Source organism: Miniopterus schreibersii (genome assembly GCF_964146895.1).
Source record: "Miniopterus schreibersii genome assembly, chromosome: 13".
Taxonomy (NCBI): domain Eukaryota; kingdom Metazoa; phylum Chordata; class Mammalia; order Chiroptera; family Miniopteridae; genus Miniopterus; species Miniopterus schreibersii.
This window is the reverse complement of record NC_138113.1, coordinates 35,402,630-35,509,691: the sequence shown is the minus strand read 5'-3', so window position 1 is coordinate 35,509,691 and position 107,062 is coordinate 35,402,630. Positions and strand designations below refer to the sequence as shown.

Here is a 107,062-nt window from a genome sequence, read left to right as displayed (position 1 = left end):
GTCAGAATAGTGGAGTAAGTAGTGACTAGGAAGTGGGCAAGAGGGGGGTTTCTAGGTTATGGTAGATCTTAATCTGGGTGGTTGTTAAATTTTGTAATGTAATGGGTTTATGCATTCCTAAAATTTCATCTAGATGTACCGTTAAAATTTGTGCATCTTATAACATGTACAGGGGTGAGCAAAAGTAGGCTAAATTACCAACCATCGTTACCTAAAAGATAAATCAAAAGTAAGGATATTAAATAACAATAATATGACAAATTTTGTAATAATTAGTTAATAATACAAGAATCAACTCTGTGTTTCATGTAATTACAACTGCAAATCTACTTTTGCCCACTCCTGTATGTCATACTACACTGAGAAGGTGAAGAAGAAAAAATTTATGGAGAAATTTGTGTTCTCCCAACTATTCATTCATTGCATTTTCGTTATTTGATAACATGAGCCCGGCCATATTTATAAAGGATGCTTTAGTTGTGAGGATATTCTAAGCCAAAAACCCTGGCAGAGACACTTACAAAAGTGAAAATGTTAGGTCTCATTAAAAACAGCCCTCTTCCTTTGCTGCCTGTGGCGACAGTTTTCGCTGCGCTTCTCAGGGTTCCTCTTAGCCAGCCGCTCAGCTTCCAGAATTTACCAGCAGGGGTCAGCCCTGTAGAAAATGCACAGCTTGATCCTTCCACGAGCTGGAACTTTCTTCCCAGTTCAGTCAAGTTGTCCTGGCCTTATTAGCTCTCTCATTTCACATCTCCAGCTACACTTTTCCATCACCACCTCCCACTCCCATGATCATAACATGGACCAGAACTTCACTGCTTTCCTCACCCACTCAAACACACTCTCCTTTCCTTCCACTTTCTCAAGTAACCCTCCAAAAGCACTCCTTTCACCTTCTCAAGCCCTTCAGTCCAGTGACCCGAAGTTTCTCTCCATCCTGCAGTCCCCTTCTCTTCTCACCAAGCCCTTACCCAGCCCTGACATCAAGGGTGATCAGTGCAATCACTTCTGGAAACACCTTAAACTTTTTGATCATGTCAGATGGAGCTTCCACCCCATTAATGATTTCCCATTGCACTGGGCATAAAATACAAACCTATTAGAGGGCCCCCAAGGCCTTGCAGGCCCGAGCCCTGGGCTGGTACCTTACAGCCCCCACCTCACATCCCCTCCCCATGCTTTTCATTCTTCCCTCCATCAATATGAAGGTCATTTCCTCCAAGTCTACTTTTATTCTCTCTCCTGGCAAGGTGTTCACTTCTTTCAAGACACAATTTAAAATTATACCCATATTTGTGTACTTGCTTGTTTAATGTTCGTCCTTGACTTGAGACTGTGCACTCCACAAAGGCAGTGACCATTCTGGCTTGCCCATCTTTTGCACAAGCAGTGCCGAGCACTTGCTGGGTCCACAGCAGATGCTTGGTAAGTATCTGTTGAATTAGAATATCATTCTAGACCTTGACTCCACAGAGACAGGGGACAGATGTGGGTCCTCTGCTGCTTTAGGGGGGAAAAATAGCTCTTTATATTTGTGTAATATTTGTCCTTTCAAAGCACTTTCACATCCATTATCATAATAACTGCATAAGATAGGTTACATAAGGTAGATAAGTGTTATAACTCCCATTTGACAGAAGAAAATGAGGCACACAGAGAGTTGACTAAACTGTCAGAGTAAGGACTAAAGCCCAAATCTCTAACCTACCCATTTGTGTGTCCTAACTAGTATATGTAAATGTTTGGTCTATTTCTTTCTTCTTTTTTGTGTTCAGCCTCTTGATCAAACTCACAGTGGAGAGGATAGGTTAATTATTAAATGCTCAGGCTCTAGACAGACTGTCAAGTTTCCAAACCCAGATCCAATACTTAACTCACAGTGTGATCTTGAGCAAGTTACTGAATTTCCCTGAGCCTCAGTTTCCTTATATATATTCACTGCAAAACTTCAGTACAATATGTATTCGAAGATTTTTCTATCTATCTATATATGTATAAAATATACACATACAGTGCTGAACATGGTACATGGGAAGCACTCAATCAAAATTAGTTATTATTTGTGGAAGTCTTTTGAGAATAATGATTATGTTTCATACTCCTTTATAACTAACAATTAGCACAGTGCCTTTCACAGTGATATTTAACACAAATGTTTGACATGACCTTCTGGCAACATTGAGATTTCTGTTTTTCTTGAACTTATACTTATCTGTGAATACTGGTGACTTTAAACACTGGGGGGAAAAGTGTAATATGTACCCTTAGTGTGACCATCCCTATCTGCATACCCTTTAAAACCTAGTATTTAGGCCCGGGTGGGGTTAGCATCATCCCACACTCCAGGAAGTCGCCAGTTCAATTCCTGGTCAGGGCACATGCCCAGGTTGTGGGCTAAATCCCCAGTAGGAGGCATGCAGGAGGTAGCCCATGGCTGATGTTTCTCTTTCTCTCTTCTTCTCTCTCTAAAAAGTCAATAATAAAAAATAAATAAAACCTGATAATTAGGAGCTGACTTCTAGTCGCCTGTTCTCTATTAGTTCTCTCATTTTAGAGTCCATTTTCCTGTCTTTCTTTGGAAGAATATAATTAATAACTTGTGTTTTCAAAACCCCCTTTATTCTGGAATAGGTTATATAATATAGCCATGGCAGTTACTATAAATTGACTTAATAAGGCATTGAGCTAATGGGTTAATCTCCCATAGGATAGGATAGATAATTATAAAGTAGGATGCAAAGTAAGCAAGTCAGTTCTCTTTATGAGGTTTTCTAAAGAAGTTTATTAGGATGGAAAAATCACATACCATTAGAAAAATCCCTTTATGTAGGATAAAGTGATAATTTAAAATAAACCTACAAGGGAGAAGTAAAGGTCATGACCTTTTACTTAATTTGCTTGGTCCTTTTAAAAATATATTATGTTGTAATATTTTTGTTTCCTGCAGTTATTAATACAAATATATAGAAATAATGGCCCATAATGACACTTGTAAAACACGTGAGTGCTGATTTAATGGAGATTTCCTTGGGAAAAAGAACACAAATGACTAATGGGTTGCAATCTGTTAGAACAGACTAAAATATTTTTGTTTAACTACGTATGATGATGTCTTTTTTTCTGTCTTTGTCATCATTCATTAACATTTATTACATGGTAACCTGAAGTTATGAATCTGCAGTAAAAATTTGTTAAAAGTACAATTCAAGCATTCTTCCCTATTCAGTTGCTTTTATAGAATTCAGTAAACTATTAACAGTATAGAACAGAACAGTCTCCATTGTTCAATAATCCAAAGTAATGAGGTCCAGCCTTCCAGTTTTAGTTTAAAAACTACAAATTAATTTGCTTCAATAGGTTCTCTTGTACCTACAGTGCATTTTTTTTTTTTTAGAAATGTTTTATTCTTTCCTTTCGTTTATGAGTTTTCAAAATAACGAATTGGCTCTCAAGCATTTTCCAAAAATGCCCAAAGAGATTTTTTTAATGTATAATTTTAAACTTACTATTTACAAATACTTAATGTGTTCTAATTCATTACAGTTATTCTTATTGATAATGAAATTATCCCATCCTTGGTTAGTGGGAAGGTCTTCAAGTTTGCTCCTCATTTTGACATGACTCTATTAATCATTGATGACTTCTTTGCTTTCTAGTAGGATAAGATGGTCCAGGGCTCCTTGTGTACATTACCTACTTCAGACCTGGAGTTAGCCATTTCTTCAAGAAACTTGGTTCTTTTCAGTAGAAAACTGTACTTAGAAACTATAACATAATTCTTTTTTTTTTAATATATCTTTATTGATTTCAGAGAGAGGAAAGGAGAGGGAGAGAGAGTCATTGATCGAGCCCACAACCCGGGCATGTGCCCTGACCGGGAATCGAACCCCGATCACCTGGATCCTAGGTCAATCGCTGAGCCACGCCCAGCCGGGCTAACCTAATTCTTAAAGATGTTCATTGCTATCAAGTTAGTCATTATTTGTGGGCTTCTTCAGAAAGCTACTTTCACCAAAAACTCTAATTGATCCATTTGATTTATGTTGTATCTCATTCTATTACCTCACTTTAGAATGTCTTGTTTTCCCCAAGTTCCTTGCGACTCCTTTTATGGACTTGAACATCAATCTTCCTACTTGGTTTTTTAAAAAGTACCCTTTTCTCTTTGAATAAAATGTTTTAATTGTTGGAAATCAGAGATTTTTGAGTGTGCATGACTCCTTCAAGGAGCCCATATAGCATAATTCTTAAGGGAGTGGCCTTTGGAATCAGAGTGTCCATAATATGGGGCATTAACATGATGCAATGGTGGCTTCCAAGCATACTACCAGGCAAGCTATCCTAGACGAGGTCATGGTGCAGAGAGGCTCACCGATGAAATAAAGGTGCTCGAATCACACAGTTTGTTGAATCACCTCATATGTAGCTCGAAGCAAGGGAGTAAGAGATGAGGTAGATTGAGACATTTAGGAATAGGTCCAAGCTGGGTGGAGGACCACCCTACCTGTATTTTGTGTTATGCAATGTTGGGATGTTCTCTCTTTCTGCCACATCAGTCCCTGCTGATGGTGTGATTGCAAAGACCAAAGACCAGTGCTTAGCAGGAAGGGGTCTGAAGCAAACATAGTATTACCTTTTTGGAGAAAAGCACTAGTGATTTAGAAGGTTGTGTGCAGAATGTGCTCTTCAGAACTGGGCTCCTCAGGATTTTTCTAGTGCTCCATGGAGCTGAGGGGGTTAGGGGAATTAGGGAGTGGGAGGTAGGGGTACAGGGTTGGGAAGACACCACCATGTTCACCACCTCAATGACTTAATAGTCTTATGGACAAATATGTATTGAATAGTCAGGGTTGAACCAGTTTTACTACATTTTTAATTGCAGGACAAGTTTATGGCACCAAGGACAAGCTTATTAAAGCTTTAACTATGATTATCAATAAGTTCTATCCAATTTAAAAACAAAGTCTTGTTTTTAATAAACAATGCTTTAGCCACTATGGAAAACAGTATGGAGGTTTCTTAAAAATTAAAAATTGAGCCCGGCTGGCATGGCTCAGTGGTTGAGCATTGGCCTATGATCCAGGAGAATGCAGTTCGATTCCTGGGCAGGACACATGCCTGAATTGCGGGTTCGATCCTCAGTCGGGGGTGTGCAGAAAGCAACCGATCAATGACTCTCTCATCATTGATGTTTCCACATCTCTCCCTCTCCCTTCCTCTCTCTGAAATCAATAAAATAGAAATGTTATTTTTAAATAATATTTAAATTATTTTTTGAAATATTTTTTTAAAAATTAAGAATTGGACAGGCCAGATGTGGCTCAGCGGTTGAGCATCGGCCTAGGATCCAGGAGAATGCAATTTGATTCCTGGTCAGGGCACATGCCTGGGTTGCGGGCTCGATCCTCAGTTGGGGGGGGGGTGCAGGAGGCAGCCGATCAGTGACTCCCTCATCATTGATGTTTCTATCTCTCTCTCTCCCTCTTCCTTCCTCTCTCTGAAATCAATAAAGATTTTTTTTTTTTTAAATTAAGAATGGAAGGACCATATGATCCAGCAATTCTTCTTCTGGGTTTTTGTCCAAAGAATATGAAGACATTAATTTATAAAGATATATGTACCCCTATGTTCATTACAGCATTATTTACAATAGCCAAATTAGAGAAACAACCCGAGTGTCCATGGATGGATGGATGGGTAAAGAGAATGCAAATGAAATAAGTCAGACAGGAGAGGACAAAAAACTTACGTTTTCACTCGTATATGGAATATAAAACAAAAAAGTAAAAAAACAAACTAATAAAATAAACAGATACAACAAAATGGTGGTTACCAGAAGGGAAGAGGGTTGGGGGATGATGAATTGGGTAAAGGGGGTCAAATACATGGTGATAGAAGGAAACTAGACTTTTGGTGATGGGCATTCGACAGAGTAGACAGATATTTAATTACAATGTTGTACACCTGAAATTTATATAATGTTATTAGCCAATGTTACCTCAATACATTTAAAAATTAAAAATAAAAATTGCTTTTCCCAACAATCCCAATGTATCTAGGCAAGATATTTCAGGTTAGTGATATTATTAGTAGAAAATTTTAAGTGTGAAACCTCTGATTATGTGTATGGTATGCAAATTTGGGAATAAGAAAAACTTAGACCTTTTTATTTATAAGACTATTTAAGGTATAATTTTAAAGTATTTAAAAATATCCACAAAACTACCATCCTAACACCATTACCTTTTAATTTTGTGTGTTGCTTTTCATGTACATAGATAATTCTTTTTTTCAATCCTCACCAGAGAATATTTTTTCCATTGCTTTTCAGAGAGAATGGAAGGGAGAGCAGAGAGAGAGAGAAACATCAATGTGAGAGAGACACATTGACTGGTTGCCTCCCACATGCTGCGGGAATCGAGCCTGCAACCAAGGTACATGCCCTTGGCTGGCATAGGTAATTCTTAAAGAATTAGCATAGGAGCATTTGAGATTTTGCTTCCTAACACTGTCATCAGTTTGGCGCAAATAAACTCTTATGAATATTCTCCAAAAAAATATTATCATAATATTTCTATTTTATGTTCTGCTTTTTTCTAAGTCTTCTTTTTTAAAAAAAAAAATAATATATATATATATATCTTTATTGATTTCAGAGAGAGGAAAGGAGAGGGGGAGAGAGAGATAGAAACACCAATGATCAGAGTCATTGATCCGCTGCCTCCCGCAGGCCCCCTGCTGGGGATCAAGCCCGCAACCCAGGCGTGTGCCCCGACCGGGAATCGAACCCCAATCGCCTGGATCCTAGGTCAACGCTCAATCGCTGAGCCACGCCCAGCTGGGCTCTAAGTCTTCTCAATTATCACTTTAATTCCTCTTATTTTACTCTGTTGATGTACCATAATTTACGAAGCTATTCTAATGTTGGATACTTGGGTTATTTTTACATTTTAAAATATGTCATAGTCAGTGTCACTAGGAAAAGCTGTATTAATGTTTGTTTTTATTTTGCTAAAATATTTTCTTTGGGGTAAATTTTTTTGTGCCTTTATTTTGGCCACATTCTTTAAACGTACTACAATGAAATTAGAGATTAATAAATCAATGTTGAATAGGATAAATTTTTAAAAGTGAAATCACAATAAATAGTATGAGCTTCCATTTTTGCTAACATAGTCTTACTATTTGTATCATACATATCTCTAACATGATATAAATTAGGTAACAATCCCTAGTCTCTTTCAAAATAGCTTACCTCCTTTAAAAACACTGTTCATGGTTACATATCTAAAAATCAACCCTTGAAAAGTAGAATATAACAGTAATGATCAACAGTCATTCTCACTTGCCTAAAGAGTTAAAAAACAACTTTGGAATGTATTAATTATAAATTTTCTTCTTTCTTTGAACATTTTATTAGAAAAAAATAAATAATCACTGACATAGTAATGTAGGCAGCAAGAAGGAGGGCAGAATAATTTACAAAATGGATATTATCCCAATTTTATAAAATGTATCTTTTCTTTAGAAATAAAAGCATAAATTTAGGGGAGAACTTAAATCAATTACCAAATGATTTACTTTACCAGCTCATCCTTAGACTTCAGAGCGAGCTTCATGGTGTTAAAATTCCTTCTCTCCAAAGAACCAGTTTTTATCCTAATTGATTTAATTCATCCCTTAACCTTTTAGGGTTATGTAAATAAGGTTTATAATATATAAGAAATGTTTTATACTACTTTTTAATTGAGGTATAATTATTACACAATAAAATGCACAAATATGAAGTGTATATTTTGATTAGTTTTGACAAACATAAACCACACCCCAAAAACCCAGAAAGTAACTTGTGCCTCCTTCTAATCAATCCTCTCCCCACTTCAAGCCCCAGAAACAACTTCTTTCATATCTTTCACCATGGGTTAGCTTTGTCTGTTCTAGAACTTTATGTAAATGGAATCATTTAGTAGTACTCTCGTGTTTGCCTCTTTAGTTAGCATGTTTTAGAAATTCATTTATATTGTTGCATGTTGTCAGTAGTCTTTGTTGCTCCTTGCAGCCCTGGGAACATGACACACACATGTGTTCTGGAACAGTCTAGTGACACAGCATTAAGCTACATCATCAGTGTACAATAGCTGACTAGTTTGGAAAATAGAATAAAATGCAACGTTGCAGTGGCATATGGCTTCTACCGCAGTTGGATAAATCATTAACCCAGCCTCTCTGCGGGGCAGGGTACTTGACTTACCCTGTAAACCAAGCCAAGGAGCAAAAGTAGGGAGCTGTGGCTGCCTTCCTCTCCGAAGGAACAGTGCAAGAGAAATAATCTGGCGAGGAGTTCCAAGCCCAGCTGTCGGTGTCTCGCTAAGCATGTCTTCCCTCCAGTTTCTAAGGGGGACAAAACACCTTCAAGATTTTAAATGGCTGTAAAGAAAAACCCAACCTAAATACTCCTCCCTCCCCCCATTAGCCCATAGGAAACTTTTAGGGGGAGTGAACGGCCTGTTGGCTTAGCCACTACCAGATGTTCAAAAAAGAATTAAAAAAATTTTAAATGTTTTGTCTTTTTCCAAAACGAACCTTCCCCTCCCTTGACCCACAGCAGTTTCTGCTTTTGTCAGCAGCTGCAATAAATAAAACGGCTCCCTTAGTGCTGCGGGCGCACCCAGCCAGAAGGGGGCGAGCAGAGACTGCTCCCGAAGGTTCCCAGAAGGCAGGCACTTTCAGTTTCTAGTATCCCCCTGTGGCTGGCGGCCAGAGGAAGCCACAGGAAACGATCTGCGGTGCAACTGCTTCAAAACCGTGGAGCAGCAAAACAAACAAACAAACAAAAGCAAACAAACGCTGAGCAGCTCGCCACTGCTTACGTTAAGCACCAACCCAGCCTTCTTCCAGCTTGGCTCAAGATGACTGCTCCAGGGGAGGGTGGTGTGTTTTGGTCCTGTTGGGACAGCCTGAAATCAGGTAAAGCATATTTTGTGTACAAGTCTGGGTAGTGGGAGCAATGACAATTCTGTTTCGCGACCTCACTTACTTCGTTCCCCTTGCTCTTAAAAAGTCCATTGGTCTTGAGGAAGGGTCCTGTGGGAACACAGCAAAGAGAACCAGCCTTGGTATTTAAATTGAAGCCCTGGTCAGCAATCCTCAAGACTCATCCCTAGGCCTTGTCATTACTGGAACGAAATTAGAATAGTCTCAGGACTGCCACATTCTCAAGTACCACCAGAAAAAATGTCACAGATTAAAGATCTTCATGTGGCCCCACCGGAATGGCTCAGTTGGTTGAGTGTCCTGTTCACCCAAAGGTTGCCAGTTCAATTGCCGGTCAGGGCACATACCTGTGTTTCAGGTTTCTCTGTCTATCTCTCTCTCTCCCTCCCTCTCTCTTCCTCTCTATAAGAATGTCTTACAGTGAGGATTAAAAAAAAAAAAAAAAAAAATTCTCATCTGGTTTCATTGTATCAAATGGTTAATATTTTTCTACTTCCTGTAACAAAATGTAAAGTGCTAGACTAGCTGCTGGACTAATTATTTTTAGTGCTATATACATTTCTTTTTCATCAACTATATAGGAAAATTTGAAGACAAAGTGGCTCCAACTAAGCTTTCCAACCTACGTAGAAAACTCTTCCGATCCAATCCAGGGCATCCATATGTGTCCCCTACAGTGTCTGGAATATGGTGCTTTGCAGATAAATCTAAATATAAAAAATAAAATAATAAAACAGTAGAAGAAAATATGAAAAAATATTTGTATAACCTTGGGAATGGGAGGTCTTCTTAAGCACAGCAGGAAACCCAGAGAAAGTAAGTAAAAAAACATAGACATGTTTGACTACATAAAATTCATATTCTTTTGCAAGGTGAAAGACACCATAAACAAAATGAAAAGAAAAAGTGAGGGAAAATGTTTGCCATAAAATGACAGAAAATAGTAAATATACGAATAAACTAAGACTCCCACAAATTAATAAACAAAAGACAACACAATAGTAAAATGAGCCGGTATTATGAAAAGGCAATTCATAGAAGAGGAATTAGGAGAAGGTGCTCAGTCTCACTGGGAGTCAGGAAAATGCAATGAATTCAGGAAAATCATGGCAGGGGCTTTACAGAGGGTAATGGGCCTAAGAACATATGTCAAAAGAGACTTCAACTTTAACTGCACTGCTTTATTATTTTTTTAATTAAAATATATTAAGATTTAAGGGGAATGTGACAAAATGTTAACAGTTATTGAACTTGAGTTGTGTCTTTTGGTGAACATATATTCATATTCTGTTCGGTATATGCCTAGGAGTAGAATTACTAATCATAGGGCATGCATATGCTCTAGTAATGATCTGATTCTTAATCTGAGTGTTGGTTTTAAGGATGTGCTCAGTTTATGAAAATTCACTGAGATATGCGCTTAAAATATATGCATTTCAATAGAAAGTTGAACAACAACAAAATTAAAACTATCAGTCAATACCACTTCATAGCCACTGTAATGACTAAAATAAAACAGCAGAAAATACCAAGTGTTGAGAAGTGTGTACAGCAACCGGGTTGCTCCTATATTACTAGTGGGAATTTACCTCCATACAATCCCTTTGGAAAATTGACATCATCTACTATCAGTGAAAATAGTGTGTGCCCCATGACCTGATAATTCCACCCATAAGCAGACATGCCTGAAAGAAATTTGTCTATACAGCGTTGTTACCAAAAGATATACATAAGATTTATGCGATACCATTTTTCTAATGTATTTTTCCCTTTTATATAATTTGTTGGGGTGCACTGGTTAAAATCATACAGGTTTCAGGTGCACCATTCTACAACACATCATCTGTATACTGTATTATGTGTTAGCCACCCCAAGCCAAGTCTCTGTCCATCACCATTTATCCCCCCTTACCTTTCTTCACCTCTCCCCACCCCAATATATTTTTAACAACTTTATTGAGACATCCTTGACATATGAAAATCGTATATATTTAAGGTGTATGTTTTGATGTTTTAATATATTGTGATACCATTTTTAAGCCATTAGATTGGAGGGGGATAAATTATGGTAAATCAAAGATATGAACTTTATACAAATTAAATCTATATATATATATATGGTGGGATGTCCCTGAAAAGTTAAGGAAGTTGTGGCTAGACTGACCATATTTTTGTGAGTAGGAAAAACAAAGACAAGCCCTCTTTTATGTGCACCTATGTATGTAAGAGCAAGAAGGAAAGACTGCAAGTAAATGGATCAAAATACGAGATGGTAAAATTAAATGGAAAATGAGGAGTGAGAGGATCAGCTTTTTCCTTAGTCAGCTCTGTACTGCCTGACTTGCTAAAACCAGAATTGTTATTAGGTAATTATTTTTTTACTGAGATATAATTCACATACAATAAAATTCACCATTTTAAAGTATACAATTTAGTAGTTTTTTCTTAGCGGTTCCTCACATCCATCTCCAGTAATTTTCAGTACAGTATATTCACAAGATTATGTAAGCATGACACTCCCCCCACCCCCCAACCACAACCACAACAACATTAGCAGTCACTCCCTGTTCCTCCCGCCCCCCAGCCCCTGGCAGCCACTGATCTACTCTCCGTCTCCGGATTTGCTACCTATTCTGCACATGTCATACAAACGCAATTGCACAGTATGTATGGAACTTTTTGGGTCTGGCTTCTTTCACTTAGCATCATTTTTCTGAGGCTCAACTATATTGTATGGTGTCAATAGTTCATTCCTTTTTATGGCAATAGCAACAAGGGAAACTCAATACGTGGCCCAAACAAGGGAAAACAACAAATCAATGTTTCTCTCTCTCTCTCTCTCAAAAACAAAGAAAGAAAAAAAGAGAAAGAGAGAAAGAAAGAGAGAAAGAAAGAGAGAAAAGAAGGGAGGGAGGGAGGGAGGGAGGGAGGGAGGGAGGAAGGAAGGAAGGAAGGAAGGAAGGAAGGAAGGAAGGAAGGAAGGAAGGAAGGAAGGAAGGAGGGAAGGAAGGAGGGAAGGAAGGAGGGAAGGAAGGAAGGAGGGAGGGAAGGGGCACAGAACCCCTAATGCAAGCCCCCTCTGGCCAGGCCTGCCCCGTTGGGCGCTGCCGCTCGGAGAAAGGGTGGGGCTGAGACGCTTCCACGGCTGCAAACCTGCCTCCTGCCCCTCCCTGGCCCAGCCTGTTCTCAACATTCTTGATGTCCCAAGACTAAAAACAACTCCTCGGGAGAGCAGTCTAAATTCAGATTAAGTGAAAGGGAAATGGCATCAAAGGAAGGAAGCTGCAGAGGTCCCAGGGCCCCACCTGGCCGCCTCTGAGGTTGCTGTGCAGGGCGGTTCACTGCCTCCTTTCTCAGCTTCCTGCTCCTAGACTTAGCTCAGGAGCCTGACGAAGCCTCCTGCGTAACAAAGCCCATGTCAGTGCCTTTCCAACAAGATACGTCCCTTGGCAGCCTTCCTAGAATGTGCAAGCAGCTCATTTTAAAATAGAATCCTTTTTTTCCCCTTTGGTCCTTCTACATTTAGTAAGTATACACTGTACTAAGTGGAAAAATAGAGTCATCATAGTCCTGCCTCTCATTGTCTCCCCTTCTGTCTGCCCCTCCTCTTTTCTTCTGGGCCCCTTTTATTTTCATTGTTCTTTGTTTCCTTGAATACCTCCTGATGGCTCAGTGTCCTGGACTTGGTATTGTTCTAAACCAGACAGACACAAGTCTAGGAAATAATAGTGTCTTTGCTGAACTTGGTGCTTGGGTGAAAAAGGAGAGAGGAGATGTTCTGGGGTGAAGAAGTGGAGCAGGTGAGAGAAGCAGTGAACGCCAGGGGAGAGACATTCCCTGAACTGATTAGTTCATTTCTAGAGCAATCACTCTTCAGCTTTCTAGGAGTGGCCAGGCTTCATTTTTCTTAGACTCCAAATAAAATGCATGACCCAAGGCTTCCCCAGGACTTCAATCCAGTGTCTTTTATCTCTGGGTTTCAGGCGGTAGCTGACATCAGCTCTCTTTATTATTTATCTTCAAGTTCCTGTCTGATCTTGGATCCACATAGGATTTATTTTGTTGGTTGTTATTTCCTGAGTGGTGAAGGGATGGGCTCCAGTGTTCAGGAAGCCCAAGAATGGATGAGATTTGCTTGACTGCTTAGCAACCTCTATCTAAAAAGGAATCTTTTCAGAGTTATGTCCAAGGACCAGGACAGGATGAGAATTTGCTCTTAACTTACAGATACCCTATTTACCTCAGTTGTGGTTAGACGAGCAATGTTTCAAGGGAAAGAAAAATGCTTTCATTTTTAACCACAGTTTATTTTGTGTAGGTAGGTGTGACTAGCACCTTTTAAAAAAAGTTTCAGCTGTGTGATTCAAACAAAAAGATCACGTTGTCATTCGAGTTCTTTATTTTCTAAATTAGTTCCTGAATTTGATCGATTGGTTTTGTCGACATAAGACATGTCCAAACCTGTGAAAATGTTTATGAGTTTATTTGAGCCAAATTGACAATTGCTGGGAAGCCAAATTGAGAAAATGCTTCAGAAAATGGCAGTTTTACCACTTATTTTATACATCAGAATCAGAGGAGAAGATGTAAGGGAATGAAATCCATTGGTGGTAGATTAGGGAGGCAGGAGAAAGCAAAGCAGGGAAATCTCTGAGATTGGATAAAAGGCAAAATGGGTAGAAACATATTTCTTTTACATTGTTGGGTATAGGATAGTTACCAATTAACATTTGCAACACACAGAGATGACATGAGATGGTATTCTGGAGAGCAAGATAAAAATGTGGGGTTCTGTGGTCTCCTGCTCCGGTGGGAGATTGTGCCCTGAGGGTTCTGGAAAAAAAGGAGGTTACTCTGATATTCCAAAGGTATGTTATCATAGATGCAAAAAGACAATAGGCAGTCTCAGTTAAGGTAAAGATTGACCTTGTCAAGGAAGGTACCGGCCTGGGACATGACTGCCCACCATGACTCGCTTTTAGTTAGAAGCTTTAACTTCAGACCCTTCTATGTGGTTACTTTCGGTCTCTGCATTTGTAGGACCTGCTAAGCAGGCCTCCCCTGAGCTTGTCAGGTTTAGTATGTGGCCCCTTTTTCATCCACCATTTGCTTTGAGTTCATTTTGAAAACGGAAATGATTTTTTGCCAGTTCAGACAGCAGTGGTGTGACTTTATCTCTCCATCTTATAAAGGAGGAAAGATAATTTTCCTTTCACTCTTCTGAGTACCTGGCTGAGACCCTGTACTAAAAGACATATTAATAAGAGAAAAACAAACAGAAGTTGATTAACATGCATACCTCATGTCTACATGGGAGACAGTCAGGGGGAAAAACAGTAACTCCCATGGTGCTTTGGAATTCAGGATTAAACACCATTTTAATACGGAAGGGGGGTAGCTCCCCTGAGGGGAAGAAGTGACTTTTAGGAAAGATGAATGGGCACTTAGAAGAACTGTGTATTATAACTGTGCATTATAGTCTGTGACATTTGTCTGGGTGTGGAGTCCACTTCTAATCTCTCTCCTGTGATGAGTCCACCTTCCCTGGCTGATGAGATGCCTAGGGAGGGAATTTACGACACTAGAGTTCTTTTTGGAGGATCTGTCATCAGACAGATGCGGGGAGTTCAGAGAAAGCCTCTCAGCATTTTCTGTTTTTCAAGTGCTATTAGCTCAAAATAATCAATATACCAAAGCAGTATATATATATGACCAGGGCATGTTCTGCTACCCTTCAATCCTTTACAGAATCGATGATCTAGGGTTTATTAGGTTGCTCATTTAAAACAATTCAAGGGAATTATTAGATTTCTTTTATGATTACTCAGTCTTAATTAGACCGAGGAAAAATAAATGGATGGTTCTATAAGTGTGAAGGAGCAGCTCTGAAGTTAGAAGAACAGTTCCCATCTTCCCATGAATGACTTTTGCATTTCTCCCTTTACATTTTGGTAAAATTAAGCAATCAGAAGAGAATGTCCACCAGCTTAACTCCTGATCTGCTCTCCCCCCCACAAGTTTGCTCCATCAGCAGCTGCCCCACCACAGTTGACGACAAGCACATTTTTTGTAGTTGTTCAGGACAAAACCCTTAGATGCACTTGGAATCTTCTCTTTCTCTCCCACTTTGTTCTTTATTTTCTTACTCTGGTAGTACTAAGCTTTCTGTGAATGGCCTCTTCTATGAATGATTTCATTGTTCTTCTTACTCTGTATGTTGCAATTCTTGGAACTCTATCAACTCAGCTGTTTCATTGATTTCACTTACTTCCTTAGAACAAAATGGCATTATTCAATATGTGAGAATCAGTACAGTTTAAAGTCAGAATAAGAATAACCTCCATTTGACCTGGCAGAATCTAAATTAAGTGTCCCATGGCATATGAAGTTGTGCTATTAATATCCATTCTCCCTAAAACTCACCCGTTGGACCAGAATGAAAAAACATTTTATAACGAGAAGTTTTTCCCAATCTTTCTTGGCTGATTCCTTAAATAGCAGAAGCAGAGTTATCATTATGCTCCCAGGAAGGGCAATTTATGTAATGCAACACCATTTTTTTCTATGGTAATTCTACTAAAAATAGTCTCTTCTAGGAGGTGGGCCCATTTTCCCCCCTGGCTTGACCATGTTAGTAGACATGTTAAATGCCTTTCTTAGTTTCTCAAAAGAAATCTCATAGTTTTAAATGGATGGAAACCCAGTGGTTGCTGAGCAGAATAAGTTCATCTTATGCTTTTTATCCCATCTCTCCTCTTTCTGTTAGGATATGAAAACTGATGAATTCAGAGAGAAAAGATGTATAATATAACACACTCGATGAAAATGAATTGTACAGAAGTAAGTTGAACAGAGGTTTTAAAAAAGGTCTGATCCTTTAAAGAGAGAATGATGAAGTTAATGTGGCAAAATCTTAACAGTTGGTGAATCTGGGCAAAGGATATCTGGGAGTTCTTCGCACAATTCTTGAAGATTTTTTCTAAGTTTGAAGTTATTTCAAAATAAAGAGTTAAGAAAAGGTTTGATCCCTTTGGGCTAAGCATTAGTAAACAGGGCACCAACATGTGTTTAACATCTAATAGTTGCTGGAGGCACATAAAGATAAATAGCATGTGGATCTTGTTCACATATTCTTCACACTTCTGGAAGGGGAGAGAGACATGTACCACCGTAAATAAATGTCACAGGATAATAAAGTGAGGCTAGTCTGTCTCAGTTTCTACTGAAGTACCAGTGAGTAGATATCAATGTAATCAAGTAAGTTGAGCCCAGCTGGTGTAGCTCAGTGGTTGAGCGTCGACCTATGAACCAAGAAGTCATGGTTCGATTCCCTGTCAGGGCACATGCCGGGGTTTTGGGCTCGATCCCCAGTAGGAGGAGTGCAAGGGGCAGCCAATCAATGATTCTCTCTCATCATTGATGTTTCTATCTTCCCTCTCCCTTCTTCTCTCTAAAATCAATAAAAACATTCTTTTTTAAAAAGGCTGGGTGTTTAGGGATGATCTTAGGGGAGGATCTCAATAGAATATTCATCAGCTTTATGCTGTTGTGCCAAAATGAGATTTATCCCTTAACTTCATCTGTTCTTGGGTGTGGTTGCCACTTTGGATTTCTGTTATCTATCTCCCTGAGTAGAGTGATTTAAGCTATTTACCCTCTGGTTGGGGAGAAGTGTAAACCACTTACTCTTAAGTGTCCTTGGTTGGGGAAGATAGGGTTTTGCGATTTACTAGATGACTATAACCTGCTTGGCCCTTTAACTATCTGTCTCAGTTTCCCTATTCCATTTTTTCTGGCTTACTAGCCAGTCTCAAACATAAGACTATTTTGTACGACTGAGCAGAGGCATCACAGGCCAACTGAACTTTCAACTAATGCCAGGAAAAGAGGAACGCCAATGAATAAAAAATGACAGCATTTTATGGATATTGATCTATTAAGGAATTATGATTAATTTTTAAAGAGTGACAACAATATCTATTGTTATTTTGTTTTTTAAAAGAGTTATCATTTAGAGATATATCCTGAGGTATCTATAGATGAAACGATATGAAGTCTATATTGGCTTCTGCATAATACTGTTGAGGGGAGGAAATGGGTGCAGGCACCGATGGACAGTTTTGCCATGAGTTGATGATTGTTGAAGCTGAGTGATGGGAACATGAAGATTATTATACTGTTCTCTCCACTTTTATATATGTTGAAATTTCCTATTATAAAAGTTAAAGAAAAAGGTAAGTAGAAGAAAGTTGGATTTTGATCACAATCTATGCATGTTTGCTCAACCTACTGGTTCCAGGTAAATTAAACAAGTGGTACTAGGGGCTATAAGATAGCAATAAAGAGGGATATCAGCCCCAAACAAAGAATATCTAATGCAGGAGAGTAAAAAATGCTTTACACAAGAGGGCTATTTGTTTTGGGCCTAGAAAGTTAATTAGGAGCTGTTAGACCAAAAGTGGGGCATGATGTTGCAAGTGGAAGGAATCATCATGTTCTGAGACAAAATTGTAAAGGGACACGACATGTTTAGGGATTGTGGTGACACTACAGGCCCAAAATGGTGTCATCATGCTAAAAGCCCATGGTACCAAATTTAATACCTTACCTAAATGCAGTTTCAACCTCTTCCAGAAACATAATATTAATCAACCAGTATGGGATTATCTGATCCGGCACCAGTAAAATAATCTGTCACAAGGGACCTCATAGAAAAAAGGCAATCTGCATCATAAAAGCCCTTCACATTCTCTACCCCCCAAAGAAAAGGTGTACTCAGCCCAAAAAATCCTTTCATTTCTTTCGTTAATAGTTCCCTTGCCCCATCCTTCTCCCTATAAAAACCTCCCATGTTGTGGAAAACAAGACAAAAACTAAAAACAACAACAAAGGCCTTCCCCATGTTGAACAAACCCTCGAAGTGCCCTTCTAGTTGCTTGGTCGGATGCTGCCCAATTCATTCAAGCATCACTTAATGAAATGAATTAAATCTTCAAATGTACTCAGTTGAATTTTGTTCTTTAATAGTGGCAAGCCTACCGTGGCCAGAATGAAGGGCTTGTGGGTGCAGGGTGGGGAATGAATGGACTGGTAAGGTGGGGCAGACTGAAAAGTTTTGTATACCATGCCCGAGAGTTTGCTTAGTATCCTGTAGCAGATTAAAGAGAGTCTGCAGAGACTTTCAAACACGATTCAATCAGATTACATAAAGCTCTAGTGACAGAAAGAACAAAAAGGTGTCCCACTAGGTGGGTGAGGCTGGTGACAGGAAGACCAATAGGGAAGTGATTGCTGCAGTGCAGTGCACACGGAGAAGGTCTCGATGGAGCCAAACTGAGTCCTATCAGAGCCTACAGCATTATTTTGTCTTGTCCCTGACTTTCACAAAAATCCCAGTCACTCCTCACTAGAAAACCCACCTAAACTCTCCAGGCAGCAACCCTTCCCATTATCTTCCATACCAAAGGTGTCACCATCCCAAAAAATTCTTTCTAAATATGTTTATTTTATTTTATTGATTTTTTAGAGAGAGAAGAAGGGAGAGGGAGAGACAGAAACATTGATGAGAGAGAAACATTATCCATTGGCTCCCGCATGCCCCGTCGAGGATCCAGCCCGCAACCCAGGCACGTGCCCTCCTGGTGCATGGGTCGACCCTCAACCACTAAGCCAAAAGGTCCTTTCTCTTTTTTTATTAATATCTCTACATTGTATACTGTTGTTTTAAGGGGGAAAAGTATTTACCATCTTTCCATGAAACTCTATGATTTAAATGAATAGGTTTTGTGCCATGTGTTTTTTGTTATCTAATTCAAGCATTCAGGCTTAATTCAGTTCCATGGATAAGATATGATTTTCACTCCTCAGCAGACTTTCAGAGTTTGGAATGGCTTGAATTTTCTTTTTAGAGCTCTTAATAAGCCAGAGACACCAATGACATGACCTCCTGGCCCTGACAGGTGTTGTGGTGGACTGTCCTTTAGAAATACCAGAGTCATCCAGCATTGCAAAGGAGTTAGTCACCAGCTAATGGGAGCCTCCAGTGAGGTTTCCAACCTCACTCACTATTTTTGTGCTCTTTTTTGCTGATCTATACCACAAAATAAACTCTAATTACAAAAACTACTTATGAATTGGCTTGGTATCACATCAGGAAAAAGTCTTTCTAGTACTCTAGATCATCAGAAAGCCGTGGCACCATCAAGCTTCTAAAGGCCCTTCAGCAGAGCCTTATTTAGACACCTGTCTTCTGCCTAGGCTTGGGAGTGACTGGTTTCACTGATTTTAGGGCACAGTCTCTGGACCCTGACTGCACATGAGAACTGTCTTTTAAAAAAACTTGAGAACTTGAGTGTTCAAAGAACTTAAAATAAGCTTGTCCTCAGTTCTCACCCCAGATCAATTAATTCAGAATATCTGAGGATGGAGTGCAGACAGTGGTGATTTTTTGAGCACCCCTGGTGATCTAAAGTGCATCTGGCTTAGGAGCCCTGACTTAAGGGTCCCATGGAAGGAGGTGCTTGGCTGGAGTTTCTGGAGCTTTTCCAGAGCTTGTTAAGGTAACTCCTCCTCTAGGTAGGGCCAAGCCAGAGGAACCCAGGCCTCCTCACTTCAACTCTGAGAGCCTGGAAATGAAGCAACAAAATCTTTTGATATTTTTCCTTCTGAGAAAGTTGTTCGACATATGCATGCTTTTTAAAAATGTTTTTATTGATTTCAGAGAGAGGGTGCGAGAGGGAGAGAGAGATAGAAACATCAATGATGAGAGAGAGTCATTGATTGACTGCCAACCCTGTCCTGACCGAGAATCCAACAGTGACTTTCTGATTCATGGGTCGACACTCAACCACTGAGCATCACCAGCCAGGCTATGCATGTTTTTTTAAAGGGCTTATCCCTTAAGCGCGACAAGGAATACTGAGGAATTATGCAGCAGTCCTGGTTTCACACTTACACTTCTAAGCAGGTGTTATAACATCTCTTAACTTCAGTTTTCTAATGTGTGTATATATATGTGGATAAAAATCTCATAGTGCTCAATAAATAACAGCTTTTCTATTGTTTAAATAATAAAAATAAAATAAAAGGCAAAATAAGAACTTAAAAATGGTACTTCTGAGGTAAAAGATACTACTGAAAAGTTGCTCTGGGCAAAATGTGTCTGATTAGCACTATATCTGGCAGGAATGTTGCAAGACAGGTGTTGCATAATAGTGTTTTGCACACTTTAATGTTCCTGGAGGATCGTGTTAGGATGCAGATTCAGATTCAGTGGGCCTGGAGTAGGACCAAGAGTCTCCAATTCTAACAAGGTGATGTTGATGCTGTTGGTCCAGGGACCACACTTTAAAGAGCAAAGTAAAGGACATGTCAGCCACATGTTTGCCATGGTTCCTGCTGAAACTGATCATCTTCCTCCACAGTCCTCCATTCAGGACTTTTGCAAGGAGTGGGGAGAGGAGGGTATTGGACCCATGTTGGACCTCTGACCCAAGGAGAGCTCATGCACAGGCTGGGCTTCAAAATTTAAGATAGTGGAGCTTAAGGGGACTATGGTCACTAGCTGGACCACCCAGACTAGGAATTTACAGTCTAGGCCCCAAAGGCAGTGTCTGTAGCTTCCAATGGGGCCAGATAGGCTCTAGAGTTCCATTCCATGTGTATCTAAAACACTCCTTCCACACTTCTCCAAAGAGGACATACAGATGGCCAATAGACGTATGAAAACAAACTCCATGTCACTAATCATCAGAGAAATGCAAATTAAAATCACAATTAGGTATCACCTCACACCAGTCAGAATGGCTACCATTAATAAATCAACAAACAAGTGTTGACGAGGGTGTGGAGAAAAAGGACCCTCGTGCACTGTTGGTAGGAATGCAAACTGGTGCAGCCACTGTGGAAAACAGTATAGAGGGTCCTAAAAAAATTAAAAATACCTTATGACTCAGTGATTCCACTTCTGGGCATATATACAAAGAAACCCAAAACACTAATTGGAAAGAACATATTCCCCCCTATGTTCATTGTAGAGTTATTTACAATAGCCAAGATATGGAAGCAACCCAAGTGCCCATCAATAGACGAGTGGATAAAAAAGCTGTGGTAAGTATACACAATAGAATATTACTCAGCCATAAAAAAGAATGAAACCTCACAATTTGTGACAGCATGGATGGACCTAGAGGGTATTATGCTAACTGAAATAAGTCAGTCGAAGAAAGACAAATACCATGTGATTTTACTTATATGTGGAATTTAAAGAACAAAATAAATAAGTAAACAAAATAGAAACAGACTCATAGATATGCAGACAGACTGTTGCCAGAGGAGAGGGAGGTTGGGGGGCTGGGTGAAAAAGTTGAAGGCATTAAGAAGTACAAATGAGTAGTTACAAAATAGTCCCAGGGATGTAAAGTACAGCATAGGGAATATAGTCAATAATATTATAATAACTATGATGCCAGGTGGATATTGAAAATATCAAGGAAACACTTTATAAAGTATATGATTGTCTGATCGCTATGCTGTACACCTGAAACTAATACAAAATAATATTGATAAACTAATTGAAAAAAAATTTTTTTTAATCCCCTTTTTTTCACAGAGTCTGGATACATTCCTCCATTCATTCATTTATCCAACAAATATGTATTGAGCACCTACTCTACTCCAGGCACAGTTCTGGGCTCCAGAGATACAGCAGGGAGCAAAATAAGGTCCCTGTTCTCAGGAAGTTTTCATTCTAGTGGAAGACTTCTTATAACCAAATAGGTGAGCTAAATGCAAAAGGCATCCTGCCAGAGGGCCTTTAGGGTCTGTTAAACACCTGGAATGTGTTTAACTAAGTTAAGGGAGCTGGTTATGATAGAGACTTTGTGAGCCAGAGTGTACAGGAACATTTCAAAAGAATCACACAAAATAATGCATGATGGAGTCATAGCTGTTGGTAATGTGTGAATTACATATGCATTCAGGTGACAAACGAAGTAGAAGGTGTATGGAGGTACTTACTCATTAAGAATTGCACTTTAGAGAGCATTTGTCTTACCTGAAAATGGTTTGGAACAGGCTATTGGCCACCACTTTTATGCTGAGCTTTATTTACTTATTTATTTATTTATGAGAGAGAGAAGGGAGAAGGACAGAGACACGCACATATCGACTTGTCGTTCCACTTCTTGATGCATTCATTGGTTGCCTCTTGTATGTGCCCTGACCAGAGATAGAACCCACAACCTTGGTATATCAGGATGATGCTCTAACCAACTGAGCTACCCGGCCAGGGCCTACACTGAGCATTTTTAAGTACTATCGTAGGATACCAAAAAAAGACATTTATGTTGAGTATATGAACTTGTAAGAAAAACTACAAGCCTTTTTCTATAGCACTTAGTAACAAAACCATGCATGTATAAAACCTCTAGCATTCTTAGCCGTGCTTTAGGAGATAATAGTCAATGCATAAAATGGAGCAACTAGCAACATTTGGAATTCTGATGCTTCACACCTGTCCTCATTTTCTATATAAGAAAGCAATAACGAACAGTGGGTAAGAACACAGATTTTAGAGTCAAATATACTTGGGTTCTAATCCCAGTTCTGCCTCTTGAGAGCCATGTGGCCTCAAGAAAGTTACTTAACCTCTCTGACCCTCATCTGTAAAACAGGAGCAGTAATTATACTACCCTCACAGGATCTATAGGAGCTAAATGAAAACAATCTACATATAATTCAATACCTACTGATTTTTAATGAGTTGCTGTACTCATAAAAAGAGACTCCCACCCCCTGTCCCTCGCAGTGACCCTGCATTGCTGTTGGCAGCGACACAGGGGTGCTTCACTAGTGGCCGTCATGACGCTCCCTTCACCTCCTTCTCCAGATTTGGTCCCCTTTGTCCACTGCTGCTGCCTGCGGCTTTATAGTGATGCTTCTCATTCCCACCCCCAACGTGTGGTCTTAGCATGTCCACTCGCAGAGCCCGAGAACAGTGCTGAGGCACACAGGAGTGGCAGGAGGGCCCTCGTTTTCCTTTGCTGTTAGTGACAGGCCTCTGAACGCCCCTCTTGAATAGCCAGCCCCATTGATCTCACCAACCTCTGTCTATAGCTCCATTTTCACTAGCAGCTCAAAACCAGTCCAAGGAACTACGCGGACGCTGGAAATCCTATGTCTCCCATTCCCCAGTTCCTTAACTTCTGCCTCTCCCCCTCCCAGACTTCTTCTCCGCCTTCTTTTCCAAAAGAAAAGCTCCTCACAGATCAACGTGTATGTGCTAAATGGGTCTGACATGAATGTAGGATCAATGGTGTCTACGCTGGCAGTAACCAGACAACAGACGTCCTGTTTTATACGTGTTTGGATGTTGATTGCACTTCATCACACATGTGACAACTTCCTTTTCCAACTTTTAATTTAATCGAGTAGTATAGAGTATAATTTTGCACACGGTGTACTCTACTAGAGACACTCAGTTTTTTATTACGGAGAAATCAATTCCACAGTGTCAAATGTTTAATAGGATTTTGTACAATGAAACAAAATAGGGTGCTGCTTCCGCCTGGCTTTCCCAGCAGATGAGAGAAACAATATTAATGTCTCAGCTTTTAATAATCGGAATGATTTTTGAGGCTAATGAACAGAATCCAAGGTTGGGACGCTGAGCAAAAATAATAGAGAGTATCAGTTTCTTCTTTTGAATTGTCTGAACGAGCTCAGTGAATTCCAATGGAATTGACTTGCCTCAGCAACTGGATTTCAGGGATGACCCCAATGCTGGCTTGGCCACAGTGCAGTCCAGCAGGACATTTGGAAACACATTGGACCACATTCCAAGGAACAGTGGGTGTGTCCAAGGATATCACACTGTGTCACACCCTTTACCCAAGAGAAGAGGGCTTTTTGTGAACGAGGTATTATGGTTGCATTTTTTCTATATACACCGAGTGTTTTCATATTGCTGAGTGTTCTGATTTGATTTTTTTTATTGTGGCGAATTATGCATAAGATAAAATTTACCATTTTTATCATTTTCAGTAAACAGCTTAGTGGCATTAAGTACACTCACATTGTTGTGTAAACTATCACCTCTTCAGAACTTCTTTATCATCCCAAACAGGAACTCTGTACCCATTCAACAAAAACTTCCAATTCCCCCCTTTCTCCACCCCGGCTCATCACTGTTCTACTTTAGTCCCTGTGAATTTGACTATTCCAGGTACCTAATTTACCTGAGGTAGACGTGTACAGTATTTGTCCTTTTGTAATTGGGTTATTTCACTTAGCCTGATGTCCTTGAATTCATCCATGTTGTGGCATGTGCCAGAATTTCTTTACTTTTTAAGTTTGAATAATATTTCATTGTATGCATCTACCACGTTTTGTTGATCCTCTTTGTCCACCTGCTGATGGGCATTGAGGTTGACTCCACCTTTTGGCTGTTGTGAATAGCACTGATGTGAACATTGATGTAGGGCCAGCTGAAACCTGTGTTTCTTACTCATGAAGCACTTTTCAGTTATTTCAAAGCACTTTGAAAATAACTTCGGTATGAGAAAATTAAAAAGAATTTAAGTAAATTCCATAAATAATGTAGAATTATTATACTTAAGAAAACAATGGAAGAAATTTTGTTATAAATCTAAAACAAATATAAGAAACCATTGGAAATGTTAGAAAAATGTCAAGACATGACATTCTATGTATCAGAATGGGTAGAAGAAGAGTGCAAACCTGATTTCAATGAGGCTGTATTTCTAGTTCTCATAAAGAATGCTAATTATGGAGCTCCAACATTCCCTTCTCTCTCTCTTTCCCCTCACCCTCCTTTCTTCCACCTTCCCTCCCTCCCTCCCTCCCTCCCTCCCTCCCTCCCTCCCTCCCTCCCTCCCTCCCTCCCTCCCTCCCTCCCTCCCTCCCTTCCTTCCATTTGTTGTTTTTTTTTTTTTAGTTTTATTGATTGATTTTAGAGAGAGGAAAGGAGAGAAAGAGAGGAAGGGAGAGAGAGAGAAAGAGAGATCAATTTGTTGTTCCACTTATCAATGCATCGTTGGTTGCTTCTTGTGTGTGCCCTGACCAGGGATGGAACCCGCAACCTTGGTGTATCAGGATGAGACTCTAATCAATTGAGCTACCTGGCCAGGGCCTTCCTTCCTTTTCAGAGTGACATAATAGAAACTTATCTACCATCTTCTCTACTCATTTTGGAGTTTCAGCATTATTTTAAAATGGTAAGAAATATGATGGGGAGAGGGGTTTCAGATTGGAAGTGTGGCAGCCGGGAACCAGTCCTACTTCCTTGAAGTAGAAAATACTGTATTGACTATGTGACCATAGGCATTGTTTTCCTAACCATTCACTTCCTTCTCTCACAAATTTGTAGGACCAGTTTTCCTTGTGGACTCTGCTCTAGCTATACTGGGAGTTGTCTGCCAGCATCACTTCTAATTGGTTCATGCTTCATTTGGACTGGTTGGTGCCCAAGCCGAATATTTTTACTATCACCGTAAAAAGTGGCTATAACTATACTGCTCACCCCAAAGGGTTTGGAAGGTTCTTGTAAAGCAACTGAAAACACATTCAAAGAATAGCAACCATGTAAATATAAGGTCCCAAGGAATGAAAGGATAGAAAAATACCAAGGATGACAACCCAAAGATCAAAATGTGCATGGCCCCATCAATAAAGATGTAATTTATATATATTTCTGTGTATGTGTGTGTGTGTGTGTGTGTGTGTGTGTGTGTATTGACTTCAGAGAGAGGGAGGGAGAAGGAGAGAGAAAGACAGAAAAATCAGTGATGAGAGAGTCATCATTGATCGGCTGCCTCCTGCACACCCCGACCAGGGATCGAGCCTGCAACCCGGGCATGTGCCCTGACCCATAATCGAAATCGAACCGCGATCTCCTGGATTGTAGGTCGATGCTCAACGGCTGAGCCACGCCTGGCCAGGCAGGGTGAGGTTCTTTTTAATTTGTTTTGCTTTTTAAGCTAAGTCTTTGTTTCCGCTACCATTTAACCTGGGGAAAACAAAGGCTGTTATGACCTTGAATTTTATCTCAGAGTATACTTCAACCCCCCCCTTTTTTTTTTTTGGTCACAGGAAAGCAAATTATGACAGAAAAGAAAAAAAATATTTTAAATAATTGGGTCATCATGGCATGGATCCATGTGAGCTCTTCTGGGACAAGATTTAATCACTCCATAAATTGCGTGTGTTGATTGTGTTATAATAATCCTGTGTGCCTCATTAAACCCCAAGTGCATGTATTTGCATAAAGCTCATTTGCTTCTTGCCAGCAGGACTGGATGCATTGTCTTTGAAGTTGTCTTGGGAAACAGGTGCATCTGGCTCAGAGTTAGGCAGGTGTGCAACGCCTCAAGAGCAGTGGAATTTTATGCTCTTCATTTTGACAATCCATGCTCTAGATTAACTTTTAGGGTTTCCTTCCACTTTTTTCTTTTCTTCTTTCCTTTTCTTTTCTTTTCTTTTCTTTTCTTTTCTTTTCTTTTCTTTTTTTCTTTTCTTTCTTTTCTTTTCTTTTCTTTTCTTAAATTGATTTCATAGAGAGGAAGGGAGAGGGAGAGAGAGATAGAAACATCAATAATGAGAGAGAATCATTCATCCACTGCCTCCTGCTCACTCCCTACTGGGGATCAAGCCCACACAACCCAGGCATGTGCCCTGACCAGGAATTGAACTGTGACCTCCTGGTTCATAGGTTGACGCTCAACCACTGAGACACGCTGGCTGGGCCCTCCACTTTTTTTCTTAACTGGTGCATCAATTAATAAAAATTTTTCCACCTGGGAAAGTAGCAAAGCACCTGAGACTCCAGTCTGTCTTATTCTATATTTAAGGCTTGAGATGGAGTTTTACAAAATGCATGCCTGTCTTAATTTCATCCACCCAAACTATTTGAAATATATCTACTAGAATAAGCCAACTTCATTTGATACAGCAATGAAAAATAAACTATTGAAAGTGAATGGATTTTTTAGAGTAATAAAGACTGTAATAAGGAGTTCTCACCTTTTATAGTGGTGCATTTACAAGAGACGCATTTATTGCAAAATTGTACAATGTGAGGTTTGCCTCCCTAAAACAGCAGTGCTGCTCAAGATGGGATCCTTTGACTGGCACCAGTCAGCAAAGTGTTTGTTACTTGCCCGTGACAACAAAAACATAGAAATTGATAGTAAGAATCTAGGAAGTTTTACAGCAATCTAAGTATGTGATTATTTTTCTACTACTGAACTTGACTTTCAGTTCATTTGGCAAAAATGTCAGTTCATGTTGGATTGGAAATGAAAAAATCTGGTCCTGAGATAGTTTGAGAAGTGCTACTGTAGAGAATTCTTTCATCACTATACTATCTTTCTCAAGGATGACTGTCCTCATAAAAGTTTCTTAGGCAAGAGAATAACACTGTTCTCTTCTTCTTGGCTGCTCTGCTTCAAAGTGTGAAGACACATAACAACCAGTTTTTACCTGCACGTATCAGCTCCTTGATGGAGAACCAGTGTCCATTCCTTCTGCGCTCTAGTCTCCTTAATTCTTTCCAAGTAGGACTCGTTTCCTTCCAGATATTATGCATTATCTAAAGTATGCCCTTGCCCTAGCCTGTTTGGCTCAGTGGTTGGAGCGCCGGCCCTCAGACTAAGGGGTCCCTGGTTTGATTCTGGCCAAGGGCATGTACCTCGGTTGCAGGCTCTATCCTGAGCCCCAGTCGGGGCGCATGAGGGAGGCAACCAATCGATGTGTCTCTCACATCGATGCTTCTCTCTCCCTTCCACTTTCTCTGAAAAGCAATGGAAAATATATCCTCGGGTAAGGATAAAAAAATAATAATAATAAATAAAATAAAATCTTTAAAAAAAGTATGCGGTTTGTGAGATGTCTGTGATGCTCCGGCTGGGCCCCTGTGCCTAGACAGGCGCTAAGAAACATCTCTTTCCCTGGTGCCTCCACATTCCTCTCTCCCATTCTAGGAGGAGCTGGTGTGTTATCATTCTTGCATCAGAGATAAGTTAGATTAGCTGAGATGTGAGGTAACCTGTAACAGGATATGAGGTGACCTTTCTTCCTCTTACTCAGACTGTGACTGAGGCACCCTCCTGGCCTGAGTGCCCTTCTCCACCCTGACAACCACACAAGGGAGCCTCTCAAGGCTTTAGGGCTCCTCTGGCAGGCAACATGGTATCTGATTAAACATGAAAGGTTTAGAGTTCCTTTGGTATACCTATATCTATCTTCTGGAGGAGTATGTGTGCATTGGGGGATGGGAAGGCTGAATAAACAATTTTTAAAAAATTTTTATTTATTGATTTTAGAGAGGGGAGAGAGAGAGAAACATTGATTTGTTGTTCCGCTTATTTATGCATTCATTGGTTGCTTCTTGCATGTGCCGTGACCAGTGATCTAACCCACAATCGTGGCATATCAGGACAGTGCTCCAGCCAACTGAGCTGTGTGGCCAGGGCTGGACAAACAATATTTTTAATTTAAAAGTTTCAAACCCAGAATTAGCAAATGTTAATTTTATCTTTTTTTCTGGATATCTTTTGTTTGTATTTAAAGAACTAACATTAAGTCCTCTGCAGTCACAATCTTCTTTCGTCCCTTCCCAAATGCTATCTTGAAGTTGGCAGGTACACTTTCTATCTCTATTTTTATACTTTTACTATTTACTATTTATTTATTTATTTACTTACTTATTTATTTATTTATTTTTAATCCTCACTTGGGGACATGCTTAGAGAGAGAAAGGGAGTGAGAGAGCAAGAGAGAGAAACATGGATGTAAGAGAGAAACCCTGATTGGTTGCCTTCTGTACGTGCCCTGACCAGGAATCAAACTGGCCACCTTTCAGTGCACAGGATGATGCTCAGCCAACTGAGCCACTCTGGCTGGGCACTATATTATTTATTTTAATAAACACGTATAAAACACTGTATCAGTTATCTATTGCCCTGTTACAAACCACTTCAAAATTTACTGGCTCATGGTAAAAACAATAATTGTATTAATTTTTTTTACCCTTCTGTGGGTTGATGAGGCTCAGTGAGGTGGTTTTTCATAAGATTGTAGTCAGATGGCAGCTGGGGCTGGAGTCATCTTAAAGACTTCCTCACTCACAGATCTGGTGACTTATGCTGGCTATTGGCTAAGAACTCATCTAGAGCCATCAGCTGGAACACCTACATGTTCTGGGAGAAAATGTTCCAAGAGGACCAGGTAGAAGGTAGAAGTTGTATCACCTTTTATGATCTACCTTCAGAAGTCACATGACATTATTTCTGCCATAGTCATAGGCCCACCCACATTAAAGAAGAGGGAACACACACATTTCCTCTAAAAAATTTTTAATTTATTGATTAATTTGAGAGAGAGAGAGAAGAGAGACATCTATTTGTTGTTCCACTTATTTATGCATTCATTGGTTGTTTCTTGTATGTACCCTGACTGGAGATTGAACCTGCAAGCTTGGTGAATTGGGACAATGCTCAACCAACTGAGCCACCCTGCCAGAGCCTTACATACACATTTCTTGATGGGAGAAATGTAAATGTCATATTGTAGGAAGATCATGTAGAGTGGAAAATCCTGTGGCCATCTTAGAAAATACAACCTGTCATAAACACTTACTATATGCCAGGTACTACTAGTCTGTGTTTTACAAATAGTACATATCCATAATCAAAATGTAGTAGTAGTTTGTATATGTTTTTAATCTTGTTTAAGTGCTATCATATGTAACATTTTTCACTTAGCTTTATAGTTTTGAGCTCTACCTAGCTCAAAAATTAGTGAGGACTAATTCATTTCTTTCTCTTTTTTTCTCTTCTCATTTCTTTTAATGGCTACTTTCTGTTGCATTGTAGGAACATATCACAGTTTGTTCATTCCCCTTATGCATATATCTTTCCTTTTTTAATTGAAATAATATAGTACATATTACTTTGTGATATCCTTTTAAAAACTGGAGTAAATGGTCAGTACTTTCCCATGCCACAAAATACTCTCCCAACACAAAATTTTAGTGGCTACATTGTATTCATCCATCATATAAATGGAACATAATCTTTAAACCCTTAGAGATGAAATTTGGGGTGGTTTGTAATTTTTTCCACTACTGTACTACTTGTACTTTACCATGTCTTGCTCAAATAAGCCTTCCCGGACTCCCCAGGTAAGAGATGCTTCCTTCTTACAAAGCACTTAGCTTAATTCTAATAAACAATTCATTGTGTAATTAGTTGTTTAATCTCTGTCTCTTCCACTAGACCATAAGCTCATGAAAGCAGGGAATATGACTGTCTTTTCACTTCTACAAGCCTCGGAGTCTAAATAATTATTCATTGAATAAATGAATGAGTGCATGAATGGAGAAAGAAAACGGATGTTTAGATGGTGATCTCATCGCCATCCTCTTCCATGGCCTCAGTTTTCAGTATATTGGTGACTAAAACGTATATTGCAAATTCTCTTTTTCTTTTGAAACTGAAGAATAAAATTATATTTAGGGAAAATCTCTTACTATATTAGAAACAGAAGTGCTAGAATATCAGAATTCATGTAGATATTTTGAAAATGCCAAATGTCAACAAAGGGGGCACACAATTCAGCTGGTGCTTGGCCTAGGAAATAGCATTTTACTGCCCAAAGAGTGTTGGGAGACAATTCTCCATGGGCCTCATGTCTTGTGAGGAGAAGCACCAACAGTCCTTTGTTCTGTACTATCTTTTGTTAACCCTCACCTGAGGATATTTTTTTCCGTTGATTTTTAGAGCGAGTGGAAGGGAGGGAGTTGGGGGGGGAGAGAGAGGGACAGAGAGAAACATTGATGTGAGAGAAACACGTCGATTGATTGCCTCCTGCATATGTGCTGACCAGGGGCGGGGATTGGACCTGCAACCCAGGTATGAACCCTTGACCGGAAATTGAACCCGAGACCCTTCCCTGTGGGGGCCAAGGCTCCAACCACTAAGCCACACAAGCCAGGGCTGTACTATCTTTTCAAGGATGGTAAAGCCTGGGACGATAAAGCTAGTATCTCCCTCCAGAATAGAAGGTAGAATATTTGCAGAATAATAAAGATAATGTCTCTCTGTGGGGCAAACACTGGGCAATAGGTTTGCCTGCTGCCCATTATACAAAATTGGAGTTTCCTAAGCTTGAGGGTCTCCCCCCGGAATGAAATCCACCGTATGTACAGGCATTGCTTTGCTCTGGTTGTGTCACCTGTAGGAACTGGAGTCGGGGAATCGATGAAAGAAAATGATAGTCTCTGGATACAGCTAATGCTGTGAGTAATAAACTGTCCTTTGTCACTAACCCAGGAGATTTGTCTTTTCTCGGTATCCACAAAACTGTGGCCAAGTAACTTGTTAGTTTGCAAGTAGAATAAAAATCTCAAATCTTTCACAGTTCTTGACACAAAGCAGCTATTTATAAACATTCATATTACTTATTTGGTGATCAGGGAACAAATGTTTTAAACATTTTACATCCTAATATAATTCTCACATATGTAGGTGCTTTGGAGTATTTTAGTTACGAATTAGAAAATTGTGCAATTATGCTTTCCCCTTTAAATAATACAAAACTGGCTTCCAGTCTGGGTTTTCACACAGAGTTCTTACTTTTTAGAAGAGCTTTTCTGGTACTGAGTGGGAGGTGCCTATGTCTTTGTCCCTATTTACTGGTATGTGGTTTTGGAAGTACCTGAACTCATTCTCTCAAGTGTAAGCTTAGTATCGCCAACAATCACCTCAAAAGCAAGGTCCATGCAGGCTCTTCTTTTGCATCCCTCCCCACCTTCTTATAAGGCTTGGTACAAGCTTCTGTCCAGATACTATCATTCTTCCAATATGGTAGATTGTACTTTCCAAAGATTGCTGCAGTGATATCTCCCACCCACCTCATTGCTCTTGTGCAATGTGACATTGTCATCCTCTCATCAAGAGGTGGAGCCACTTTTTCCATATCCTTGACTCTGGGAAGGCCCTGTGACTCTCTGACCAGTAGAATATGGCAGAAGTAATATGGGGGAAGTTCCGGGCATAGTCCTTTACTGGCCCAGCAGCTTCTGATTCTGCCTCTTGGAACACTTGCTCTTGGGCCGCTTCCTCTCATTACTCAGCCTTCGTGTTGTGAGAAGCCCAGGACACATGGAGAAACCCCATGTAGGTGCTCTGGGTGACAGCTCCAGCTGTGCTCCTGACCAGCATTTAGCATCAACTGCCAGCCAGGTTAGAGAGTCATCTTGGATGTCTAACCTAGTTGAGCCTTCAGATGACTGCAGTCCCAGTTGATTGCATAAGACATGGAACAAGAACTGCTGAGCTGAACCTAGTCAACTTGCAAACCCATGAGAGATAATAATAAATTGTTGTTTGGGGGTAGCTTGTTACATAACCACAGAAAATCAAAACAAAGAGGTCCATGAATGAAGAATTTCAGTTGAAGGTATAGTTCTAAACCCATTCTCAACTTCTTAGAATTCTTAAAAACAGGAAGTGAGTTTTACTCAAGATCTAGCATGGCAGCTTGTACCTAGTAGACATTATTGAAGTAATTTTATGAATTAATAAATGATAATATATAAAATAAAAATCACTGCAAAATAGAGATAGTAAGCCCAGATTTTTAAAAAAATGTTGATTTGGTCACCTATACGTCAAACACTTGGAAATAACACTTCTTCCTTAATTAAAACTTACCTGGCTTCTTGGGCATGGCCAGATATACAGACTAGAAACAAGATAACCTGTTTGATCACAAGTTTGAGCTCAGGTAGGAGGATATTCTACAATTGGTTTTGCTCTTGTTGGGCAACAATTTGAATCTGATGTAGTTATGGTAGTATGGCATGAACGCTCATTCATCACCCTTTTCAAAGCCTTGAGAATGTTAGATCACTACCCTGGGGATACAATCTTCAGGTCTCAGAACATAAAGTGTTTTTTGTAAAAAACCCTCACACAAAAAAACATTACTAGTGTATAGCAGTGAACAGAAATCTCCTCCCAACCTCCCATCCAATTAGCCTAAACTGTGTTTCTTTCCTATCACTACTTGTGCTCCCACCTTGCTGAACTTTTAAGTCCTCAAATATACCATGTCACTTCCTGGCATTGGACCTTTGCACATGCTGTCTTATTGTCCCACTCCCGGCTCTCCATTTCTTCATCTGGCCAAACTCATTTTGCCTCAGTTCAAACACAAGTTCTTCAAAGATGCTTTTTCTGAACTCTGCAGAGTAGTGAGGTGCCCCAGTTATACGCTCCAATTATATCACAACATATTTTGAAATTATAATTACATATTTTTAATTGTGTAATTATTTTGTTTCTCCTAATGTGCATGTAACTTTTTACATGTTTATGAGACAATCTACATAGCTTGTTGTTGCCATCCACATAACTACGATTTCAGGAAACTCTTAACCAGCAAGATGAAAGTTACAAACAACTTTATTGTTGATTTTAGGATCTTCTTTTCTTTTAAATCCTCACCCGAGGATGTTTTTCCATTGCTTTTCAGAGAGAGTGGAAAGGAGGGAAGTGGGAGAAGAGAGAGAAAGAAATATCGATTTGTTGTTCCACTTATTTATACATTCATTGGTTGCTTCTTATATGTGCCCTGACTGGTAATTGAACCCAAAACCTTGGTGTATTGGGACAATGCTCTCACCAACCAAGCTACCCAGCCAGAGCTGGGGGTGGCATTTTTGATGCTAACATCCAATCAATGTGCATATTTATTGTGGTAGCACTTCTTTTTTTATTTCCCTGAAAAGCTGTTATTAAATCCATGATAGTGTAGTGAAAGAAAAAACTTTCCTTTACCCTCAAGTTTCCTCCGGTTGGTCTAATAATCAAATAAACATGAAACAGATTAACAAGAGAAAATAACCAAATTTAATACTATATATGCATGGGAACCCCACAAACATGAGAGGTTCTAGGATAGAAAGCTAAAATGAGCTGTATATGACATTCTGAACTAAGGGTGAGGTAAGGAGCCTTGGGGGCTTCGGAGGGTTACTGCAGGATGACAAGAAGAGCAGATGTTTAGAAATGAGAAGTTTGTCCTGCCCTATAGATAGGTCATTAAAAGTTATTTCTGGTGATAATTCTCATTATGGGCAAGGACCTTAATTTAAATTCTTTAAAGGAGAAGTACAAGTTTCTCATGAGCCTGCAAGTCTCAATTGCCTTCAGCTTAAAATAATGCACACGCCAAAGTGGCACATTTTGGGAAGGCCTGTCTGAGCCCATACAATAGAAATCAATGGTGCCTTGGATTTGAAGAAATATAGTAGTCGATTGATAGATCTCTCTTGGGAATTCACATTCTCCATAAGGACATGAACCTGGTCAGTTCTGTTCATTGGTTTACCCTCATATCAGAGCAGAATAGGTGCTTAATGCATAATTGTTGAATGAATCAGTAGATGGCAGATCAAGATGGATATCATGGAGTGCAAGGGTAATGCTTATTGATGAGATTTCCTGGCTGAGACGCTTGTGATGGAGTAAGTTGGAAAGATAACTCTACTTTCTTACCCTTCCACTCTAGCCCAGTTCCAGGGAATATCATGTATGGTTACACAGGATTTTACATGGAGCTCTGATTGTGACTTCCTATTGTTATACAGCTGCTTCTCTGCTAGTTCATGATTTTGACTTACCCAGCCTCGTTATGCAATATCGCCAGTAGGTGAGATAGAAGTTGTCCCCAAGGGTTTCCATTGTTTGAGAAGTGAGTGAAAGAGTTCCTTTCGCACATATGTCAGTATGGCTTGACTGATTAAAGAAAGGGAGCAGAATACGCCACACCAACATATGCCACTTTGGCATAAGGTTTATTTTGAGCTGAAGGCAATTGAGAAGCAACAAACATAAAGAAAATGCTCTGCCCTCCCCTATTTGCCTAAAAGCAGGACATAAATTTGTAAAGGTGTACCCCTCTCTCCTCTCTACCGAGGGTTATGCTCATATTCTTTCGTCATTCTAGGATAAATGGCTCCCTTTCCCCCATTTTTACCAATGATCAAAATATTAATCTCTTTTAAGGCCCTATTCAAATATCATTTCCTTCATAAAAGCATTCCCAATAATTTGAGTTGGAATTGTTTCCCTCCCCTGTACTTTCACCTCGTATCATTTTTGAATGCCAGGCTTATAATTGAGGTATAACTAACCATCACCACAATGAAGATATACAGTTGACCCTTGAACAACACAGAGGTTAGAGGTGTTGACTTCCTGTGCTGTCAAAAATTTGTGTATTAACTACTGTTTCCATTAAACAATGTTCCCTTCTGTCTCTTTGTAGACGATTCCTTCCTCCCACTCCTACTTCCTGGCCATCACTGATCTGATTTCTGTCCCTATACACCTCATATAATTTAATCTTATTTTTGCATTTTCCCTTGTAGGCCTTGTTTTGTGTGCATGTTTCTCTCACTGGGTTGTAATCTCCTTGCAGACGGAGAGCTGTAATTATCCACCTTTGTATTCCTCGTGGTTCCAAGCACAAGTTCCAAACACACTGATTGTGTGCCAGGTCATAAATATTTGATAAAAGAAAAAGGGAAGAAAAGGAAAAGAAAAGAAGGAAGACAGAAAGGAAGAAAATAATGGCCCAAGAACAAATGGACAAACAGCTCTAGAATAGTTCTGATTCACCAATAGGGCAACCAATAAGGGCTCATGCCAGTTTAGTGAATTATTCTGAGTTATTAATCTAAAGTATAAAAGTAGCTACTCTTACACACCTACACATAAAATAATATTGTTTGAATCAGCAAAACTGACACTTTAAGTTTGGGAAGGAAGTCTTAATGTAAATGACATGTAAGTTGTAGTAGGGTGTAGGAAACAACCAGCCACCACTCTCAAACTGAGCTACCTCTGATTTCCTTGCATAGCACAATACTGTAAGATCTGAGGTGTTCTGTCCTTGGTATACAGCAAGTACACTTAAAAGTTTCAGGGAAGTTATGGGAAGGAGAAAGGTAATTAACATTTACCAAGTGCCCCCACAGCCACTGTACAATATGCTTTATAATCTGTTTTAATCTAATTCTGACAACTACTCTCTCACTTAGGTTAAAAGTTATTAAGAGGTATTTTTAGGTTGGGAAAGGAAATAGGTAATTCAAGGAAATTTAGAGGCATACCTCCAAGGGGAAGGGGAGGTTAAAAATTGTATTTTTGGCTCAGGATGAGTTCTTTAGAGATTTTCTGGTGTTTTCATCTATGAAATCACAATAAGCAAGAAAGGGTAACAGTCTAGGGTAATCAACACTTAAAAATTTTTTTAAATTGATTTTTAGAGAGAGGGAGAGAAACATCAATCTGAGAAGGAAATATTCATCAGCTCCCTCCTGTACACACACCCTACCTCAAGCCAGAAACCCCGGCATGTGCCCTGACCCTAAAAGGAACTGGCAACCTTTTGGTGTAGAGGACAATGCCCAACCAACCAAGCCACACTGGCCAGGGCTAATCAACACTTTTTGATGTCTATCATTGACCCATCCCAAGTGCTTCTGGTGTGGTGACCATGTTCATTTCATTAGCCAATATGATGTGAAGGAACTCTAGTGTACTGTTTAATGAGGTTGTCAACTATGGCGCATGGTGGAATTTAGGGTTAAGGGGTGTAGTTCATAAATGGGTAGAAATAAGAACCGCCTTTTTTCCTTATTTTGGTGTCACGGGAATGTAAAGTGATTTTGCAATCACTCTTGGGAGATAATTTCTTGGTTCTTAGAACAAGTTGGAAGATAAACTTTGGACAACATGTTATACTATGCCCCTTGTAATTAAATAACCCCAGATAATGTGCTAAAGTTTAGTGATTTACATTCTCGAGCTGATTAAAGAGAGCTGTTAAGACCAAAAAATGTGTTACTACTACTACTGGAGTTTTCTCAGCATTATATAGGGATAAACTGCATGTTTCTATCGCTTATTACTTTCCAATCTTGCAGAACAGCTCAGCGTTAAACAACTAAAAACAAGTACAATTCAACTTGAAGGCTGAGTCCAGGGCAGGAACACCTTGAATTTTTGGTTATCTCTGGGCTGGGTCCCATCCACGAAGTGCGAAGCCATTAAAAGTTGCGGGGTAGCGACGGGAGTGCCGTTCCAGGAGGCTCCACCTGGCTGTGTGTGCAAATAACCCGGGGCAGGGCAGACACAGCAGCTCGTCCACTTGGAGGCCACTGCAAAATCCGGGCTGCGGAGGTCAGCGCAGGGATCAAAGGGAGTAGCAAGAAATGGAAAAAGAAAATGATCGTGCCTGTGGGGTTACGTGAGGAAGGAAACTGAAAGAGCCGCTTCGTGTGTTCCAGAGACGCGAAGTTTTCAGCAGAAGCCCGCCGCCCCCCGTTTCGCCCTCAGAGCGGACATCTCGACACCAGCCTGAAGGCTGCAGCAGCAAAGGCGCGAGGGAGTCAGGAGCGGCCGGAAACGGCCTCCAGCCCTTCCCGCCCCGCCTCCGCGCTCCAACAGTCCTCGGGGTTCTGACCCCTCTCCCTTCCCAACGTCGTCCCCAGATTCCCCCCACCCCCATCCTCCGCTCTCCGCCCGCACCGCCTCCTGCCCCGCCCCTCCCCTGTAGGGCGCTGACTCTCGGGGCTGCCACGTCTCACTGATGACATCACCAGGGCCGCTCGGTCTCAGCCAATCCGCTAGGGGGAGTCCGAGCGAGGTCGTAGCCAGCGAGTCAGCGGGGAGGGGAGCAGGGAGGGGCGGAGGGGGCGGTGGGAGAGTGGGGAATGGGGCGGGAGACAGCCCCTCAAGTACGCATGCACCAGACGCGCGGGGCTTGGCGGGAAGGTGAGTCCTGGTTTCTGCGCCGCACCGTCAGTCCCCAGCGCCCGCAGACGAGCTAGCAACACTCTTTCCCGGCATGCCACGCGGTGCGGCCGCCCTCTGGGCTATGTAAAGGCCCTCTGTCTCAGGCATTCCTATTTCCTGGTTCGCCGGCGGCCATTTTGGGTGGAAGCGATAGCTGAGTGGCGGCGGCTGCTGATTGTGTTCTAAGGGGACGGAGTGGGGGAAGACGTTTGTTCTCCCGGAACAGCCTATCTCATTCCTCTCCGATTACCCGTGGCGCGGAGAGTCAGGGCGGCGGCTGCAGCAGCAAGGGCGGCGGTGGCGGCGGCGGCAGCTGCAGTGACATGTCCAGCATGAATCCCGAATAGTGAGTGCAGGAGAGCACCGGACGGCTGGGTCCGCGGGCCAGCTTGGGAAGGATTAAAGGGGGCGAGGAGGGCTGGGGAGGGGGTTGGGGTCTCGGCCGGGGTGAGGTGAGGGTGATGGGGCAGGAGGAGAGGCTGGCGGCCGGGAGTCGGGCCCCATTGTCTGACGGAGGAGGGGCTGCCTCGGGGAGGGGTCGGGTCGGAGGGGCGAGCTGCCCGGGCCCGGACCGGCTGAGGGTGGAGGCCTGAGTGTCGGGCGGTGCGGAGGAACAGTCTGCTGGGAGGGGTGGGGCGTTTGGGAGTCGGTGGTAGGGCGGTGGGAAGGGGCAACTTCTCGTGGAGACAGTGACTTTTGAAGGACTTGTGTTTAAGGGGAGCAGATAGGGTGGGAGAGCTCTCGTGGAGGGCACTGTCATACCCTGCGCCCGCACTCTGCGGAGCTGTCAGAAGCATCTGGGTGGAGACCAGTTTACTTGTAAATCTTGAGCTTGTTGGCTCTGTTGTCTTCCACCCTCTCCGCCAGGTTGCAGGCAATACTGGTGTTTTTCAGGACTGCGTGGGATTAAGGGAAATAAGTAGATGGTGAGAAGCGACTTAAAATTTTTAGTTGTCTTTTTTAGTTATTTCCTGGAGTTCTTTAAGAACTCGCCAGGCCCACCGCCTTCGTACAAAGCCTAGGCATTTGTGATAATTTTTTTTTTTTTTAGAGGACACTAAAAGTCATATTGTATTGTGTAGGTCAAGGGAAAAAAAAGACTAAATCTTAGGAACATTTTTCTGATATTACCAAACTGAAGGAAGACTTTGCTGTCAAGTTGAAAAGAGAAACGAATGGGCCCTATGATAGATCTGTAGGGTTTGGATTACCTACTTGAATGTTTGCAGATAGGGAATGAGGTTCCATGACGTGTCATGAAAAGTTAATGCATTTCTTTTTCTTGCTTACTCAAGAAGTCACCACAGCAGATGTGACACACTTGGCACTTTTTCTAGGAACTGGTGTTCACTTTCTTTGGGAAGACTTTGTTTGGGCTCTCTTAATGGCCCTTTAAAAAATCCTTCTACAGTTTGCATATATAAATTAATAATTGGGGGAGATTTAATTGGTTTTCTTCTTCAGTGTTGGAAGGCTTTGGGGGACAGGGTGAATTTTTTTTTTTTAAAGCAAAAATCAGTATTTGTTCTAACAGTTGAGTTTATTTGCTGCTTTGCTCAATTAAACATTTTCCCTACAAGGTCCACCCATCAGTTTAGCTGACTGTCATGTGTGTGTCACATGGCTCTTGCAAAATGCATCTGACTTCAAGTTTTGTAATAATTGTGGTTTAATGCTGAAATGTTCCCTTTTTGTACTAAACAGAAGCCATAGTATTTTATTAAAATTTTATAAACTTTTTAAGAAGTTGAGGATAGTGTTCTCATAGTGCCATATTTGCTATGTGGGCAGTTTTTACATTTCTTTACGTAGGGCTCCAAGGACAAAGTTTGTTTTGCATAGTTGGGCAGAGTTGAACTTGAGGTTAGTAGTTTTCTTGGCAACAATAAAGTACATGGAGTTGCCACTCTCTGGAGGTTTGTAAACCTCTTTTGCTCAGGAAATTTCTTGTATTTCCTACATATATTTAGTACTGTAAATAGATTCTGAAGATTAGTAGAACAGAACCACGATATATTACTTAGCCTCTGAATTTGTTTCTCCTTTTTTAAAGTAAGATAGTAGTCATTATTCATATCAGGGTAGTTGGAGGTTCAAGTGTATTGTAAAAGAATTCGGAAGACTAAGAGCACACTAGGTGATGTACATCATTATCATGTAAGATATTCTAGTAGTGCTAGGATTTAGGCATGTAATCCTTACTCTCAAGGAGCTAATAATGGAATATAGAAAATATCAGTAGGTAACAGCAAATTCCAGGTGTGCACCATGGATTGGAACAACAAAATTTCAAAGGAAGGTAGAGGGTTGTTGTTGGCTAGTTGGGTTCAGGAAGGCTTTATAGAAAAGAGACCTTAATTAGGGAATTATTAGCTATCATTTGGAGAAGCAGAGGGAGTGAGGAGGATTTTTCAAGGGAGTTAGAAGGAAGAAGAATAAATGGCAAGGATAGTAATTCTTCAGTAAATACAGTGCCAAATTATCCTTCCTTTGTGTTCTCTGGACTAGTGACCTCAACAGAACCAAACCCAGAAATCAAGTTTATATTTTTTCTGGCATCAAGTATGCCAGTACCTGGCCTACTGTATTTATATTCTGTATTGTGTCTAGTCAAATAATCTAGGAGTTTTGAGAAAACCTTTGGAAAAGCATTAGTGGAAATTACTTGAGGTGAGAAGGAGTGATTGATATTTTATAATGGAAGGTCATAAGGGCAACTAGCAAGCAGATTTTTAGCAATCTGCCTTCAGCAGTTTCTTTTGTCTTCAGTGAAATTTGTTATAAAAGGTATTAGAGAAAAAATGTCATATAGAGAAAAAAAAGGAAAGAAATTCTTAGTTTTATCACCCCCACACAGGTCCCTTTAATACTTTGTTCTAAACTTTAAAGTCTTATGTTTTCTTAAATTAAGATTTGTATTAGTTGACATAAGATTACCTGTTATAGTTTTATTACTGAGTGCTTTTATAATCTTTAAGTTGTAAGCTTTTGGTTTTGGAGTGAGGAGAATAAAAAATATGTCAGTCACTGTTTAAATTTTAAGCTGTCTCTGACTTCATGTTATGTTTCTGATTTGGGAAAATTGACAAGCCAGGGTTATCTTTATGGTAGAAATTAAGGGTAATGACTGACTCACTTGAATTTCAAGTACAAACAAAAGCAAAAGGCAACTGGAAGTGGTATCTGAACAGTGGAAAAGTAGGTGGAAAGTGTCAGAGCTTTTTTTTTTGAGACCCGAAGAAAGATTTTGATTTCCTGAGCTAGGTAAGTGAAGCAGGCAGTGATTATTTCAACATATGAGTTAAGAAATACTTAACATTATTCTCATACCAGAAACATTTTTCCTAATCTGTTAGCTTCTAGTGGGCTTTTTAATGTCAAGAAAATCATTTTGCCTGCTTCATCTATAAGGACTGTGTTAATAATAAAGTGTGTTTACCTATCAGGAATATACCAATTAATTGCATTCAAAGAACAATAATAGTCTACTTGGCTCAACTGTGGTTCTTTAATGCAGAAAATTTTTTAGAGTAGTTACTCTGTTTTTAGTTTTCTTTATTTGTTTGCTTTTTAAAATCATGGTTCTAGATGATATTGAGATCATGGCTCAAGATTTAATCAGTCTTTCAAACTTTGCTCTTCTGTCGTGGTAGAACTCAAGAAACATTTGACTTTTTTTTTTTTTTTTTTTTTGCCAGCACTGTGCTTTGATTAAATCTGTCTTTTAACTTAAGGATTTGGAAGTAAAAGCAGATTAATTAGGTATCTTATCTACCTGATCAGTATATCTTTACTGGCTTTCATATAATTTTTAGTTAGGATTTTATTAGAAAAGAAGCTGAAAATCAGCTAAAAGTAAGTTGTCTTTGTTGTTTATCTTGATGACTTTTTGGTGGTGGTGATAGAAGTTTGAAAAATTCAGAAAAGTTTAGAGAAGGAAAATAACCAGTATTTTCACTATTAATATGATTTCTTAACGTCTGTAGAGAATCAATATATGCAATTCTTTGAGTAATGTAAGTTTCCATTAACTATATAGAATCTCCACAAAATGCATCGTAAGAGTTTTGTGTCAATGGATGATCTTGTAGGATCATTTAAACATAACTGAAATTTTGCAATTAGAATTTCTATTCTTTTCATCATAATTAAGTTAAAATGAGAGATGTTGAGTTTCTTACATATTCCAGCAAATAAATAATTTAAAGCTTTAAAAAATATCTTAAAGATGGATAAACTTAAGAATCAAGTGTTCTCTTGCCAACTATTTAGTTGGCTTTTAAAGAGAATTTTGCTTTCTGAGTAATTTTATTTCAGTGTTTTTTAATTCTAGAAGCAATCTTAGTAATTTACCTATGAGCTAACATCTTGTTATATTCACATCCTACTAGCAATCCTTGGGCTGTGTATGTGTCTCTTTGGCAACTTTTGACTACATATATGATAATTTTACTAATTGCAGTTGTTAAGTTTTGTTTTTGATTGTTAAGAATAGCTTCCTTTTCCTAATGTTATCTATTCTTTTCTCTTTCCTAATATATGAAAATGTTTAGGGTTAAATAAAATGCTTTTTAAGATTTTGAGATTTTTAAAGATTTGCTAAAAAATACTTTCAGTGTTTTAAGATGAAGAGAAACCAAACGTGGGTGTAGGATGCCAGTGCATGAGATATTTTAGATGTGTAGCTTATCAGTTTTTACCACTCTCTGAACTACATTTTGGAGTTTTGAGATTTAGGCAAAATGCCCACACTTTTAAAAAAAATCTTACAGGGAGAGGGAGAGGTCAAGACTATTCCACTGTTTTCCTGTAGAGGGTGGGGTTGAGATTGCTTATTTGATGTCTGAAATAGAATTTAAGGGAAAAAATCTAGGGCTTGGCTTTTCTGTGGAACCACCCTGTGAGTGTTTCAGATTATAAAAGGGTAATGGTGGAATATTTAGGAAAGAAAAGTAGTCCTAAAGCCTTAAGAAGCCTGAGAACAAGTGTTTGTTGGTTTGTTGACTAACTTAAACATGTGAGGAAGTAAGGGACAAAGAAGTAGGAAATGGAAGTTTTCCTTGGTACTTTTGTGACTTGTTGGCTCAGTTGGTCAGAACACCCTGCTTTATTCAATCCAAGGTTGTGTTAGGTTCCAGTTAAGTTTACTCTGTTCCATGTTTGTAGATTCCTAATTATGACAAAGTGTGAATGTCTTTGCTCACAAGGGGAACCAGTCTTTGGAAACATTTTAAAATAATAATAGCTAGTGTTTAATTAGTGCTTAAGCTTGGCTAGGGTCTGTACCTTAGATTGTGAGCTGTACAAATAAATTTAGTGAATTATATAATTGAAGCTTTCCAAGAACAGTGATGTTTTTAACTTGTCTGAATGTATTTCCTTTGAGTAACAATAGAAGGTAAGTGGGATTATTCTTTGTCCTTTCCATTCTGCCTGTAGATGTTTTCTAGTAACTTGATTTAGGACAGTAGTTATTCTTAACGCATTTATGGTCATGTACCCTTAGGAGCATTTGTGAACCCTGTGGACCTGCTGCCTATGTGCATACATACTCTTAATATTTTTCATAAAGTTGTAACCTATTCTCACTGCCTGAGCTTATTCATGAATCTCAAGTTAAGAATGCCTGATTTAGGAGACTGAAAACAGAAAAGAGAATTTACTACCACTCTTTTGAAATGTGGAAACCTGAGAGTGACAAGAGTTTAACTTTAAATCTGGTATCCTGAAGTAATTAGTTTTAAAATGTGAGACTTGTTTGGGCATGGCTTGATTTTGATGATCTAGTCTGTGCTTCTCTTCCTTTCCTTTTTTTTTTAATGCTTAATTACTTTTCTGTTCCTTACTAAGTTACTAATATATGAAGTGTTTCTAGGAGTCTTGAAAGAAAGGCACACTGAGTTCACTGAGCATTAGCTTTCACATTAAGAACAATAGGTCATCTCTAGTGTGTCTTTACTACTTTAAAGTCCATATGGTTGTAGTTAGGATAAATGCCTAGCCAAGTGTAATATAGTCTTAGGTGGATTAGATGGAACTTATAAAAATAGTTAAGTAGCTAGATTTATAAAAGGGTATTTGAAACAACTTTGTGAAATATGCATCATGGTAGATTGGTGGCTAGTACCTGTCCTCATGAATAGCATTTGTGTTCATTACTTACTAAAGCTAATGAAGTCTGAACTCCAAAATTTACTATGTTCTTCAGAGCTGAGCTAACTTATTTACTAACACAGATGTTCTAAGTTAACTTTTTTTAAAAATATGTTTTTATTGATTTTAGGGAGAGAGAGAACATCTATGTGAGAGAGGAGCATCGATTGGCACGCCCCCTACTGGGGATTGAGCCAGCAACCCAGGCATGTGCCCTGACCGGGAATCAAACCAGGGATCTCTCGGTGCATGGGCCGTATAGGCCAGGGCTGTTCTAAGTTAATTTAAGCTGTGAATCACACTTTTTTTATATTTGGTCAAGTCCTACATGCTAGTTCATAGATGTTCTGATTTGTGCTGATAGGTTTTATACATAGGACTTAACATATTTACTGACATTTTTGTCATCTCAGTATATAAAATATGTCATTGATAAAATGTGGTGTGATAAAAAGAATATACCATTTGGAGTTATAAACCCTAGGTTTAAGTTCAGGCTGCCACTTAACTTCATACAAGTCATTTATGCCTTTGAGCCTGTTTCTTTATCTATAAAATATGATTAGTTTCATCTCAGTTCTGATTCTCAAGAGTAGTATAGTGCTATACAGACATTATTCGACATGTGCATTCTAGTAAGGGATGTTAGAATATGTGTAAATAGCAGGTGGTTTTCAATTTTAAATTTTTTCTTGCACATTTAATCATTATACATTTACCTCTGTGCTTGTCTGCTGTAACAGTTTTTCTAGTACAACTTTTAAAATCTTCCAATGAATGTATATGTGTACATACATACATACATACATATATATGTGTTCACACACATGACTAATTTCACCTTGAAAGAAAGCTTGATAAAGAAAACAGCCAGCCCTTCCTTTCTCTGTGGTCATTTAAGAGTATGCTAAGATTGAGGGGGTTTTCTTTTTTTTTTTTCTCATCATCCTCACCTGGGATATTTTTTCCATTGATTTTAGAGTGTGTGGAAGGGAGCAGGGGGAGGGGGAGAGAGAGAAACATCAATGTGGGAGAGCCACATCAATTGGTTGCCTTCCACACATGCCCTGAATGGGGCAGGGAACCTGCAACCCAGTACGTGCCCTTGACCAGAAATTGAATCCTAGACCCTTTGGTGTGAGGGTCGATGCTCTCACTACTGAGCTACGCTGGCCAGGGCTGTTTTTGTTTTTTAATTATGAAATATAAACTCTGCTCCTAGGTGCTTGCTAATTAGTTACGATGACTCATGCTCAAACAGGCATAATCAATATGACAGTATTAGCACAAATTGAGTCTTGTGATACTTTTAAAGAATTAGGATGGCAGGATAGCCAGTGCAAAAGATTTGGAGAAGGGGCCTGTGATTTCTGTTTTTTTAAACAAAGTTTTAGTTATGTTTGATTTAGCTGGAAAGAAATAGAGCACTGAGGAAGACTCTCCAGAGCCCTTGATACTAGCTAGTTCTGGGATGACGTCAACAACTAACAATTTGAGTTTCCATCACCAGCCAGAAAATTATGTATGTACGTTACTTCCCTTAATTCTGTGAAGAGATAGTGCCCTAGTTTTACCGATGAGGAAAAAGAGGCAGAGAAGAGTTAAGTGGCTTGCCCAACGGCATTCCAAGTAAACAGCAGAATTGGAATTTTAACTAAAGGGTCTGTGAATTCACAGTCCAGATATGCTGTTTCTAGTTTTACTATGTGTACTTAACTCCTGAGAATTCAACATTTAAGCCAGCTAATTAGGCAACTAACATTTTTGTGGTCAATTATTTTTAAAATTCATGATTAGAGAGGTCTTTTTAAAATGTTAAAAAGGGTTTGTGAGTTACATATTATGAGTGGACCTTTGACTTTCTCCTTTATATCTTGTTTTGGGTTGATATTTAAAACTTCTTTAGGTTTGAAGTTAATTATTGTATCTATTTTCAGTTTTTCTATCATGATTATCCTTAAGTATGTATACTTGGGGCCTTAGAAGTCATGGTTGTCTTTTCTATGAGTAAAGCAAGTGAAGCAGAGAACTGCCTTTCTCTTGCTGGAGAGGACATACTTGCTGCAGACCATGCTACTATAGTGTTCCTAGGTTTTGGGAGTTGTGACTGCTATGATCATAGTACTAGTTGGTAATTTTTTAAACTTTTAGATTATACTGGTAAGTTGTGATACTTTGTCATCCATCTTCTGAACAGAAGATTTGGATAAATTGCTTTAAAGTTTTTGTCCATAGCTCTTAAAGTTTTTCAAGTTACCTTGTGGTTGGATAGAGGAAGGAAAATTAATAGTAATGCCAGTTTTTATGCTCTTATAATGTGCCAGGCACTGTGCTAGAGGTTTTAGAGGCATTATTTCTAATCCTGACAAGAAAAGCCTAATTGGGTCGTGGAGGGTGCTAATAGAATCTTTTTACAGATGAGGAAATTGGTGAGTATCTTGCCTCAATTATAGCTAGTATGCTATGGTACTTGAATTCAAATGCAGGTCTTTCCAGCTCTAAAACCTATGCAGGCTTTGAAAGGTAAAGAGGTAGAGAACATTTACACCTCTTCCTTGGCATGTTTCTCAGCAAATATTTGTTATAGAGGCTGTAAGACCATCTACTGGTTTGTCTTTTTGCATGACTTGCTACTTCCTTCAGCACTAACAATATTGCCCTCATTTGGAGAATTCCAGTTTTGAATTTTTGGAGCACTGTTCTAAACAGCTAAAATGGAACCTGGAGAATTAATCTGTTGTCTCCAAATATCAAAGAAACACATGTTGTTTTAGGGGTTGATTATGGGAATAGTTTTTTAAAAATTGCTTGGCTATTTCCTTAAATTTAGTAATTGATTATTTTGACTATTTATTTTGATTAACAGGTTGCTTTTGCTGAAGGTTTATTTATTTTTAATCACAAAACAAATATGTGCTCTATAAAATTCAAACATTATAGAAGCGCATGAAGTAACTAGTTGTTACCGCTCTTCCCCAGCCTTATGGTCAATTTTGAGTTGTTTTCTGTGGAGCATAAAGTGAATAAAAAAGAAAAGTTGATGTTAGAAACAATTATTGCAGTTTTTATTAGTCATTCCATGCCCCAAAGGCTAATAAAATAATGTGTAGTTTAATAGTGAATTAAAGTTTACTTGGCTTCTATACATTAATATAATGATTTTGTTTTAAATTTGATATGTAAAGTTAGTTTTAGGCTGTTTTCAAGTATGATATTTATAAAAGGTAAAGTAACATGATTCCTATCATGCAGGTGAATTAGTTCTAGATGAAAGAGAACAAATTTAGTTTCCATTGAACTTTTTAAAATAGCAGGCCTTTTTAAAGGTATACTTATAGATGTTATTGGACAATTTTTATTTCGGGGCCACTGTTTGATTAAAAACTACTAGACATTGTAGTGCTCTTCTGTTTTACTTTAGTCTTCTCTTTTTTGGTGTATGTTTTCAAAGGGTGGAATGTTGCAAGTTGTGTTAATATCAGTCAACTTTCTCTTGTAAAATATTCACTGATCTGTGAACTATGTCTAATAATACAAATTTTCATAAAATGAAAACATTTAATCCAAAAGATTATAGTTGTGGCTATATTGGGAATGTGCCAGTGCTATCTGTTTACAACCTTGACCTACTCTACCTACTTAGAAATCATTTGTGTTATGGCAGGTAAGCTGAATGAACTTGCAAGGGTGTTAAGTCATTGAACAAACCTTTCAATTAAAAAATTTGTTCCTCTCCTTGCCTGGCCGGGCGTAGCTCAGCGGTTAAGCATGGACCTAGGATCCAGGTGATCGGGGTTCGATTGCTGGTCAGGGCACATGCCTGGGTTGCGGGCTCGATCAATGACTCTCTCATCATTGATGTTTCTATCTCTCTCTCTCCCTCTCTCTTCCTTGATATTAAATTAATAAAGATATATTTAAAAAAAAATTTGTTCCTCTCCTCAACATCTTTTTTGGTTATAAAAGTAATACAGGCTTACTGCAGACTGTTAAAAAAGGTGTAAAGAAAAAAAACAGTTGTAATACTATAATTTAGAAGTGTCCATTTTTTTAAATCTTTTGTTGTGTGTGCACAATTTTTTAAAAACAAATATGGGTTAGACTAAAATGTTCTATAATCTTTTCACATAACAGTGTTTCACATAACTGTCTCTTTTGAGATTTTCGAATTTCCAGTAATATTTTAGATTCAGAAAGCAGCAGATTTATTCCCTACTTCATATTTTATGTGTACAGTTTGGTAACTTCATGAAAAGGAAAGCATTTTACCTAAATAGAATTTTGAACCAAAGTCTGTTTTAGTAATTTTTTAAAAATCAGTAAACACCTTAGGATATGTTTATTGATTTGAGAGAGAGTAAGAAACATCGATGTGAGAGAGAAACACATAGTTGTCTCCTGCATGCACCCTATTGGGGACTGAACCCAGCAACACTGGCTGGTGATGTTCCCTTTGATCACTTAGTTAAGGTTGCATCTGTCAGGTTTCTCCCATTATGAAGTTACTATTTTTTTCTTTCCATGCTCTGTTAAAAAGCAATCATTAGGAATCTACACTAGGAAAGAGAAATAATAAGCTCCATCTCTTGGAGGAGTGTTTAAAAAATTTGTGAGCAAATATTAAAACCACCACAGTAATAAATATTTTGCGGGACTAATTTGAGGGCATTCAAATAACTTGTTTCTTCTTAAAGTTTCATCCACCACGAATTTTAGTATTCATTGGTGGATCTTGCCTGTAGTTGTTATTGTGATGATCTGCTGGTGATTTTCTATTTCGCCCATTCCTTCTACATGTATTATTTGGAATCCTCCTGTAAGGAAGATTTGTGTCTTCTTTCTCATTTGTTTAATCATTTCTACCCATATGGACTCATGGATATCTATTTTATTGTTCTGGTTATAATCCCGTATGTGGTTGTTTACTTTGTGGTTCATATTGCTCTGCTTTGGTGGACACTAACTACTGAGCACACAGGCTAGGGCCCATATCCTTTTAACATGCCATGTTCCCATCCATTTTTTTCCTCTAGAATTTTGCCCCAAATGTTAATCAAGGATGGCCATAGATATTTATTAGCTATATCTCACAATGAAAGAGGCTGATTAAAAATGCAAAATTAAAATGTCCTCTGATCTCTTAGCACATGCTTTGTAAAATGCACAGTGCTAGATTTAGGATACACAGATGAATAAGTCAGTTTACCTTCACACTCACAGAGAGATATGTCAAACATAAGAGTGGGGGAAATAGATTCCAGATTATTTAGGGGGATAGAGTATGAAGGGTTATAGCAAATTAGGCATGAAAAAGACGAGAGGAAGTTCTTATTTGGGAGCAGTGGGTAGGATTTACTAGAATAATCCATGAGAATGATGATTACAGTTATAACTATAGATTTCTGATTTAGCAAGCTTATATTGTAGATTGAAAACATAATCCAAGTTCTTAGGGAATAAAGGAAAAATACAGTCTTACCATTTGTGATAGTATTCTTGAATCTTTGTACCAAAATTCTGACCTTGTGCTTTCTGACTTTAGATTTGCATATTGTCTTATCAACATATTTCTTGGTTCTGTTCTGTAAATTATAGTTACAGAAATATCTTTAAGCAATCTTAAATCTGAATTCTCTTGAACATTCAGTATATTAATAGTTTAGAAATAAGTTACTACAGTAGTAGGTTATTTAAAATGTCCCAGTGCATGTAACATTCTCTGGGTGTGTATATTCAATAATGGAGAGAAGTTTGTGAGTTTGACTTTGCCATTCTCCATGTCTCATCATGTTAGTAGAGCTGATGATGGTATGGGAGAGAACAAAATACAGTTGACCCTTGAACCAATGGGGAGGTTAGGGGCTCCTACCCAGGCACAGTATAAAACCTGCATATAACTTAAGTTGATCTTCCTCATATGCAGATTCCCAGCTGCGATTGAAAACACTGTTGACCCATGGACAACGTGAATTTTAAAAATCCGTGAAAATGGATTGAACATGCGCAGTTCAAACCCATCTTAACTGTAGTCTTTTTTTTTTTTTTTAAATATATCTTTATTGATTTCAGAGAGAGGAAAGGAGAGAGAGACAGACAGACAGAAACATCAGTGATGAGAGAGTCATTGGGGATTGAGCCCGCAACCCGGGCATGTGCCGTGACCGGGAATCGAACCCCGATCCCCTGGATCCTAGGTCGATGCTCAACTGCTGAGTCACGCCCGGCCGGGCTGTAGTCTTGTTTAGCAATGATTATCTCATTGTAGAGAAGAGAACTCTTCATATTATTTATAATGGCTGTGAACCTTATAGTGTCAGAAACTTACAAAAACTCATAAATTAGTGTTTGAAATAACACATTTTAAAAGAATGTGATCATCGAAAAAGGTGATTTTAAAAAATTGACAATTAACCCCCACCCCCAAAACCTGTAGGGAATTTTTATGAGTTTATTTGAGCCAAGCAGATAACATATGCTGGATAGCAAGATCTCATATGTTCCCGATTATTATTTCCTTGAAATCATAATGTAATTTGTAACAGTTAGGAAGCATTCATGTTTTTTCCAGCCTTATGATTACTCTGAAATAGAGAAATTCATCTTTAAGGTAATGAATGCTACCTTAGGCAACATTTGTGGCCCAATGTTGTCCTTTATTGTACAACTGATTCAGGGGATGTTTATTGAATGTCTACTGGATGCTCAGGGAGATTGGTAAAGTCATAGCATCTGTTGTGTTGAAATTTCTGTTAAAAACTAAGTGTAGCAGTATCAATGGTGCGATTATTTTTGCTAACAAATGTAAATTCTTAACATGTACTTACTCATTGCTAATGTTCAGTGTTTAGCATTCTTAAGAATTTAGTCAAATTAAATTGGAGGAAGCTATTAATAGTGCTAAAGTCAGTCAGGAATTGTACTGCTTAATAAAAGTTGTATGGTATTATGTATCAGTCATTTATTAAGGGTAAATTTTTACAATCATTATCTTCCCCCCTTTTTCATTAGGATGTCAAACTGGAAAGGCTGTTGTTTAGTTCATCCAGTGCTTCAATCCCGTTCTTAATGTCTTGTTTAAAAGCTTATTTCCTTCTATGACCTTTATTTTGCTGCTGACTAGAGCACTTTGGATTTCCCCCACTTTCCTTGAGATATAACTAGGGACAATAAGTGTACTATGTTAACTTGGTATAACCAAAAACGTTTTAAGTAATACTTATCACTATATACCTGGGTAATGATGAGTATTCACAAAGATAATAACTGCTCAAAGTTTTACATCTTGCTAACATGCAAATACAATAATTGAAATCTAAATTTAAATTGTGAGTGATACTTGGATTTCACCTTATGTAAGTAGCATTTATAAAAAGAAATCACAGAACAAAATTGAAACTCATGTCTATCTTCTAATAAACTGTAAATTCTGGATTATTTTTATTCTTTTGAAATTGCTTAAAAGAACATATAGAACTCGTCAAAATTAGGAAGGATCTGTGAGGGATTCCTTTGGAGACCATGGCCAGATAGTCTGTTGTCTTCAGGTCCATAAAGGAATCCCCTGGGAATGGTCTTTGAGTCAGGCCTGGCAGTGGTCAATGTATATAAACAGAGCCTAGCTTTCAGTGTTTTCTGAAGAAGGCTTTAATACAAGCTTAGAATGTTGGTCAAGTTGTGTACTTTCATAAACAACCTTTGATTTTATCACATCTTCAGTTTAAAATATTTATAATACAGGGTTACCAGAAGTTACGTGATCCTTTTTTTTTAAAGGGAGAGCTTCCAGGTGGATGCTAGGAAAGGATCATAAAAGACCCTTGGAAGATTGCTATGAAATAATGATTTGATCTTGGAATTAGGAGGAAAGATTTGTTTCATTGGCGAGAACAATGGAAAGTTAACTCTCTGTATTCTAATACTGCAGAGGGAGTGGGATTTATCTAGCATGGTTTCTTGGGCTCTCCAAGAATGCATATCACTTTTGTTTCCTTTCTTTCTTTCCTTGGAAGTAGTTCACTGATCTGAGAGATCACTGTTGGCATTGCTTATCTTACTTTTACATAATTCTGTCCTGTGTAGTGATTCATCAAAAGAGCTTCTGCTGTTGGTTGCAGTTTTGGCTTCTGTTAAGCTAGTCATGGGCTTTTCAAGAGCTGTAGTCTTCTTCTATGAGCTGTTTATTATTATTGCTATGTTTTTTGTTGTTGCAGAATTTACAATACAATATGCTTTTTATTAATGTGATTTTTTCCCCCTTTGCAGTGATTATTTATTCAAGTTGCTTCTGATTGGAGACTCTGGAGTTGGAAAGTCTTGCCTCCTTCTTAGGTTTGCAGTAAGTTGAAATTGAAATGCCTTTAAAGAAATTAATGCTGTGTATGTTTTCTAGGTAGACAAAAGATTAAATAGTGTTATTCACAATAAATTAACTCTCCCAGAATTTATTAATTAAAGTCTCCAACTATACACCCCTAGTTATACCTTGGAGTCTTAAATAAAAGAAATGCCATTGCTCTTAAAAGAAATTCAGCAAAGTGTGGTTATAAAGTCAGAGCAATAGTCTTGGTGTAGAGGTCAAACAATATTTCATTCTGACATAGGTAGTGAGGTAAGGGGAACATAGTTGGCCTGTGTTGAAAGTGACTTGATGGAAAACAAATTTTCAAGTAAAAGGTTAGTAGAATAAAAAGAAAAGGCAGGTCCTGGTCAAACTTTTTTAGCAATGGTATAGTGTTCTATATGCTGAACTTTATAAGCAGATAAATGACTTTCAACCTAATGAATTCACAGTCTTCTTTGTAGTGTGTATCAATTGCCTTCAAATTTAGCATGTTTTCTTTCTCACAATCTAGATCATTGGTTTTCAGAGTGTGGACTAAACACGACTGGGGATTATCAAGACCCTTTCAGTGGGTCGTCCATGAGATCAAAACTGTTACTCTAATAATACTAAGCTGGTAGTATTAAAGACATTTGCCCTAATGATGCAAAAGCAATGGTAGGGTAAAATTGCTGGTGTGTTAACACACCGTATCAAGGCAGTGCTAAGCTCTAAACTGTACTCAAAGTCACTGTATTTAGCTCTGTTTACCCACGGGGGGTGGGGTGGGGGGGACGACCATTTTTACTTAAGAGTGTCTTTGATGAAACAGTAAAAGTGATTGTTTTAAAAATCTTGTTCCTTGAGTATTTTTAAAATACCATGTTGTGAAGAAATGTGGAATATGCATAAAACACTTTTACTATTTATTAAAGTGTGCTGGTCTAGTTTTCTCAAGGAAAAGAAAAGCAAAATTATTTTTTTTATTTGAAAGAACAACTAATAGACAAACTATAGTTACGTGGAATTGGGTATTGGCAGACATTTTCTGAGGTGAACTGAGATTGTCATTTCAAGCTTTCAAAGGAAAATTAGAATTTTAGAAAACTTATAATTCACCACTGCAAGCTTGGCACCATCTCAAATACTAAATATGACTTTTCTGGTAAGATGAATGATATTAATGAATGTCATTTAAAAATTATTTCATTGTATATCATAGTTAAAAATGAAATTATGGAAGTCATGGAATAACATAGGTGATTCTTTACTAACAAAAAATTAGGAAAGAAAATATTTTTAAATTTGATTGTATTAAAATTAATGTCAAGCATATAAAAATGTTAGAAGACAAATGGTACTAGCAAAACTAATATGAGGAAGGGATGATATTCTCAATACATGAAGTTCACTTATACGTTAACAAGGAAAGGATGTTTGTCCTAATAGAAATATGGGCAAATACATGAGTGGGCAGTTCACAAAAGAATACAGATTGCCAGTGAATATGAACAAATGTTCAATTTCATTTGTAATTAAAGGTTTAAAATTAGATTTTACTTAATTCTTATTAAATTGGCAAATATTAAAATTAAGAATATTTCCTAGTATTAAATCAGCAATTCTATGTAGGTGGGAAGAACTGGTATCTCTTGATGAATCTGGCTATATACCTGAGAATTTTGTGTTTCAAAGAAAATCCTCTCGAGATGCCTGTTGATCTAAGTTACAGGTTTTCAGTATACTACTTACACAGTAAAATCACCCGGAAGTATTTATAAAAATACTGATTTCCGGATCCCCAAAATAGAGATGAGGTACAAAAGCTGTTATAAAGAAATGTTTAAAAAAATTAAAAATCCAGTTCCTTGTTCTCACTAGCCACTGTATTAACTAGTTCATCTTATAGACCCTTTCCATCATCAAAGAAAGTTCTGTTTGATAGTGCTTCTCTTAATAGATTTAGGTTTGATTAGATTTAGGCTCATTTCTGTTGTCAGAACACTTAGGCGGTGCTTGGTGCTTGCTAAGATTTTCAGTGAGTTTAGGTGGTGATAGCTTGATCTCCCCATTCATATATCTTTCAGCAGACATTAAGAGTTGGTTCCATTCTGAGTAAAATGTCATAACAGATACTTGAGAAAAACAGGTATAATTTTTAAAGTTTAACATTGGGTTAAACATTGTTCACATAAAAGCTTGTACACAAATGTTCATAGCAGCATTATTCTTCATAGCCAAAAAGTAGAAACAACCCAGATATCCACCAACTGATGAGTGGATAAACAAATGTGGTATATCCATACAGTGTATATTATTCAGCCATAAAAAGGAATGAAGTTGAAGTACTGATACATGCTATAACATGGGTAAACCTGGAAAACTTCATGCTGAGTTAAAGAGGCCAGACATAAAAGGCCACATATTGTGTGATTCCATTCATATGAAATGTCCAGAATAGGCGAATCCATAAATACATAAAGTTAGATTAGTGGTTTCGGAGAGTGACTGCTACTGGGTACAGGGTTTCATCACAGGATGATGAAAATGTTTTAGAGTTAAATAATGGATGATGGTTGCACAACCATGTGAACATACTAAACAAAACTACTGAATTGTACCCTTTAAAAGGGTAAATTTTATATTATGAGAATTTGAGAAAGTTAAAACTATGAAATAAAATTGAATTCTAAAAAAATCCAGAAGAGGAGAGTGACATGGTCATTACTTTGTGGTGAGTAAATTGGATTTGGGGGTAGGGGATAGCTAGAGTTTCACTGATTGGCAATTAGTAAAATTATTCATAATCATTGAAAATATAAAACCTTTTCCTATATAATGTGTGTAAAGGATTTGCCAAGAAATGTGTGAAAAAAATTAAAGAATAGCTATTGAACAAAATCTTAAGAAAAAACTAGTTAAATAGTGCTTTGTAATCAAAACATGAACTAAGTACTGGAGCAAGATGGAGTGGTTGTTCTCAACATGTTATGCCTTATCAACTTTGTATATAAAAGTTAACATTATTTTCTTATTTATTCTATTGAACATTAATTTTAACATTAACTTTTTCCCCTTCAGGATGATACGTATACAGAAAGCTACATCAGCACTATTGGTGTGGATTTCAAAATAAGAACTATAGAGTTAGATGGGAAAACAATCAAGCTTCAAATAGTAAGTAATTTTTGGGCCAGAAGGTTTTTCTGAAATTATTTTGGTAAATTTAGAATGTATTATTTATTTTTAATATTTAACAAAATTAAACTATCTTAAGGATTATGTATTTATGACAGAGTGGTAGAATAAGAATTGTTCAGATTAAAAGTGGTTTCTCTAAGATTACCTTCTTCATTGAATTTCTATTCATAAAGCAGAGAAATACATGTTTTAATTAAACTTGGTCCTAGTTCTTTTTCTTGTGCTTTTATCAGTGGGGTCTAATTTGAACTTTACCTTGTCTTATAGCAAAAGTATATTGAGCATTTTCTTTATGTCTTTTACTGTGCTGAATACTGTGGAACCTGAAAAGAAACCTAGGGAGATGTTCTTCATATGTAGTTTGAGTACAGTTGACCCTTGAACAATGCAAGTTTTAACGGTCTAGGTCCACATATACATGCCATTTTTCCTTTTGACCTATGCAGTTTATTTGAGCCATGCAGTTCAAACCCAGATTGTTCAAGGTCGTCTGGTGGTTGGGAATCCACATGTGTGGAGGGCAAACTTAAGTTATATGGAATTTTCAGCTGGGCTGATGGTTGGCACCCCTGACTTCTGCATTATTTAAGGGTCCATTGTATTTATTTCTGTTGTATTTATTAGATAGTATGTACCAACTCTTAAAAACAGAATTTTATTGGAAAGGAACTTAGCTTTTCTAACATGTTTTACAGCTCAGAAATTGGGTGCTGATTTAATTACTTGCCTACAGTTCCTAGCAGAACCAAGTGACCTATAGCTCTGTCTTCAATATTGTGTGTCCCTGTGCCATCCTAGCCCCCTAATCTAGCCTTATAACCCCAACCCCAGATTAAAAATAGGCAATTGCAGTAGTTTAATTATCACTTTAATATGGGTCTGGGACTACAAGTGTGGTCTTTAAGATGATTACTCTCTGGGTATCTTTTAGAGCTGGCTATTAGTAGGAGGTACCATAGAAAACCAGTGACTGTTCTTTTCATGGGATTGATAATGCACTGAATCGGGAGTTCTGGATTTAGAGTGAGAAAATTTGGATTTGTTATTTTCATTCTGGTATTTACTAGTTAAGAGAGACATGGTCTGAAGCTGTCCACTGGGTGTGCTGGCTCTGGGGCCTTCCAGGAGGTGCAGGCCACTGTCTATGTTCTGCCCAGGTCTACCCGGCCGGCATGAGCTACAAAGTGATCTGCAGGTGACTGCTACTTGTGTTGGGCTTAGAGGTGCCCAGGAGAGACCCAGCTGTGAACCAAGGCTGCTGCCATTGATGCAGGGCCTTGGGCCTCTTAGAAGTATGAAGCATGCTGAAGCCAGATGCTGCTTGTTTGAGATTTTAGGAAAGCCTGAAGCATGAGCCAAGACAGGCCATTCCTATGTAAAAACCACTGGAAACAGCTTAGGAGGGCCTGCAAGTTGGGTGACTCTGGATGTCACGGAGTCATTGGGGCCGGGGAGACAGTGATAGGTTGATGGTGACTCAGATATCACCTGTCTGCCAGCTCTGTGCAGGGAGAGCTAAGAAAAGGAACAATGGCCTCTGCTAGCACTTCTGTCTGGGAGAAAGCTGCCCCTCCAGCTCTCACTCTGATGCCAGGCAATTCATTTCCTCCTTGTATGTCCCTGGTACCTTTCAAGCAGTTGTCCCACTACTGGAGCTCAGAGGGAGTGAGTCCGAGTAAGTCTGTGCTTGAGCCCTTTAATAGGAACTGCGTGGGACTCCAGCAGCTCTCCATTTCACTCAGCCACAACATTGCTGTTTTTTACAGCCAGAAGTTATGGGGACTTCTCTTCCTGGCACTGGAACCCTGGGCTGGGGGGGCCTGGTGTGGGGCTGGGACCCCTCGCTCCTCAGGGGGGAATCTAGGCAACCAATGTATCCCTCCTCATTTTTCTCTGCAACACATGGGTGTGGGACTAGCCCAGTCTTTGCTGCATCTCCTGCCAGTCTCCATGTGGCTGCTTCTTTATATTCTTAGTTGTAAGATTTCTATTCAGCTATATTTCAGGTGGTTCTGAATGATGTTTTTTCTGTAGTTTAGTTGTAATTTTGGTGATGTTGTGGGAGGATGTGAGCACTGCCCAGCCTGCTCTTTGGATTGATCTTATCACAACCTCTATATTTGAAGTCAGTGTTTCCTTTCTGGAAGCATGTTTTCAGAATCTTTTACAATTTGATTACTCTCGTGTTTTATGTCTTTTGTTAAAATGTGATTCCTGAAATCAAATACGATATATATAGTTCAGCCAGTGTGGACTATATGAGGTAAATCCTCTCAATTTAGACTCTGAATTTCTTTTTTTCCCCTCTTGGATTCAGGGACTCATGGCCTTTTCTCATTGTTAATCCATTCAAGGATAGAAAACAAGGACCAGAATTAACTGCATTTGCTATCTCAGTTGAATCATCTTCTAGTTTGGATCTTATGGCTTTGGGTTTGTAATTTTTTTTATGAAGTCTTATACTTCGTGACTATTGTTTTTAAATCTGAGTGCTAGGTTTTACTTTTAAACCCATTACATTTCATCTTGTTAGGCTTCAATTATCTTTCCAAGTTTTCTAGGTCTTTCAAAATTATTGTGTTGATCTATATTTTAATTATCCTTTCAGCTTTTCCTTTTCAAGTGTGCCATTTGGGTCTTTATCAGAGTTAGTGATTACAAAACATTTTGCAGGGCAGGTACGGAGTCCAGACCCACAGCATGAAAGCATCCTTCAGTGATTGTTTGTTCATTAATGAAGCATTTATGGAAATGCTTACATTATACTAGGCACTCGAGAGATTCGAGGTTATAGAGATAAATAATTAACATAGCCTCATAGGAGATTCCATTTCAGTGGGAGAGAGAAACATGGGAAAGTCAGTTACCCTGTGATTATGAGCGGTAACGAGGATTATATACAAAGGGTGATCAGTTATAGAAGAAGATACTGTTAGGATGTGGAGTCAGTAGTTTTCAGAGTGGCAGGGAGATATCAGAAATTTTATTCTTTGGATGCCATTGCTTAGCTACAATTCTTTGTTAACATTTATTTATAAATAATTTCTTCCTTTTCTTGTGCTGTCTTTGTGCAAGGGGTTGGTGGGTGGAGAAGAGAAGGGAGAACTTGCTTCTGTATATAATCCTCATTACCCCTCACAGAGTAACTGGTTTTCTCATGTTTGTCTCTCCCACTGAAATGAGATATCCTGTGAACACTATATTTCATTCATCTCTATAACCTTGAATCTGAGTGCCTGGTGTAGTGTAAGCATTTCCATAATACTGAGCAGCTTCTATAGTCAGGCACTTTGCTTAGGCGTTTTACAAACATTAGCCCATTTAAACCCATTTAGCAATTCTATAAGGTGAGTGACATCTAGGATTTATAGATGAGGAAACTGTTAGGTGACTGTCCCTAGTGTTAAATAACCAAGAACCTAGATTTGATGTTTTGAAGTCAGATTGGCTTGACTCCAAAGCTCATGCTTCTCCAAGGATATCCTGAAAGACTTTGATACTCTTTACTGATACAGATCTAAAGTCTTCTGGGCTCTCAGGCCAGTACTTTGAACAAAAAAGGTAATGAAGCTGTTGTGACTTGTTTGTTTTAGATTAATGGTGGTAACTTTATTTGCTTCATCAGTTTTTTCCCTGGAGTATATTAAATTACAGACATTTTACTCCAAACATACTGTTTTTGTATGTAACCATTATCATATTTTACAAAATGGACACTAAAGCCTCAATATTATCTAATATCCAGTCTGTATTCACATTTCCCCAAAATTTCAACTTGTTTTTAACAGCTCTGTGTCTGCTGGAAAAGGAAGTGATTTCACTGAGTGCTCCTGAACCAGGTTTTTTTTTGTTTTTAATTTTGCCATTTAAAACGTTAGAGGGGATCAATGTCAGTGTCACAGATATACTCCAGAACTTTGTAATTCCCTCCCCATAAAGGCTATTGCATCTTGATCTTCACTTGTCTTAAGCTTCAAGTCCTTTTATTTTTACAGTAACCATTCTGTTATTTTCCCATCAATCAAGATGTTACATTTTACCAGTTGGGTAGGTAGCTATTCTAATTATACAAATTTTTTTTGAGGCCATTGTCTAAGAGCAATTTAAAACAAAATTCTCATTGCCCTTTTTAAAACCAAGGCTTTTAAAATCTAACAATTGAGTTTCCCTCCAGTTTTTTTTAAACCCACAATTTTAATGTAGTAATTTAAATGAGCATTTGTTTTTGGTGTTTAAGCGTAAGTGGTTAAAGTGTGGCAAGTTGCTCTTAAAATGAATTTTATGGAAGTATTTTTAATCATCTTCCTTACATTGTTTTCCCTAGGATTAAGATAATACTTTCCAGAGGTGGTTAAAGTGCTATCTTGACTGGTAATTATCTTAATTAGATCCTTTCAGTGCTTTCCATGATGCTAAAACATGGTAGCAAATGTTATTCTTGTGTGTGAGTGTACTGTGTTAAAGGGGTGTTAGGCCAAGTAGCCTTCCTAATCAAGACAGTCTGTTTCTATAATCATACTGAATGTCTTATACGGTGCTAAGGGCTGTGTGGAATATGAAAAGTATGACATAGTTCCTAATCTCAAAGAGCTGGTAATATTGGTAGCATTGGTAGCATTACCACAAGCTAAATTGTAGGCACTACCTTCTTTTCTGGGCCTTCAGGTATTTGGCAGTTACCATGCAATTTATTAGTGTGGGCACTGAGGGCTAATATTTCCATATCAAATCCTGGTCATTTCCCTAACCATATAAATGAAACTGTTCTCCCTCCTCCTGCCCTTTTCCCCAACTCTGTCTTAATGGAATTGTTTGGATTTCTTGGTTATTTTATAATAGTGGGACACAGCAGGCCAAGAAAGATTTCGAACAATCACCTCCAGTTATTACAGAGGAGCCCATGGCATCATAGTTGTGTATGATGTGACAGATCAGGTAAGTTCCAGGAGGAAATTGTGTTACAGTGACCAAGTAGGAAGTAACTATTTGATAAATAGCCATCCATATTATTTACATGGCCAAAAACTTGGTCCACTTCCAAATAAGTGAATCAAATAAACATTATTTGGGTACCTAATGAATTGGTCAACCAAAATTTCATATTATTTTCCTTAAGTAAATAGAAAATTTAGTAATTAGTTTTACATTTGCTTTCAAGGGACTCTGGTTATATTTATTATCAACTAAATAAAACTGATCATTCTAGCAAGAGTTTATAGGGAATTGTGGGTTATTGGTTTATCTAAAGTATTAACAAATTTGCCCGGTAGTTAGACATGTCAGAATTGCCAAAAGCAAGATTATGGGTCTCTGCCCATGGAGCATGTGGTTCAGAAGTAGGATGAGCTAGAGGGAGATTTTAGGGGAGGACAAAGAATATCCGGAGATTAGCTTTTGAGAGAAGGTGGAGGAGGGTAGGGATAGTGTGAAGAAGGTGGTCCAAGGACCATAACTATTGTTTTGATTAGAAAATGTCAGGGTTCTTTTTTTTCCTATTAAAGAATAAAGTAAATGTTTAGAACTTATTTTTCTTGTAGCAATGTTAAATCTCACCTCAACTACGATGTAGCTAATTAGGAGATAACTGGAATCATAAGACCTTAGATTCAGTGCCATGAGAAGTTATTGGGTGAGTGATATAACAGGAGGAAAAAAATCATACTAATTTCAGATCTCATGTCATTACCATGAAATATTTTAAAATAAAAAATTTCTTAATATGAGGTAAAGAAAATAAGCACCTTTACTTTGGACCCATTTAATAATTTGTCTTTAGTAGTAAGTGTTATCTATTCATAAACCAGAATCAAATTTCAATTTATATATATCAAATTTGCTTGAGTTATAGTCTGATACTGAGCTTTCTCTGTCAGATAAAATATTTTTATCCTCAAGCCTTCAAATTCTGATTTCTTATTTATTTAGATATGGGTAGTTATTTTAATATTAAATCAGTTTACTTCTTAGCCAGCACTATAATTATTATTTTGTAGCTAGAGTTGCTTCATTAATTCTTAGGTCAAGAAAAACACTTCTTTATCAGTTATTTCATTAGAGCAGTTGTTATAGAGCAGAACCATATTATCATCCTGAAAAATGTCTGTCTTCTTAGGAGTCCTTCAATAATGTTAAACAATGGCTGCAGGAAATAGATCGCTATGCCAGTGAAAACGTCAACAAGTTGTTGGTAGGGAACAAGTGTGACCTGACCACAAAGAAAGTAGTAGACTACACAACAGCAAAGGTATGTTTAAAGTTTGATTTTCAACGGAATTTGAAGGTGTTGAATTTGAATTATGTATGGATGTGGAGTCATACAATGATCACAGCCTTTTGCTTTTAAAATGTGCACTAGAGTACTTTGAAATGACAATTTTTGTATGGCTTCTGTTTGGATTCAGTAAACTTGGTCTTTCCTCACTGCCCATTTTAGATAGAAGTGCACTAAAAGTGAAGATTTTTTCCAGTGTTAATTGTGCCCTGTTATTCTCTTAGGAATTTGCTGATTCCCTTGGAATTCCATTTTTGGAAACCAGTGCTAAGAACGCAACGAATGTAGAACAGTCTTTCATGACAATGGCAGCTGAGATTAAAAAGCGAATGGGTCCTGGAGCAACAGCTGGTGGTGCAGAGAAGTCCAATGTTAAAATTCAGAGCACTCCGGTCAAGCAGTCAGGTGGAGGTTGCTGCTAAAATTTGCCTCCGTCTTTTTCTCACAGCAATGAATTTGCAATCTGAACCCAAGTGAAAAAACAAAATTGCCTGAATTGTACTGTATGTAGCTGCACTACAACAGATTCTTACCGTCTCCACAAAGGTCAGAGATTGTACATGGTCAATACTGACTTTTTTTTTATTCCCTTGACTCAAGACAGCTAACTTCATTTTCAGAACTGTTTTAAACCTTTGTGTGCTGGTTTATAAAATAATGTGTGTAATCCTTGTTGCTTTCCTGATACCAGACTGTTTCCCGTGGTTGGTTAGAATATATTTTGTTTTGATGTTTATATTGGCATGTTTAGATGTCAGGTTTAGTCTTCTGAAGATGAAGTTCAGCCATTTTGTATCAAACAGCACAACCAGTGTCTGTCACTTTCCATGCATAAAGTTTAGTGAGATGTTATATGTAAGATCTGATTTGCTAGTTCTTCCTTGTAGAGTTATAAACGGAAAGATTACACTATCTGATTACTAGTTTCTTCATACTCTGCATATAATTTGTGGCTGCAGAATATTGTAATTTGTTGCACACTATGTAACAAAACAACTGAAGATATGTTTAATAAATATTGTACTTATTGGAAGTAATATCCAACCGTATGGTGATAAGTATTGTTTTAATTCTTATGGTTAAAGGGAAATAGAGCCTTGCATTATTCTTAAAACATCCATTTGTGTGTGCAACCAGGGCATTGTAGACCTACCTACCTTAGAGCAGCATCCAATATGCTTTCCAGACAATATACCCAATAAATGACCTAGGGAAGCTTTGTGCTGGGTAGGGATTTAATCAAGTTTAGTGGTTCAGGGAGATTAAGTGGTATGGAAAACAAGTTTAGGATGTATGCCATCTAGCCTATAATCTCTGATCCTTTTCTAAAACCATCTGAAATGGCTTCATTGATCAATACTTTATTCTTTTGTGTGGTAAAGGTGGAAAGCATCACCTTTCCTAACTGGCAGATGATCAGACTGACTAACGCATGTGCTGATATTTCTTCCATGCTCTGAGTCAGATGTCGAGCGACTGTTGTATCCTCCACAATGGTGTAACTTAGGGTGGAGGAGAGGTAAAGCATTAATGTAGAAAGCAGGAAAATTTTACTATTTGATTGCCCTAATTTTAGAAATTATATCCCTAAAAATGAACTGAAAACATGAACGCTGGGTGGGAATGATAAATGAGAGAAATATATTTATTTCAGTGGAATTTTGCACATGTGAAAATTTTGTTAAAGATTCTAGGGTTTGTTTTTATTGCGGGAAACAAATCTTTTGCTAACACTGGCATTTTAAGATGATAGAAATCAAAGACTGTTTTCCTTGGGGTGGAAGTAGCCGCCAAAATATTCTTTACTTAGGGGCTTGGGATGTGGTTGTCGGCAACACATTTTATGGTGGGGTCTTGAATTCAATGATAAAACTGAAATTAAAAACAAGCCAAAAATTAAAGGTTTTTTTATTTTCACTAAACAGGCAATTGAAATACATGGTACAAAAATAAGTGGTAAGATTATTGTAAAATGAAATGGACAGAATAAATATTCAATTTAATTTTCCATCTATGAGAATTTCACAATAAAATCATAGTTTACTTTGTATTATAGATGTGCTTGTTGGATCTATTCATCCTCACATAAGGCAACTGAACTCAAATTACCAAAGTTATTTGGGTGAAGATTTTTTTTTTAATGCTTCAAAAGGTTTTTTTGCTTCACGATACGGTATAAAGGGGGAATGAATTCAGAAACTATTTTCTAAAGTAGATGAACGATACAGATGTTAGTGTGATGCCATGCACTTCAGTTTTATACAGCAAGTTGTTCAAACTGTCAGCTTATTGTTGGTGAGTTAGCAAAAAAATTACATGACTTTAAGATATAAGCATATTTACATACTTAGTTTTGAAAATTCTAGTGTTTGTTCCCCCGTAACAGTCAAGACTGGGGCTTACCCAAGCAAGATGTTTCAGCATGCTCCATTGTTTGCTTTTATGAATGTGCCAATAAATGCAGTCCTGAAAAAAGTATATTCCCATTCCTACCCCCTTTTTCAAGTACACACATTTCAAGTTACTATGGGCTTTGACAATCTATTCACTTAATAAAGGGAAATTATCACTTACAAACTATAAGTGGCTGCCATGAATTAGCTTACCTGACAAATGTAATGTAAGCTAAACCTAAGCAGTGTAGTCTCTGGGAAATCCTTGCAGGATAGCTATCTGATCTGAGCAGTAACTTCCTATTCTTTGACCTTGAAATTTCCATTAGCATACATAACATGTTGCCATTGCAGCATATTTTTACATCAACCCTTATGTTCCCGTTTAAGCTTCAAAACAGCCCTATGTTGACATTTTATGATTTGCGCACGAGCTTAGCCATGAGCTGCAACAGGAACGAAGGTCTTAAAACTGGCAATACAGCTCTTAGTACTGCCACTTCCTATGGACTTAAATTATACTGATTTAAAGAGACTACTAGGAAATTTTACTAGGTAAACTTGAGGTTTCATAACCGCACTTACATCACTGTAGGCTATGTCCTTAAGGCTAATGTGTACCACTGTGCACTGTCCAGCCAGGCTACTTGAATATAACCTGGCCATGTTTGCCAATGAAAAGGCTGCTGGCATCTTCCTAGGCTGAAACAATTTCAGCTTCAGTTTTGAGGGAGCTCTTCGACTTTTTATAGCATTGCTGAAGATGTAATTAGCAGCTGTGCTGATTATTCCTCAGTGGCATTCACAGCTAGGTCCAGAATAAGCACCCTTCAGTCACACCTTATTTCAAAGGAGATGAACAAAAATCTTGAGTTCATCTCTAGGCAAAATAGTACTTTCTTGGTAAACAGGGTACTTTGAAATAAAGTACTCTGAAAATCCCTATCATTACAATTATTAGATTGAATGGGAAGAGAATGGCATGTGCAGCATTCAGTTACTGTAAGTCTGGCCAGTTTGTTTCTATAGGGTTGTCATCTTCAAATTTTTTTTTTTTTTCTATAGACTTATTTTCATGCCTATCAAATAGTACTAGTAAAGAACTGGGTTTAACTCCTAACGGCTAACCTGTAACATACTCAGTGGAAAGGCATGTACCAATTTATAGCCACATCAAAGAGAAGGTGAAGTATACCAATTTAAAAACAGAGGCTATTAGACATGTCTGCCTTTTTAACCAATTCTAGGCTAAGAATATTTTACATATACAATTACTTGCTAAGGAGGTGTTTTATCAAAATCTATGTATGGAACCAAGATTAACATGGAGAATCATAATACAGGAGTATCTTGATACATGGTTTTAAATTCTGATCATGCCCTTAAGCATTATGGTAAATCACACCATAGTAGCAGCAGGCACTTGAAATACTGAATTTTATATAGCTACTATTAAATTTTATATCATTTCCCAGTGACTGTGCAGTCTTGAAATTTTAAAGCAGAAAAGTTAACTTAATAATAGGACTTCAGTTCATATGGAGGTGGGTGAGGTGTTAAGATTATGTGGCTCAGCCCCCAAAACTAAAGTCCTAAACTTCTTTTAAAAAAGTAATTTGGTACTAAATGCTTTTGTTCTGAAGGGATATCAGAGGTCTGCTTATGAGAGTAATTGCTCCAACATCACCTTCTTTTGGTTCAAGATGACTTGTTCATTCTTTATAAACTTAAAAGATCTTCCTTTTTAAAGCACCTTCCTCAAATGAGACTCTGGAAGGAGTCTGAAAAAGATTTTCAAGTGCTGTCTCATGTAATTAAGTATGAAGAACCCTTTCCTTAAGTCTTAGCTCACTATAATACTAAAATTATATGGGAGGAAATGTGTTTTCCTCCTTCCATGCTCATTCATGACCCAGTAAGAACTAAGTGATTTTTGGTTTTGCATAATTTGTCGTTACCAGCAACAGGTGATCATTTTGCTTTAAAAGCTACAGAATTGATTCTTTAAATGGTTATCTGTAGATTTTCTCATCAAGGTGCTTACAAGTCAACTCCCAAGCAACAAAAAATTCCTCTTTCCCCTTCACTATTGATGGCCTTTGTTTCTGTAGTTAACCACGCTGTGTGACCCTATCCATGCCCTTCCCTTCCCTGACCTTGGACTACTCTTCCACAGGAGAGTAGGAATGGAGGGGTGCATCCTCCTAGAGGTACCTTTAATGTGGAGCATTAAGTCCCATAGCCTTGCTGAAGCTCAGTGGCAGTTCCCGAAGTGCCTGACACATTTTCCTTTAAGATGTTAGGCAGGCAGATGGAGCCCTAAGCCAAGATGATGACCAAAGGTGTCCTAGTAGCCCAAACTAATTTGTAGAGATTCTACTGATTCAGAACCTTCTATGAATTTGGAGAGTTCCAGTCTCTCCTAAAATCTTCAAAGTAGGACTTATAAACGTAAGCTTCATTTTATGAAAAGACCCAAGTTCCTGGCCAACTGTATGCCTGAGAGTAGTGAGTATTTGGTACCTTCTTTCTCATACTAGCCTTCTTGAAATGATCTCAGCGCACAGACTAGTTTAGGAGCTCTGTTTGCTCTTTTTAACTGGGTAGAGGGGGAGGAAAGACCTGTAAACCTATAAACCTTTATCAAAGACTGCAAAGACACGCTCTTTGCAGAGAAGCACCAAAAGAACACCTTAGTTTGGAAGGACTCATTTTAAATAAAAATAGTAACTCAACAGCCCCTTACTTCAGTGAAGAGAAAGGCATTTTAAAGCTAGTATATTAGGGTTAAGTTTCCCCCTTGATATCAGTGTTAAGTGGCTCTTACTAGGACTTCCTGAAAGTTTCCGACCAAGCCAGGTTTTGGGAGACAGATCATAGCTCTGCCTGAGAAGATGCCTGAAAGAGAAAGACAAGCATTTGTTATAGGCAGAATGCTGCAGAGGAAGAAATAAAACAAACATTTTAGAACTGAAACAACTTGCTCACATTTCTCTGATACAAATACATGAACTCCCCGCTCTTGACATACCTGGATATTATCCTTTACCTTCTTTTGTCTACAGTTCTAATCTAGAAAATCTGAGTTAAGCACATTTTGATTGGAGAAGCAATTTCAGAGATAGTATGTTCCGGTTGTCCCCCAAAGTGGGTACCAACCCCCTATGCTTTCTCAGCCTCTCTCCCCTATCATTCTGTTTGGCTTTTCCAGAGATCAAAAGAAAGTTGTACTATTAAGTTTCCCCAATTATCCCCTCTTAGCCCTTTATGGAAAGGGAGGTGGGGGAGTTATCAGTAACTGGGTCTCTAGGCACGGGGTGCCGTCAGTAATTGCTCGGAGATGGAGTATCAAATGAGTTGGGCAAGAAGAGCCTGAAGTGTAGATGTACAGACACAAAAAGTAGGTATAGATGTTTTGCTGCTATTGCTATTAGGTGGTGGTGAAGGGACTACCATAGAAATGGAAGCAAGGGCATCCTAGCCCTCAGCAGGCAGCGAGGGTGAAACAGTTACAGAAAACACCGCAGTGAGCCTTTTCACCACAGGAAGCTTCATTCTCGCCCCCCCCCCCCCGCCCCCAGCTTCTTCCTGGCAATGGCAGCTGCTTCTCTCCTAGCATCTTTAAAAAAAAAAAAATTTATTCTTTAGCCTCACTCAAGGACATGTTTACATTGATTTTTTGGGAGAAAGAAACATGGATGTGAGATAGATACATCGATCCGTTGCCTCCCGCAAACGCCCCAACCAGGGATTGAACCCACAGCCTTGGTATGTGCCCTGACTGGGAGTTGAACCCACCACCTTTTGGTGTATGGGATGATGTTCCAACCAGCTGAGCCATACTGGTCAGGGAAATGTGTGTGTTTTTAAGTAATTTTTAAAAATATGTTTTTTATTGATTTTAGAGAGGAAGAGAAAGGGATAGAAACATCAATGAGAGAGAAACATCATCAATCGGCTGCCTTCTGCACACCCTCTACTGGGGACCAAGCCCGCAACCCGGGTTTGTGCCCTGACCAGTAATTGAACCAGTGACCTTAATTCATGGGTCACTGCTCTACCACTGAGCCACATGGGCCAGGCCATCTTATTTAACAGCTCTTGGCTCAAGCTTCTAAGATACAGGGAAATGTCAAAGCAGGAGGTCTGTACTGGGGTCCAAGGAAAGATGTTCTCTTGGGCTATTCTACTTACCTGGCTACTCCATCACACCAGCACTCCTGTGTGCCATTGGTGTGTCATCAGAAATGAGGGTGCAACCAGCCAGCATGTCCACAGAGGCTAAGAGAGTGTCATACAGGTGATCTGCATGGCTCTCCAGCTCGCTAGGCTGCTTCGAGATCCTCCTGAGGACATCCTTTAACACTAACAAAGCAATGAAGCCCAAAAAAATCATGCAAGTTATTTTCAAAAGAACATACAAGGGTGTAGCATTTTACACAAAATAAGAACATGGCAATAGTTTCAGAATGTCCACTCTTAACAGTAACTCTCCAGGAAATGCTATTGCACTGGTGGATCTGTTAACTTCTGATTAAAGCCGAGAGAAAAATTTCTCTGGCTCCACTTTTTAATTATGTAATTCACAAAAAGGCCAAGACTGGTATTATCTGACTTTTAGAGATAAGACTAGGGGCACACCCAAGAGCCTGTGGAGAAGGCTTAAATGAAAAAAATAAAACCACACCCAGATTAGGGTTCCCAGTCCTGCTACCAGGTCGTATCAGCTTCTGCTGGCTGATGGACTATGATTTAACATGTGTATGGGTAGTCTGGTAACATTTGGGAATGCTTGTTTATGAGTCCTAGAATAGACTTCAAAAGAAAATATCTAAACGCAGGCAAAGACAAGGTGGTTAGTGAGGACAATATTCCTTCTTACAGGCCAAGTGTTCATTTGAGAATGGGATGGGCCCGGTTCAGAGTGCATCCCACACAGCAGGCTTGTTTTTCTCTCTTAAAAACTTTATTTCCTTTGTTAAACAGAAAGGCTGCTCTAGTTTCCTGCACCTTTATCAGCTGTGTTAACACTCTCCCTAGTTTCCTGCCACAGCTGCAACATTTGCCAGCAGCGGAAGGGAAAAGGGAAGCTGCATATCTGCAGAGGATGCTGTCAGGTGGGCAGAAGCACGGGCTAGCTGTGTTGAGATCAGCCCCAAGGGAAGCCACAGGAGTGCACAGTCATCAGGGCAAAGTGCTGTCCTGACAACTCATGAGAGCTGTGAGGGCAAGGCCTGGCAGAGGAATGCAGCCAGGGTGCACAGTACAGCTTGCCTGTAAGGGCACCTGGGATGGGCTCTCCCCTCCACGTTCACCAGAACTTTGCTCAGTCTCCTGTGTGCTGTTAGTGGAGTTCAGGGGACCTTTATTTTTTTGAACTTCTGAGAATGTTAGAATGTTTGGTTGGAGTCAAGTAAAAGGAAAGCTGGGAATGGTAATGAAATCTTTCCCAGTGAGATTTTTATGTTTTAATTTTACAGGAGCCTGGTTCAGCTTGATGACAATAGGTTCCAGCCATTTGATCCAGTATTATAATGAGTTTGGTGAGACAGGACTGTAGTGAAAACCTGCCAGATTTCCGCAGGGAGGCCTTTGGCAGGAGGCTGAGATCAGTAAAGTTCCTAGTTATGCCAAACAGGATGGGGAGGGGCAGTGCGTAAATCTGAAAGAGCCTGGATACATATCTGAAAACCACAGAAACCCCCAAATCCTCTTATTTTGGCAATGAAATACATCTAGACTCCTTTGAGAGAAAGGCAAAGTGGGATGTTTTTATTAAAAATTAAGCATTGAGAAGTTTTACTGAATTGATTTTTAAGTGCAGGTCAAAGAACCTATAGCCTTTAAGAGAACCACTGTTATATGTGGCCTCTGGGAAGAGTTTCCTTGTATTGAGCTCCTTCCCTTTCTGCTCAGGCCCCTGCACCTCCAGATACTGACAACAGGATAGGAACCAAAATCTAGGGGCTGGAGCCTGGCTGCCATTCCTTGTGTGACCCAAGGCAAGTTCACCACTCCACTGAGGTGAGAGTAAATAGTATCCATCTCACAGGGCTGATTAAGTGGAAAAAACAAAATTCACATGTCAGCTGCTTCAGCAGTGTCTGGCACACAGTGTTCATTCAGTAAAACGCTGGTGTAATTACAGATAGCAAAGGAGCTTGGCATACTGAATTACTGCCCCAATCAAAACCAAAAAACCCTACTGCAAGAGACCACCAGAAGAACCAAAACAAAGGCCTCCCAAAGGCCAGGGATTGCAAAGGTCTCACATAAGTCACTGGATAAGCACTATCCCTTGGAAATCCCTGCAGTGCCTCCATGGCTCCTTCCATTCTCAACCGTGATTTTTCTTCCCAGGGGACATTTGGCAATGTCTAGAGATATTTTAGATTGTCACAACTAGAGAGGGGTGCTATTCGCATCTAATGGGTAGAGGCCAGGGATGCTGCTAAACATAGTACCATGCACAGGACACCTCCCTCACAACAAAGAATTATGTGGCCCAAAACAGTGCTGAGTTTGAAGAACTGGCCATACCACCTCCCTAATATGCACCTGCCCACTACTTCTGGTCAGGAAAGTGCAACCTCATTGCCTCTCAAGCCTGCAGGTCCTGCCCAGCCTTGCTTATACTATTTGCTTCTAGGCTAAATTCCATCTTCAAATCTAAAGCACAATATAGATGGGCTTTTAAAGCACTTGGATATTGAGTCTTACAGGAAATTAGGGTCTGCTTTTAGGGATACATCACTTCATTGCTTTAACCTAGCATTCTCCTAGCTCGTCTTCCATATCACCCCCCCCCCCACCCAAGCAAGGGCAACGTGATCATAAATCCTTGTACCACGCACATTTTACTGTACTTGTGATTTTCACTTCTTCCTACCTTGGAATCCCACCCTACAAAGTGGGTTTGAGCTTTGCACACCACTGTCCACCCTGTCCCTTCTCATCAGTCCACTTCTTCCTTCAGTCTATTCCCTCAGAATAGACTGACTGCTCTTAAATCCTTAAAGAAATTCTTCCCCAAAGCAGATGAGAGAGGAGTTCTACCTGCGCTGGGGAAGGAGGGGGTGTTCCCCACTGTGAACACCCTAGCCGAAAACCAAGGACAGCTAGATTCAAACCAGCATTCCCACCCAGGACACCGGGAAAAGATGAAAGCAGAAGAATGTGATTCTTACAAGCTTCACACCTAACTTCTACTGAGCTTACCTTTATGACTAACTGCCTTTTGCAGTTGTGGGAGCATTGGTGATATGGAAGTCATGGGAATCCAAGGCAATGGGTGCATGTGGGAGGGGCTCTGGCACTACTGGCTTACCAGTGAGTGTGTGGGTCCCCGGCCCTGCTAACAAGCTGGCTAAATTCAAAGCCTCAAGCACCTCACCTGGGGTGTTATCCAACAGGCACTGAAGAAGAGTCTCCCCTTTCTGTAAGACATTCTCCGCCAGGAACTGGTGTTCATCTAGATCTTTCTTAAATTGCTTAAAGCATATCAGAAAAAGAAAAAAGCTTAGTTACTATCACTTTACAAAGGTTATTCAAAATGATCTCCTGTAAGGTAGCTTGATTCCCCTCTAACCTGGAATATAAACCCTGTGATCTTCAGGATTTTCCAAGTAAACAGTGTAATAGTTTAACTTCACCTCTTTGGAGCCCAAAGTAAATACAGAATCTTTTTTTCCTGTTTACAGTTGGATAAAATAAGGTTTCTTTTCCTTGGTAGAACCTGGCTTATCAACAGTATGGAGTCAGGGCTTCTTTCTTATGCCAAACCTCACAGGGTAGGTTCTCTAAAGTCACAGGGCAATGGGATTCTTAACACAGTCTATGCTAATGGAACTGGCAAGTAAGAGTCGCAGGAGATGCTATTAACGTGACCATATGGACTGCTGCCTCACCCACGTCCTCCCTCAGTGTCCTGTTCTGTGTGGATGTTAGGCCTTGAGAAGGCATCAAGGAAGCTGTGTCTCCTCAGCAGCTCACCTGTTTTCCCCTTGCAGGTACCAAGCCTTGTAATTGTTTTTTATGTTCCTTTAGCTGCTAAGTGTAAAGTCAAATCCATAATCACTTTTAGTACAGGGTGCAGAACTTGGTTCACATTCTTAAGTTATAATTTCCCTCTTGGATTTACTATATTCCTGTCTTCAGTCCTAATACCTATGCTTATTATTTTATTCGTTAGTACTCTTGATAGTTTACATGTTGCCACAAACCCACTGTGTTATTAAGACAAAGTGTATGAGAGTCCAGTTAAAATATATGAATACATACCCACACTCATGCTTAGAGTAAGTGTCTAAGCATGGATCAAGGTATCTCATACATATGCATGAACCATACACCATTCTGTGTAGGGAAGGGGTTGACAGTGTGGTCCCAGTTGTGTGGGTGACACGAGGGCTAGGGTTCACTGGGCTAGGGTTCACTAACCTGCACGGATAACTTCCATCTCAGATCTCAGTTCTACCCATAAAGCAAGACAGTTGCTTCTGGTTAGCATGGAAGTTGAGGCACTGGATGGAATGAGGGACACAATAGAGGGAATGGAGTTGTTTTACTTGGCACCTGCTCTGATGGGGGTGGGGCTGAGCCACTCTGGAAAGGCTACCCAGGTAAGTCTAACAAGGGCAATCCCCCCCCCCCCCCCCCCCCGGCCGTTTGGTACTGCCCCTGGGCTTCCTGTGGGTGGGCCCAGCACATGGAGGACCCTCGTACTCAGCCTTCCTCAGCGTACTCTGGGCAAGGAACTCTCCACCCAGCAGGAAATAGCATTCCCACTAGTGTAGGACAGCTGGCCCACCCACGCCAGGCTCCTCCTCCCTTAAATTTTACTTGGCTCCAAGTTGGAAAACAAAGGCCCTCCATCCTGCCTGGGTGTGGTGGGAGCTCTAGGCTCAGCCCAGCCTGGTGTGGCCCCTGGCTCAGTAAATCAAGCCCTCTTTTGCTGAAGGCACTTGGTCAGGTTATAACATGGTAGAAATTCAAAGACCTGTCCGAGAAAAACCCTTTCTGGACTAGCACCAAGCTCAGACCACAAATACCCCTGCTCCTTCATTAGAGGTTATAAAGGTTTGGCCAACCAGACATGCTAGAAGCCATGGGTAGTTCAGTCAAGGTTAATGTTATGTTTAGAGTAACTGTATAATTTATCATCCAATTCAGAACACTTCTGGGAATGAAGAGGGACCTACTGATGATTATGCCAGAACAGCAGGCACAAAATGTCACCTAAGTATATTTGATTCAAAGTTGTAATCAGAACCACAAATAGATTTTTTAAATTGAAAAAAACAATTTTTTGTAAAAGAAGAAAAACCCCCCAAAAGCAAAACACTGAGTAGCAAATTTGAGTCATATTTTTGTTTAAATACCATCAAAATGCCCTGCATATATTCTGGAGTCAGTATAATTTCAGCTCAAACACCTGAATAGCAATCAGTACTATCCAAAGAACTCTGTGGTAATGGAAATGCTCTATCTGCACTGCAGCCACTAGATGCATGTGTGATTGAACACTTGGAATGTGGCTTGTGCAACTGAGAAATCTGGATCTTTAATTTTATTTAAATAGCCATATGTACCTAGTGACTCCATAATAGTGCAGATATATGCTTATTAATCCCTGAGACATTTGGAAAATTACATTGGAAATTCCCCTTAAGTATTTTTGATTGAGGATAAATATTATGTATTTTCTCCAAACTATTTGGCCTAGGAAATAATTGATATATTTTAGTTTTTCAGCATTAAGGATTTGAAAAAGACCTATGATAAAATTTCAGGTAAAAGTCAACTGAGCCACAATATACTGAGCATCAGGTTTAGCCCCTCTCTTGTATTACCCGGTAAAGCTGCAGAGAAGACTTGAGACTTGTGAGACTGGACTTGGGTGGAGTCAAGTGGTTGGTCACATCTGCTATGTTGTACAGCCAGTGGATCAGCTCATCCAGCTGACAGCAAAATGTCTGTGCAGACAAATAAAAGACACATGCTGTTTACATTTTCAAAAGGCTAAAAATATCCAGGGGATTCCGAGAGATGGACTGTGCACCGTTCCAGAGCATTCCTTCACTTGAGGCTTTAGTTTCCTCTGTCCTCCCCTGCCTATTCCCACCCCATGACTCCAGACTCTGCCAGGGCAACAGGAAATGCCCCACCTTGGTTCTATCTCCCCTCAGCCTGATATGACATAAAAACGACAGACTGAGAAAAGCCAGCCCTGCATAGGAACAGAGCAGAGAAGGTGAGGGCAATGACGGAGCAGCCCAGACGAGGCACCCTGCCACAGAAACCAATTCTTGGGGTACCACTCCTAACTATCAGACTGCTCCTAGGAAAAATGTGGACATCAAATGACTAATCATGACTAACCTGAATGTACGGCTGACAACTGAATTAAATCTGCATGTCCCTGTTCTGCTTCCATGCTGCTCATAAAGCAGGGCCCCTAGACTCGCCAGTCACTTGCCCTGGGGAGGGAGGTTGTGAGCCAAGTACTTTACCTCACCATTTCTCAATCTTTTATCACAAAGGAAGGTACATGCTAACATCTGTCCTACCTGCTTTGCAGTACAAATGAAATCATGCACAGGACATCACAAGTAGGTTAAAGCCCTCAAGTGCTAGGAACCACCTGTGGCATCAGCTCATCGGTATATGGCCTTCCGGCTGGCCACCCTGCTGCAGTGTAGGTGCAGTGTGTTCACCTGGAGCTCTCCCAGTGTACATGCAGAGTCCACATTTCTGAACATACCTGTGTCAGGGACTGCACGAAGCCCTCAGCAGGAATTATTTAACTTATTCTACACAACAACCTGAAGTGGCATACCTCATTTTAGAAAACAAATGAACTCAAGAGACTGAACTAAATTACAAAAACAGCAGTGCTGTGACTCAAATTCGGATCAGCCTGAGGCTGACAACACTGTTCCCTGTAGTTTTAATTATATCTCCAGATATTCTTGGGTGGTCCATCAGAGACGGTTCAGTGGCCAAGTCTAGAAAATGGTACATCTAATAGCCCCCAATCCTAGTTACACCACTATGAAGCTGAAGCTCTGAGAGGTCCCACAGTCAACAAACCACTTTTGTTTAGCCCAGTGTTTCCTAAAGGTACCTGAGCACAGACCCTTGTGCAGAGTATACCTCTTAATCTTCAAGGTCAAGAGCCTTGGGAAGCAGCCTGGGGTAATCATTAAGAGCTCAGGCTCCAACCCTTGCTAAATGTAAGTGGGCAGGGTGCCTAACCCCTCACTGCCATTTTCTCTGTGAAATGAGAACAGTCCTTATCGGGTAAAGGGTTGTGAAGACTAAACAGGATAAGGTACAGTACAGTGCCTGGCATAGGAAACATACTCAATGTTACTGTTTTATTAGTGGACTGGGGGAAGAAATGAGACACCGTTACGTAAGCCTCTTAAATGTTAAGTTTACCTTCACGCACTGCACGAGGGATTCTTTTCCTTGCTCTCTTCCTCTCCTGGGAGGCTGCCCTTTAGGATCTGAGTCCGAGAATGCCTGCCGGTCCAAAATAACTGGCAAGGAGGAGCGTGTTCTCAGAGCTCCAGAGGAGACCCCCAGTGCCTGGCTGCTCACCAGACTGCTGTCCCCTGCAGAGTCCCTTGCACGGAGACAGGAGCGCAGCAAACAGTGGTTCTGCCCCTCAAGCCCCCCAGACCCTCTAAGGGCAGCCCCAGAAGGAAGCTGGCTTTGGCTGGAGTCCGATGGGAAGGAAGTGGGCCCATCACTGTCCGACACATCCAGGGAGCTCTGCCCTTCAGCAGCCCCAGTGGGCAGGGTCACCAAAGTGGGAACAGAACCTAGATACGAAACCAAGCTAGAAACCTGTGTCAGCCGAGTGGGCAGGGCAAGATATTCATCGTCACTTTCCAACTCTTCTTCTGGTTTCCACCCAGATTCCATGCAGGCAGGGCGCCGGATGCCTTGGCTAGCCCCCTTCTCTCTTTCTGGTCTGGTTGAGGGCCATCCTCTATCCCATGTCCTCAGCTGAGGACGGCCCACCTCAAGGTGCTTGCCCATGGTCCGCCAGTCTTTCATGCCCCTCAGGGCTGGCTCTTTACTTTCGCAAGGAGTGTCTTTACTGCCTGCAGCTCTGGGAGTAGATGTGAGCTGACTACAAGATGGCAACCCAGGGCTACTCTGCTCCTGGGGTACTCCAGAGTGCCACCATTTAAGGTTTGGCTCTCTGGGCCCAGAAAATGGCAGGGCAGTGGCCTCCACTGGTGGGCAACTGTGGGAGACATTAGTGGGTGACTTCAGAGTACTTGCTGGGGAGATAGAAAAGCTATCCAGGTCTACACCTGAGTCTTGCAGGACAGGGTCAGCCAGCACGTGGCTGTCAAGGTGCTTTGGGAGCCGAGGCCTGGGCCTAAGTGGGTAAGTATAGTCCAGCAGGTCTTCATACTCTTTATTTGGGTTCCACAGGGGGGAGCGGCGGTCAGGGGAAGGCGGCAGGGAATCTGGCAGCACGCAAGCCCAGTACTCAGCTTGGAAGGATAGGTGCCTTCTGCCAAGCCCAGGAGCATCATCCCCAGAGGACATAGGCTGTGGAGACCACTGGAGCGGAGGCCCTGGTCCCACCACAGAAGGGGCCACATGGGGGCCAACCAGCTCCAAGGAGGAGACTTTGGCAAGGGAGGAACTCTGAGGCTCTGCCTTCTCTTGTTGACCCTGGAAACTGTTGCTAGGGGATGAGGCAGAGACACTGCAGCTGGAAAATGGAGGAGCAGTGGCCCCTGGGCTCACCATGGACCTCCACTTTGACGAGAAAGGGAAACCTGAGATGTGAGGCTGTTGGCTGAGGTCCAGCACCCGTGGTGACTCAACTGGGGATGGGTCATCTTCAGTATCAGCATCATGTCCTGAGCTAAGAGCCATGGCTCTGGGAACAGTTGCAGTTTGAGATAGCTCCTCTGAGGCAGAAAGCCTGGTATCCTCCATCTACAATCAGAGGGAAGAAAAAAATGAAAATAAGTAAACTAAATTTCTTTCTTTCTTTCTTTTGTAAATCCTCACCCAAGGATATTTTTTTCCCTATTGATTTTTAGAGAGAGTGGGAGGGGGGAGGGGAAGAGAGTGTGGGGAGGAGCAGACACACATGGATTGGTTGCCTCCCACATGTGCCCTGACCAGGGCTGAGGATTGAACCTGCAACCCAGGTACATGCCCTTGATGGGAAATCAAACCCATGACCCTTTGGTGTTTGGGGCGATGCTCAACCACTGAGCACACCAGCCAGGACACTAAATTTCTTTTCTTAAATGACAAATTGGGAATTTTCTTTGGGGAGCCCAGATGATATTCAGGAGAGGTCTTGACATGAAGAGTCTGTTACCTGATGCAAGAATCAGACGGAGTGCTGCTAGTGGCAGTGTGGAGACTTGGCCTGCTCTGGGAAGCAGACTGTCTTCCCCAAACTGATCCCACTCTCAGTCCTTTCAAGAGTTCTTCCTCCACAGATACCCTGCCTGTGAGCAGAACTCGAGCGCTCTGGCATGTGCAAGCTTGAACACACTGCCTAGCCTTTCAGAAACACGTCCTAGGCAGATAAAGCCTCAATCATTCTGTCACTGACAGGAGACACATCCAAGCCCACTTGGCTCAGTTCACATGCCAGTGGTAACTGAACACTGGAAAAATGACCATTCGTCTCAGCCTCTTCACTCTGAATTTTTAATCTGTGTGATGAAGAACCTGCCCCAAGAGAGGCCAATAACACAGTTGTTAAGGCCATGGGCTCTGGAACAGATAGACCTGGTGCCAACCCCCAACTGCCACTTCCAAGTGTATGACTTTTGATACTTGTTTCCCACACCTGTAAAATGGGGACAGTAGTAGTTCCACTTCCTCAGGACACGAGGATTACATGAGCTCATATGTGAAAAGCACAGGATGAGAGCTCAATACCCAACAGGAGTTATAATAAGCACCAGACTCACATCATGAAACAACCCAGTTGGCTTATTTGCTTCCCGCCTCACAGGTTCCCTGAGCCTCCTACCGCCCTGGCTCCCAGGCAGGTGGGCCCAGCTTCAGTTTTCTCCCACTGTCATGCTCAAAGGCTCCTCACAGGATGGGCTCCATAGAGGCAGCATGCAACAGTCAAGGCCACAATGACACTGAAGAGATCAAAGTCATTCCCATGAAAGGGCTTGGCAAGCAGAACACAATAGGACGTCAGAGCTCGGAGGGACAGGTCATGCAGGTCACCTTCCCAATTATATTGAGGGCCTGAAAGATTTGGTGATTTGCCTGAGGTCACAGAGCTAGCCAGGACTCCCTGCTCCATATGATCCCCACTAGGCAAGGCTTCCCTGCAGTCAGGGAGGCCCAAGATATTCTCCTTGCCCAGCAACACTGCTGCCCACCACAGGGGCTCCATGGCTTTGCCGTCTCCAATGGCAAAGTTTCAAACCCTCAGGAGACCATAGCCCTGGGCCCTCCTTCCCCAAGTCTCCTCAGGGCCCCCCTGAGGCCTTTAGATCACCAAGTCAGAAACAGGACATGGCTCTCCCTTTCAGAACATTCCCAACCTAACCTTCTGGGTAGTAGGTCTTGGCCACAGCATCCCTGGTTCTCAGGTCACCAGTCCGTTAAGGAACAGAAGATGCTGTGGACAGAGCCCCCTGCTGGCCCCAAGGCCCAATTTTCCAGGTGAACCTGTAAAACAGAAATTACCACATCCATGCCTCCCCCCGCCCCGCCCAATGCCCCACCTTGTACAGGGACTGGGAAAGCATTTAAGATGGTTGACAACATGCTGGAACACACTCCCAAAAGACTGCATTAGGCAAATCTATAGTCCCATTGACCTGAGTAGCTACCTGGCTTTCCACAGAATGCTGATCTCCAGTCCCCACGTTGGCAGGAGGAAGCAGACAACTGAGAGCAGGCTGAGACACACCAGCTACCAGCTCCCTGCTGGTGTTGCTGGCCTGTGACTGGCAGGCTCCAGAGGAACAGCAGGCAGAGGCAGGTAGGCTCCCTACCCCCGACATAGGGGAGGCAGGCCCTCCCTCAGCTTCTAGGCATTGCATCTGCTCCCCACTCACAGGCCCCAGGGTGTCCATCTCCTGCTCCCTGCAGTTCCACCTCCCACAGGATGGGGTCTTTGTGTCCGTGGATGCCACCACCTCTGCCTTTTCTTCTCCCAAGGCCATTGACACGTCCCTAGGGCAGGGTTCCCTGAAGCCTTCAGCTGCCTATAAAGTGGGAAAGGGAGAGAAAAAGATACAAATTTTCTACATCTGTGTCCAGGCAACCTTGTTTTTTAATGATTAAGAAAAAACATTTTTTTCCACCAAAGAAAAACAAACAAAAAATTATGGCTACTTCCTCAGAGAAGAATAGAGGTCCAGGTCGAGTGTTTCCTAGGCCCCAAACCCTTCTGAAGGGAAGGCAGGAGCACAACATTCTGTCCTCTGCTTTTATGTGGCCTGTACCAGCCCCGGCAGCAGGTGCCCAGGAGGGTCACTGCAGGTCCAAATCAGAGTCAAGGCTTGGTTCTCACTAAAGTCACCTTTTCGTCCCTGTCCCTTCAGCCCAGCTCCAATGGGTAAGAGGCCTGCCCTGTGCCAGCCCAGCTGCGGATCTGCTGTCAGCAGGCGGCTCTGGCCTGGCTCTCACGGCTCTGCTCTGTAGGAGAGCAAGTCAGGGCACGCCCAGGCCTCAGCTGAACCCAGGCTGCAGGGCCCACTCTGCCCTGCAGAGAAGGCAGGACCCTCTCAAAGCACAGAAGCCACGCCCCAGGTTGTGGAGCAGATTGTAAAGAGACACACACTAGGAAGCAGGCAGGGAGGGAAGAAGGGACAATTTAGGAGGTGGATCTGAAAATAGGACTGTTGCAATAAGAGCTTCAGGGACAGAGGGAGACCCTCTCAGCCTGAGTGCGCAGGCAAGGGCTGCTGCTGGGAACACAACTCTGGGAGGATATGAAAGGGGAGGAAAGGGACCCTCAAGCACCCAGGATTTCAGCAGCTGCCTGAAGTGCAGTGGGCCAACCCCAAAGCTAAAACTTGGACACAAATAGCCTTGTTTCCTCAGAGACCAGGGAGTGAGTGATGGCAAGCAGGTGGCAGCAGGGAAGTTTGAGAAAGTGGAGGCGGCTGTGGATGTGGGCTCACCCTGATTGGCTCACACACCAGGAAGCACAAATGTGTGAAGACAGCTATCCTGAGAGGGTCCTACCCTGCCTGTCTGGGCACTCAAGGCTCCGACCAATACAGTGCCACCCTAGAGAAGAGCACACACTCCACATGTACTCTCGTTTACTTCTCACAACCACCATGGCTGAAATATAAAATGACCATTAGATCAAATATCTCTCCGCCCTTGTCCCTGTTCCTCCCTAAAATGAGCTAGTACATGCAGGGTACCATGACAGTGCCTGGCACAGTGCCAGCTAATGCCACCTTCAAGGGGGCTGTGTGTGTGACAGGATCAGTGTAACAAGTTACAAGGAACAAAGTCCAACAGAGGAGAAAAAGCAGCCTATGTTTATATAAATCAGCAAAATATTTACTACCAGATAACCCACAAAAACCCTTAACTTTGTGTCTCACCTGATGTACATGCAAACAGACACAGACACAAACGCCTCCTTCATCCTTCTCCCTCTTTACGTGAAAACAGCCAACTGTACAGGACACGACGTTCAGAGCCTCGGCAACACACAGCTTCCTCTTTCCTTGTGTCGCTGCCCAGTGCTATATTCCACTGTAAGACTGCACTCTACTTCATTTCACCAGTCCCTTACTAGTGGGTATTTGGGTTATTTCCAATCTTTTGCTATTACAAACAATGCTGCAAACACACATCGTTTGCACGCATGCTAGCACACCCTCAGCATAAACAGCCACAAGCAGAACTGCTGAGGCGAAGGGTACATGCATGAGTACTGGCATATGCTGCCAAGTGGCTCTCAATGGGGTGACATCAATTTCCACTCCTACCCGCAGCATGTGAGGGTGCGTTTCCCACGGGAGGCAGGTCCTTTTATCCTCATTTCAGAGGGGGAAACCAAGGCTCAGAGAGATTCCACTCTAGAACTGTGTGACTCCAGAACCTAAGCTCTTTATGAACCAATGAGGGAAAAAGTCACAAAACAGGCCCACAAAGTAGAAGAGGGAAGAGACTGGTAGAGGGACACAGATGAGTCACTAAGTCCTGCTGAAGATTTTCATGGAGCCACATCATCCCCTTGTGGCTATTTAAGAAACTGCACATGAACATGCTTCCAGGCAAACTGTTTTCATAACTATGAGGATAAGCTGAGCCTATGAACTGGAAAAATCAGGGTGACAGCTGCACCTAGCCCGTAGCCCCTAGTTTCTACTTCTTGCTCCATTCCTAAACTATCTTACTGGCTGGTGTTGGGCCCTGATGGATGGCAGCTAATCCCCCTCTCACTCCTCTACTCTCTCCTCCACTAAAGAGTGTGGTCCTAAGATAGAGCTGGAATAAGAGGATGCTGGGGCAAGAGAGCGGTGCAAAGGAATAATCTCTTTGTTTTGGTGAGGTATTTTTTATGTCTTGTCTGGATTCCAAAACAGAAGGTATCCATTTATCCCTGGGGGGTGGTGAGCTAGAATTGTAAGCTATTCAGTAGACACCTTCCAGGACTTGCAGAAGCCGTATGACCTACCAGATATAATTAGGAGTGATGCAGGCTTGCTTGCCTTACTCCTGCCCTACAGTAAAAATATGCTCACACATCACGTATGTGGTAACACTAACTCCATAAGCCTGGACATCTGATCTGACCCTTCCTGGTGAATGCTGCACCACCCTTGTGCAATCCTGTCCCAACTGCCAGGGCTTCCTCCCACTTGCTCCAATCCAGGGTGGAGAAAGGAGGACTGGGAACTGGGGGGAAGGATGATGTTCCTCTCTTCACTAAACCATTCAAATAAACAAATGATCAACTAGGGAGCAATCCTCCTCTGATCAAAAGAGGACTTTCCCAGGATTCTTTCTTTAAATCATGAGCTCCCTTTGAAACAATCTGACTTATACCGAACTTTGTTTGGGAAGGGCCATCTTTCAGACAGCCTCCTGCAGCAGCCAGAGTGAGGTGCTGCTTGACACAGCAAGCCCAAGTTCAGGGGCCAAAGCCCCAACACTCTTGTTTTCACAGGCCACAGGTATAAGTGGCAAATGCCACGCGCACACAAGCAGAATCTGACCAGAAAACCAGAAAAAGAGGCTCTCAGTGCTGCTCTTTCTCTAAGAATATGAAACTGCCCACAAGGAAAGGGGGAGGGGTTGGGGTAGAACCTACCGCTGTAGGTTGCTGGAAGGCTTCTGGGGGAAGTAGATTGATGGGAGAAAGGAGCTTAAAGGCAGAAGCCCATCTATGTGTGGGAGGCAGCATGAAAGGGGGTAAAGACAGATGTGAGGCAGGCCAACAAAAGGGGCAGACACAAGAGGCCCAGGCTGCCTCAGAGCAGGGTGGATGCCAGCAATGCTGTGGCTGGAGGTTTGAGAATGGGAAGCCAATGGCCATGAGTGACTGCCATTCCACCTGCTCCTTCCCTGGTGGTGGAAGCCCTGAAGCCCCTTAGTCCTCCACATTGTCCCATCTTTCCCTGTAAGGCAGGTCACCATGAGTGCTGTGTCCCTCTCCTTTACAGATGAAAGCAAAGCAAAGTAAAAAGAACAGGCTCAAACCTGTAGAGGGGTAGATGTGTCTTCAATAGGCTGATGCCATCCTCAGGATCCTGGGAGGCACCACCAGCCCCTTTTTTCCCTTAGGGCTGCTTCCCCACTTTTTGCTTAGAGTCAAAGAAAGGGTCCTCCAGGGCCCTAGGAAGAGCCACTGGGTCACTCTAGATCAGGGGTGGCGAATGTCTGGCCTGGAAATCATTTGGTCTGGCCCTGCCAAGGCAACTGCAGGGAGGACTCGAAATTCAATAAAGCTAGGAGTTTTTTTCATAGCTAATTTTTAAGTCAGTAATTTTGTAGTTCAAGTGGCCCTTGGCAGAAAAAAGGTTCCCCACTCCTGCTCTAGATCAATGCAGTGGGAAGGCTGTTGCCATGCTGCTCTCCCTTCCCCCTCTAAACACTCACTCACCAGTTGGCTGACTGGGACCACCAGACAGCCTCGCAGCAGGGCCATCTAACTTGTAGTGAGAGGTCTTTTGAGTGGCTTTTAAAGAGATGCAAATGCCACATCTACAAGCAACTTAGGACTGAGCTCATAGCCACCCCTCCCCTCAACACACGCTCTCAGGCCTTCTCAGAAGTCAGTAGACTGTTCCTGTCTAACAAAGATCATCAAAGTACGAAGATGATGAGAACTGAACATGCCAATTGACTGTATCCACAAAATTCCCTCCAAAGAGCAAGGCAGAAAAATGGCTTCCCTGGAACAAAAAAATCACTCCTACTGTCACAGGAAGCTGGCCCTGGACCAGAGGCCGCTGCTTTTACTGTACAGACAGTTTGCTGAGCCCTTTAGGCTACAAATATGAAAACTGATAAAAGTCTTACTGATTTCTCAAGAGACACTATGAAAAATGTCACTTAAGTACCAAAACCAAAATGTCCTCTTAGAGAACCCGTAAGACAAGAATTCTCTGGTCTCAGTAAGACAAACAGCTGTTTCACAGAGCAGCCAGTTAGCTTTTACTTTATAGTTATTGGCAAAACTGATTTAAAGAAAATTTTCCTTTTTGCTTTGGCTGCTAGGAAGCTCAGGACCAGATCTACAGTCCCACCCAAGCAAACTATATAGGACAAAGAGGCACTCATTTTTTGTACTGATCTTACCCTTGAGTTCCTCTCTTCTTTTAACCTACCTGCCTCGATTACTTCTATTAAAAATCCTGTTACACTGAAAATATCTTGGAAAGACTCCTCAAATCATTTCTTGGAATAAAACAGAGGAACTGTTAAAAACAGAATAATGAGGGGGAAAACCTCCTAAACCCAAGACTTCATCCCAATACTATAAGAAAACAAAACCTGTTTATCAGTACTTCTAAAAGGCAAATGCAGACATGTTAGTACCTTTCTACTCAAAGTGAGTTGTCCACAGACCAGCAGCATCTACCTCACCGAAGACCTTGTTGGAAATACAAATTCTCAGGCCCTACCCCATAGCCTTGGAATCAGAATCTGCACTTTTGCAAGATGTCCAGATGACTGTTAAGCACGTTTCAGAACCACTAGGTTAGAAAGCCCATTTTAGCACTGTGAAGCAGAACTATACTAGTTTTACATGCATTCATTGAGTGCCTATCTTATGCTAGGCACACAGAAGGAAATTTATGGCTCTGTCCTTAACATCTTTCCAACAGGACACTAGAAAAAGCTCACATCCTGTGGCAGATTTTAATGGCTAATTATAAAATGTCACAGCTGGATGGGAGTCCCCAAAAAGAACAGCATTCCCTAGAAAGGATTCAAGATTCTTTGTGGCTTCAGTAAAAGCAGAATCAGAGATTAGAATTCTCCTGTGACAGTTACAAGTGAGGAGTGGTTTTGTTTTGGAAACTCCGAATAATTTAAGAGAATCTGATGTGCAAAGGGACCTATGGCTGGGAGGAAATGTATAACTTAAGCCTGTTTCCTGCAACCAGAAAGTGGTACCGGAAAACCTGGAAGTGAGGCAATATCCCCTATGGGTTATATCTGCAACCTCTAGGTCTGGCAAATAGGTCTAGGGCCAACAGGAAGTCTTCTTCCACTTTTCACAATGTTTATGAACAACTTTAAAGAATGGAACCAGTTTCTTCATGATAACAGATGTGTTATAAGGAGAGAAGCCATCCCAAGTCCACCTCCACAAGCTCTGCCTCTCTCTGGCTGAACCTTCCTAAAAGAGTCTTTGTCATCCACACCAGGCCCCATCTGATTTACTCCTCTGCTCATTATGAGTAAGAGACCACATTTTGAGTGTATCCAATACTACCATAATACTTGTCAAAATGTTATTTGGCACTTCATCAATCTCTAGTGGGTAGTGAAACTAAAAACATAGAGTTAATTTTCTATGGAATACAGGCATACCTTGAGATATTGTGGGTTCAGTTCCAGACAATGGCATTAAAGTGATTATGGCAATAAAATGAGTTGCAATCTGTTTGCTTAAAGGGTCTTGCCTTCAATTTGTATAAAACGTAACATCTGTGAAGCACAACAAAGCAAGGTATGCCTGTATGTACTTTTTTACTGAGGGAGGTTGGGGTGGGATCTGAAAAGGTTTAAGAGATTTTTAAAAATCAAGAAACATATAGGACCAAAGGCAGACAGATCCTGAAGGGTCAAGTACTATACAGATATTTACTATTAGTGAATCTGTTTAGTTTTATTCTTAACAGCTACTGAACATTTCCTGTGTGCCAAGAACTACACTAAGCACTTTATGTAAATTATTTTACTTAATCCTCAGAACCCATGGAGTAGGTACTATTGTAACTCCCATTTTACAGATGAGGAAACTTAGGTATAGGGAAGTTTAATCACTTGTCTAGAGTTAGTAACATGGAAGAGCTAAAGTCTGATTTGACTTGCATGCCAGAGCTCAACTATCTCCCTACCCTGTAAGAATAATTTGTCCAGCAAGTTAAAGAAAATTTTTGTTTTGTAAACTTTTTGGTTATGCTACTGATTTTTTGTTCTCTTTTAGCTTCTTTCAGTCACTGAATGACTTCTACGTTCCAAGCACTGTGCTAGGGTCTAGGGAAACCACAACTAAAGGAGGGAGTAATCATCAATTAGTTGTGGGGAAGAGGAAGAGCTTTAAAAAGCTTTCCCAAAGAGCTGGAACTGAGTTCTTTGCTCTTTTCTGTACTGAGTGGCCCAGAATTGGTCGGTCAAAGTGGTGGAAGAAACAGGGATGAGAAGTGGGGACCTGTCTTTTAATCAAGCCCTAGGCCTTTGATATCTTAACTGGACACACTTCCACATGAATTTTAACAACGTTTTTCATGCCCTAGATGTAGGAGCTGTTAGGGTATTTATGAATGCTATCTATCTTCGGGCCTCTTCCCCACAGTCCCCAGTGAATTCCCAGTGAGGTTCAACGTGCTCTGGCAAGTTTCCGCTCATTTTTATTACAAACAATACACCGAACTTAACCTCGTAATTATAAAGGGCCTGAAATAGGTTTTGCACAATGTGCCTCTGGGCTGCATACAGCTGTTCTAGTGATGGCAGTTGGTAAGCGTGGCCCTTTTAGGCATGAGTGAGATATCTTGCGTTTTCCTCATGGCAGCCGCGAACAGCTGCATTCAAGGCGAGAAGAGAGCATCATTCATCATCATCTTGCCAGTGGGAATGACCCGAGCTGGTGAGCGTCGGTCAGAGTCCCTTACTCCCTGGGCGTCTGGGCCCCGGCGTGCGCGCTGGGTAAACAAGACACTACTGGGGCGAGGCCCTGAGGACAAGTGAGTTCCCCTGAGCCAGAGGCCCACCTGCGGCGGGCTGCGAGTTCGCGAGGCCACGAGCCCCCTCCGCCCCGCCCCGCTCCGCCCCGCCTCGCCGCGCTCAGGCTTTTCCAATCCCGGCCTCCCGCCTCCGCGCCCCGACCCCCGTCCGCGACCCGCAGCCCCAGTTCCGTCTGCAAAATGGAGGCGAAGGCAGAGGCACCCCTGCCCCCCAGAAAGCTTTTGTGCCCTTCCAAATGGGGGACGCGAGGCCCGGCAGTCAGCCCGGCGTCGGAGACCGGGAGGGAGCGCAGGACACAGGGAGCCAGACCGCGCGAGCGGGGTCAGCCTGGGCCGCCACCTCCAGAGCCGCGAACCCCCGACACTCGCGCCGACCACTACCTACCGCGCCTCGAACGCTTCGGACGCCACAACCAGGCCTGCGGCAGCGCCCACGGCTCCGGCAGCCCCATGCAGCGGCCCCGAGGCGGGGATCCCAGGTGCAAACCGCTGCCCTCGCGCGGGAGCCCAAACGTCTGGGGCGGGGCCCAGCGCCGGCCACGCCCTTCGTACCCGTCCCGCCTCCTGGCCGAGGGGGCCTTCGCCGAGGCACGGCCAATCCGAGCCCGCAGTCCAGAGAATGACCAATGCGCGACCCGCTCCTGCAAGAAGAGCCCACCCCTTGTGACGTCTTAGCGTATGGGAGGCCGGATCTTCTTCGGGCTCACGTCCTCCCTCCCGCCCTCGCCTTCCGCGCTCGCGGCTCACGGTCGCTGGTTCCGCGCCAGTGGGGTTGTGCGAGGGCGCGACGTCTGGCGCGGGGCGGCGGAGTGGGTGCCGCGGTGAGCTTTTTCCCTGCGTGTAGGCCGCGCTCTGAATCACGCTGTCATTCATTCATTCATTCATTCTGCTCCGGGCGCACGGCCGTGTTCCCGGCGCGCCACTCGCTGGGAGGCGGTCCCACAGTCAGTGCGTCCGTTTACATTTTTCTCTCAGCGGCCAGGCGTGTGACCCGCTCGGTACAGGTGCGCGAGGCGTGAGCCGCGCAGGGGGACGCGGTCTGCTGGCTGGGTGGATGGAGGAAGCTTCGGGGGGAAAGGTGGGGCCTAAGCAGGCTCGGAAAGGATGGGAGGGGTGTTGGTAAATGAGCGGGGGGCTGCTGAGTGGCTTTCTGAGCTGCCTGTTCTGATGGGAAATCGGTGATGGAGTCTGAGGGGAAGCGGGAACCGGCCTGGGGGAGGCCATAATGCGCATCCTCTTCTGCCACCTCCTCTTCCTCTCCACTCCCTGCAGCAGGGCCTAGGAACCTAATGACACAACTCTAGTTTTTACTGCTCAGCAGAATCCTGGGGCACAAAGGAACTACCGCCGGGCCGGGGTGGGAAGAGGCGCACCCTGCAACCCGCGTCAGACCCGCTTCTCCTTTCTGATGCTTTTCTCCCAGCAGCGCTTTCGGCAAGCTGGCTTCCATTTAATGCCGCCTCACTTCCTAAAACACGTGTCAATGCCTGAACCCCAGCGTACAAATTCTTCCCCTTGGAGATCCTGGACCCCAGGCAGTTTAGGAGATAGACTTTTGGGTATTCCTGAACCTGCCATGATAAGCTAGAGACTTCTGTCACACTCTTCCTCTATCCTGTTTTGCTGATCTGACCCAAAAAATAAGTATAATTTTGATTCATTCACAGCAGATGGCTATTGTTGTGTTGGCTGTTGTCATTTTTAAATTTAATAATCTAAGGGAAGAGATGTCATTGCCCCTGACTAAGTAGTCAGGTATTGCATGTTTTAAAAATTCTTGCCACACACCGGTCATTAATCGCCTGAGTAGAGGAAGGAACTTTGCTTGGCCTACACACTCCCATCTCGCTGATAGAGATAAGACGTGCACAGAGGAAGGAAGCTGCCTGAGGTAAAAACAATGAAGTTGATTTTGGACACAGAATCAAAGTGAAATGTCCAGGTGGTGCTGATTTGTAGTCAATTGGAGACAGGGAGTTAAAGTTCAGAAGTCGGGGCTGAAGATTAGGAAGAGATAGTTGGTCATATAGACCAGATAGCTAAAGCTATTGTTCTATAAACAGAAAGAGTTCATCCACTTGGTCAGCAGTTTGGCCAGCAGAGCCAAACATTAAACATAAAGAAATGCAGTGAAGAAATATTGGCTATTTTATTGATAATGAATGGCGCCATCCAGGAGAATGGGGGAGCTACAAAAGCCCAAACTCCCCAGTGGAGTGTAGGTTACATGTCATATAGGGCAAAATCACAAGACACCATGGGTTAGGAGTTTGGGATCATGCTGGAAGCTGATTGGTCAGAGGTGAGGTAAGGGTGACAAATTTCTTCAGGTCTTGAGGACAGCTCTGAGGACTGTACCATTGTCCCTCTGTCTGATTTCATGAGAAAGTAGCCCAGAGGTTATTTCACCTTAGAGCTCAGGACCTGAGACATAACTTAGGTCGAGATGTTATCTTTAGCTTGCCAGAGGTCCGGATCATGTGACTATTAGTCAGGTCTGGGCTACTGTCTTCTGTTGCCTTGAGGGTTGCTGATTATTTGGGGGGGGGGGGGAGCTAGGTTTCTAAGGAGAATATATACAGGGTGAGCCAAAGTAGGTTTACTGTTGTATGTGAAACAGCTTATTCTTGTATTATTATTTATTAATTATTGTATTATTTTCCATAGGAACTACTGCAAACCTACTTTTGCCCACCCCTGTAAATATAGAGAGAGACCATTTGTAGAACTAGGATTTAAAGCTAAATTCAATCAAAGTCTTAAGTGATCGCTTCTTGGCCTTTTGGCTAAGATCAAGTATGAAGTCTTAAAGATCCTCTGTTTCACTGCACACAGGAAAGAGATTTCACTGGCATGGAAGGGATTGTAAGACTAGGGGCAGTTGCTGTAATAATACAAATTCTTTCAGCCATTTTTACCAGAACTTCAGAAATTTGCATCTAGCATAAATAGGTGGAGTGAATAAATTTTGCAAATTGTATGATGTCCAGGCTGCATCAGCATGTACATGCTGCCCACAGATTTTATATCTAACATTTGGTTTTTATGACATTGCCTGATCATTGAGCTTCTCAATGTAGGATATTTTTTTTATATATACTAATGTGGGATTTACCCCCATATTTCCTCCATCCCCCACCTCAAGCAGGTAGCAGGCTTTGCGTTTACTTTCATGTGGCAAGCTGAAACAAGTTACCTTTAAAACACTTCCCTTCCTGGCTTTGTTTTCAAGTCTAACCCCCCTGACGTGATTTAGTGCGGAGGAGACAGGAAATGGCTCTGAGGTAAACCTGAGCTTGCATTGGAGGATTTTTCCCAGGCTAAAAGATGTCCTCAGGCTGGAGAAGGGGTTCAGGTTCTTTCAACCTCTGGGACTTGTCACCTGTGTCCTACCACCTGACTAGACCCTGGGGAGGTAGCCAGACCTCAGAAAGGAACAGTGAGGGGTTCCCAGCCTCACCAAATATTCTTATGTCCCAAGGATGGCATGGAAACTAGTGGGCTATTGGAACTGAGGGAGTCAGGGAAACTGAGACACTGGAGGTCTTGGCAGTGACCAGGGATGACCCCAAACTGCAGAGTCTTCTGAGGACCTCCCTTGGACAGCCTGAAATAGAATTTTCCTGTTGGTTTGGAGTTGAAATGAACTTGATTTAGATAATTTATTCCATAGTGGAGTTTTTTAAAAAGTTGTAGAGGATGAATATACTACATCAATAATACGGCCCTGATCATCTTTGTGCATTTAGCCTTTTCTATACTATATTCAGGATTCTTTTTTGAAGGTAGATTCATAGAAGTAGAATTACTGGTTGAAAGGATATAGACATTATTAAGGTTCTTGATACATATGACCTAAATCTCCTCCTCTGGATGGTTTGTACCTTTTCAGATTTGGATTTCAAAGTTAGGACCCCTCTTCAGTGGGGTCAGTGGAGGGTAGATTAGAAACCTGTTAGGAGGGTATTGCAATAGTTCATATGAGACATGAGGAAGGGCCAGTACGATTATGGCAGTGGGGAGAGAGAAAGGTGAAAGTTCCAGTGTCACTGAGGAGGCAATATCAATAAACCATCTCCCCATGTGGGTGAACGAAAGAGAGCAATCAAGAACACCTTACTGATTTCCAGCTTCGAAACCTGAGTAGATGAGAGTCATATCAACCAAGAGGCAGTGTGGTTTGGTGGCATGAGCCTGTGTTGTGGATCTAGTTGACCTAGTTTAAATCCCAGCTTCCCCATTAATTAGCTGTGTGGCCTTGGGCAAGTTATTGAAACTCTCTGAGCTCATTTGCCTAGATTTACTCATTTGTGAAATCGCCACAGTAGTTTGTCAGTCTCTCCAGTTACTGTGAAGATTAAATGTGAAAATGTTTTTAAAGCACCTGGCCTATTGTGGCTTTGAAGATATTAAAGAGGCCCTGGCCAGCTTGCTCAGTTGGTTAGAGCGTCATCCCAATATGCCAAGGCTGTGCGTTTGATCCCTGGTCAGGGCACATACAAGACTCAACCAATGAATGCATCAATAAGTGGAAAAACAAATCGATGTCTCTTCTCTCTCTCCCTTCCTATATCTCTGTAAAAATCAATAAGTGAAAATTTAAAAAATTAAAACCAATACTCTTGATAGAACAAATGTAGAGAATTAGAGAATAAATTAGAGTATATGCGGTTTGAAATAAGTTGTGTTTAAGTCCATGCAATAGACTTCATCTTTCTATGCTTCTCTCTCTCTTTTTTAAATCCTTACCCAAGGATATTTTTTTCTGTTGATTTTTTTAGAGACAGTGGAAGGTAGAGGGAGAGAGAGACAGAGAGAGAGAGAAACATCAACATCGATATTTGCCCTTGGTGAGAACCGAACCCGGGACCTTTTCAGTCTATTAGCTGATGCTCCAACCACCTAGCCAAACCTGCTAAAGGTGTACTTCTCTTTTTAAGAGACCTAGAGGTATGAGAAGGACTAGGAAAGGGGCTGGTGATCCCACTGTCCTTGGGAGTAAGCCAGAGGGCAGTGCTGCAGTTCTCAAGTATGACCACAAGGTGGAGTCCACTTTGTCGCAAAGAGCTCAGACTCACCTGACTTGGGGTGGGAGTGCAGTATTTTTCTGCAAAACCTCTAGGGAGCATCTCTTCTGTGCTGGACTCTGCCTTCCAGAAGCTCCCTAACTTGAGTGACGGGGGCTGCAGTTTATGGAGGGCAGTTTCTCTTTCCCACCATAGGGATTTAGGCTTTGACCTGGCCAGGGAAGTTTTCCTTCCAGGATGGTCACTGATGTATCGGACCAGATGCAGAGTCAACTGCACACTGGGTTTCCAAAGAGCTAGAAGTACTTTCCTATTTCTGAAAGTGGACTTAGAAAAAGGAACATTTAACAGAATTCAAGAGATTTTTTGGGGATGTATTATAAAACCTCTTCTCCACCCCACCCCACCCCCACTTAAACAAAAATGAGGACATTGTAACAGTTGAAAAGGGAATATCTGACCAAAAGCACAGGTCTTCCCTGCAGAGTGTGTTGGGGCATAATAAATCTCTCTTATTTAGAGAAAATAAAATTTCTTATTAACAGGAATTACACTGTTATCAGCATTACACTGGTATAAACTGAATGCATGTGTGTCCCCCTCCCCAAATACGTATGCTGAGACCCTAACCCCCAGTTTGGTTGTCTTTGAAGTAAGAAAGTAGTGATGGTTTTAAATGAGGTCACAGTCTTTTTTAAAAAGGTGAAAATAAGCATACAAGTAACTAGAATGCAAAACACTGTAAGGCCTGGGATAGATATCATTTGGGGTGTCATCCCAGCCCACTAGCCATTCATTCCCCTTTCTCTAGAACCTGCCCCACCTGCCCTGGGATAGGGGCAAGCAGCAGCTGATGGCAGAAAGAGACTCTTATGAGAAAAACAAAGAGCAACAACACAACAAAATGGAGAGAGAGATGGAGCATGTCAGTGGACACATCCCTGCTTTTGTGTCCAAAGAATTTATAATCCCCAAAGGACTTTTGGGAAGTTACACCTACTTGGATTTCTCACTGATTCCAAATTACCATTTCTATCATTTATATAATTAGTCTAAACTGTGTATTTTTTTCACATGCTAGAATAGCTTTTAGAAAAGGGTTTCAAGTTACTTTATGTGTGTATTTTAATTTTCTGCCTGCTTAATAAGCTCTCTGCATCGTGGAGACTTCTCCATGAATCCTTATTTACAAACCAGACGGGGATTCTGCGTATTCTGGGATACTGATGTCTACTAATAAACTGGTATAAATGGTTTCTCCAGTTCTATGTCTAGCTGGAGATAAAGAAATATATGGGTAATGCAGATATAAAATGTACCCATTCCTTCTTTCTATCTCTAAAGATTATTCACTGCTTTTCAGCTGTGTGAGCTTGGACAAATTACCTAACCTTCGCTTCTCATTTGTAAGATGGCAATTACAATAGTGCCAACCTCACTGGGTTGTTCTGAGGATTAAAGGGGATTATCTCTGTAAAGCGCTTAGCACAGTGCCTGGCACATCAGTAAGCCCAACACTCAATCACAGTCGGCAGCCACCCAGGTAAAAGGAATGAAGAGTGTCTCTAAATGCTGCCATAGAGTGATCGCTAGTATGTTCTATGGAGTGAGAAAAGCAAGGTAGAGAAAGGTATCTAGAGTATGCAACTATATTAAATATAAATATTTAATTTATACATTTATAAATATAAATATTTACAATGAGGACAGGGATGGAAGCCAGACTTCTTTGAACATACCTTCATTTGTAGATTTGACCATGGAAGTAATTTACATAACTATAAAATAACAGAAAATTTTAAGGCCATCCCTAAAAATAAAATAAAACAAACCAGTTTTGGGGATAACCACCCAGAGAAGGAACTCTTATAAGTGACTATAAAACAGAGTCACTTAAGTATACATTCCTGGTGGTTACACTATGGCCCTGGCCAGTGTGGTTTAGTGATTAGAGCACTGGACCATGCATCAAAAGGTCTCAGGTTCAATTCCCGGTTATGAGCACATATCCGGGTTGCAGGTTCAATCCCCGGCCCCTGTTGGGGCCTATGTGGGAGGCAGCCAATCGATGTGTCTCACTCCCTCCCTTCCTTCCACTCTCTTCACATCTCCCTCCCTCCCTCCCTTCCACTCTCTCTAAAAATCAATGGAAAAACTATTCTTGGGTGAGGATTAACAAAATAATAAAGTATTACAGTGTGTAAAATCATAATTGTGCTAGTAGAATTGATATTCTGGCATTGTTGTGTGTCATGATATGATAAAGCAATACAATATGTGACGTTATAATTCTGTCATTCCCAGAGTAAAGGAGCACCATAATTCTCAGTGTGGGAGAAAGGAGATATGGAAGTAAGAAGAGGTCAAGTAAAATCCCCATAGTCCTGATTTTGAATGTGAGCTTTCAGTTTGAATTCAGAATGTACTTCTTGGCTCTGCCCATGGAAAAGACCTAGAAATAATGACTAACCCTGTAGCAATGAGCACTCCTAACCTCCAGATTGTGGCCTCGTGTATTAAAGTGTACCCACGGGATATTAATTATGGAAGTGACTGATGATGACATGGAGAGATAATGCCATAGAAAGAAGACTTATTACCTACATTTCTTACGAGAAGGAGAATGCCACACCATGCAGGGCCATGTGGGGAAGCACCAGATTTAGTCAGGATGCAAAAAGGGTGGAGAGAAAGCCTGATGCAGAGATTTTAATGTGTTTCCTGTGAGAAAGACATGGCTGGGCAGAGTGAACAGTTCAGGACTGGATGTTCTGAATAATGTCTGTGGGCTCTAGAAGTAGGTTCTAGTTGTCTGGTATCTGGCCCTGGGTTGATTTAGGGCAGGGGGAATATTGGCTTGGTGTGTGAGAGTTAGATAAAGGAGATGGTTGGGCGTATGAACTCAGGATTGGTTAGTTTGTATCCGAAAGGTGTATTGGCAGGTAAATTATTACTTTAGGAATTAGCTAACCCAGTGAGGGACAGTCTCATCCCAGTCAGCAAGGCTCTGAAAGATGTCAAAACATCATAAAATTATAACATGATTAATACACCTCAAAATACCATTTCCCACTAAAAGGAGTCAGTAGTCCTTAGAAATATTGTTGGCTCCAGGAAATATATGAGATGAGCTTAGATCTTGTCCTATTAGAGATTAAGGAAGCTTTCAGAGATGGCTTGGGTGATACCAAGAGGGCTCAGGAGCCAACTTGAGGAACCAAAAATGGGATCATTTCAGCATCAATAAGAATAAAAACTGCAGTGGATTAAACCACATAAAATATATTTAAAGTCAACTCAGTATTTCGAAAACTAGTAAACAAAGAAAAAGAATCAAGTATTTATCCTGTTTTTCCATAAAAACTGTACCATTGAGTAACCAAATAGAAAATGAAAGGCATCTTCTTTGTTTAATGCTGTATGAGGAATGTGAAATTAGACTATCACCATTTGATAAGCCCTAATGTATTAAAGGATCTAGGTATGGGATATCAATACCTGTTGTCATAGCAAAAAGAGAAACAACCAGACATGAAAAGCCTCCTGCTAAAAGAACACACCACTCCCCAGGAAGTACTCTTGCAAAGACATTGGACCCAAATCTGAATGAGCCTCTAGTTCCAACAACCAAATTATAAGAAATTCAAAGGAGAGGGCAGCACATGAAGTGATGCCACCATAGAGTTTTGTGTTTTTGTGTTTTTTAAAAAAATATATCTTTATTGATTTCAGAGAGAGGAAAGGAGAGGGAGAGAGAGATAGATAGAAACATCAATGATGAGAGAGCCATTGATCGAGCCCACAACCTGGGCATGTGCCCTGACCAGGAATCGAACCCCGATTGCCTGGATCCTAGGTCAACACTCAACCGCTGAGCCATGCCTGGCCGGGCACCATAGAGTTTTAATCATCAAAATCCAGACTGGGAAACTCTCCAGGCCAAATGTTCTGCTGTTTTCAACAAATCAATTTCAATGAAAAAATTTTAAATGGGGCAGGGTATAGGGGTGGGGGACATAGGGACTAAGAGACATGTCAGTCAATTGCAGTGTCGACTTGATATAGATCCTAATTCAAATAAACCTTTTAAAAGTTATAACTTTGAGCCCTTATCTGTTAGAGATATATACTAAAATATTTATGGATAAAATTCTATGCTGTCTGGGGTATGCTTCAGAGTAATACAGGAGTGGGATGTGGGTGAGTATAGAAGAAATGGGATTGGTCCGTGTGTGATGAACACATAAAGGTTCTTTATGCTTTCTGTTTAGTTTAGTGTGTATTTAAGGTTTTCCATAATTAAAAGGTTAAAAAGGAATGTGAAGTTGATAGAGTAGGCAATTAGACAGGCATGAGCAGAGCAGAAACAATAGGCCAGGTATGGAATGTCACCAGGACGGAAATTCCCAGGTGCCTGCAATGAGCAAAACTAGAGAAAACTATTTTCTCACCCCCATGGTGACCTTTCCTCTCCTAGCATGTTGCTAGTCCTGCAATATAGACCCCATTAGAGGAGAATAGCCTCATACAACTCCCATACAAACCCTTGCACGACCACTCCCTTAATTAAGCATTAAGCCAATAAGGTTCTGATCAGCATTAAATAATCTTAGGAACAATGTCTCAGGTCTGTTGACCACAGAGACAGAGTTTTTGTCAAACTAGAGATAATATCTAGGCCTCAGTTGTGTTTAAACTACATTCCCAGACACTATAGCTGACATTAGGACCAGAAGCAATGACTAATGACCCCCCTACCTTAGCACCAACCAATCAGTAGAGACCAAGACCCTGAAAGGACACTCTTGAAAAGCTGATGAATATTATATTGCGATCCTCTCCTGAGACCTCCCCTAAAAATCCCTGCCTTTGAAAAACAGATAAAAACCCTTAAGATAAAGGACCCAGTGCATACTCTCTCTGGAGCACACTGTGCCTTTCTTCCCTTAGGTGTGTTATCTTTGCTTGCTTTCTCCTAAGCTCCAAGGGCCCTTCCTTTGCCTCTGTAACTTATTTCCTGAGTCCACACAACCCAGCTGGCTCACTTCTACCTATGTGATTTTGTAAATAAACGTCTTATGCCAGAGTTCTTGGCTGTGAATTATTTCTTAACCAAACTCAAGAACTAAGGTCTAACTCTGCCATTAACAAAGTAACAACAATAACATTTCAGCAATTATTCCCTCTCTGCCCAGCCCCACATCTCCAGCATAGCCCATTAATATAAAAAGACCAAAGACTAACAGTCTACTTGGGTGGTCATGACTCAGTTTTCAAATTCTTTATTAATAGAGCTTTCCAGGCACATTTATAATAATAGATTAATTCTTATGGAAATTAGGTAGCCTAGATTAATTCATTCAGAAAACCAAAAATGACCCTTTTAAGTTAAATGCTAATGATTTTGATTAAGCTTTTTCTAAATGTCTTATATCATTCCCTGTCATCGGAAATTGTTACAGTTTAATTTTTTTAATTTTTATTTTTGTAATTTTATGACTTCGAGTCATTGTTGAGAAACCTCAGGCATTGTGTTGGCTGTAATCCAGCCTGGGGGGGGCAATTTAATTATCTGGTGTTATTAGTGTAATTCACAGCTCTGAGACTTTAATTCTTTTATTTTATTTGGTGGCCTTCCTATTTCCTCCTTTTTGTCATCCAAATATCAGCTCCTCTTACAAAATATACGTAATTGTAATGTGCTCACCACTATCCCTTTTTTAATCTTCGTTACAATCTAACAGGGTACCCTGTACACAGTAAGCACTCAATAACCATTTAGTGAATTGGATTAAACCTGGGAAGAATGGAAGGTAGCCAGAGGAAATAAAATAATTAAGCCTATTAAATCATTAGCCTTAATTTTAGACACATCACTTAAGCTTCTGAGTGTAGTTTGGTAATTCATACCTGAGTTCCAAATGGTTGAGGTTGCCAGGAGTCTGGCTGCTAAATTAAATGGGGGTTGTGGCTCTATTATATATTAAAAGGTATGTTTGCAGGCACACATAATTACTGCTAATTATACCACAGGAAGAACAAAAGTAGCAAATTGATAAAGGAGTTCTATTACTACTTCTAATATGAAGAATAGCCCTTGATTACCTTAAGTACAACCCCTACCTTCATTGTAGATATCAGTGTATGAAAGTATTATTTACAAAATTCCAAGGTACTTGTTGAAATTAAAACACTTTTTAAAAAGTCCTCACCTGAGGATATGTTCACTGATTTTCTTTAGAGAAAGGAAGAGTCGGTTGCCTCCCATACATGCCCTACTGGGCACTGAACCTGCAAGCTAGGCATCTGCCGGAACTGTAAATCAAACCCATAACCTTTTTGGTGTACAGGATGATGCTCCAAGCTGAGCTACCTGGCAAGGCTAAAACACATTTTTTAGGGGGAAAAAAAAGTTTTGGTTTCAGAGAGAGGAAGGGAGAGGGAGAGACAAACATCAATGATGAGAGAGATAGAAACATCAACTGCTGAGCCACTCTGTCCGAGCTAAAATACATATTTATAAAAGCAGATAAAATATTTTTACTAGGCCTGGCCGTTGTAGCTCAGCAGTTGAGCATCAACCTATGATCTAGGAGATCGAGGTTCAATTCCTGGTTGGGGCACATGCCCGGGCTGTAGCCTCAATCCCCTGTAGGAGGCATGCAGGAGGCAGCCAGTCAGTTAACTCTCTCATCATTGATATTTCTATCTCTCTCTCTCCCTCTCCTTTCCTCTCTCTGAAATCAGTAAAGACATATTTAAAGATATATCATTTTACTAAAACAAAGAAGGAAAAAAGAATCTATAATCTTCATTTAATTGGTCTTTCCCACTAAAACATTTGCTCTTTACCTATGAGATAACATCTTAAGTGTATCTTTGGTAGGCACTCAATTATTTCTCACTAACTATAGTTTTGCTCAGGCATTAAAAACTTGGAGTCAACCTAGATTCCTCTTGGTATCCAATCTCATCCATCTCATTTTGTGGCATTCAATCCATTCATAAATCCTACTGATTACCTTTGAATTACCTTCAAAATCCATCTGGGATCCAGCCATCTCAGCACATCCACTGCTACACCCAATCCAAATCACTGTGCTCCCTCTTCTGAGCTTTGTTTTAGCTTTTTATCTGGTCTCCTACTTCCACCACTGTTCTCTATCAATTAGTTGTCGTGATTGTAAGAAGACAGTCTTATCATATCTCTTCCCTCAGTACCCTCCAGTAGCTCCTAGGACACACCAATCCTCATCACTGTCTACTTGTCTACACAACCTGGCCCCTGCCTGCCTCTTGGAACTCATTTCATCCACTCTCCCCCATAGCTACTTTGCTCAAATCACATGTTTTCTTGCTGCTCTTTAAACACACACTAAATATTTGTTGAATAAATGAAATACAATAGTTTCTGAATGAATGAGTTCTATAATAATTATAATCAATAACAATTAGTATAAACTATTATATTATCCCAGCCCAGGGAGATGTTATTTTACCCAATTGGTCTAAACTGGTGGTTCTCAGCCTTTACCTGTGATCAGAACCACTTGGAGGGCTGGTTAAAACTCAGGTGGTTAGTCCCATTGTTAGAGTTTCTGATCCAGTAGGTCAGAAATGGGCCTAAATATTTGCATTTTTGGCCTAAATATTCCAGCCTTAAAGGCCAATTGACCATTCTGAGCAGAAATTCGGCAAATTTTGTCCTGTTGTTCCTATCTGCTCTTTGGATGAAAAAGATTAAGTGCAGAAATGTATAGGGAAAACATCCTGGACCTCATTTTTGGACACTTAGCCACAGGGTGGCCCCCTAGTTCCAGTAATGACTCCCTTGGCCCCCAATTAGAACAGCTTTTGTTGTTTGGAGAAGTTCTACCCCCCCCCCCCCCTTTTAAGTGAATTTAGCTGTAGGACCAGTAGTCTGCTGTTCACAAGAGGCTGTCATGGGACATGTGGGTGGCCTTGTTAGCAATGTAAAATTCTATGCTCTATTGGAAGTCACTGCAGTCAGTCAGATGGAAATGACACAGGGAAAGGAAGTTTAAAAGTTGAAAGTTGAAAGATGAAAGGAGATTTTGTTAGGGCCAAGAAGGAAGAAAGTGTACCCAGGACAAACATCCATATCTGTCCGTCATGCCATCCTGCATACACCACTCACACCCCTTCACAGCCCCCAAAGCCATCACTACTGTGTGAGGAGAAGGGGGCCTTTCATTCAGTTGCTAGTTGCCCTTCCCTGGCCTCTTCACCTCTCTCCCAAGCAGGCAAGGGGAGTCCTGGCCCAGCAAGTGTGGGAGAAAATGATGGGACTGAGGGCCCGGGCACTCCACCTTCCTGGGCATGCCACCTTCCTGGGCATGATGCTGGTACCTGAGGAGGAGCTGGGCTGGCAGCTGATGGGCCAAAAGCATGAGCCCTGAGGAACTGGGAGGCAGGGAGGCAACATGTGTGGACTCTATGTAGGGCTCTTCCCTCTTCTCCCCTGCACACCTGTTCTCTTCCTTCTCTTTCTTTGTAGAGTGAACCCCAATTTTATACGTTAATGGAGTTTGGAAAATGCATCCAAGTGAGACTGTGCAAAAGTTAAATGTAGCCTTCCATATTATAAGGGGGTTTCCACTTCCAGAAAGGTAAACAAGGCTTTAAAATTCCTAATGACACTTTGTCCATTAGACATATGTTTCAGTTAATATAGTTTTAGCAGTTTAAGTGTGTTCCTTACATGGGAACAGGCAGTTGTTCTTTTTCCCCCAATAAGGGTCTTGTTGAGGTGATAGATTGACTGCTTTGGGTACTACTGGTGATCTTTAATCTTTGTTTCATTTTTTATTAAATTTATGAGATGTATGCATCTCATCACAAATATCATTACTCTCATTTCTCTGTTTTCTTCTTATTTGAGAGGGAAAAAAGAACAAGGGTAAGTGCAATAAAATAAATAGCCATAAAACAAATATTGCTGAACTAAGATGCCGACACCACAGTAATGGATCCACTGGCTGGAGGGCAGCATTGTGAGAGGGTTTGAAGTACTCATTTATTCATGAAAGTCTGCATTTGTCACATGACAGGCATTTAGGGAAATCCAGCCCTTGTCTGGAATAGGGGGATGTGTCCTGTAAATGGGAGTTATGGCCCATCCTGCCTGTTGGCCCCTCATGGCCCATTCTAATTCCTCTACCTTCCTGAGCTATTTGAAGCCTGAGCAACTAGAAACCACTTTCCTGGACTTCCTTGAAGCTCTGCCAAACAGAGGCACCTGTGTGAAACTCAGAAGGTGAGGCTGGGAAGGTGGAAGTGAGAAATATAGGATGGAGTTACACTGGGAGATCAGGTTGCAGTAGCTTGGCGGTGGGTTCCCACAGCCTGGTTCCTAGTGTCCCAGATGTGGGGTGGTGGGCAGTAGCAACAAAGGAACTTCTCTTAGTGCACTTTTAGAACTCAGAACTCCTAGCTGCATTGTTCATGGCCACTAGCAGCCCACCTATTCCCTTATCCCCAGAAATTCTGTATGCTCCTTGCTAAATACCCTGTAATCAACACTTTTGCTCTTCATAACTTGAGTGGGTTCTGTTGTCTCCAGCTTGCAATTCTTACCAATAGATTACTCTATCCAAATCAAAGCTCTTCAGCCTGGGCTCAAGGAGATCTGGCATGACATTATTGTCTTCAAATCCCCTGAAGTTGTGACCTGTCTCCCATTATACTCTCTTCTGGTTACCGTTCACAGGTTTGATCTCTTTTTCCCATGTGCTCTGATGTTTATCAGTCAGAAGGGTTCCAGCACTCCCTACCTGATGGCTGATCTTTGCCCTGTTTCCTCATCAGGTTCCTTGAAGGTGTTCATTTGGATGTCCAGCCTCACATTCTTCCTTGGTACTTTTGTAGGGCCAGCGGTTCCTATTTACAAAAGGCTGCCTTAAGGCACTGTCACTTGGATGTTTTTTGACAGCTATCACCGTGAGAACACAAACACCATGAGGAAGTAAGCACATTTACTTGCATAACTCAAAACAGAAAAACAAAGCACAAGTACTCATTGATCCAGAGCTTACAGCATGGCATGCCATGAGAACTCCCATCGGCCAAGGGCATACAGTGATATTCCATCTACTGGCTAATGGGTATTGTAGAAAAAACCCAACTATGTCAACTCTATTCTTTAATACTGTAACCCCTCATGTGAATGGCACTCTCAGCTTTAAATATAACAATACCAGGGGAGAATACTTCTATTGTACAATAAGGCAGATGGCAGGGAAGTTGAATGTAGGCACTGAAAGCCACCTAGAGGTTTATCCACTAGACAGTGACAGAAGGCACCTGTGCTAAGAAAGGACATAAAATGGCTGTGAGTCTAATACCAAATTCCAGTGTGTAGGGGAAACTTCCCACATGATGGAGCAATTCTTCAACACCAGCTGGGTGTCCTACAATTCAACTAAATTCTGACTCTATCTGGAGACAGCATCAGGTCCCACAGGTTAAGGGCTCAGTCCTACAACACTGCCTCCGCTTCAGATGCCAATTACAAACCCAGGTAGGTAGGTTAGCAGCTGTGCTTGTGACTAACTGGCTCTATATCAGGGGCTCTCACGACCCTCTCCTTAGGTTTGATTAATTTGCTGGAGTGGCTCACAGAACTCAGGAGACCCGTTTATGCACTAGATTACCAGTTTATTATAAGAGGATATATCTTAGGAACAGCCAGGTGGAAGGGATGCATAGGGCAAGGGCAAAGAGCTTTCATGCTCTCTCTGAAAGTGTCAGTCTCCCCACACCTCCACATGTTCACCAACCTGGTAACTCTCTGAGCCTCATCCTTTTGGGTTTCTATGGAGGCTTCATTACGTAGCCATGATTGATTAGATTATGGCAATCAATTCAACCTCCAGCCCCTCTCCCAGGAGGTTAGGCGGTGAGACTGAAAGTTCCAACCTTCCAATCACATTGTTAGTTCTCCTGACAACAGCAAGCCCCTTCCTTAGGCACTTTCCACAAGTCATCTCATTAGCATAAACTCAGCTGTGGTTGAAAGGGTCTGGTTATAAATAACAAGACACCATCTTACCTTTATGGCTCTGAAGCAATTTTAGGAACTGAGAGGACAAGAGACAAAATATTGTAACAAAAGATGCTTCCACTGCTCTTATTGCTCAGGAAATTCCAAGGATTTGGGGACATGTGAGCCAGGAACTGTGGACAAAGACCAAACATATATGAGAAATATATTTTGGTCACCTGAATGACCAAATATATATTTCTTATAAATCACAATATTGTACTAGTTTAGTGGTTCACAGTCTTGGCTGCACCTTAAAAACACCTGGGCCTTTTTAAGGCTGATGGAATCAGAATCTCTGTGGGTAGGGCTCAGGCATTTTCTTTAAGTTCCAGTGATTCTGATGAGCCCTTAAGGTTGAGAACTACTGGATGGGGCTTTCTACTTTGCCCTATTTATTCTTGTGAATATGGCTTTTTCTTCCTACAGGTGTTTCTAACAAGTAGCTTTTGAGGTTGGAGGCCAGCTTCCTGTTCAAAGGCTCTCTCTTACCCAGATCAGAACAAACACCTACTTGATGTTTGTTTCTCATTATGGAAAGAGGTTACCAACCCCTGCTCTAAGGAAAGTATGTCCCCATCCTCCTGCCCCATTTGCCACTGATATTATTTGATGGAATTGGAAAGCCAGGTAAACTGTGCTGTAATGTTCAGCCCAGGAAAGAGGGTTTAGCCATCCCAACCCTAGGACAATGGCCTGAGGTTGGCTGGTTGGCTGGTTGGGATTTTTACCAGCTGGAAGACAAACTAAGATCATATCTGATGGACACTCACTCCAAGATGGCCCTCAGTGATCCTTGACTGCTAGTGTTTGTGGGGGTTCAAAACAAGCCACCCCAAGATGTGCTTCAGTGATAAGCAGATTACTTGGAAATAAAGGCAATTTTCACTTCAGGCTTAAAAAAAGATTTGGCTCCTCCCTTTAACTACTATTGACCGGGCAGGGCAAATTCCTACTTACTAAAATCATCCTATGAGGATCCTTTGAAGCCCTCAAGGCACCTTACCTCCCCCCTAGCTCAGGGTGTCTTATATACCTCAATCCCCCTTTCTATCTCTGAACCTCTCCTGCTTGTGGGGTTTCTGACTCTCTCATGTATGCAGGGTTCCCATACATATTAAATATGGTTATTAAATGTGGTTAGTACCTAAGGAAGGGGCTTCCTGTTGACCTGTGGGCCATGGTTGGCCGACCACTGCTTTAGATGATCAAGATGAGATTAGCTGAGAGAAATTCCAATGGGGAATAGGAAACCTAAGAAAAGACATGGCCACCCAAAGTCACTGGTAACCACTACAGAGAGTTAGATCTCCTGCCAGGTCCTGCCCCCCAACCCCCACTTTTCTTCCTAAGGAAGTATTACTCACTTACGGAAAAGTACATAAAATATGTATTCACAACTTAATGAACTATCACAAAGCAAACACTCATCCAGATGAAGAAATAGAACTTGCCAGCACTTCTAGAGGTCCCTCTTGTCCCCCTCACCAACCACTGCCCCCGCTCTCTACTTGAAGAAGGCTACTAAACTGACTTCTAACCCTGTAGACCACTTTTATTGGTATAAATGAAATAATAGCATATAGAGTATTACACTCTGGTGTCTAGACTCTTTTGGTCATGGCCATTGTTGCTCTTGTATTTCTAGAAGGATTGAATGTAGTGAACCACTACTCACAGATCCCAGGGCTGCCTTTTTGGCATGAGATTGGTTCTCTTAGAGGGCCTTGGCTGGAGGTGAGGAGGGCCTGTGAGCCATCCAACCACCCAGCCCAGGCTGCTCTGCGGACTAGCGAGACTGATGCTACAAAGTGCCTAGCAACAAACCCGGATATCTTGTGACAGACACGCTAACACTCAGAAAAACTACCTGAGCAGTGAAGTTGTTTAAGGAGGTTCCTCTTGACCTCAGATCAGCCCTATTCCCTCTGAGACTCATTAGCCTCCATCTATTAAAAAGGAAAAATAATTCACAGGGCAGACATACGTGAGCGTGAGTCAAGCCTTTTAACTGCAGCCCGCCTCCAGAGTTCAGGGCTGGGTGTGCAGTGGTGGAGGCTGTGTACTGCACAGCTCCAGGAGCATCGCTTACACAGGACACAGCGTGGATGGTGCCACGTGGAAGTGCACAGGGCAGTTAGCAGGATGTGAGCAGAATCAGTTGCCTGGATCCAGACTACATTTCAACTTAGCATGTGGTCTAGATACACAGACCGTCATTACTTATACATGTTTGGGAGGAGGCTCTTCAAATTATTTAAGTGTTCTAATTAACCCTTCAATCAGAAATTCTTTTTTTTTCTCCCTTCAACAGGCTAAAGTGATTGAGTCTGTATTTGAATGATTAAGATCTTATAGGATCTCCTTTGGGTGTGTGTGGGCAGAATGTGTAGTGAAGGTGGGTGGTGGTTGTTTTTTGAACATCAATTCTCTTTAGCTAGGATGTACCTATAAAAGGAAACAAATATACATATATATATATATATATATATACACACACACACACACACATATACACACACACACACACATATAAAAGATGTCTAGAATAGGCAAGTCCGTAGAGACAGAGCATAGATTAGTGGTTGCTGGGGGTCCTGGGATTCTTTCTGGGATGATGAAGCTCTTCTGGAATTAGATGGTGGTGGTGGTTGCACAACTCTGAATATACTAAAAACTACTGAATTATACATTTTAAAAGGGTGAATTTTATGGTGAGTGGATTACATCTCAATAAAATTATTACCTAAAAAAAAAAAAGTGAAGAGAATCTGAATCTTTACTGACCCCAGGACACCCCTGAAACTATCTTCTCAAAGAAGGAACACTTCTGAGCTTTAGGCACGATTGTCCTTCTCCCTAAAGGCAGAGCCTGGGGACAGTTGTGCCCTAGGACTTGAGGCAAGTTAGCCTGTTACAAACCACCCTAAGAATCCTGAAGCTATCATCTCAGTCTTGGCCCAAGTAATCCTAAAGCTGCTAAAACCCTGCCCAACACTGATCTATTGTTTCTAAAACAAAAATCAGATTTCAGACCCTGATTTGATAAATTTTAGGATACTCAGTTCCAACTCTCTGAAAAGATGAAAAACTAGTGAGGGCTCAGGGCTCTCACTCACTGAGAGCCCCAAGTAAAGGCGCCTGTAGGTGGAGGACCCTGAGGTTGGGAGTCACACCAGAACCCCGGCACCCCAGCCTGCCTTTGCCTCCTGAGTACAATAAATAGGGGTTGAACGTGGGCCGGGAGAGCAATTCCTCTCCAGAAGGCAAGAGTATTATTGCTGGGAGCTGCCTGCTTCCTGAGCTATGGCTTGGGAGGATACTGCTGGAGAGAGGAACGCTCGAGCGGTGGGCTTCTTTTGCAAGTAAGGGTGTTCAAGCGCTTCTGACAATTGTTTATAAGGCTCGGTTCCGTTCCTACTAAGCAGTTGTCCAAATAGATTTAGAACAAGTGTTCAGAATGGGCCCACTCCCACACTACATAGGCAAGGATCAGCAGAGGGGCCCAGGAGTTGAAGTACAAGTCTCTCTGTCTCTTCAAGGGGAAAAGGGATCAAACACGAGCAGCCACTTGCAGGGCCCGAACGCAAAGGGACGCAGGCTGGCTGGGAAACTTTCCCGCCATCCTGTGTCTGATTCAAAAGCCAATGCTGACAGGGCATGCTCCACATACCGGGCCCCTTTCTGAGCCATTTTACATATATTATCTCCTCTACTCTTCACAATTGCCTATGCCATTGGTATGATTAGTATCCCCATTTTAAAGATGAGGAGACTGAGGCACAGAGAGGTTATTGTGCCCAGGGTCACAAGCAAGCAAGTGGCAAAGCTGGGACTGGACCCCAGACAGTGCATGCTCCTCCTTACTCCATGGTTTATCCCATTCAGAGATGTCATTGGAAGTTTCCCTGCACAGGCTCCGGTGACCCCACAGATCTGTGCTCTTACTGCACATCTGGAAGAGATGGCTTACAGAATTGCTCCTCTGGATATGGCTACATGAAAGCGGAACCACTGAGCACTAATCTCAGCCTCCAAACACTCTCCATCCATAACAGAGAATCAGGGCAGCTGCACTCCAAGGTGGGAACCTAAATTTTGTTAGTAACAGGCCCCATCTGGCCCTTGATCTGGACAAACTCCCTCCCCATCCCTTTGGGCCTTGCCCAGAAATTAAAAGCAGTTTCTGTATAATATGAAGAGCTGGAAATGTCCAGGTCAGAACAGGGACTTGTTTCTTCAGAAGCCCCAGGGAGTGGAAACTACACCGCCAGTGTGAGCTTGTAGGGTAATCTTATTATAAGAGGCTTCTAAATTCCCTGATCGTGCTGGAATGT

The 107,062-nt window shown here is 41.1% G+C and overlaps 2 protein-coding genes across 4 annotated transcripts; one reads left to right on the top strand and one right to left on the bottom strand.

Annotated features, from left to right (window-relative positions):
- Positions 1-37,848: 37,848 nt before the first annotated feature.
- RAB1A (RAB1A, member RAS oncogene family) lies at positions 37,849-62,870 on the top strand. Its single transcript, XM_081156227.1, has 6 exons — positions 37,849-38,226; positions 52,296-52,368; positions 55,435-55,530; positions 60,394-60,489; positions 61,667-61,798; positions 62,050-62,870. The coding sequence occupies exons 1-6, from the start codon at positions 38,204-38,206 to the stop codon at positions 62,245-62,247; spliced, it is 618 nt and encodes a 205-aa protein (XP_081012353.1). The 5' UTR covers positions 37,849-38,203; the 3' UTR covers positions 62,248-62,870.
- An 845-nt stretch (positions 62,871-63,715) lies between these two features.
- On the bottom strand, positions 63,716-87,152 carry CEP68 (centrosomal protein 68). Of its 3 annotated transcripts, none has more exons than XM_081156226.1 (7): positions 87,022-87,152; positions 79,071-79,448; positions 75,661-77,187; positions 74,070-74,192; positions 71,612-71,708; positions 68,413-68,583; positions 63,716-67,116 (listed from the first exon to the last, which is right to left on the bottom strand). In XM_081156226.1, exons 2-6 carry the CDS (start codon positions 79,404-79,406, stop codon positions 68,417-68,419), a joined length of 2,250 nt encoding a protein of 749 aa, XP_081012352.1. In that variant the 5' UTR covers positions 79,407-79,448; positions 87,022-87,152; the 3' UTR covers positions 63,716-67,116; positions 68,413-68,416. The 3 variants fall into 3 exon arrangements, with proteins under 3 accessions (XP_081012352.1, XP_081012350.1, XP_081012351.1); XM_081156224.1 differs by having other exon boundaries at positions 79,299-79,448; positions 87,022-87,129; XM_081156225.1 differs by lacking the exons at positions 79,071-79,448; positions 87,022-87,152 and adding an exon at positions 77,582-77,642.
- Positions 87,153-107,062: the final 19,910 nt, after the last annotated feature.

What these genes read in the sequence shown, in the direction of transcription:
- RAB1A (XM_081156227.1), top strand. Translation starts at nt 38,204, where the DNA reads ATGTCCAGCATGAATCCCGAATA. An exon ending in AAACAATCAAGCTTCAAATA is followed by an intron (nt 55,531 to 60,393) that starts GTAAGTAATTTT and finishes ATTTTATAATAG; the next exon opens with TGGGACACAGCAGGCCAAGA. An exon ending in TAGACTACACAACAGCAAAG is followed by an intron (nt 61,799 to 62,049) that starts GTATGTTTAAAG and finishes TTATTCTCTTAG; the next exon opens with GAATTTGCTGATTCCCTTGG.
- CEP68 (XM_081156226.1), bottom strand. Translation starts at nt 79,406, where the DNA reads ATGGCCTTGGGAGAAGAAAAGGCAGAGGTGGTGGCATCCACGGACACA. An exon ending in CTTCTCTGCAGCTTTACCGG is followed by an intron (nt 71,709 to 74,069) that starts GTAATACAAGAG and finishes ATATGCTTTAAG; the next exon opens with CAATTTAAGAAAGATCTAGA. An exon ending in CCTGTTGGATAACACCCCAG is followed by an intron (nt 68,584 to 71,611) that starts GTGAGGTGCTTG and finishes TTGCTTTGTTAG; the next exon opens with TGTTAAAGGATGTCCTCAGG.